This window comes from Phlebotomus papatasi, chromosome 2 (assembly GCF_024763615.1).
Source record: "Phlebotomus papatasi isolate M1 chromosome 2, Ppap_2.1, whole genome shotgun sequence".
NCBI lineage: Eukaryota > Metazoa > Arthropoda > Insecta > Diptera > Psychodidae > Phlebotomus > Phlebotomus papatasi.
The window spans coordinates 23,404,045-23,523,247 of NC_077223.1; the positions used below are offsets into that span (position 1 = coordinate 23,404,045).

At 34.1% G+C, this 119,203-nt stretch overlaps 12 protein-coding genes and 1 long non-coding RNA gene across 23 annotated transcripts; 6 read left to right on the forward strand and 7 right to left on the reverse strand.

The window, feature by feature from the left end:
- Positions 1–2,574: 2,574 nt before the first annotated feature.
- On the reverse strand, positions 2,575–55,154 carry LOC129803129 (monocarboxylate transporter 14). Of its 4 annotated transcripts, none has more exons than XM_055849480.1 (10): positions 54,516–55,154; positions 25,495–25,619; positions 25,250–25,416; positions 20,925–21,068; positions 15,670–16,323; positions 15,395–15,600; positions 11,661–11,895; positions 11,198–11,599; positions 7,716–7,947; positions 2,575–7,639 (listed from the first exon to the last, which is right to left on the reverse strand). In XM_055849480.1, the coding sequence occupies exons 1-10, from the start codon at positions 54,597–54,599 to the stop codon at positions 7,417–7,419; spliced, it is 2,472 nt and encodes an 823-aa protein (XP_055705455.1). In that variant the 5' UTR covers positions 54,600–55,154; the 3' UTR covers positions 2,575–7,416. The 4 variants fall into 4 exon arrangements, with proteins under 4 accessions (XP_055705455.1, XP_055705457.1, XP_055705456.1 ...); XM_055849482.1 differs by having other exon boundaries at positions 15,470–15,600; positions 54,516–55,142; XM_055849481.1 differs by lacking the exon at positions 54,516–55,154 and adding an exon at positions 30,460–30,921.
- Positions 55,155–55,518: 364 nt separating this feature from the next.
- LOC129803142 (uncharacterized) lies at positions 55,519–56,061 on the reverse strand. The gene is made up of 2 exons (XR_008751844.1): positions 55,886–56,061; positions 55,519–55,822 (listed from the first exon to the last, which is right to left on the reverse strand). It is a non-coding gene; the product is annotated as an uncharacterized LOC129803142 (long non-coding RNA).
- LOC129803134 (cytosol aminopeptidase-like) lies at positions 56,031–79,681 on the forward strand. Its single transcript, XM_055849486.1, has 4 exons — positions 56,031–56,213; positions 56,358–56,476; positions 74,606–75,660; positions 79,096–79,681. The coding sequence occupies exons 1-4, from the start codon at positions 56,133–56,135 to the stop codon at positions 79,377–79,379; spliced, it is 1,539 nt and encodes a 512-aa protein (XP_055705461.1). The 5' UTR covers positions 56,031–56,132; the 3' UTR covers positions 79,380–79,681.
- On the forward strand, positions 62,153–64,582 carry LOC129803131 (E3 ubiquitin-protein ligase COP1-like). Its single transcript, XM_055849484.1, has one exon. It carries the CDS (start codon positions 62,298–62,300, stop codon positions 64,239–64,241), a length of 1,944 nt encoding a protein of 647 aa, XP_055705459.1. The 5' UTR covers positions 62,153–62,297; the 3' UTR covers positions 64,242–64,582.
- LOC129803135 (senecionine N-oxygenase-like) lies at positions 67,170–70,348 on the reverse strand. The gene is made up of 2 exons (XM_055849487.1): positions 69,834–70,348; positions 67,170–68,467 (listed from the first exon to the last, which is right to left on the reverse strand). Exons 1-2 carry the CDS (start codon positions 70,145–70,147, stop codon positions 67,525–67,527), a joined length of 1,257 nt encoding a protein of 418 aa, XP_055705462.1. The 5' UTR covers positions 70,148–70,348; the 3' UTR covers positions 67,170–67,524.
- Positions 79,613–90,057, reverse strand: LOC129803138 (mediator of RNA polymerase II transcription subunit 28). Of its 5 annotated transcripts, none has more exons than XM_055849492.1 (6): positions 89,887–90,057; positions 89,530–89,814; positions 89,230–89,421; positions 85,199–85,246; positions 84,258–84,381; positions 79,613–81,413 (listed from the first exon to the last, which is right to left on the reverse strand). In XM_055849492.1, the coding sequence occupies exons 1-6, from the start codon at positions 89,944–89,946 to the stop codon at positions 81,382–81,384; spliced, it is 741 nt and encodes a 246-aa protein (XP_055705467.1). In that variant the 5' UTR covers positions 89,947–90,057; the 3' UTR covers positions 79,613–81,381. The 5 variants fall into 5 exon arrangements, with proteins under 5 accessions (XP_055705467.1, XP_055705466.1, XP_055705468.1 ...); XM_055849491.1 differs by having other exon boundaries at positions 85,199–85,258; XM_055849493.1 differs by lacking the exon at positions 85,199–85,246 and having other exon boundaries at positions 89,887–90,056.
- Positions 90,058–92,419: 2,362 nt separating this feature from the next.
- On the forward strand, positions 92,420–93,676 carry LOC129803136 (enoyl-[acyl-carrier-protein] reductase, mitochondrial). Its single transcript, XM_055849489.1, has 2 exons — positions 92,420–92,704; positions 92,768–93,676. The coding sequence occupies exons 1-2, from the start codon at positions 92,485–92,487 to the stop codon at positions 93,628–93,630; spliced, it is 1,083 nt and encodes a 360-aa protein (XP_055705464.1). The 5' UTR covers positions 92,420–92,484; the 3' UTR covers positions 93,631–93,676.
- A 15-nt stretch (positions 93,677–93,691) lies between these two features.
- Positions 93,692–94,896, forward strand: LOC129803139 (protein OSCP1). Its single transcript, XM_055849496.1, has 2 exons — positions 93,692–93,876; positions 93,930–94,896. Exons 1-2 carry the CDS (start codon positions 93,768–93,770, stop codon positions 94,847–94,849), a joined length of 1,029 nt encoding a protein of 342 aa, XP_055705471.1. The 5' UTR covers positions 93,692–93,767; the 3' UTR covers positions 94,850–94,896.
- LOC129800284 (enoyl-[acyl-carrier-protein] reductase, mitochondrial-like) lies at positions 94,856–95,860 on the reverse strand. The gene has a single exon (XM_055844562.1). It carries the CDS (start codon positions 95,858–95,860, stop codon positions 94,856–94,858), a length of 1,005 nt encoding a protein of 334 aa, XP_055700537.1.
- Positions 95,861–95,941: 81 nt separating this feature from the next.
- Positions 95,942–96,685, reverse strand: LOC129803141 (eukaryotic translation elongation factor 1 epsilon-1). The gene is made up of 2 exons (XM_055849497.1): positions 96,466–96,685; positions 95,942–96,409 (listed from the first exon to the last, which is right to left on the reverse strand). Exons 1-2 carry the CDS (start codon positions 96,544–96,546, stop codon positions 95,993–95,995), a joined length of 498 nt encoding a protein of 165 aa, XP_055705472.1. The 5' UTR covers positions 96,547–96,685; the 3' UTR covers positions 95,942–95,992.
- A 1,172-nt stretch (positions 96,686–97,857) lies between these two features.
- On the forward strand, positions 97,858–99,919 carry LOC129803133 (SET and MYND domain-containing protein 4). Its single transcript, XM_055849485.1, has one exon. The coding sequence runs from the start codon at positions 98,143–98,145 to the stop codon at positions 99,895–99,897; it is 1,755 nt and encodes a 584-aa protein (XP_055705460.1). The 5' UTR covers positions 97,858–98,142; the 3' UTR covers positions 99,898–99,919.
- LOC129803137 (guanine nucleotide-binding protein G(o) subunit alpha-like) lies at positions 99,908–106,188 on the reverse strand. 2 transcript variants are annotated; one of them, XR_008751843.1, is made up of 3 exons: positions 106,019–106,188; positions 104,754–105,942; positions 99,908–100,053 (listed from the first exon to the last, which is right to left on the reverse strand). XR_008751843.1 is itself a non-coding variant. In XM_055849490.1 (2 exons), the coding sequence occupies exon 2, from the start codon at positions 105,895–105,897 to the stop codon at positions 104,818–104,820; it is 1,080 nt and encodes a 359-aa protein (XP_055705465.1). In that variant the 5' UTR covers positions 105,898–105,942; positions 106,019–106,182; the 3' UTR covers positions 102,504–104,817. The 2 variants fall into 2 exon arrangements, 1 of the variants encoding a protein (XP_055705465.1); XM_055849490.1 differs by lacking the exon at positions 99,908–100,053 and having other exon boundaries at positions 102,504–105,942; positions 106,019–106,182.
- Positions 106,189–106,377: 189 nt separating this feature from the next.
- LOC129803143 (uncharacterized) lies at positions 106,378–109,421 on the forward strand. Of its 3 annotated transcripts, XM_055849499.1 has the most exons (4): positions 106,404–106,513; positions 108,900–108,977; positions 109,038–109,115; positions 109,177–109,421. In XM_055849499.1, exons 1-4 carry the CDS (start codon positions 106,424–106,426, stop codon positions 109,276–109,278), a joined length of 348 nt encoding a protein of 115 aa, XP_055705474.1. In that variant the 5' UTR covers positions 106,404–106,423; the 3' UTR covers positions 109,279–109,421. The 3 variants fall into 3 exon arrangements, 2 of the variants coding, with proteins under 2 accessions (XP_055705474.1, XP_055705473.1); XR_008751845.1 differs by lacking the exon at positions 106,404–106,513 and adding an exon at positions 106,378–106,395 and having other exon boundaries at positions 108,900–109,115; XM_055849498.1 differs by having other exon boundaries at positions 108,900–109,115.
- Positions 109,422–119,203: the final 9,782 nt, after the last annotated feature.

Genomic DNA, 119,203 nt, shown 5'->3' on the forward strand with positions numbered 1-119,203 from the left:
GTATTGCATCCTTGATTAGTGAATTTAAATAATGTGCATTTAATTAACATTTTTTTATTACAAGTTAATTATGAATAAAACAAAAATAAGCTTTTTTCTAAATAATTGATAAAGCCTACAAATTTTCTTTGAATATTTATGTGACCACGAAGAAAAGCTCCTTGGCCCTTAGAATAACTTCTTTAACCTTGGAGGAACTTCCCGAACTAAAAGTTTTCAAAATACTTGCACTCGAGATCTTATTCTTTGATCATTATCATTACCTGAGGTGAGGCTGCATAGGCTGCTGATCCGCATATTTCTTTATATTTCTTCAGCATATTTCTTTAGGAAGCTAGGCCTTAGAATTATTTTATTTAGTTCCATAAAATTGTTTTATATTGTCTAATTCTACCCAGATAATTCTGCTCTGATTCTCCTTAGAAAAAATAAAATGGCATGACTCAGCCATATAACTAATATACTTAATTAGGGCTTTTGTAGAAGTATTAGGTAAGATTCTTAACAATCTCACCTACTATAATCCTAACAAAATTTCATGTCCTCCGATCGCGCTCAAACTTGGCCAAAATGTGTTTCGCCACTTCCTGATCACGAATATATTATGTGGCTAAGTTACGTTCCCGGCCGGCCGCTCTTTGGAGCTTAATAGCTCCTAAACTAAAAAAGATATCGACTTGCGGTTTTCGGCAAAGGTTATATATCGTATGAAAATTGCAACATGGTGCATTGACCCCCCACCCCTCCTTGAAAGGGGTCAAATTGACCCTTTTCAATAAAAATGGATCATATTTGACTCTTTGAAAGGTTCACTTGAATTATTTGAAATTTTGTATGCACATTTATTATGTTAGATTAAATTTTATCGTAAATTTATTACTCTTATCGTATTTCTCTCATCTGAGCGAACACCAAAGATGACTTTTTCACTGTTTTTATTTGTTTATTCTAGAGTTAAATAGGTGTCAAAACAGTGACCTTTTCAAAGGATCATCGGTGACCCTTTTATTTTTACTAGTGTAGTCTTAAAATTTTTTTGATTAAGCCCTATGATCCCGTATAACGTGTTTTCCTGTAATCACAAAAAAAAACGATTTTCGTGGTGAAGGGGAGGGGCAGGGAGGAAATGAGGGTCATAATATAATCCCCAGGTTGGCTTATTAAGGGTCATCTGAACTGATGACTCCAAGTAGATACATATCTCTGACCATTTACGCCCGTTTTTCAAAATAAGAAGAAAATGAGATAAAAAGAGCCATAGTTATGTCATAAAGAAAAGAACAACTATCAATATCTTATTTCATACAATAAATATTTAAAATAAATTCTAATTAATAACGTCAATTGCATCAGAATTTTCAACAATTAAATATCTACCGGAGCTCTTTAAAAAAAAAGTGAAAAAAGAAAGACACCATTTCCTAAAATCGTGAATGGACCTCAATATTATCACATGGATAGTATTTTTACTTAAAAACATTCTGTAAAATCATTCCTTAATCTCCAACTTTTGCCCAAACATACGACGTTTTTGGACCAGGGGGTGTATAATTTATTTGTTAATTAAACAAAATATTCAACTATTGTGTTAAATTTATCAATTATCTTATACAAACATAAAATAATACTCATTTATATAATATCAAAATTTCACATTTTAATTGATTTTTTTTTTTGAACTCCGATAGAGTCATCGAATCCAATGGAGACAACAGGCATGGAAATAATTAGTTGACTCTATCGAGGTCCCACTGTACTAATTTAGGACTTATTTTATACACTTGGTCATAGTTATTATTTAAGATTATGGACAATAACTTTAATTATCGCATTGAACTAGTAATATCTTACCTTGTGGTTTTCGGGTAGATTCATTAAAGACTATACGAAAAAACTGAATGGTATGATACTTCCGTTATCCTAAGCTTCAAACCTTTCCTGTACCATATCGTCGGTTGCATAGACCGTTGTCATATATCTGCATTTGTTTTGTATCTGCATTTGGTGTAAGTTACGATACAGACGTCGCCTCGGCCTCTTGAGTTGCTGATACAAAAGAAATGCAGATACGAAAATGATCGATGTAACCGACGAATTTATCAAAAATAAAAATCGAGAGAAGTTGTAAGGTAAGGTAAAATGGGATAATTCGGTAGCATTTTTAATTCGAAATTTTAAGATTTCTTCGAAATGAGCAAAGGAAAAACATACAAAGAAGTAGAGGAGACTGGGGCAAAATTTGTCAAAACGAAAATTTCAATATTCACTATTTTCTAAAATAAAAGAGACTGACGCTTGAAATTTTTATTATAGATATGAATGATGATAGAATATGCTCATTATAAAGCATTTAAGTTTTCTCAGAGCTCGTGAAAGAATTAAATATGCCTTTTGTCAAGTTTTGCCCCAGTCTCCCCTACTACTTGATTTTCTTTTTCTCTTTTCCCATCTGAAACACTGAGGAAATCTCAAACTTCCGAATTAGAACAATTACTTGCTTTCTCTAAAAGAGTTTGTACAAGAGTACAGAAAGATGATCATGTTCCATGATTTTAAGTTGAATTAAAACACTCATTAATTGACACATAATTTTTATATTTTCATCAGCGTTGCACATCCGATGAATATTGAGGCAGCCAATACATTTTAAGTACGGAAACTTTGGACTGAAGCTGTGATCGTGATCTATAAGATCCGATCATGGGATTTATTAACCATTTACAAAAGCGACTAAAATATTGGTCTGAAGTGGCTATTATGTTCTTTAAAACATTTTTAAATCTCTTTGCTATAATTTTTATTAAACAGGTGGAAAATATTGTTAAAGCTCATAAGATCAGACACAATATTATTTATTCTGAAAAAAAGAATCTCACAAATTTGTATGGAAATATTTATCTATTCTTCTATCGGAGTAATTCTTCTAAAAAGTTAAGCTATATTGAGGATATTTTGTAGTCTGAGGGAGTTGTGGGGACGAATAGTAGAAGAGTGCTTAGAAAAGCTCTTATCTTCAAGCTGCTCTCATCTGTATTCACCGCATTTTTCTTTAGTGCAACTAGTGAATATTTTCTGTATAATTACAATTATTATTACATTCAAAGACAGCTTCTTGTTTTTTTTTTATTTTTGTTTAATAGTACATCTATATATGTATTAGACTGTCTGTGATGCTGAGAACACAGACAGAAAAAAAATGGCAATCACTGAAGTATTTCAATGAACATTGAACAATACACCAATGTTTTTTTTCAACTCTCAATGATTGTGTGAAATATTTCTTCATCTTCATTGTCAACATTTAATATTTACGGCTATTATGGCTATTTCTTATGCTGGCTATTTCCATTTTTTTTAAATATATATATTTCTTTTCTAAATTGTTCTTCTTTACATTTTGCTAAACAGCAAAATAGAATATTTTGCTTTCCGGTTTCTAAAGTTTTATACCATTTTATCTTGAGGTAATATTTTTTTTAAGCACATAAACAGTGGCAAAAGTTGTCTTGTGAGATTTTCTGAAAATTTTAAGCCTTCATTCTCTCATCAATTTAATGGGAAAAAGTGTCATCTAATAGGAATCTCCTCAAGTTCTCTTTGTGGCATTACAGGAAAATATTATATCTGTACAAGTGCTCAAATTATTTTCTTTTTGTTATTTACATAGAAAAATAACATTTCCAAAATATCTCTTTCGCACATTTATACATCATCAATTTTTCTTTCTCTCTCTCTCTGTCTCTTAAAGACTCAACTCGTTTTTTTTTAATAATTCTCATACGATAATTTTCTATGGAATGATTGGCTGGTTTTTCATTCAATTCAATTGCATTCGTTTTGGGTAAAATATTCAAATCATTGAATAATATTTAGATTTAGACATGAAACTATGTCCATTATCCATTTTCTTATATATTTGATTTTTATATTTCTATTAATTTTATGTTTGTTTTTTTTTATTACACAAGTTTGACATTTTTTCACACACTGATGATCTTTATGAGTTTTCTTTAGTCGTTAATCAATAATAATCTTCTTATGAAAAGATTTTGCAAGAATTTGGAAGGAAAATATTCAAAAATAACTCCATCTGGCGAGTATTTTCCAAAGTTATCATATTCAGAAGACTCGTGGAGCTCTTAAATACTCTTTATTAGAAAAAAAAATTAATCTCAGCAGAACAAAAAAAAGGTTTTTTCAAACAGACAAGGATTTAAAAAAAAAAAACATTGTAGGAAATCTTGGGAAAAATAATTTTAGTTAGGGGAAGAGTGCCAAATTTCGGCCAGCTTCTAATTTCGGCCACTTTGAGTGTAATTTCGGCTATGTAAATAAATTAGTTAAAATTATGTATGTAATCTTCGAATAGTCAATGAATTAATTTTGCTTTTAAATATTTATTAATTTTAGGATGTATTAACACAAATACCGTTAAATTTTAGGTATAATTTGAATTTAAATTGCGTTCTCGGTGTGGAAAGAGTCTTACAAAAAATGTGACTGATCGATTGTGTTTCTAGCAGTCTTCTGATTTGTGGTGAAGTGCAAAAGGTTTTTCTTCGGTCTTTTTCACGAAAATTGATTAGTTTTCATTAAAGATTGTTTCTGTTTATGTTAATAGTGAACCAATCTTTAAATTTCGGGTAAAATTTCCCAGCTGGATCCTGTATTTCGTGTAAAAAAATATATACTTTGTGAACGTCTCTCCGGTGAGGTAGTGTTGCCTATTCCGGCATCATCTTTTGCTTTCCTAAATTGCTTATTCATTTTGTGTGTGTTTTTTTTTCAATTTCTGAGTTCTACAATGTCCAGAGATAAAAACCATCGCTTCTATGAAAAGTATGATGTAGAAAAGGCCTTGGAAGAGCTCAGGAAGGGCAAATTGCTATGGGAATCTGCGTGTAAATTTGAGATGCTACTCTTCAGGTTTTCAGGACAAATGACACGGAAGATTTCAGGGGTTGTGGGTCATATAAACGTATTAAACTAAATATTAAACTCGTTCCGTTTGACGTTTTGAAATTTTCTATCCGTTGCGTCACAAAAGGTGGTCAGAAAAAAGGTGGCCGGTATTTCATTCAAAGTGGCCGGAATACTACCCAAAGCAATGTCCATATTATTATTAATTTTTCAATATTTTAGGAAGTGATTTTAAGAAAACTATTAGAAGAAGTCCGAACAAGGTGTTGAAAGAGTGTGTAAAGGAGATGAGGAGAAATGATCAACCGGAATCAACATGGAAGAAAAGTAGAAGGAAGTTCCTAGAAAGAGTTGGTTACTCTGAAATGATAGTCAATACAAGATTAAACGAGCGAATATCCATCTGGTGCGAGTTACAAAAAAGAGATCGCGAATGGGTAGATCAGGAAAGATATAACGCACTGACAGAAGAATACGAGCTCTTATGGACCCCTTGGATACCGAAGTACTTGAAAAAAGGGATTGCGATAAAAATACTTGCAAAATATAGATGTGAAAACGGTGAAAAGGCATTAGAGAGATGGAGGAAGGAGGGAGACAAAAAATGTACTTTTTGTAATATAGGGTTAGACGATTTAAGACATGTATTAGTTATTAGGGTTATTAGGGTGCTGCAGGGATATAAAAGGGAAGGAAGATAGAGGAGAAATTCTGAACGAAGATGGAAGAGGGGCAGATTATTTGAGAAGATTGGAAGCTGCAAAAAATATGTATTAATTTAAATTAAGTTAGACAATGTATGTTACAAGGTCCAAAATGGACGCTAATAAAGAATTATATTATATATTTAAAGAAAAAAAAGATGTTAAACTTAGTTTTCAAGGTTCCACACAACCTTCCAGAAAAAGAACTAACAAAAAAAATATAAATATGAATTAAAAATATTGCATTTCAAACTTAGGACTGCGGTGCTTATATGCAACTATGCCGAAATTTGGCACACTTACCCTAACTTGAATAAAAGCGGATTTATATATACTTTTCCCATTTTAAGTTCGAGCAGTAAAAAAGTAATCTTTTTTCTATTCGAACCGAATCTCTTTAGGCCATCATAGATATAATCATTAATTATATTTAAAAATATAATAATTTTTCGCGAGGTTTTCTTACAAAATAAAATACAACTTTGAATTTGAACACTAAGGGCAGAATCACATTAACAGTAAAATGCTCACCGCATTTCGTTACTTTACCTATTTTCATTGCAATTCTTACGCAAATTCTCGATTACCGTATTACCTTATCTCATACTCGGTGGCACTAGGTGAAAATAATAAAAGAAAATTGAAGAAATAAAACGAAAATTCGATAAACGGTGAGCAAGAAAAAAACCGTACGATTAATTTCTCTTACAGTTTTTTTTCTTGCTCATCGTTTATCGAATTTTCGTTTTATTTCTTCAATTTTCTTTTATTATTTTCACCTAGTGCCACCGAGTATGAGATAAGGTAATACGGTAATTGAGAATTTCCGTAAGAATTGCAATGAAAATGCGTAAATTAACGAAATACGGTGACGCTACGGCGAGCATTTTATTGTCAATGTGATTCTGCCCTAAATCCTTCCTGAAATCTCACAAATTTATTCCATAAGAAAAAAAATAATTTCAAATTGATATATTACCTTTTTGCTTTTTCAGTGTCAAAAGTGTCACATTACATCGGATTTTCTTATTATCTCATTGATGTTGAGCACAAGCAAAAATATTATATTGTTTTTAACTCACTGAGTTATATCACAGTGTTTGCAATTAAAAGTTAATATTTTCACATTCTCACAATATAATTCTTCTTCTAATCTCTCCCGCAAAATCGCTCTATATATTTGCCGTATACTACAAGAAATTCACGCTGATTCTTCATTTTTTTGTTCTCTCATTTATAATCTTTCATGCAACATCTGTTTGCTATCGCATTTTTTGTTCTTGTTTTTGTTTTTTTTTTTTCATTTTCTCTTTTTTTTTTAATTTTTCCCCATGAAATGATATGGTTTAATGAAATAATTCTTTTTTTCTCTTAAATTTTTTAAATAATAAAATTTCTATTATCATATTCATCACCTAACTAGAAATTAATTTGAACGAATGCTTGGCGTAATTCATGAGATAATTACGCATTAGCACAATATTAAAATTAAAAATTTATTTTTTCTACCATGAAATTTTTTAAAATGTTAATAAATTGTAAAAATTCTCCTAAAAATCATTCATCATTGAAACATAATTAATTAATTACCATCTAATAAAATTCTACATATAGTAATTCTCTTCGAATAATCGCAATATTTACACCGAAAAAAAAATAAAAGGTCAACGTGAGGAAAGAGTTGATAAAAAAACAAAAAAATATATATTATTAAATTAAGCTATGTCAATGTCTAATAGTATTTCTTCTTTCCCAAAAGGAAGCGTCTATAGCGCGAGTAATTAATTGGATTTCAGAGAACAGACTCACGCTGATTGACCTCCTTATCGACATTCTTCTTGCCTTCTTCGGAAATGCTCTGGGGCTGCTCGGTGGATGGAGATGGCGCTGTATGAACAATCTTCGGCACCATTGTGATAGGTTCATCGTCATCGGCGAGATCTTCGGCGGGCTCTTCGTCAATGGGCGTAAGTGCTTCTTCAGGATAGGCAGGTGCATCTGTAGCTTTAACGCATCTGAAAAGAACACCACGAGAAAAACTCTCTGACTAAAATTATGTTCAAAATGGGAGAAATCAATCAAAAGTGGAACCTCTTCATCAGTGGAGCCATGAAGCTGGTGATAGTGGAGATCAGGAAGAAGAAACCAGCCATGTAAAATGGAATATCGTAACTCTGAGTAGCATCATAAACAGCACCAGCCAGGGGAGATCCAATAATTGCAGCAGCACCCCTAAATAGGATCAACAAGCCAAAGGCATTTGTCAGCTTGTCCAGACCCAGGAGATCGACAAGAAGAATGGAAGTGAGAGAGATATATCCGGCTGAAAAAGTGGTCAAAAGAGGTCAATTAATTAATTCTCATCAAATCTTCGCGTTTCAGACGATTTCTGACTGAGAAATGATATCATGCTGTTTGTCCGTCTGTGTGTCCGGCTATTACCACGCCTAGAGCCCAAACGATTAGAGATAGAAACTTGGTACCTTCGTGGAACCCCCTTACATCAACCCTGGGACCATTAACATGCCACTTATTCCCCTCACTCCTCTCCTTCCCAAGAAAAACCATGTTTGTTTTTGGATCAAGGCGGACATTTCGTCCTTATACGAAAATACCCTTGAATCATTCCTAATAATGAATAATTTTTCCTAATAATTTTTCAAGACCAAAGGTTAGGCTCTAGAGCAGGCCTGAGCTAAAATAAAAGCCAAAGTGAATTTGGTGGTGCCAGTTGGTATTCTTCGAAATGCCGCGAAAATTCACGTAGAGAAAATGAGAGGTTTGTAATGTGAAAATTGCTTAATTCCTTAAAGTTAAGACATTTTCACAAAAAATCATTATTATTAATTTAGTTGATTAAAGTTATTTGGGGTAATTGTGAATAACTGTCGATATTACAACAAAAACATTCGGATGAAATTTTGAGATGAAGGCTCATATTCTTGTGAGGTGTCCCAAAATTCAGGATAGGTTTGAGAAAAACCCTTTTGTACAACACTATTTTGATTAATAAGGAATGCAAAAGTACATATTACAAAAAGGGACACGACCTGCTAATAAGGATAAAATAGAGAAGAAAATATTTTGTCGCACTTCAGAGATTTTCTGCAACCGCAGCGCCGCCAGACGTTTGTCAAGTGAGTTATTTGTGTCTCTATCTCTCTCTCTCTCTCTCTCTCTCTCTCGAGTTGAATTGCGCGCGATTTAGGAAGCTTGTCATTTGAAATGATTTTTTCTTTAAATTTCTTCATATTTCCGCAAGATTCAAGTAAAACGGTGTTTAGTGAACAGCTATCCGTCTTCCGACAAGGATATCAAAAAGACAATTTATTTTTATGAGAGTTTTTCTTTCTATTATATCTTTTTGGCGCAAAAATATTCATCATGGCACCGTGAATAAGCGAGATTAGTGTTACCAGCACGTCTATCTGCCATTTCCATTAGAACTATCAATACAAAATTTCCGATACTACACGACTTTTAATAAGCACAGGTCTGCTCTAGAGAGCGTATTTCTCGACCGAATGGGGTCATGTTTAGGTCGTGGAGGTCTTGGAATTTCGATAAAACTCAACCGGTTCCAATCGGTTCTGAATCGGTTATAAATCAGTTCATTACCAACAAAAGGCAAGACTGGTCTTGAGCGGATTAGATCTCTAATTCGACTCTCACAATTGTGAGTTCATAAAAAGGATGCCAAAGTACGGGAGACCGGGGCAAAACTTGTCAAAACGCAAATTTAATTCTTTCACGAGCTCTGAGAAAACTTAAATCTTTTATAATGAGCATATTCTTATAGGAAATTTACTGCTCTACAACATTGCAGAAGACTATTTTGTTCTATCTCGAAAGAAATGTGATTTACGAATCATTTTCTAAAAGTCGATTTTGTGGAGATTCTCAAAATTGCTGGGGCAAATTTTGTCAGTCTTCGGATAATTTGTGACGTTTTACTCTCGCAAACGTTAAAAATATCAAATAAACATATTTTTATAGGAAATTTATTCCTCTACAACTTTGTCGAAGATAATTTTTCTCTATCTTAACGAGAAATGTGCTTAAATTGAGCTAATCAGTATTGATATTTTAGGTCTTCGTGTCTGCTCATTCCGAGATCGGTGGGTCGCATCCTGCATTGCTCATTATTCGTTGAGGGGCGTCATTTTTTGGAATGAACTCCCACGAACGCGCAAGCGGGAGCTTTTGAGTCGTTTTGCGTCACTGATTGGGAGTATCTAAGATCTGCCTTTTCTTTTTCGTTTTATTTTATGTTGTTCATTTGTTTTTTTTATTATTTTTCTTCTTTTCTTCTTTTATTATGTACACTATTCCTGTATAAGAGGGCATGCCCTACTGCTTTATCAATAAATGTAAAAATATAAATGTAAATATTTTCTGTAAGCCAAATATTCCAAAAATAGGGCTCAAAAATGTCATTAATTTTTATTTTACATAATCCATCCTCGAATCCCTTGAAACTTTGTAGGTTTAAGAAGGTTCATGAAGGCTATCTATAATGTCTATAATAAAAATTTCAAGCGTCAGTCTCTTTTATTTTAGAAAATAGTGAATATTGAAATTTTCGTTTTGACAAATTTTGCCCCAATCTCCCGTACTTTTGAAATATATCTAAGTCAGGAATTCGAGCACGTCGCATAGTCTGGGACGCTTTACCACACTTTTTATCACATAAAATTCAGAACAGCCGTTTTAGACAACCAAAACTTAAAAAGAATCCTTGTAATGGACCTTATACAAAAGGATCAAAATGCTCGGTTTTCATTTGAGCCTCAATATCGGGATTAAAAAACAATCTCGCAAAAAAATGTATGTAAATGTAATGTAGCTAATCGTAAATGTTCATAAAATGTTCGACAGGAAAACAAACATTTACGAACAAATGACAACATTTTACAAACATTTTTTGTGTGTTTACGACCATTTACGAACAAATGTTTGCAAAAGTACAAAAAATGTTCGTCAAATGATCATGTTACGAACAATGTTTTTGAAAAAAGTACAAACTTTTACGAACTTGTTTGTGGGTTATACAATTCACGAGCATTTTGTAAGTCCCCCAGAGGAATTCACAAACATTTACAAAAATTTTTACAAAATATTTTTTTCTGTGTAAATGGGTATTCACATATAAAAATCAACCTTGAGGCAGTCCTAGGATAAAGTGGCTTATTCATATTCAGAATCTTGCCTTGAAGTGCCTTGAGATCGAACCCGAACAACTTTCTGAAGTTCCTTGGCTGCTAAACTAGACGTTATGAGCCCGCGATCCCAATAGGGATAATTGGTTGAAAATGATGATGGTGATAGGGTAAAATGATGTAATTTGGAACCGTTTACAATTTGGGGCACTTGAGATTTTCTCATTGTTTCAGATGAGCAAAGAGAAAACAAAGATCGCAAAATAGAAGAAAAAGACGTTTCAGAAGAAAACGAACAGATTTCTTCCTTTTAAATCTCTAAAACACTGAGAAAATCTCAAATGTCCCAAATTGTAAATGGTTCCAAATTACCCCATTTTACCCTATATAAAAACAATAGCAATAAATACTCACAGACAGCAACGCCAAAGAAGATAGCCATGACAACGTAGGCGCCATAGGAATTGCAGAAGGGCGTCAGGGCTACAGCAATGGTCGATACGACGAGACACATGTTATTGAGGAGAAGAGAATCCACCTTGGGAAAATCAGCTACATAGCCACAGATCACACGACCAAAAGTATTGGTGATACCGATAATTGAGAGGAGGAAGGAGGCAGAGTTCTGATTGATTCCGGACAGAACAGCAGCATCCACAAGGTAGACAAATGGCACATAAAGACCAGCCATGCCGAACACATTTGAGATTCCGATCATCATGAAGACTGGATCCTTGAGCAGACTGACATCCAGCATAGTGGCCAAAGCGGATTTGAAAGAGTCAGGCAATACGAGGCATGGACACAAGTCATACTCTGCAAAAATCAGATTAAGTTCCAGGATAACTATCCAATGCAACTTCTCAGAAAAACTTACTCTCGCCACGCTCGATGTCTTCACCACCATCCCGAACATCCATCCGGCTAGTTTTCTCATATTTTGGCAGCGAAATTACCGAATTGCGATAGTGCGACAGAGACTTTTGAGATTGGAATTCACGCAAATTGGTCACAGATCCAGAGTAGAAGATATCCTTGCGAGACATTGGTCTAACAATTGCAGGACGTTCCTTGGACAGAGAGCTCTTGGACATGTACACAAATTCTCCATCCTATTTGGAATATCCAAGAAAAAATGTTAAAAGTGTAATTAAAAAACTACTGACTTTTGTTATACGGGCTTCAGACTTAAGGCTTAGCCATAAGGCTTAACTTCTCTAATTTCTTGTCAAGATTTCTTTAGAAAATTTTGGCTTGTAATTGGATATTAAGAGTGAACGATCTTCCAAGATCCTCAAAGAAAACAATATCTTGTTATTTAGGATTTTGAAATCTGTGAGACATAGATGGCTAAACCTTTAGTCTGAAGACCGTTTTAGCCAGAGATTTTTATTCTGTTAGTGTGTCTTAATATTAAGTGTATTGAAATTTTCCTACACCTTTGCTAGCGGTTTAACTATAAAATTTCGCATCTCCCAAATTACTAATTTTATAAGCACGTTATAAGTGTTGAGCTAGATTTTGCGATTAGACCGGAAAAATTATTTGGTAAAGCTTGGGAGGATTTTGTAATATTCCCAGTTTTTTTCTCCGAGAATCGATTTTTTAAACTGGCAAATTCTAAATTGAATTTGGATTAGGCTTAAACATGTATCAAAATGAGTCAATTATTCGTGTGCCAATTCACATAACCCCTTAAGGGGTAACGTGGATAAAAAAAGTCAGCATATTTTCTCTTTTCTTCAACATGATACAAAAAAAAACTAAATACGAGTTCTCAGGTATATAAAAGTACGAAATTCAACCTATATTTTCTGAAATTTTTCTTTTAAACATTTTAAAAATTCAAATACTAAGACCTGATACACACTACATACACACAAACAACTGATACAGTGGCGGCCATAAAAATATAATCACTCCTGACAACTTGAGTTTTTTATCTTTTGTTAAGTTTTTTCTAGTATGTTTAAAAAAAATTAATTTAGAAATGTTAACGTAATTGCCCTACGTCGAAAAAGTGCAGTACTGGCCACAAAAGGTCTGTATTTTAAAAAAAAATAGAATCACTTTTATTTATAGTCATAAACTGAATTTCATTTCGAATATTTCAATAATAACAAAATTTTATTCTAATGTCAGTAATTATTTAGTATCTTAACAATTAATTTTCCAAGTTTGGATAAAGGAAACTATGGAAAATGAGAGAAAATGGATATTTTTTGTTAGAGGCTCTATTAGATTTTTGAGGCTACGAAAGCATGAAATGATCGTAAAAGTCATAGCTAACCATAATAAATTGCGAAAATCAATAATCCATAACACAATATAGTGTTTACGTGAACGTAAGACTTGGAATTTTGGTTGCTATCGGTTCCACGTTCCAATGGTATTAAGAAAGCAACAACAATTCAGGATTTTCGAACTGATCAATGAGGTTAAAGTAACCTAGCATTTTTTCGCAAGGTTTTTTATAAGAAAAATAAAGTTTAGAAGGTCCTCAAATAAGTCCTGGATAAGTTAGAACTAGATTTTTATCAACAGGGTTACTTGGAAGGACTAGTATGATGACGCGGTTAATTACCGTAATAAGAGAAGTTTGAATTTTCCAATAAGTACCAAGTCCTGGAATAAAGCTAATCACAAAAGAGTCCTTTTTTATGATGAAACTGAATTTATTCAACATTTTTCCGAAGTAAAATGCTGTATATGGCTCCACTCGGACAAAATTTTTGAATCTATGGCATACAAGAACAACTATCATTTTTCTACGTTTCAAGGGTTTCAAGGATATTTACACTGTGTTTTCATGTTCGTCCTTCAAAGTGATACAAATGATCAAAATCTATTTCTAACTTAGTCAGGACTTATCTCAGGACCCTTTCAACTTTATTTGTCCCATAGAAAACCTTGCGATAAAATGTTAGGTTGATCTTAACACATTGAACAATTCGAAAATCCTGAATTGTTGTTGCTTTCTTAATACCATTGGAACGTGGAACCGATAGCAACCAAAATTTCAAGTCTTACGTTCACGTAAACACTATATTGTGTTATGGATATTGATTTTCACAATTTACTGTGGTCAGCTATGACTTTTACGATCATTTCATGCTTTCGTAGCCTCAAAAATCTAATAGAGCCCCTAACAAAAAATTATCCATTTTCTCCAATTTTCCATGGTTTCCTTTATCCAAACTTGGAATATTAATTGTCAAGATACTAAATAATTACTGACATTACAATAAAATTTTGTTATTATTGAAATATTCGAAATGAATTGCAGTTTATGACTATAAATGAAAGTGATTCTATTTTTTTTTGTCCCAGCAGAACATCACTATTGACGCATTCTGAGTAAAAATACAGACCTTTTGTGGCCAGTACGGTACTTTTTCGACGTAAGGGAATTACTTTAACATTTCTAAATAACAATTTTTTTAAACATACTAGAAAAAACTTAACAAAAGATAAAAAACTCAAGTTTTCAGGAGTGATTCTATTTTTATGGCCGTCACTGTAGATAAATTAATTTCGGATAAAAATGAGTTATTGGTCATGAAACGATTAATTTATGGTTCATTGCCAATCCATAACCGATTGGAAACAGTTCAAGCTTGTCAGAAATTCCAGGACCTTACCAAGGAGCCAAAAACTGATACCATTCGATTGAGAAATACGCCTCTTTGGAGCCATATAACCTTTGACCTTTAACCTTTAGAGAAAAATTAGAGGCATATTAATGGTCCTAGGGACGATTAAAAGGGAGTGGAGTGTCCCATGAAGGTCCCAAGTCTCTATATCTGACACTGTGCCATCTAGGCGTGGTGTAACGGCCAGACGGACAAACAGCATGACATCATTTTTCAGAAATCATCTGAAACGTACAGATATGTCTAGAAACGTGATCTTCGGTAGGTAGAAGGTGGAAATTATGGGGTTTAAAAAAAAATCGAGGGATTATCCTGATACAAAAATATCTCAATTTGAATTTATTAAACTCAAAAGTCCGGCAGGGAAATTTTTAGCCACGCCTATTATCGTTATAAAGGACTTGTGAGGAAATCTTTAACAAACAGTTTGAACCAGATCGGAATACATGATTAAAAAAAAATAGATGAGATAAGAATCTCAAATTACTCAAATCCATAACCAAAAAAGCAGTCTTGTAAAAAGTTTACCTCAACTAAAATTCCTATTTTTTGTTAAATTAAAGATTATTAAAACATTATACCAAGTAAATTAGATCATAAATATTTTTCTACAAGAATATTTCAAATACTATAACTAATTTCCAGTATACTGCATAAGTATACAAGAAAATTCTAACAACTACAGAAGTTTTAAACCTTGATAATAAAAAAAATGTTGCATTTGCCGGTTGAATAGTCACCTGTCACTCTATTGTCTGTTTAAATGAGAGATGCGAAAGAGGTCAATGTTAATAGTTAGTAAAGAAACTAAGAAAAAAAAACGGGGGAACTACTAAAAAGCAATCATTCGACCCTTCCACTGCAATTTAGAAATTTAGTTCAAAAAGCAAAAAAAAAACTTTAAAAAAGATACGAAAAATAAGATTAAATAGCCAATTGAATGTTTGTATTTACTAACACTGTCGTCTGTATTGTTTGGTCTGCTTCCGGTAACTGAGCTTGCCGACAGTTTTAATTGAGTGTTCTTACGTACTTCGCCATTGTTGCTACCCATGTCGGCACGAGAGCTGGCCTTTATTGCGGCCAAGGATGGTTTGAAGCGTTCTCCCTGCGATGTCTTCCGGATGCGATCGAATGTTGGAACTGAACCATTTTTGGGGATACCTAAATAAATCTTTCATTAGCAAAGTAAGGCCAGATAGTATTATGAAATAATCTCTTTTCAGCCCTCACCTTGAGCTTGAGTGGAAAAAGCCGGCTGAGAAGCATTTCTGGGCATATTTTTAGCCGGTGGCTCTACCAATCCATCGGATTCTGAGACTCTGTGAGGACGCCTTTTGGGCTTATTATCAGGCTGAGCAGCTGCAGGTTCAGTCGTCTCCGCATGATCAGCCACCTTGGATTCGCTAATTGTTGGCAGAGTGGCCACAGGATGGAGACCACCCTGAGCTGCTGCAGCCAATTGATCCAGTGCTAAACTTGAATGAACTCCTGGTTCAGTATTCAGTGGCAATTTCATGCGTTTCTCCATTGTTCCATCAGGCAATTGAACCATAAAATAAGAACCTCCAATAGATCCCCTTTCCAACTGAAGACGCTTCTCTTCGTACATCCGCTGCATCAATGGCTTCATCCTCTTCTTCTTTGGATACTCAAGAGGTCTCATTAGAGCACCAAAGATCGCACAATTTAGAATCAATCCAGCAAGGATGTAATTAGCATTCTTCCAATCCATATGTTCCAGCAGAAATGTTGCCATAGGTGCAAAAGCAAAAGTACCAAATCCTGATCCACAGACAGCAATTCCCGTAGCCAGAGATCTCTTTGTCTCAAAGTAGTACCCCACAGCAACAACGGCCGGTAGGTAAATGAGACCAAAGCCAAAACCTGATTACATGAGATGACAAAAATTCCAGAGAACTTAGTCAGACCACTTAGGATTGCAAAAAAAATGAGTGAAATATTTCAAGTGCAACAACATCATAAAATCTACTCTACTGACATACATTTTTTTCTTCATATTCTTATAATTTTAATTAATATTGTGGCGAAGGCAAGAAAAACACAGAAATTGCAAAGTGGAAGTTTAAAATGTCTTCTCGTTCAATTCCACTAAAAGGAATATTATAATCTTGTTTGCTATTGTGGAATTTTTATCCCATGATCAAAAATTAAGAGGAAAATTTTGACGGATTGAGTTGCATTTTGCATCTAAATTTTTGCTGCAACAAATTATAATGCATGGCGTTTGAAAATAGAAAGAGAATTTTATGATGGACACATGACGTTAATATTGTTGCCGAAACATCAAAAGCAAATATTCCTATACCGCAAGAAAAATATTGGCGTATACTGAAGAGGTAAACTAATATGAACACGAGGGAAATATTTCTAATGATTTAGTTTACACACATGAAAAAATTGCAAGGTTTCGTTTTATCAGAAAAAAAAACTTTTAAAAATTACACAACTTAGGGTAAATTAAGCTAATTCAAAACCTGCTCCAAATGGAAATTTTTCGCTACGCCAAATGGAAACGTCATTGTTTTCATGATAAATACAGTACTAAATTATTATATTTATATATTTTCTATACCTCAGTTTAATTATTGAGTTAATTTTGCTCCAAATAAAGCGAAAATCCAATCATATTCACAAATTTTAATTTGCTAATTTCTCAGAAAAATTAAAAGTGTACCTTTTCACCATCGAATTTTTCATCGATCGACCCGATCGACCATGTTTTACAATGAAAAACATAATAAAGTGACTGTTGTTTATTCGTTTTGTTTAACATTTATGCCATATTTCTGGCTAATTTTAGTCAAATTCAGTGTTAATCTTCATTGTTAACAGTACGTGAATTTTTCAAATGAAATAATTACCTATTTCGTGAACAAAAGGGTTTTTCTGAAGTGTCTGCAAATGCTTCAATAGGAAACCCCGGAAATATGATTTTTTTTTGAGATTCTCCTATTGTTTTAGATGGGAAAGGAGAAACGACCAGGAATAAGAACAAATCCCGCACTTAAGAGCAACTCAACAAGGTTTAGTAAGCCTTTCGTTGCGGTTTCATAAACATTGTTTGTCTCCAATTAGAAACTTTCCCTTGTCTCCATTTGGATTAATATGTTTCCAGTAGAAGCATTTTGCGCTCGCGTTTTTTTCTTGCATTTAAGAAGTTTTCAAATTATATCTAAAGAATTTTCACTAAATAGTAACATTCTAGAAGAGTCAAGGAGCAAACTTATACAATTCTCTTCAGAAAAAAATATATAATTAGTGTTGAATCTTCTGGATCTTCTGTTAAAGTTAAAGCCTCTGGAAATGGTTTTGAATTAGGTCATTTACCCTACTCACACTGCTATATTATCAAATTTAGTTATGAAGCTTGCTATTATAAAAAAGGTAATTGAACTTTTTTTGTATTTCCTAATAATTTATGATGAATTATAATATCAAAAATGCGTTATAACTTGTAAGGAATTTTAAAGTTCACATTTCCTGTAGGCTATCAAGAATAAAGAATTTAAAAGATAATAATACAATTTAATTTAACTACAAAGTTTTCAAAGTCCTTAGGGGGAAGTGGGGCACCTTTGAAATTCTGATTTTTTACTTATTTTTAAATAAAATTGAGCCTTATCGTGATATAATTTAGCTTCACAATCTGTTTGTGTTTGTGTCCCCCTATGTTTTTTATACGTAAGAAATTAATAGATTTTTTCATTTAATGTATGCCTAACTTTAATATGAACAAGAGAAATTTTTTTTAAAAGCACAAAATTTGAAATAGGAAAATGGGAAATTGGGGATCTATCCGCGAATAGTTGCAATTTCGATAAAGTACAAGCATGGGCTAAGGCAAAACTTTTTCTATTAAATACGTAAGAGTTTGAGGCTCCAAGAACAGAGAATGATCGTAAAGGTCATCATTACTTTCCTAAATTGTCAAATTCAATAATGCCACTTAACAGAGCATTTGCGCAAACTTTAAACTCCCGAGTACAGTGCCCGCTTCGTTATCCGGATGATTGGGAGACAATATGACAGATGTCCGCTTCGTAATCCGGATGGATTTTTTGAATTTGTTCAACGTTTCGAAAATATAATACAAGTTTTTTTTTGTAGAATTAAAAGTTTTACAGAAGCTTAAAAAGACATAATTAGAAAATTCTATGCTATTCTTCATTTACTGAACAAAGACATCACAGGATAATTTATTTTCATTGCTGAACACACATGCATACATGACCTCAAAATGATTTTAAATGTAACCGTCGATAACTCGTCCGGATTACGGCGATCCGGATTAGAGAGCGGGCACTGTATGTCCTTTGGGGCAAAGATAAACTATCTAAGAATATACTACAAAAATCAACAATAGGATAATCCGGAAGTTGTCGGGAAGAAACAATCACTCACATAAACACATCAACTATCTCCAGAGCTTTCGGCTCGGTCTCCAAGCCTTTATTAGTGGCTAGAGCAAAAAGAAATATCCGTTTTTATTAAGATTTTTAAATAAATTTCAAATTTATAACAACTCAAGCAAGTATTACAATTCTTCTCTGAGGCTCGTTCAGGGTTTTGATCAGGATTATAACTGATTATAACTGATTGATTACAACAGGATTATAACTTTGTCGAATTGGTGGAAAAGCTAGCAAATAAAGTTATTGAACGAATTTTATTTTTTTATTTTTATTTTTATTTAAATATCTCGAATTAAAGCTTAAAGTTAAGCACCTTTGATTTAGGACAGCTTTAAAATAGGACTTTTTACTGCTAGAACTTAATGAGATGACAGTTAAATAGTCGACTTTTTTCAACTTGTGACACCGTTAAATGCTAAATGGTACGAGATATCGACTTCCAGTCTTCCATCCCCATCCTCCTACCCTTCCAAAACGAGTATTCAAAAACGACTCCTAAGTTTTTTTTCATTTTCGAATATCTTTTGAGTAGTTAAGATAAACTTCGTCCTTAACGACGTATGTTCGAAAAATATTTTGATATCGAATTTTCGAAGAAAGAAAGATCAAAGGTCAACAAAGAAAGGTCAAAGTCTAACCATGTTGGTGGTTTTGCTCAAATTTGGTTTATTTTTATTTTTTGTTTTGTTGAAAGATCTTGAGGTTTCCTACCCGACTGCATCAGACTTAATCGGTAATGTACCTATAAATAATATACCTTTCGTGAATTCACTTTTTTATTTTTCCGTGTGCTTTACTCATGCTAAAATATTATAAAATGTATTTTTCTTAATCAATTTTTGTTTTTCAGAATGCCTCTTTTATTTATGATTCAATTTAGTTGGTAGTAAATTGATGTACTCAAAAACCATACGAAAAGATAATAGGGAAAAGTGCCTTTGCCCTTGCTTCGTACGATCCCAAGCTTTGGAATGCCTAAATTTTTCCTATGTTTCTAAATAAATTTGACTTTTCAATGCGCTCTGCATTACGAAGCTTGGGATCGTACGAAACATGGGCAATTTCCCTTACACACTGCGTTGAACATTTTGCCATTTCTTTCTCCTATATTTAAATGAAACTGAACCATACTACTAAGATACAATATTATAAGGCTCAATTTCATTTAATATTAGAACAATACCCAGTATTTAAGGTGCCCCAATTCAAAGGTACCCCGATTCCCCGTATTCTCTTCAGAATTATTTTTTTCTGGGTGATGTAAAAGAATTGTTAGAAACCTATTTTTCTATTTTTCCAGCATAAAGTTAAAATTTTGCCCCAAAAATCCACTTTTTAGAATTTGTTCTATGTTTTAGAATGTGTTTCTTCAAATAAAGGTTCTTGCGACGAAGTGCTTCAGTGAATTACTCATAACAGTTAATTTTTCTAAAAAAAAATTGCACTTTACGTACAAACGTATACCAAAAATGTTACGAAGCTTGGTCATTTCTTTGTACGAATAAAGGATTCCTCTTAAAGAAAACAACAACTCAGTGTACACTAATTGTGAAATGTGCTAAAAATTTCCCATATCTTGATAGTTTTAAAATCGGACCTTATCTGACAATCCGTAAAAATTCATCCTTGAAACTTATTGCAGAAAATGAAGTTATAGAATGGTAAAATAGTCGTCACATGTGAAGTCATTTTAACTCAATAAAAACCACATTATCTGTAAATTTTTCAGCCTTCGTTTGAATTCTGTTTTTTTTTTGCCACATTTCAACGAGTTCGTCACAACAGAAGGGTGTATCGCGTAATTGACAAACTGCATTTCATTTAACTCAACACCCATTTTATTATCCACTCTCATGTTGCACAATTTCAATAGCAATATGCAGAAAATTGAACATATGACTCAATGATGCATTGTCACGGAAAAGGATACAATTTCATCGTTTCCACACATTTTTATTTCACCGCAATGGAACTCAATTATGTTCTCGTTGAATATCTATTTTTTTTTTTTTCAATTTTACCAAGTGTAAAAAGATAAGAAAAAAAACTTACCTCCCATCACACCGTAAGTGAGCATCAACATGGTAACTGAAGAACTGAAGGTACTCAAAACAAAAGCCACACAAGCTGTGATACTTCCGGCGATGCAAACAGTCCGACATCCATATTTATTGGCCAGGGCAGACACAATGGGGCCTTGAAAAAGAAAGTTATCAATACATAAAATCAATTAATCTAATGGATTTTCACAAAGAAAATGAGCCTTTGACCTAAAATGGGCTTCTAAGAAAAAACTGTTGTTGTAGAAGCAGTGAATTGGAATTAAGTCGCGGAGTTTTGTGATAATTAGCAAATTAAAAAATTAGGTCAAAATTTCGCTTTATGTAGTTTTATATAGGGTAAAATATAGAATTCCGGACAATATACATAATTACAGATGTGCAAATTCAGATTTCGGACAACGCTCTTAAAATTTCATAAAATAATCTGGAAAATGCTCTGGAAGTACCTAGTACCTAAATTATTACTAGAATATAAAAGCACTAATTACTAGAATTTCCAAAATGGTTTGTTCGGGATTTCGCGTTGTCCGGTATTCCAAACAAAAAGTTTTGCTTTCATCTCCTCAAAAAAAAAAAAAAGAAACGTTTTCCCGGAAAGACGTTGAAAAAACACTAATTTCAATACAATATTTACGAATTAAAGCTTTTTAAAAAATTAATAAATTTACTAGTACCTTTAGGGTCAAGTCCACTTTTAAATACTCTTTCTTATCGAGGAAATTCTCTTCTTTGATACGTTTTTAAACCGATGTTGATCGTTTTAATGAATTCAAACAAAGGTACAAAATGTTCTCACTGAACTCATGGTACTTAGCTTTTCCTGGAGAAAATTGAATTTTCCGCTTAAGAATAATACATCAAAAGTAATATTCTTAATTTTAAAGAAGTTTAGGCTTTACTTGGAGAATCAGCATAAATTCTAATCAGATTTGGACGATTTTAAATGTTTCGGAGAGCTGTTAAACTTTTCATTATTTTCGTAGTTTTCAAGGACTAATATTAGTTTTTTTTTTATATAAGAAAAAGGGGTCAAAAGTAACCTAAAATTTTACTTTGAAACTTCTTTTCGAAATTTTCTACAAGTTTTCCGTTCAAATTTTCCATAATTTGATTACTTCATAATTTTTTATAATTTCAAATCATTTATATAATAGAAAATGATATCATTTGCATCTAAAATTCTCTAAAACATTTCCAAGTAGGTTTTTCTCGGTGGAAATTCTGATAAAGGAAAATGTTTTTTGTGTATTTTCAACCCAATTTTGATGACCTTTGCAGATTTTTTAATTGTTAAAGATTGTTAAAGTCAAAAGCAATTCTTTAAAAATAGATTAACAATTGAATAAAAAATTCTCCTTAGGGTCTTAAAAGCTTTAATGCAAAGTTTCTTTCAAAAATTCATCGAAAATTCAATAATAAACCGATTTTGATTAGGATGGAATCATCAGTGGAAACTTATGGACGTTATACACTTATTGACAGCACGTAAAAATCTTAAACAAATTTCGAAAAGTCATATAATTTTTAGTTTATGATGTGATTACCAATTTTGTAATTTTTGAAAATCTGTTTTAGGTAAGAACATAAGATTTTTGCACGCTTTCCATAACTGTATAACGTCCATGAGTGACGATTCCACCGTACATTGGGTAGATATATCAAGCTTCGCAGATATTCCCTTAAAAAAGGTTGATCAAAAGGTTCCCCAAAAACCATTTTGAAATTATTAATATTAAATTTTGATTTAAAAAAAAAACCCAAAAACATTTTTAATTCGAATTGACCAATTTTGACCTTTTAGGGGCAGGTCATAAAATTTAACAAGACATATTAGGTTCATACAATCTGAGAAAGATTTTTCCACCGTTTTTACTCTGGCTATTTTTACTCTCTTAAGACGGCAGTGGCTGCTGTTACTCAAACATAAAATTCTTTAAGCTCGGCATCTCTGAAATTTACTTTCAAGAGCACTAGCTCAAAAGCAGATTATATATAAATAAATTCAAATAAATAAAATAAAAATTTGAAGACCAGTGAAGGCGCTTATCTTTGATGAAAATACCCTTAATGTTAACTAAATGTCAAGAACTAATGTTTTTGAAGTATTTTTTGTTCTTTAAAAAGTTTATTGAGTAGGGGAGATTGGGGCAAAGTCACAAATCGAAAATTTCAAAATTCAATATCTTCAAAGATAAATAACACAGCGGCCTAAAATTTTTTCCATAAGTAGCCTCCATAGGGTTTCTTCAAGTAAGTTTGCTAGAATTTGAACAATGAATTTAGAAAATAAAAAAAATATCGGAATTTTAGCCCTATTTTTGAGATATTTTCCGCGCAGAAGCTATCAATTATTAGCTACTTATATTAAATTTGATGCACTGTTGAATATTTCCCAAATTATCTGCATATTCTTTGAATGCGAATCCGCTATCTATTTTAGAATTTAACAAAGATTCTTTTCTCCAGAAATCCTCTTATTAAAAACGACCACTTGGGGTAAAAAGTAACAAAAGGTATAGAGCAAAAAGTAACAAAAACCTAAGCTATTTCTGATGTCTCACGGGGAAAAGAAACGTCATTTCCATGTCTCGCCGCTTTTTCTTTGCATTGGTCAAAAGATTTGCAGTTTTTTTTTTGGGTGTTTTTTTCGTAAATTCCCGGGCCCTGGAATAACAAATTATTCGTTTTCAGGAGCCCAGAACTCGGAGCTTCATGCTCCTCCTTTAACGGTCAACCCAAGACTGTCTCTTTTTCCCTCTCGCATTCCCTTTCTCTCGTGCTCTCATGAAGGGAAATGGCATACAAATTTCAAATAACTAACCGTTAGAACTATTGTAGAAGAACCGACTCCTACAAAATAGCTTGAAATGCGCTTTTCTCGCTCAGATAGAGAAAACTGTGTTTTGAAAAGATGTAGAGGAAAAAATTTTCTATAAAAATAGGTCACCTAGATATTTTTGAAAATTTACGTAAGGCCGTAATAAAGCGGAGCAAAATATGATAGTATCTCATGCCTGATACTATTTGCCCCAGCATTTTTGAGAATGATCACAAAATTACCTTTTAGAAAACGGATCGATAAATATATTTCCTTACAAAATAGAGGAAAATTACTTTCACAAAGTTGGGGAGCGGTAAATTTCCTATAAAACTGCGCTAATTAAAAATGGCGAAAAACAAACGAGCAGTACATAATTCAAAATGGGCAGTAAAAAATTAAAAATGAGCGGTAAAATATCTAATTACGGTCAGTAAAAAACTTAAATCTTTACAAAAATGGGTATAATTTATATATTTAACATTTAAAATTGTTGCAGATAGAATGAAAAGTCTTTTATTTTCCCTTTGCCAAAATTTCGACGATAATATCACTGTTTTAAATTTTTTTATTACTGCTCAATTTTAACTTTTTACTGCTCATTTATAGAATGCCATTAAAAATTTCGGAGGTGCTCGGGTAGCTTGTAAAAAAAAAATATCCGTTTTGTGACTTTTTGCCCCAGTCTCCCCTATCGTATAAGGGGGGCAATGACCTTTCTGTAGCGCTCCTTCGCTGCGCTATTGGATCCAACCCTCAAATTAGTGATTTTCATTGAAAATTTTAGTCAATGAAGAAAGGCAAATAGTTGTTTATAATTTAGTTAAAATATGCTAAATATTCTGCTTCAATTTGCTTAGTGCTCAATTGTATTTGGTTCCTGGTTATTGTCCGCCGCCAAAGTTGATCTGTTATATTTTAATTTCAGTTTAACATGACTGCTAAAAAAATAGCAAAAATAAGCTAAAAAGAAATCACTTCATTCTTTTCGCATTGTAATTTAGATAAATTGGATATAATCATCATTTTTCTAATTTTGAAAAAGTGAAGGAGGCTGGAGAACTGAAATGCAGAAAACAAAAGTTCCAGTGCATATTCTGCAAAAAACCTGCATTAATACTCTATCTAACGAATAATTAATAACTCCAATTTGTTAACTGCCATCTCATAATTACTATATATTTAATTGCTCATGTGCTTCAATTAGAGCAATTATTTAATGTAAATTGAATTCATTTAGTCTTGTTGATGTTGTTCACATTGTGTTAGTAATGCGATATGCTTGGTAGTAAAATAAAATAGTACGCGACAAAAATATAACAATTTATAGTATTTTAATAGATCTTGATTGATAATTTCAAATAGTTTTTTTTCTTTCTCATATTCCTTTTTATCTCTCCGCTCTATCTCTGAATGAGTTAAATCATGACAGTTGAGTTGGATATTTGCTAAATCAATAAAAAAAAGTCTTAATTGGAAGATGGGAAATAACATACCAGCACTGAGATAGACTCCACTGAGTAAACTTCCAACCCATGCCACTTTTCCCTTTCCCTCGTTGAAGTACGTCACAAATTCACCGAGAAAGACGCCAAAGGTGTAAGCAATACCATCTACAATCATGTTGCACATGAAGGAAGCGAAAACGATGACCCAGCCATACCTTTCAGTGCCATCCAAAAGAAAATTATTAAAACGTGAGATGATGAAGAAAATTGAATTGAATCGAAGAAAAACTCACCCTCCGTCAGGCGGTGGAGGAAGGTCATGATATTCGCAGGATTCCTCATCTTCAGGTGATGCTGCTTCCTCTTGCAATTCCGCTGTCAGCCGAGCTGCTTCCTCACACGCCACCTCACTGTCCGTCTATACAGAGAGATAAATGAAATTGGCAAGTCTCAAACAAAATCCACTTTGAGTATCTTTGCTTATGTCTAATTTTTGCGCAAAAACCCCAAAGTCACTAACAAGATCAAATTAATCCCACAAATAGCTAAAAACTTCGAAATTCTGTGTGATGTAAAAAAAAAACAGTCCGGTCAACTGGAAGAATCATTTCCATGTTTTCCCATACTGTTATTTTTATTGATCATCAATCATTAGCGTAGCAACAAAAGCCTCACGAGAACACCTAAGAAAGACACACGCGGAATCATACTTTTTTTTTGTTATTCAAAAGCCTAAAGGAGACACCCACTTGGCCTTTAAGCTTTATAAGATACAATTGAAACAAGATTGGTTCGTTGAAAGAATACTATACTTGCAACAACAAACCCTGATAAAATATCTTATCAGTTGAAAAAGCAATTCAAGAACACTAACTTTTCCTCATTTTTCGCATAAAAATGTTTCACCCAAAGAAGAACTTCCATGGAAAATTAGTGCGTGATAAATTATGGAAATAGCTGCAACAATTATCTTTATGCTTCTGCTCACACTGGTATAGTAACCGTGTAACTTGATATTGCAATCAGTGGCACGCTCTAAAATTTCAATATGATGCAAATTGCCCTCTCAAATCTGTATATATATGTTTATCCCAAATACAATATTCTAACTTTCAAGTAGACCAAAGTTTATTGCCATTTGGCTAATTGGTACTTCATATAAGACTAACGAGAGAACTTTGATACAATAGTAAATTTCACAAGAATCTCTAGGTTATTATCACTTCAAAATATTAGTCCCTAGGAATAATTTCTTCGAAGGATTAATATAAGTATTAAATTCGAATGCAATAAAATAATTCCATTTCACAACCTTGCTCTCATAAAAGGCATTTAAAAATTTTACTTATGAAGACTTGAAATTCTTAAACTTCAAATAATTCAAGGAAGAAAAGCTGGTATTGTTCAGAAAGAATAAATTAATTTTGTTGACAAGAAATTAATTGTGGCTGGCACAAATTTATTTATATTCATTTATTTTAATAAACACTGTACAAATTAGCAGTAAAAAGTCAAATTTGATCAGTAGGAGAGATTGGGGCAAAAAGTCACAAATTGAAAATTTGAAAATTCAATATCTTCCAAGATAAAAGAGATAGCGGCTTAAAATTTTTTCCATAGATGACCTCCATAAACCTTCTTCGAAGTCCTAAGTTTCTTAGAATTCGAACAAGGATTTCAGAAAATAAAAAAAATTTTGAAATTTTTAGCCCTATTTTTAAAATATTTTCCTTACAGCAGATATCAATTTTGACCTACTTATTTTCCAAAATTGATGCACTGGTAAATATTTCCTAAATTATTTGGATTGGACTCTTTGAATACGAAATCACTATCTATTTTAGAATTTTACAAAGATTCTTTTCTCCAGAAATCCTTTTATTAAAAATGACCACTTGGGGTAAAAAGTAACAAAAGGTAGGGAGCAAAAAGTAACAAAGACCGAAGCAATTTCTGATGTCTCGCGGCGAGGAGAAACATCATTTCCATGTCTCGCCGCTTACGAAAGCACGTAATAAAGCGAATCAAAATATGATAATATCCCATGCCTCGTACTATTTGCCCCAGCATTTTTGAGAATGATCACAAAATTACCTTTTACAAAACAGCTCGATAAATGTATTTCCTTACATAATAGAGGAAAATGACTTTCACAAAGTTGTAGAGCAGTAAATTTCCTATAAGACTGCACTAATTAGAAATTTCTGGGGCGCTAGGGCAGCTTGTAGGAAAATAAAATATCCGTTTTGTGACTTTTTGCCCCAGTCTCCCCTACTCAATTTTGAACTTAATGGTTCCGGCACACCTTTAGATCAGAATAATTTCATGAAGTCGCAAATGGAATATCTGTTTTCCCTACACGCTTTGCATATATCTATCTTATTCTTTTGCACTCCAAATTCGATCGAGCTAAATTGAATTTGTTGTGATATTTGAAAGAAGAAGAAAAAGAGTGCAAAAGAGTGAGATAGACATATACAGAACGTTTCAGAAGGAATGTCAATTATAATTTCATGAAATTTTCCTGATCTAAAAGGTGTTCCGGAGCCATAATAAAATTTTCAAGTAAATTTTTACAGAGAAAAATAAATAGATCTTCATTTTATGAGTAATGATCAGCGCACAATAACTTTTGTTTATAAATATGTTTTCAGAATTTCCCATGAGAATGAGCGAGATGACTAGATCTAGATCTCACTCATTCTCATTCAAATGTCAAAAACATGTTTACTAAACAAAAGTTATTGTGCCTTGGGCATAACCATCTTAAATGTAAATTGGAAATATTTTTGTAATGGCTCTGACACACCTTTTAGATCAGGAAAATTTCGTGTAATAAAAATTCACATCCCTTTTTTACTCACACGGCTTCCATTATGTTCATCTCATTCTTTCGCACTCAAAAATTTAATTGGGCTAAATTGAAATTGTTGCAAAGCGTTTGAGAAAGAAAGGTATTCGAATTTCAACTTCACGAAATTTTCCTGATAAAAAAGCTGTGCAGAAACCATAAAGATTTAGGTCTTTTTACTGACCAAAATTGAATGTTATACTGTATTTTTTATGGATTAGACACACCTTCTATTAGATCAAGAAAATCTCATGAAATCAAAATTCATTCTTTCGTACTCTTCTTCTTCAATTCAATTTAATTTTGGACACGAAACAGTGGGTTAGACATATACAAATTTAGGAACAAAAGGGATGTCAATGTTGATTTCATGAAATTTTCCTGATCTAAAAGGTGTGTTGAGACATCTTGACAAATTTAATTTACTGACCAAATTAAATTATTTGCTGATCAAATTCAATTATTTCACTGCTCAATTGCTTTTTTAGAGCTTCAACAGGCTTTTGATAAAAATATGTGTATTTTTTCTATTTTATAATTGACGTATTCAAGTTACCAAAAACGCAATATCCACGTAATTTTCTGAAAAACTGTTAATTTGCAACTTTACCATAGCGTGTAAAACTAAGCATTTTTGACATATTTTTATGCAAAATACAGAAGTAACATGTCATGTCATTTATAAACACGCTAAGTCGTTTCTCTGCTAAACCTTAAGTCTTTGCAGACTATTTGAGCTCAAAGAGACTCAAACTGATCTTCGAGAATATTTAGCCTGTAAAATTAGGCAGTAAAGGGCACTTATGCAAAGGACCTATGTAATCGATGATACTAAATAAGCCCTCAATGTATGACAATTCGGGGTAAATCTTAAGTACCAAATTTTATTGTGTAAATATTCTCGAAGATTAACCTGAGTCTATTTGGGCCCTTACACAACAGTTCATAATCTCATAGAATTCTGATATTTTTTCTGATTTTGGTAAGATGCAGATATTCTAGCTGCATCTTACCAAAAAATCAACTACAAAATTATCAGAGTTGCGAGGTGATGTCCCTTTATACAGTCTCCCCCCGGCCTTGCACTATAAAATTACTATTTATTTCGAAGCTTACGAAACTTTTCAAATAGTAATATTTTCAATAAAAACGAAGACCTAAGCACTTTCTGTAGGTTTTATTTTTGTTGATAGAGACCAAGTGTTTTATAAAGTTCTATGAAGTTACCAAGAAAATGGCATATTAAAAATTCTTCCCAACTCAATATTTTCGTATTTACAATATATAGGAGAAAAGTGTCAAATATCGGACAGATTGCAAATATAATAAGCATCAATGTTCCGGAGTTTAAATATTCTGTTTGAGTTTTAAATTAATTATTTTTAATACTTCCTTTGCAGGAGTGTTGTATGCAACCCTTTCAATAATTAGCTTGTCCCATTTGCTTTGTATATAATAATTCTTAACACATTTAAAAAAAATAAAAGCATAAGCATTGCTTTGTATGCATTATCGGACACAAAGCTTATCAAAATTTCTTGCCCTTCCGGAACTTTTTCAAGGTTTTTTTTACGCTAGAACATAAAAACACTAAAAGATACTTGAACTATTGAGAAACACAACAAGTGTCCGATATTGCAAGCAGTACGAAATTTAACATAGTTCACATATTCATCTTTCTAAACATGAGAGAGTAAAATATTTCAGATATATCTCCTATTGGAATAATGTAATTTTAAACAAAAGATATTGATAACTTACAACTGAATGTTTTTAAATATTCCATATAACAAAGAAAACCAACTCTGTTGAGATCTTCTCGTGTAATACATTTATACTTTTCAATAAAATCGAAATTGAAGTGTCTCAAATATCTCATCATCCTTTTAGATATACTGAGTATCTCTTTCCTTTAAATTCAATTAATTGAAAACGTTTCATTCTCAAGAAATTAATGCCTTGTCATGTGTGATAATCCAATAAGCTCATCATTGCTGAGAAATTCTCATTATATCGATTTAATTAACCTCCAGAGAATGAAGTGAAAAGCGCTATAGAATCATTCACCAATTTTTCTCAATTGACTAAAGAATCGAATAAAATGCAGAAGAACTAAAAGCAATTGCACAAGAGTCCACTTAAATAAGTCGCACGAGCTACTATAGAGACACTTCTGACGCGATTGAATTAACAACAATTGATAAATGAGAGTGAGGAGACTCGGAGTGATCATCATATTTAAGAAACATCTTTTCAACAGCTAAATCATTCACAACACTATAGAGCTAGTTTATATTCAAAATGGAATTTTTCGTTAGAGAATGTCTTAGGAAATCCCGCATGTATCATCAAAACTATTTGCGAATACATATTTTTTTTTTACAAATATAAAATTTTAAAATATTACCCCGTTTTTACAATTATCAGCCATATTATCTTGAACTTTTTTTTACTTCACTTTTCCGTTCAACTTCACTTGCAGAAGAATAACTATTTTACTTTTTCTATTTCTTGTACTTCTGTTACTCGTAACTTGAACAACTTGTTGCACTTGACACAGAAAATTCCAATCCACTATCAGTTGACTCTTATCCGATGAAGATGAAAAATTTTTTCACATTTACATTTTCCCTTTCAATACTTTGGGAAAAAAAGAGCAAAAATTGCATGTAAATTGAATCACGTTTTAGAAGGAAAATTTTCCTTCCTGAAATGCTAAGAAATATTTTTGTATTTTTCAAATTTGTCAATAGGATGCAAATTGTAAGGAAGTTGCTGTTGAGAAGAACCCGCCTTCGCAATCACTCACAACACAAGAGATGCCCGGAGACGACTGATATTGTTGGTCTCGTCACAGAATATTGATACCGAATGAAGTTGAAAATTCTAATACAATTGTAATGTTACGAGTATCTTGACGCTTATATTCTCTCCTCTCTTCAATTTCCCATTTGTGTACATATGGATTTATTATTGACGAGAGATACACAGACCAATGAAAACTAATATTCTCATACTGAAATACCCAAAAGAGTGAATATTTGCCAAAAGTATTTGTCAATTTGTGAATGAAATAAAATTAGAGAAAAATATTTATATTGAATAAAGCAAAAAAAAATAACCACAACAATATGTTCCCCATGAGTTTAAAACCAAACTATCAATTCGTTTAATAAGCTTATCATAAAATTAAACTGTTTGCCAAATGCACTTGAAGATACTCTCTTGGTCTTTCTGTGAGAGAGAAACCACATAATTCCTTTGATAAGAAGTCTACAAATTTGCCTCAAAAGGCGTCTACACATTGGGAAAATTTTTCGTCAAAAATTGCGTTTTTGACAGAAATTTGACGTTTCCCCCTACAACGCTGCAGGGAATTTCCTTCAAAAATGCGATTTTTGACAAAAATTGCTCCCAATGTGTAGAGGCCAAAAAGGGAATGAGAAAATTTCTAATCTATCACCAATTGATGCCTTAACTGATGACACATATTTTTCTGAAAATCCCACTCATCTCTAGAGTCCATAACATAGAGTTTGATAATAGTCTTGAGAGTTTATGAAATGTATGATTCAAGTTATAACCATATTAAAATTCTACAAGAATATTTGTGGTCTCTCAAAAAAGCAAGGCTTTTTCTTGGTTAACAAATGTAACATTTTATTTTAAAAAAATCCGGTTATTGTCGTAAGCGAGTTTCACAGGAAAAATTTTCCATTAAATTGTTCATGAATGTTTTTGTGAATCCCTATTGGGGACTTAGGAAATGCTCGTAAATCGTATAACATACCAAAAAATTTGTAAATGTTTATAATTTTCACAAACATTGTTTGTAACATAATCACTTAACGAGCACTTTTTGTTCTTTTACAAACATATGTTCGTAAACACACAAAAATATTCGTGAAATTTTGTCATTTGTTCGTAAACTTTTGTCAGGCAAACAAAAACGTACGAACATAGGTTTGTAAAAGAATAAAAAAATGCTCGTTCAGAGCTCATAATACGAATAATGTCTGAAACAAAATACGAACTACGAACTTTTACGAACTTTGTTTTTGTGTTATTCAATTGACGAGCATTGTGTAAGTCCCTAGTAGAAATTCAATAGTATTTATAAACAATTTTACAAAATATTTTTTTCTGTGTTTTCTAGGATAGTGCCATAGTTATGGCCAAGATTGTAATAGGCATCTCGCATATAGGGTAAATGTGCCAAATTCCGGCCAGCTTGCAATTTCGGCCACCTTTTTTGTTCCTCGAATTTTCATGAATTTTTAGTTTTTACATACTCTAGAGATTATACAATGCAAAAGAATAACAAAAAATGTAGCTTCGACAAACGAGATGACGTGAAAAAGGCATTGAAAAAATTCCTGAAGGGCAAGGAACTATGAGAATGAAGGTGGCCGAAATAGGGCACTAAAGCTATGTCTACATTTTTATTCATTTTAAAATGTATTAAGAATGATTTTAGAGTAAATAAAGACGATAAACTGTCTACAAGGTTCTAAGCAACACTCCTTAAGGAGAAGGAATTAAAAAAAATCAATTTCTTTTAAAGATATTACATTTCAAATTTGAGAATTTGGCGCTTGCATGCAACTATGCCGAAATTTGGCACACTTACCCTACCTTAGATTTATCTCATAAAATGATTTTTGGGAATCATAAATGTAGCGTTCAAGTACGATATTAACTCATTTGCTAACAGGAAATATTTGGCTTTTGGATTTCACATGAACCAACTCCGAGAATTTTTGTCTAGGGTAAATTAAGCTTATTCAAAACCTGCTCCAAATGGAAATTTTTCGCTACTCCAAATGGAAACATCATTGTTTTCACAATAAATACAATACTAAATTATTAGGGGAGACCGGGGTACTTTTAGCCAGCAAATGAAACTTTTTTTCCGCGTATGATTTGTGCAAAAATGATAATGTAATCTTTATTGTTAATGGTACGTGAAGTTTTCAAATGAAATAATTACCTATTTCGTGAACAAAAAGGGCACTGAAAAAAATATGGGCACCCATTCTGGCAATGTTGTTATACCAGTTGAAAATCCCCATACATTAGTGGAACATATACCCCTATCAGACATGCAAAAGACTAAAAGTTGCTAATGTTTAACTGAAGGAGACAAAATCTTGAAAATTTGCTCCAGTATAAAAATTGTACCAACGCCGTAAAAGTTTTTTTCTCTGCTTTGGTAAAATAAGATACCAAAAAACACTCAAATGTTTTCACTGGTAATATATTTCCAGCACCAGTAATATAGTTTACTGAATGCAGTATGAATCTACAGTTGTCACTTTCTTTTGTTGTCTAATTGTCTCTTTCATACGCCCTGCACAAGATGTAACAGACTGCGTTGCTCAGAAGCGTCAGTTCTCATTTTTACTAAGTGCAGTGAAGAGTGAAAAATGTGATTTTGTGACATGTTCATTGGAAAATTTGTCTTTCCTAAGTTTTCCTTGAGTGGAAGGGTAAGTAGTTGTTTCTTTGCTATACCAGGAAGTGGGCTCAGTGACAAAATAATCAAAATAAACCTTCTTTTCTAGAAATTTCTTTTATAACCTAACATTTTGCTCTCCTTTGTGACAGAAAAACAAAATTTCTATTTCTTCATATTTCTTCTCTTTGCAGATAAACGATTCAACGGTAATATCTCTGAAAAAGCCTTTTGATGCCGGCAACTGCAGTGATATTCATGAGCGTGAGTGTAAAAGATACTGAATTGCATCCGGATCCGGAGGAGCTTGCTGTCAAGAAACTTTGACTGACGGCTCGTAAAGAGAATGGAAAATTTTACGACTATCGGAGGATTCAACGACTTTTTAAGTTTTTACTTAAATAAATAGTTTTATTTTAAATTATATATTGCGTTTTATTATATAAATATGATTGGTTAGGATTATCGGGATTGGCAAAATATTACATAATTACAGTAAAATATTTTACTAAGGAAGACAAAAGAGGACTAATAATATTTTCCCGTTCAGGTACAACTTTATGCTTTGTCAGTATAATTTTTACCAAAACACTAGTACGTTGTACAAGGACTAAAAGCGTTATTCATATTACCAGTGCCGGCAAAATTTATGTCAGCACTGGTAATATTTTTTTTCAGTGGGTTTTTCTGAAGTGTCTGCAAATGCTTCAATAGGAAACCCTGGAAATATGATTTTTTTGCAGAAATTTTCTTATTGTTTTAGATGGGAAAGGAGACAAGAGCAACTCAACAATGTTTTGGAAGCTTTTCGTTGCGGTCTCACTTACGCTGTTTGTCTCCAATTAGAAAATTTCCATTGTCTCCATTTAGATTAATTTGTTTCTAATAGAAGTATTTTACGCTCGCGTATTTTTCTTGTATTTAAGAAGTTTTCAAATTATATCTAAAGAATTTTCACTAAACAATAACATTCTATAAGAGTCAAGGAGTAAATTTATGTAATTCTGTTCAGAAAAAAATATGAACTTAATGTGTTGAATCTTCTGTCAAAGTTAAAGCGTCTGGAAATGGTTTTGAATTAGGCCATTTATCCTACCAAAAAGTGAGTTTTTTCAAACAGATCTCCAAAAATCAAGTCCCAGAAAGTGAATTTAAAAAAAATATTGAAAATTTCAGAAAGTATAGTTTAAATGTGTACTTTTATATGTCTAAGAGTTTGAAGCAAATAATTTTTTTTATAATGTTGAAAAAAAATAGAGAGCAGCTGTTTTTAGTGCTTTTAACCCACGTTACCCCCTAACTCTTTCTCATGTTTCATACTTTAATTACCTAAAGAAAAATATGGACGCTCTAGCAAAAACAATTATATTGAACTGTTTAGGATCGATAAAAATTCGATACTTGTGGATGATCACAAACTAAAGGATGTTGAAATCTACGATTCTTTTTACAGAAGTCTGATCGTGAAATTTGCCCCGTTAATATATACAATATAAAAAATCCTTAAACCAGTTTTTTTTAAAGCGCTTTCATTAGGTGATTTCCTAAACACAAGCAATTTCAAGTGAAAATTTCTCCTTTTAAAGGCCTTCAAATGACAAGACCTATAGGAATTTATAGGCGCTATAGGGATGCTTGTCTACTGAAGAAATGGTTGAGATAGTCCAAGTAGTTAAGAAATAAAAATTAGTGTTTGGTGCTACCCCGTGTTTGGTGGTGCCCCAGTTTTCCCTATAGCATATCTTAAAAAAAATAATTGGCGCCGAAATATTTGCATTTAGATTGATATATCTTTCACATAAGTAATTTTTCGAAATAATTAATTACGAATTAGTACGGTTTTTTCAGTCACGGCAATATCATTAATCCCTGAGCCCCTTGAATTTTTTTTGGAAAATTATTACAGAAATTCAGCACAGGAAACTCAACACAGCTATATAGGGTAAAATAATCTGATTCAGAACTTCCTCCAAATGGGAATTTTTTGTATTAAAACATAATTAATATGAATGGATTTTTGATTTATTTGGAACGCTATGAATCAAATAATAGATTGTGATATTAGATTATAATAATAAATAAACATTTAGTACCGTGTTATATTAAGGAAAAATTTGTGCAAAGTCCCATTTGGATTGGAGTCATTTCTAAATTAAACTATGATACCTTATATGGAAATTTTTATAGACGTTTTTAGGGTCAATGTTTTTACTTTTTGACACGTTGTGATTTCCGCAATACAAAATGCTATACAGAAAATGAGAGAGAATTATTTGGAAAGTTAATAGATGCGTATAGAATGCAATTTCTTTACAAATATTATCTTCAAAATTTATAATCCTACATTTACTTTTTAAAAAAATCTTGAGAATAAAGACCGTAAGATCAAATTCATCCTAAATCTGTTAAATTATTCGCTGCACATTTGCAAAAATCAAAGATTTATTCAGAACTTAAAAATTATTCAAAAAAGTGCTTTTTCTCAAAATACTTGGATGAAAATAGTTCTTCTTTAAAGTATCGCTTTTAGTGATCTAATAATATGGGACACACGTACTGATACTTTGAAAATATTCTCAGTTCGATGCTTTCTAAGAAATTGACACTCAAACCAATCATATTTATTATAGTTCAAGAGAGATAAATCGGATTGTATAGTAGAGTCCCTAAGAAAAGAAGGACCAGTTGCATTCCAGAATTCAAACAAATTCGACTAGAAAGATCATGAAAGCAATTCCCTGGGAGCACCACCCCCCCAGCCTAAAATCATTGTACCTGTGTATGGCAAAAGGAAACACCTCAAAGTGAGATATTTCCTCTAAAGCTATTCTGAAATCGGATTTGCATCCCAGAAGTGTCCTTTATGGGACAAAAGGAATACTTATTAAGAAGAAACATTCAAATAATACTCAAGTATCAATAAATTATAACAATAGAAAGTCCACTCTTTGCTCCATATCTTTAACTCTGAAAAGTATTACAACTAATCCATTGAAAGTTTTATTTTGAAAAACTAACAAAAAAAAACTTTTGTTAAATTTGTATTGTTGCATAACAATGTTTTCTCTATTAAATCAGAAAGTTCAAGAACAAAGTATAATTAAATTACTTAAAACACCTGTGTAATCTTTTATTTAAAGAGCACAAGTTTAACCTCATAATTTCTGTCACACTGATAACGAATTATTTGACGTGCAAATCTTGCCCAAAATATCAGTTACCAGGCGCCCCCCCCTCCCCCATCCCAAAAAGCCACTCGAAAAGAGAATTATTTATGAAACACTCAAAAAATAATCTCTCACCCACAATAAAATGTAATTTTCAACACACATTCACGTGAATAGCCTTCAATCAGCTATGTAATGCCACCAATTGATGAGACAAACAATTTAAATTTAAGCATATTGAAAATACTCACCCGGCTTATTTTTCGTACACGCTTGTTAATAGATTTTCCACTGGAAACTCTTTGTAAATTTAACGAAGACATCTCATGTGGATCTTTTCCAAATGATATTCAACCAATTTGAATAATTTTCACAGAATATTTTCCTCTAATTTCCTTATTGTTCCTTTGTTTTAACTCCACAGAATATTTGGCTTGCACTTCATTAAAAATTCTATTCATTCATGATTTAATTGCTCAGAAACTCATGGAAATTAATTTGATTTTTGTTCTAAATTCTACAAGAGAGTACTTTATTCATAGAAATAAATCTAGAAAAGTAATGACCTAAAAGTTTATAAGACAAAAAATCACTGATTATTTCAAAATATTCGTGCTCTCTGATGTACTACTTTCACTTGTTGCTTCATAATAAATTTAATTGATTCGGAATTTTATTTCTCTTTCCCAAATCTGTTTTTTTTTATCCCCCACCCCTATTCCCTAGGTCGTTGGCAAAATTTTGCCATGTATGACCGCCAAATCTGGTATTATGCAAATCAATGTAAGTAAAGCCTGTGCTTTTTTATAACTTTAATTTTAGCATATATTTAATTTTATGTCTGTCTCTCATTTTTCTTAGAAATAATACAATTATGGTAGAGTGAATCCAATACTGATAAATCCTCTTTTCTTGAAGGAATTATTCATTTGCATCCATAGGACATCAGTTTGAATTCATTTTGTATATAATCCTTTATCAAAATAAACCCATTCTAATGCCCGATATTCTTCATTTTCATCGAATGTCCTCTTTTCATCCCATTCAATGATGCCCTATTGAAATTGAAAATGTCAACAACTTAACTTTTTTAACATGTTTACACAACAATCTTTCTATGATAAATCTGCTACATTAACTTTTCATATTGCCTTGAGCATTTTCTTATAAAACGCTATAGATTTTCAGTCAGAATTAATTGTCTGGGGATGTGAGTCTTTTGGATTTGTATTATTTTTGATTAGCACTTAGTGATTCTGCGAAAAAGCTTCTCTATAATCCTGTTCTATACAATCTTTTTTTCAAAGAAAAACTTTGTTTTCGTCTTTATCAAAATCCTAGGGGATAGCGCATTTAATAAATAATGCGAAACATTAAAGTTTGGTTTTACTCACTAGGGGAAAGTGCTCTCCCTTCGAATAATGTGAATTTTCTTTTAGTTTTCCTAAGAAACTTACACAAATCTATTAAATATTAATTGGCTTATCATCAATTGTTGATAATTCCGTGATAATTTAGTGTAAATCTCTTACGAAAAACAAAAAAAAATCACATTATTCGAAGGCATGAACGTTCGAAGGGAGAGTACTTTCCCCTATTACTGTTCAATTGAATTTGGAAAATCTGCAGAAAATCCGTATCACGAAATAAATATCCCAAAATATTATATCTACCTATAGATTCCACCATATCTTATACGGATTTCAGACCTATAAAGACCTATAGACGTAGGGGAAAGTGCCCATGTTTTGCAAGGTCCCAATCTTCATAATGACTAAATTTTTCCCATTTTTCCTATGTTTTTCATTAAATGTGACTAATCGCACCCATATTTTCAAATCTAGGGGAAAGTGTCCTTTTTTAAAATATATTGCAGAGTCAGATTAATTCAGAGACATAGGAAAAATTTAGTCATTATGAAGCTTGGGACGTTGCAAAAAATAGGCACTTTCCCCTATATGGCCTTACTTCTCTAATGTCTTATTAGTCAAGATTTCTTGAAAAACTTTGATTTCGGTTTCAATATGAAAGATATATGATTCTGAATTTTGAAAACAAAGTAAAAGTGCCCACTATGTACGATTTTAAGAACTTCGGGGGACTGGGCTAAGCCGTCATTCTGAAGATCGCTTTACGGCCCTTACGGCTTCCTTGAGATAAACTTTAACAAATTCTTTTTAAAAATAAAATTTATGTGCGAATTTTATTTTATGCGTATAAAGTTTATGTGATAGCCATTTTATAGGATCGAGACGAGACGAACAAGGGACGTAAGAGTCATATTGGTAAATAAGACATAATGTTTAATAATTATAATAAATACGAAAACCTAAAGTTTTTGGTAAAATTACGATCCGATCTTTGTCTGTTCTTCAATTTTTCATATATTTTTATTGGTTTTGGGTCATCGGTACCCCGCCACTATCTCATGTGAGTAAACACTACCAGGAGAGGCTCTTTGTCTTTTACTCAGAATTATCTCCTTTCCTTAAATATGTACTTTTTGCGTATCTGAAAAATAGCTTCTATTTTAGAAAAAAAAGATTGTTCAGAAATTTATTTTGTGCATTTTAATGACAAATTACATAGGGTAAGTGTGCCAAATTTCGGCATAGTTGCATGCAAGCGCCAAAGTCTCAAGTTTGAAATGCAATATTTTTAATACAAATTGAATTTTTTTGTTACTTCTTTCTAAGAACTGTTTCCTGGTATCTTGTAGTTTATAGTCTTCATTTCTCTAAAATCATTCTTAATACATTTAAAATTAATGAAAATGTAAACACAGCATTTGTGGCCTATTCCGGCCAACTTCATTCTCATAGTTCCTTGCCCTTCCGGAATTCTTCCACTGTCTTTATCAGATCATCTTGCTCGTCGAAGCGATATTTTTTGTTATTTTTTTTATTGTAGAGTATGCAGAAACTAAAAATTCATGGAAATTTGAGCAACAAAAAATGTGGCCGGAATTGCAAGCTGGCCGGAATTTGGTACACTTACCCTATTCCTTCTTATGATTTTTCAATACAAATGTCAAAATAATATTCGTTTGGAGACGAAAGGGTCTTTCAATTGACAAGCCTGATTTAGCAAAAAGTGTTAATAAATAATTATAATTAATAATCCCAGAGGAGCGTTATGAATTTTGCGCTTTATTTAAAATCTATTTAAAAATATCACAGAATTAATAATATTTAACATGATTATTAATTTAAATAAATTATTAATTTAATAAATTTGTTCGAAATTTTGGGCTAATTTTTAGTCAAAGAAATGTAAATACAAAAGAAATACAAAGATAATTTTGCCTAGTTCTCGGATTCTTGTGAAACTATTCTAGTTCTCAATAATTTTTTATAAAGACAAGAAACTTCAAGCGTTCTGGAAGTGTAAGAAAACAATTTTGTCTAATGTTATTATCCCTGAAAATGTACAAAATCTCAGCAAATAGCTTTAGTTTTCAAAGAAAGAATCACTCCAATCCCCCAGACTGAATTAGCAACGCTAATATCATTGGACAACAAGAAGATTATTTCGAAACAGGTACAGCATAATATGAACATTGAATGACCCGATCAAGGCCAAAATATCAAACAATCCTCAAAAAATCATCTCAAAAACTTCTCGTTCCTCTCGTATCCAAAAGAATCCTACGTCAATCAGACAGCAAATATTTGGCAGGAGAGTAAAAGTAAAGTAAAAAAAAAAATAATCGCTAATAAATCCCCAAAATTAAATACGATCTCTCTGTATATTGTGTTTGTTGGGAAATTCACAGACACACGCCAAATTTGCGTGGTGTTTAATTTTGCCTTTCGGCAGTAGCACACGTGAGAATTATGTAAGATAGACGGAGACTATATTAAGAAATGGATGATTTTTATGAATGTTAAAAATCACTTTTTATAAGAAAATTGACAAGCAAAGTAAACGAATCAAAAAAAAATTAGGGCACTTTTACTGCACAATATCGATTTTTTATTTATTAAAATTGATTTTTATGCATTAATTTATTTGGATCAGGAAAATTTTAATAAATCAAAATTTCCATCCCTTTCTTCTCCTTGTAAGCGTCTCAATAAATTCAATTTAGATTTGACTGAGAAAGAATGGTATAGACACACGCAATACGTTTAAGAAAAGAATGTTCCTAAAAGTTTGTCAGTCTATGGAATTTTCAAAGTTACTGGCCTTATTCGACTCATTTATTGTACAGAAAATATATATTTTGTAAAGTATTTTGTAAATAGTGAATTGCCTCTGAGAACTCCCACTAACAAATTTTGTAAATGTTTGTAACTTTTTCACAAACAATGTTCATAACAATGATTACTTAACGATCATTTTGATTCTTTTACAAACATCTTTTCGTAAATGTTCGAATATAAATATAAATATTTATATAATATATTTTCCCTGGTCATACATTTTTGTTTATGTGACTAAACTTTACGAACAAATGGCAAAATAATTACACTTTCTACTCTGAAAAAAAGTTTTGACATATTAACAACAAAAGTTTGTCAGATGGATGTTTTCTAAACTGAATATGGAATATTTTCTTAAATAGGACATCAACAGATTCTTGTTAAAAGTTTGTCAAAAGGATGTTTTTCATATAATAATGTGTTCAAAGTTTTGTCAAATTGGTAAACAACATCTTTTTGACAAAATTTTAACAAAATCCATTTGTCTGCACAACAAAACCTTTTTTTATTATACAAATGTTTACGAACAAATTGTTTGCAAAAGAAAAAAACTGAGATCGTAAAGAATTATTCTTAGCTAATATTCAGTAAAAAATTGAATTACAAAACAAAATATTTATAAAAAAAATACAAACTTTTACACATTTATTGATACACTGAGAGAAATCCGAAGAAGTTAAAATAACATTACGGAAATGTTAATTTTACCCAAGAGTATTGATCCAAAATCGGTGTAAATATTACCCTTTTTAGGTGTATTGGGGGTTAAAATTACCCTTTTTCATGTTAATTTTACCCTTAAAAAAGTGTAAAATTAACATTAAAAAATGTTGATAATTTTTTACATCTAAAAAATGTTAAAGTTATAAGGAAAAAGGTTAATCGCACCCTCTTTTTTTCTCGGTGTAGGATATATGATTCACGAGCATTTTGTAAGTCTGCTGTGGCAATTCACAAACATTATACAGTAGAATCTTCTAAATTCAAACGCTCGGAGGGTATTTTTGACATTTCTCACCTCCCAAATTCGAACGATTTTTTCAAAACTAACGAAATTTATGTGAGATTAAATTGTACTTTGAATCGAATTCCCGTACTTTTTCGCAAGTTTTAGTGGCAACAAACATCCTTTTCATTTTATAGGATCATAATGTATTTAAACGTTCAGGAAGAAGCACATAAATATAAATTTCATTCATCCAGAATACGAATTTTTTAACATAACCCCACAATTGACGTTTTAAATCCAAACGTCGTCGTTCGAATTTGAGAGATTCAGATTTGAGAGATTCTACTGTAGTCACATATTATTTTTTATTTAACAATTCTTTTTATACAGCGTGATATGGAGTAATTTGAAATTATTTCTAATTTGGATCGTAAAATAAAAAATTGTTGGATTTCAAACAATTTCACGCCTGAGTACAAATTAATTTGGATGACACATCGGTGGTCATATCTGAATATGAGAGCGAGAGCGGGGGGTCTAGTAAGTGTTTTATTATTTACAAATCGGCTTTATAATGTGAAATTCTGTTGATAAATTCTATTATATTCTATCAAAAAACTGTGTATTAAATGTCTTTAAGAATCGAAATAAATAAATTTTAGAAAATACCGTCCAATTTTTTCAAGTGTAGATTTGTCTTTCGAGGTTATATTTCACATAACCCTACTTCTCAAATCGGCGTGGTATTTGAGGCATTTCCTTCCCTGACTACACTGTAAAATGAGAAATTTCAAAGTGTATTATTTATCATGTGCGTCGTGTGTAAGAACGAATAATTCATGCGGCTATTGATAAAGTGTTCACAGAGAAATTTATCAAAATGAAAGCATTTCCTCCCTCTTTTGTGATTCATTTTCCTCTTCGTTTAGACGCGTATTTGACTAGAAGCATCTCTATATATACATTGTTGGCTGAAAAAATGTCAAATACAGCCACATAATATTCATTTACATTTAGCACACATTGTAAGTTTGTAGATGGTAATGTGGCTAAATTTAAACGAATTTCTCTGTGATTTCTTCACCAAGCCTTTTGGTATTTCTTTATTCTTTTTCATATATACTTATTTTATAGTTGTGAAAAGACATGAGGATATTACGTTTATATGCTCTTATCCCAATTATAGTTTTCTCTGTAAAATTAGCAAAAAAAACTCCATTGATTTCCATGAGTATCTGAGAGGGTAAAAAAAAATTGATAAGAGGTACGAAAAAATCCACAGTTTATATAAAAATCACCTTTGATAAGAGAGTTTTATTACAAACACACACCTTTAGTTTTTTTTCACACGTTTCTTAGATTTTGCATTAAAAAAAATAATTCCGCAACAAATTGAATGAAAAATATGGAAAATTTGCGGAGAAGTTGAAAGTCAATTGTTTATCTTTCTTGAATAATCAATATTATATATAAATGGTTGAGGAAAAAAAGCTGGTGGGATTTGTTTGAAACTCGTGATATTTAATATGTGCCTTTCTCACTCGTTTTCTCAACTATTATTTTGGTCGAGGTCAATTGGTGCGATTCATACCAATACAACTCGGCACTAAAAATCGCAAATATACTTAGAGACAAATTGCTCGCACCTCTTTCTCAATGGCCAATAACGATACACTGAATTTTCTTAACACAAATACACAGTCTAAACAGCTGTTTTGGAGCACCTTTTTCCACTGTCGCGTTTGTAAATGAAAGACTTTTTTTCCCTGGTCTATGGAATATTTCAATGGTGGGATAGATTTTTGTTTTTTTTTCACTTTTGCTATCAAAGTAAACACGTAAAACTTTTTATATCAGCCACTTCGTCTCGATTTTTAACAGTGTGTGATATTTCTTCACCAGATTTTACTTTTGCTGCCAACAAGATTTAAGAAAAAAGTGATTTTTTCAACTTTGCAAAAAAAAATTTCAGCACTGCCTAATGTTATTTTTCTTTCATTCACAATTCTATGTAAATTCAATATACCTCGATTTTTTTCACAGTGTCTCTGTCACACAAAGGAATTTTCTCGATCTTACAACTCTTGCAACACCTTCAAGAGATTTTCTCAGATATCTTCAACCACATTTTTCAACACAGTTTTTCCCGCAGGAATTTTTCACATTAACAAATTGAAGAAAAAAATTGCAGTTTGTTGAACTCTCCGTTCTATGAGATAATTTTCAACTTAAGAGCACTTTGTTCTACAGTCAAGCAAATTCTTTTTTGTAATATTAATTAGTCCGACCACGATTGAGTTGTACTCCGAAGCGAAAGAACTTTTCCACTGACAGTCTCTGTGTCAGTAATCATTTATTTATACATCGAATGTTTGCATTTAATACACACACAACCCATGGTTTCTCCTTCTCTCAACATTTCGACGAAGAAAAAAGAGTTAAAACAACGCGGGCGGTTATTTTCTCACACGCATACATATTAAAAAGTACACCTTCACTATATCCTATGTGCAAATTCTACCCCCCCAAAAATGCGCAACGTGCGCAACCATTTGTAGCAGTGTAAGCTACTTCTTGTACACCCGCAATTTTCCAACCCTCACTGAATGGGGATTAGCATAATTATTTAAGAGCAACCTGTTGATAAATTTTCACACATAGCATTCTACTAAAGACTGTGGGAAAAGTTCTGCGTGATTTTTCTCTTGTAAAAAAGTGCTTTGAAAACGCGACAAGAGCGTGGCGATGAGTCCGATGAGTCATTGAAATCAGTTCATTATTCAAAAACAGAATATAAACACATTCAAATGTGTATCAAATTCATAATAGGGAATCTTATATATCACGATATTGTAGAGAACAAAGAAAAAGATGGTAAAGTGGTCTTCAGATTAGAGATTTAACGGGTTTAACCCAGTTGCGCAAATTTTAGATTTTCTAAACAACATGCCAAGGGGAAGGCTTTCAGGCTTCGCACATACTCTGCCTTCGATCATTTCATATATGACTTAAATTTTCGAGAAATGTGTGACATAAAACGAGCTATTAAAATATATTGCCATAGCTCAGGTTCATTTATCCTTTAAGGATGATTGGAACACCGGTGTCCCATAAAAACAAAATAATTTTTCCTGACTACCTAAAGTTATTTTTTTCTTATGTTTGCACATAATTGCAAAGTAGAAGGTTGAAGGAATCTAGGATATTTTTTGTAAGTCTCCAGCAATTTGCTATAAGAGAAAGGCTCATAATTTTGTCCAGTTTCTTTTTTTGGACACTTTGGGGATAAAATTGGACACTAAAAATAAATTGATTAAAATTATGGATTTTTATTCCAATATTTGATGAATAATGAATTCTATCTAAATATTTGTTCTTTTTGGAAGATTTTAGCACGAAATACGTTAAATTTTGAATATGATTTAAGTTGAAATTGCTTTGTTGAAAATTCAGTGTGAGCAATTGCTTACGAGAAATATGACAGAACTTCGTGTTTACTTCAGTCTTATTTAGCTGTGGTGAAGTACTAACAATGTTTCTTTGCTTTTTTTGAGTGATATTATTGAATATTCATTGAATACTGTGTTGATTCACGTTAGTAGTGATTTGTACATTTGACCTGAGGTGAGATTTGCCTTGTGAATTAGATTTTTCGTGTGAAAAATGGGAAATTTTTTAAGACATTCACCAGTGAGGTGATACTCCTTATTTTAGACAGGTGTTGTTCTCACGAAATTTCGTGAAGTTTTAGCTTTTGTGATGACTAGGTTGGACAAATGCCTGGAGAAACAAAGGAGCATCATCTCTACGAAAGAGATGTAGCGAGAAATGCCTTGAAAGGCTCCCGGAAAGGCCAGGGAATGAGCGAATCCGCACGTACTTGGAGTACCGAAGTCAACTCACTTTAATGAGTGATATGGAAAGTTTCCGGGCTTCTTGTGACATTCTACGGTTCCTTTATATGAACAGGAAGAGGACTTGGTAAGATTGGTTCATGAAATGAAGAACAATGGGCATCCTGTTGAGGCGGATTAGCTGTCCATATTTACAGCCAAGTTGTCCGAATTAATAACCAAGTTGTCCAAAATAAGAGCCAAATTCACCTTTACATATCAATTCATTTTTAAACGTATTATAACTAGTTTTAGTAAAAATAAGACGATAAATAGCTTGCCAAGTTTCTAAATAACCCTTCTGGAAAGAGAGTAACAAATAAAGTAAATTGGTATTGAAAATACAGTAGACTCTCTCAAATTCGGGCATATCGGACCGAAATGTCAGCCGAATTAGACAAAAATTCGGGTGACAAACTTTTTGAAATACAACGATTTTTTATTCATGTGCATATAGATATTAAGTTTACACACTCATATATAACGTAAATTGCATGAAAAACCCTCAATAATGCAAAATCACATCAAAACTAAGACAAACCATGCCAAATTTGAGCAAATTTGATTCATTTGATAATCATAATCCAACTTGAAAAATGACAACAAACTTTTTTCAAATGTAACCGCTGCCCGAATTAAAAAGTAGCCCGATCTTAAAAGAGCCGAATTAGCGAGAGTCTACTGTATCGCACTTCAAACTTGGAACACCGATGCTTATAAGCAGACTGGTCAAAATTATGATGAGCCCTTACCCTATAGTAAATATTTAAGCTTAAAAATGACAAATTTTTAAATTCTCTCATATTGAAAAATGATTTTAATTATTTTTTTATAATTCCAATTCTTTTTAAGCAAAATCGTTTTGGAAAAAGAAACTACAATACTCATAATATTTCTCATTAGACTGAAAATTATTGTTCATTGGTATTGTCAGAAATTTGATTTAAATTTTTGGGCTATTTTTGTCCCTATAGTTCGTAGAAGTAAAAAATGCACCGAATCAGACTGTTGGATTTTCCAAAGTCAGATATAAGAGGTTTCATTGATTTTGTTTGTCGGTTAAATTTTTATTTTTGATTTTCGGTCCGTAAAGTGTCTCGTCGTTAAAGGGTTAAAGAAACATGAGAAAGAATATGAAGTGTTCGAAGCCAGAGTATGTGCGAATCCATAAAGCCTTCCCCTAGTCGGTTTTCAAGACATATTGGGGTCGATGGAACACTTGTTCGGCAGGTTTTTTTTATTCGGATAAATAGAGTGCCAAAATAGGCCATTATGGCTCCGGCACACCTTTTAGATCAGGAAAATTTCATGAAGTCGAAATTCGAAACCCTCTCTTTCTCACATTTTTACATATGACTATCTCATTCTTTCGCATACTAAATTCGATTGAGCTAAATTGAATTTGGAGTGATGTTTAAGAGAAGAAGAAGAGTGAGAGAGAATGAGATAGACATTATGCAAAACATGTGAGAAAGAAAGGGATCCGAAATTCGACTTCATGAAATTTTCCTGATCTAAAAGGTGTGCCGGAGCCATTAATACCCGATTTCTGGAATAGGGTCGATCCTAAGTATTCATCAGAAAAATCTTTGTTGAAAAAACAACGCAAAAAAATGTTTTTTTTTTTTCAAAATCCATAGGGACGTAGTTTACTGGTCTCCTTATATAATATTTGCATACATAGGACGTTATTTCTCTGGTGCATAGAAACGTAACTTCTGGTCTTTTATGATCCATTTGGTACGTCCGAAATGGAATATAAATTACATTCATATCTCTCGGGACGTTTAATATCACGATTCATTTTTCTTATCTGTAATCCATTAGAACAAGAACTAGTAAAGAGACGGACGTTCTTTAATTCAAATTTCTGAGCCCTATATTTGAACCATTTTAAATATATTAAAACCGACTTTATTTATTCTCTTAAAATTTTAGATAGATCTTGGACCTATTACCATGATCCTAAATTAATAAAATAACTATTTCAGTGGCCTGAATGGCCACTATTCAATGGCCTTATTCTCTACACTCGATTTTTCGCTAAAAAAAAATTCTGGAACTCTTAATCATTATTTTTCTTGAAAATTCTTATCTGAATTATCAAAAATAGTCCATATTCAATAATATACTTACAAAATTGAAATTTGATGAGACTTTAAACGAGAAAATTGCTCAAATTTTCTTTGAACTTCTAAATTATATTAAATAAATAAATATTAAAGGCAATTATTTATTCATTTTTATTCACAATAAAAATACGTGCTATTGAGAGTAATGCCCAATGCACAATAACTTTTGTTTTGTAAACATGTTTTTGACATTTCAGTGAGAGTGAATGAAATCGAGTTCTAGTCATCTCGCTCTCTCTCATATGAAATTTTGAAAACATCTTTATAAACAAAATTTATTGTGCGTTGGACATAATGCTCAACGCACAATAACTTTTGTTTGTAAACATGTTTTCAAAATTTCCTATGAGAATGAGCGAGATGATTAGATCTAGATCTCATTCACTCTCATTGAATTGTCAAAAACATGTTTATTAAACAAAAGTTATTGTGCGTTGGGCATTACGCCCAATAACTTTGGTTTAGTAAACATGTTTTTGACATTTCAATGAGAGTGAGTGAAATCTAGATCTAGTCATCTCGCTCATTCTCATGGGAAATTTTGAAAACATGTTTACAAACAAAAGTAGTTGTGCGTTGGGCATAAATTTCTCGAAAGCACAGAAAGGGTTTAAGCAATTGAAGAAACAGTTAGCATCCACCGCCGTCTTAGCCCTGGTGACCAACCCCCAAAGCCAAACGGTGGAAATGCGCCTTCGCAGATTGTATAAGCTGTCTTAGCCAACAAAAAGCACAGAGTACAAGTTATACGGAAAAAAAGTACTCAAGACTAAAGAAAGCATCGAATGAGCCGCTGCCTCTTGTCTTTGGGCAGTTCATTCCAGAGAGTTACCCCCTCGATAAAGAGTGAGCTATGAAGAAAGCGACTCCCTGACCAGTAGACGACGATACAGGAAGACCTGGCTGACAAACCAGGTTGAAGCAATTCAGCAAAATAGAGATGCTGACGACATTGAAGCACGCGACATTAAAAATTGACTGCCCACGACTGCAGGAAAAGTAGAAGGATTTGTCCCAGTACCACATTATAATATTGGGAAACATGGTCATAAGGATGAAGTGTGAAAATAAAACGAATGCAGAATGTCAAGCGACGCAGTGGAGCTCTGTCACATGGAAAAAAAGCTCAGCGCAATAGAAAAAAATTGGAAGGAGCAAGGCAGGAACTAAGAATAGTCAAATATCCTTAAGGATAAATATTTAATGTCTTCGAATTGTATTAAGGGAGAAATTCACTCTCCTGCTGATGTAGGAAATGAGATCATACCAGGCCAAAGAATCATTGAAAATGATTCAAATATTCTTTGACTTTTGGACGATTATTTAAAAATACGAATTATTTATTTTAATTCCATTAACCTGTCAATTATGATCATAATTTCACTCTAAATTGCATTTGGCCAATATGTCAGTGTTCAGCATAATCTTGTACTAATAAATTAATCGATGGATTACATTACTGTGCATCGCCAAGTTTGTTCTCTTTCAAAGTCATCAGATTTTTATCCCCAATTATTGACCCTTAATCAATAACACTCAAATAAACAAGTGCAGCTGTTTCGTGAATTTAGCTCAATTTTGCGAATTATTTATTCTCTTCTCGAAAAGTGACTTTACGAAAAATAAAGTTATTTTTCTGTTGCGTCTCTGCAGACAATACTTCTCCCATTTCATATGGAAAAGATCTTATTTACCAAGGGAATTTGTAACTAGACACTAATTTTCATCTGAGACAAAATGTATTGGCTTTTGTGTGCGTGATAAAAATATTTTCTCAGTAAATTTGCATCTCAAAGACTCCTTCAAGACATTCATCAGTGGCTAATAAAATTTTCCCAAGAAATCTATGATAGAGAGATAAGGTGAATTTGAGAAGGAAGAACATGATTGAAGGACATGAGATGTTTCATGTTTCCTCTTCATTTAGTCGTTCAATGTTGGAAAATGATTGATCAATATGTACCTCTGAAGGCTTTCATTTGCAAAATTGACGCCCAGAGGCAATTACTGAACGCTCTTGCACTCCTATTTAATTGAAAATGGTCCATTAACCGTATTAATTCTCTCTAGAATGAATGGACAAATACCATGTGATACCCACCAAATTTTGCGGAAAACTCAATGAAATTGGGAATTTTATAAATTCATCCTTTGTCAATGGATTTTTGTGGCTTTAGTCCACAAGCATTCATGGCACTACTTTCTCTCATAATAACAAAATATAGGCTTTTCGAACGTATATAAGCAGCTTATTGGAACGTGTAAGATTATCCCTTTAACCCTCTATCAGGTAAGAACGTCTCAAGACGGTCTTCACAAAAATCACATTTAGATAGATAGATTGTATAGGGAGCATGGTACGATCTCTGGGCTGCAGACACCTATAGGCTCTATTTGAGCCCCTTATGTCTACCCAACAAACCTTACTCCAATTCTTTTAAAACCTGGCTGAACTGCAGAACATCCTGAGCTGTCGCTCTTTTGATATCCTCCAGTATCAGCACTTCTTTCTTAAAGATTTTAATTCTCTGGCTTGAGAATTTGGAACAATAACATAAAAAAAGCTCAAATAAAAAAAGCTCAAAAGCATTTTTTTTATTTGAAAATAAATAAAATAAAATTATGATTAAAATGTGTTCTACTGTTTCCAGACTCTCTCTACAACCCCTGCAAGTTGAGGTAACGTCTACACCTAACTTTGCAAGATGTGAATTTAGCCAGTGTCCTGTGTAAATACCTATAAATACCCTCAAGTTCCTCCTGTTAAGATTTAATAGGAGTTGAGATCTATTTAGATCTAATCCATCTATTACGGATTTCAAGAAACTACAGCCTTTTACATTATTCCAAAGCGCTCTATGCTCTATTCCTGTAATATATTGGAAGTAATCTTTCCGTAAAATCACATTTACTGCGATTATAAATTTTTTATTTATTTAAAAGTGCTATAGTGTCCTCGGTAATAGTCTTACTAACATCTTTTGAAAGTTTGAACTCATTTTGACTCTTCGTTTAGTTGCTATTCCCAGTTTTGTGTGGCAGGTCAGAGAAAAAGCAACAAAAAATATTTGTGCAAAAAAAACACATTTCCAATTTCCATAAAAATACCGATTTAAAGTTATCTGACTAAAATAAATTTATTTTTTACTGAAAGACATGTCTTTCTACTTTGTATATTTTATTTTGAAAAATTGCAAAAAGTAAAAATGTAAATTTTAGAAGCAAAAAGAGATTCAAAAATTTATTATATTTTCTCACCTAGCGCCTAAACTAAAGCTGTCTACACATATGAGCATTTTTTAAAAAAATTCTTTAAAAAATTTTTTAAAAAATAGGAATGGGTCGGTTTTTTTAACAAAATTGCTTACATACTAGGCAAATTTCTGTAAAAAATCCATTTTTTTACAAAAATTTTCACTAGTGTAGAGCCGATTCTTTTTAAAAACCTTTTTAGGGTTATTTTTTAAAGAATTTTTTTAAAAAATGCTCATAGTGTGTAGACAGCCTAAAAGATATAATGAAGAACGGATGATTTTTTCGGCTTTACTGGATCATAATTATCCTAGAAAACATTGTTTTAGAACTTTTTTTTCGCATATTAAAGAAAACACTGTTAGAGGGTTTAACAGTAATGGGCCACTGGTTACCCAGAAAAAAACAAATTTTCTAAGAGAACAAGATATATTTTAATACTCAAAAAGAGTTTTTGAGTTTGGGAATCTGGTTGATGTATCGCTGGTCTGGTTATACAGGCTTCAGATTTAAGGTTTAACCGTACGGCTTAATTGTTCTAAATTCTTATTGTGCGATTTTTTTTAGAAAATGTTTACTCAGGATATTATGTTAAAGGTAATTTTTTGACTTATTAGATTTTGTAAAATCTCTGCATTTGTTTTTTTTAGAAATGTGAAACCTATGAAAACGGGGCAGAACTTCTAGTCTGAATACCTCTTCAGGCATTTGATTTGACTGAGGATAATCTTCTTCTGAAATTTTGAATATTATAAGTGGGCTATTTAATCCTTAAGGCTCTTAAGAGATATTCTGCTTTCTGTGTGCTTTAAAATCAAGTCTAAACCCAAAATGTGGAGTCTGTATAAATAAAATTATTTTAATTTGAAGAAATTGATAAATAATAATTATTTTCAATGATAAATCGCTTATAGGAAAACCTTCTAATCTAATGGATCATTTGCAAATAATATACAATCCTAAAAGAGAAAAGTTTTCCAAAAATCATGCCTGATAAGAAATTAAAGAAGTAAAACCATATGGGTAAACCTTCTTCATTCTCATCCTTTTAAGGTTATATATATATAATTAGCATCCATCTCTTCGAGAGCATTTCTGTGAGAAGTTTTCCACCACTAATTTTCTAGATAATGTCTTGAGAAGGGGCATTTTTTGCTTATGCACAATTTCAAAATCCCGAATTGTTGCCATTTTCTTGTAACCATAGGTCCAAAAAGGGTCCAGATCAAAATTCCAAAAGCCAAAAACCCGAGAACCGAAATCCTGGAATCCTAATTCATAAAAGTATTATAGCAAAAGTATCATGCACCCGCGCTTGTTGGAGGCAAAGAGAAATTTGCTGTGTTTTGGGAAATTATTCTACACATTATCCTCCATATAATTTCATCCCTTTCAGGATTCTGGCTTTTCAGGATTTTGGATCATTCCAAATTTTGACTTTTAAGATTTTGGTTTTTCGGGATTTTGGCTTGCGGAATTTTGCCTTTTGAGATTTAGTCTTTTCGAATTTTTAACTTTTCGAGATTTTGATTGACGCATTCGGAATTTTCAGGATTTTAACTCATTCAGGATTTTGACTTACTACATTTTGGATTTTCGGAATTTTGGCTTTTCAGGATTTTGGCTTCTGAGATTTAGAATTTTCGGGATTTTAGCCTTTCGGGATTTTAGCTTTTCGGGATTTTGATTTTTCGGGATTTTGGCTCATTCGGAATTTTCAGGATTTTAACTCATTCAGGATTTTGACTTACTAGATTTTGGATTTTCGGGATTTTGGATTTTCAGGATTTTGGCTTCTGAGATTTAGAATTTTCGAGATTTTGGCCTTTCGGGATTTTGGCTGCCTCCGCTTTTCCACATATTGCACATTGTTCTTATTGGACCATTCTAGGGTGGCTTTCACATAATGGCATATTGCCAGATCAAGCCGAAAAAGTGGGGATTCTGGTTTTCAGGATTTTGAATCATTCAAAATTTTGACTTTTGAGATTTTGGTTTTTCGGGAGTTTGGCTTTTATGATTTTGGCTTTTGAGATTTAGTCTTTTCGAATTTTTAACTTTTCAGGATTTTGATTTTTCGGAATTTGGCTCATTCGGAATTTTCAGGAATTTAACTCACTCGGGATTTTGACTTACTAGATTTTGGAATTTCAGGATTTTGGCTTTTCAGGATTTTGGCGTTAGGGATTTTAGCTTCTGAGATTTAGAATTTTCGAGGTTTTGGCCTTTCGGGATTTTAGCTTTTCAGGATTTTGATTTTTCGGAATTTGGCTCATTCGGAATTTTCAGGAATTTAATTCACTCGGGATTTTGACCTACTAGATTTTGGATTTTCGGGATTTTGGCTTTTCAGGATTTTGGGGTTAGGGATTTTGGCTTCTGAGATTTAGAATTTTTGGGATTTTGACCTTTCGGGATTTTAGCTTTTTGGGATTGTGGTGTTTGGGATCTTGGCTTCCTTGATCTTGGCTTTCGGGATTTTCCCAGCACCGGTCCAAAAGCATTCAGGAGCAAGATCAGCTATGATCTTGCTCCTTGTAAAATTACTCCAAAATCCCGGAATCTCAAAAAAAATTGAGCTTCTAACTTTCTAATATAACAATTTCTCATGTTTGCATTTACAAAATGTATATCTATTCGCGGATTGACCCTCAATTCGTCACGTTCTTCATTGACAAACATTGAATGTTAACTTATGTATTTTCGTCGTCTGGGAAATTCAAAGACGCTGTCCCTACTTAAATTGTTATCACTGCAAGTTTTTCTTTCTATTTTTTCCTCTGTATAAAATAATGTCAATTGAAAAACCAAAAAGTGTTTATCAAATTCCTGGGGAGCTATGGAAGCTCTGGAATTAGTCGAAGAATGGTAGTAAATTTGTGAAATATAATTAAATTAATAATAAATCAAATATTAAAATAATATCATGATAAGGCTTATTAAATGTGAGAGCATATTTATTAAATTAACCAGTAAATTGTTTGCTTTATTATTCAGTAAGTCAAGTTTCGAATTCCCTTTAGGCCTTTATGTTACCAAAGATTTTCCATTATTAATTGATTGTGTGCAATTTTGTATTATAGAGCCTTTACTAATCTTAATTACAGCAATTGGGATATCAATCCCCTGTATGGAAATCGGTGTAATTGCTAAAAATTTCTCTTGTGATGCCAAGTTCATCTTTAGAAGGCTTATTAAAATCTTAAATAAATTTTAAGGTAGTGGTAACGCTACATTCCGCTCTATAGTTAACCGGTTGGTCTTCATTCATCATCTTTTTCCTACGTAATCAGGGCTCTAATTTTTATTAGGATGTGGTTCAAGAGAAAATCCAATAAAAAATAATTAAAACTAAAATCTAAATCGCCTTTATCTTTTTGTTTAAATTGAAAAAAAGAGGTTTTACTCACCGAAAGCCTCCCACTGGCCATTGGAATAATCTCATCATCGTCCGGATCAGCCCCGTCATCCTCCAGACTCGGTGCTGCTCCCATTTCACGGCTTTGCTAATCTCAATTTTTCACAGAAAAGTGAGATTTTAAATTCCTCCAGAACGCTCTGTTCATTTCCTGGACGACATTTTCCTTCACTTTATTTTAGCATAAGCCTCAAATAAATGAAATGCCTCCATAAATCAATATCGATGCACAAAGAGACCTTCAGGTACCGTTGCTGATACAGGAAGGGCTGCGGCCCACTTTTTGGAAGGGTATTTGCAGCAAAAGTTGGAGATTCCGGAAGTTTTTGATACTTTTTTTTTACACAAAAACCCCGAAAAGTAGGCAACTTGCACCACGGCGCCTTTGATTTACCCACATTTGTCTTGTAGTGGTGCTGCGAGACGCCTTTTTGTCACCGTTTTTCCCACTAATCCACCCAATGGGGGCAAATTTATATCACCTAGCAATTCACTGAGCACTCACAGTCAATACACATGAGAAAATGCTGGAAAATTGCTGCCCACGGTAGAGAAAAGTGAGAAAACGCGACGGATATTCTCGGAGACTCTGCGGCAAAAAGCGGCGAAATATGACAGCTGATTGGGTGGTGAGTTTTTTCAGTTTTATTCCCCACTTTTGTTGTTGATTAGGAAAAAATAATTTTTGAAATTTTCTCTCGATATTTTGAGTAATTGTACAGGAATTACAGGTGTAAAATGTCCACATTCAATACCTGGAGGTTTCCCGTTCTATTTGGTAGTTTCCTAGCTTTTGCGGCTGTTGGATTTAGCTACAGGTATAATATGCGTTTCAAAGACTTTCCCGGAAAATTCTATTTTCCTTTTTTTTCCAGAGAAAAACTCTTCCCAAACATTGAAGCTGATCGTGAGAAGTTGTATGATGAAGATCTTGAGGGAAAGAAACTCATAAAAGAAACTATTGATGAAGCCAAAAGGAAGAAAAGAACATGAAAAATTTTTTGTACAGATCACTGCATTTATAATAATCATCTAGAAGAGTAAACAATTGCTGATTCTATGTGATCAATCTTTGTGTACTCTAGCTGCCCGGGGATCATCAGAGCGCATAATAACGTAGTCCAATTTGTATCTACGATTATCGCCATCTCTCTTATTGTATCGGTGCAGGGCAACTGTTCCTATAGCAATCCCAAGAAGGCCAAGAGCGCAGCTACCCATTACTTCAGGTATTTCATGGCAGCCCTGCCGGAAGAGCCCCACAATTCCACGACCGTAGACAGATGGAGCAGACATAACCTAAAAATATTACATAACACTAAATAAATGTCTTATTAACCAGTTTTCTTTAATAAATTCTACCGTGAACAGATTCACTGGACTAGTTTTGAGGAAAATTTGGTATTTTCACAAAGGTTTTTCCGAGGAAATCAGCCTTTTAGTGTTTTCCTCAGAGAGACTGTGAGAAAAACAAAAACACACAAATTCACCACTGCAATCTGGCAACACTTTTCGCCTTGAGTTTTTGACATTCGCAGGTGGCGCCGCCAGTCGTTTTTTTTGTGTTTGTCGTGCGTGAAAAAAACTTCTATCATGCATTCTTATCAAAATGGCAATATTTAGAGTGCTTTTCACCAGATACCTTAGTGTCGCGTCTCGTGGAAGGTTTTACAGCTCAATGTCTGAACTAGTAAGTACCGAAATTTCTCATTTTTCCTCCATCTTCCAAAGGATGACGCGTTTTTGAAGGCGTCATTGGGGGCAGGAATCAAACGAGAGTCTTTCCTGAATTATGCAATTAATTCCTCGTGTTTAACATTCTTTCCTTGCACAGCGTGGTCTTGTGTTGGGTGCTTATGCCTCTGAGAATGAGAAAATCAACAAATTGACGCCCTTTGCTCAGAAGTACAATGAACAATTGACGTCCGGGAAGCTCTTGGAACAGATTAACGTGTAAGTTAAAATTTTTCAAGTTTCATGGCTTTTTGGTCACATTCCACGTGTTATTCTTTTACTTAATGCCTTTAAATATGTTCTTCAATCTTGAATGCAATCTTTCTGATAAGAAAAATATAAAGAACTCTGTATTTTTAAGGTTTAAAAATGTTTCCGGACACCACTAAAGAAACTATTCCAACTCTTATAATAAGAGATTTTTTGATTTTATTTTTATTGAAAAAAATGATATTGGAATTTTTTCTTGTAAATAATTGACTTTAAGCAATAGCTCGGAAATGTTACTGAACTAAGAAAACCAACTTATCAAAACAAAATATAAAAATCATTTTTTATAAATTTCTGCATATTCTGAAATTATCGGAACCTTATCAATTTTTTTAATAAAAATTTAAGGTCTTTCTAAAATCATTTTATCCATCTTACCAGTTTTTTTTTTTTGATAGGTATTTTGGGTTTTTAGACGTTCTTTGCAAAGAGGCAATTTATGTTTTATGGTGTCTACACACTAGAAGCAATTTTCGTCAAAAATTGCTTTTTTAAAATTCTGACGTTTCTGCCTAAAGGATAGAGAAAATTTTCTTTAAAAAGTAATTTTTTTTAAAGAAATTGTTCCTAGTGTGTAGAGGCCACAATGCACCAAAAATTAGGTAGATTATAATTTAGGGTAACTGTACAAAATTTCGGTCAGCTTGTAATTTCGACCACTTCTTTTTTTCCTCAAATTTCCATGAATTTTTATTTTTTGCATACTCTACTACAGATTTTATAAAATGCAAAAAAACAAAAATGTTGTTTCGATGAACGCAGTGATGTGAAAAAACTTTGTAAAAATTCCGGAAGATCAAGGATCTATGAGAATCAAGGTGGCCCAAATAATTTGCACAAACCTACAGTGGCGGCCATAAAAATAGAATCACTCCTGAAAACTTGAGTTTTTTAACTTTTGTTAACTTTTTTCTAGTATGATTAAAAATTTTTACTTTAGAAATGTTAAAGTAATTGCTTTACGTCGAAAAAGTACAGCACTTGTCGCAAAAGGTCTGCATTTTTACTCAGAAAATCACTTAGCCAGGACTTACTTGAGGACTCTTTCAACTTAATTTTAAGTTACAACAAGTAACATAAGTAACAAGAAAGTCCTACATTTCCTCCAATTTCTCATAGTTTTCTTTATCCAAACTAGAAAAATTAATTGTCAAGACATTAAATAATTACTGACATTACACTTGAATTTTATTATTTTGAAATGTTGGAAATGAATTTCAGTTTATGACTAAATGAAAGTGATTCTATTTTTTTGTCCCAGCAGAACATCATTATTGACGCATTCTGAGTAAAAATACAAACCTCTTTTGCGACCAGTACTGTAGTTTTTCGACGTATGGCAATTACTTTAACATTTCTAAATTACAATTTTTTAAACATAATAGAAAAAAGTTAACAAAAGTTAAAAAAAATCAAGTTTTCAGGTGTGATTCTATTTTTATGGCCGTCACTGTATGTCTGTGTTTTTATTAATTTTAAAATGTATTAAAAATTATTTTAGAAAAAAACAAAGACGCTAAACTGCTAACAGAGTTTCAAGCAATACTCCTTAAAAAGAAGTAACAAAAAAAAATCAATTTGTAAAAAATATTACATTTCAAACTTAAGATTTTAACTCTTTCCGGACCGCAGCATATGCTGGAAGCCAATTTCATCATTTTTTAATCAAAAATATCTAAGCTCAGGAATTAATTGAGGTCCTACAAAAAATATCTCACATTTGGACATCCTTATAGTTTGTAATCATCCACAAGAATTGAATTTTTATCAGTTCTAAATAATTAAAAAACACTGTTGTTCACTGAATATTCATATGCTGCTTTAGGTACTCAGAGTCCCAAAAGAGACGAAAGAGTTAACGCTTACACACAACTATGCCGAATTTTAGTACAGTTACCCTAAAGCTCTATTTATAAGTAATTTCAAGTTAAAACATATTTACAAGGAAAATAAAACTTATAATTTTGTCTCAAAATTAATTTATGAACTAGGGGGAAGTGGGGTATTCTTAAGCCAGGGCACTTTTGAAATTGGATTTTTTTCACCTAACTTTAAATAGAACTCAGCTTTATCTTAATGCAATTTAGCTTAACAGTTGGTTTGTGAAGCTATATTATATCGTCGTAAGGTTCAGTTTAATTAACAAAAAAGAGAAAAAGTCCTGTTTCAAAACTGTCCCAATTCAAAGGTGCTCCACTTCCCCCTAAACGTATTCTTATAAGAAAGTACAAAATTTGATTTTTCTCTGCATAAAGAATTGGCAAATTAGAAGAAAGTCTAATAAGCTTTTCCCCTTTATTAAAGACTCAAAAAAAATATGTGACAGATTTTGAAAAGTAACAACAAATGCTTAAAAACTGCAAATATTGAATATTTTTAGCAAGGAAAGGTTTTCTCAATAAGCGAAATACTTATTCTTCAAACCATTACCTGAAGCTAAACTAAACTATAAATGTAAGTTTTTAAAAAGCAAAAACTAAAGATTTTTTTCTATTAAAAGCACTTAAATAATAGTTCTTAAATTCTAAAGTAAACAAATTTCAATCTACGGAATTTATTACGTTTATAAATAAACCAAAAAGTTTGTTCTTTTAACCCATTAAGAACGAGAGGATCAAAAATTTCGAGTAAATAAAAACATTTTTTCCGACTGTTTACAAAATACATAACTTTAGATGGGCGTATGAACATATTTTCTAGGTCACAGATGATCAGTCGTCCTGGTCGTCCTTAAAAGGTTAAGTCTTTTATAAGTCTTTAACCCTTTCAAATTTCGCAGCATCTAAAATCCCAGGCACAATTATAGCTTTCTAATCAAATTTTAGTTCTTCTGAAAATTTGGAAATTGACATAATGAACCCCATTGTTTTATTTAGCAAATAGCTAATAAATTAGGAAAACTATAGGTTATGTTAAACTTAACCTTAAAAATTTTGAACTTATGCTAAAATCCCCTAGTCTGTCTTTTGAAGGTTCATTATTATTTTGAAAATCTACCCTCACAAATACAAAATTGTACATTAGGCTGAATTAGAACATTTTGATCACCTTAGATGAAATAACTAATTCAAAACTTTCATGAATAAGTGTAACTTCAATACGCATTCTATGCTCTATTCTAATATTCATTTTTACAAAATGAAATTTACAAAAAAAAAGATTTACAAAAATTCTCGAGAAGTCTCCTAGATGTATAATAAGATATTGCAAAGACCTGTGCAACAATTCATTTTAATCTGACAATAATTTTAACATTAACGAGGCCATTAAAGCTTAAAAAGGTCAGCAGGACTTACAACACCACCCTAGCAATGTTAGTAAAATATATCAAGATATATGTATATGACCTATAGATTCTCAAAAAGCAATAAAATTGCTCGCAATTCAGGATTTTGAGACCTTTAGGAATTGGGCTAAACCTCTAGTCTGAAGACCGCCTAAGGCTTCGAACAATTCATATTTTTCTCATTATTTTTTTAATGAATCTAATCGATTTATGGAATATTTTAATAACTAGTCTTAGGTCACACGTATTCTCAAAAATTAGGACAGATTCATTAAAAGAATATGGAAAAAATATGAAGTGTTCGAAGCCAGAGTGTGTGCGAAGTCTGCGAGCCTTATACGGGCTTCAGACCTAAGGCTTAGCCATTTGGCTCAACTTTTCTAATAACTTATCAGTCAGGATTTTTTTTTGAAAATTTTGACTTAGGATTGGATTATTAAGGGCAAGTGACCTATTACATTTTGAAAAATCAATAAAATCGGTTGCCGTTTAAGGTTTTGGAAGCCTCGGGAAAGTGCCCATGCTTTGCACGGTCCCAAGCTTTACAATGACCAAATTTTTCCTATGTTTCTGAATGAATACGACTTCGCAATATATTTTAAAAACAAGATTACTTTCCCCTAGTTTTTAAAATTTAGAAGAGATGAGTCACATTTATTGAAAAACATATAAAAAATTTAGTCATTGTAAAGCTTGGGGCCGTGTAAAGCATGGGCACTTTCCTCTATATCTTTTTTTATCTTAACTTCGCATTGTAGATGGAGTTTCTAATTATGTTTTTAATAATTGTTAAATTTGTTCTTATCGGAGAACATCCGGAAAAACAATAATTTGGGATACTTTTACGTATTTTACTGTGTGACCGTATTCTTAAGGATCAAGAAAGCGGGATAGAATTTTCTATAGCTTTTGGTATACCCGATGGTATTAACTTTATTAAGAACTCATTAAAGCTAGGGTTATGAATAACTTTTCTTTTTGAAGGAAAAGTATTTTATATTTTGTCCTAAATTACCGTTATATGGGGCACTGTGGGACGCAAATGGGATGTTTTGGACGTGTTTTTTTTTCTTGCGTAGTTCAGGTATTGGTAGAGTATTACTTCATAAATAATCTAATCTCTAGATTGGTAACTCTTCTGTTACATATTTTTGATGAAATACTCAATAAGCGCGTAAGATAGCAAAAATCTAAGAATTTAAAACCATAATAAAACTATGCATAGGGGAAAGTGCTCTCTCTTCGAACGTTCATGCCTTCGAATAATGTGAATTTCTTTCGGTTTTTTTCGTAAGAGATTTACACAAAATTATCATGGAATTATCAACAATTGATGATAAACCAACTAATATTTGATAGAACTGTGTAAGTATTTTAAGAAAACTAAAAGAAAATTCACATTATTCGAAGGCATGAACGTTCGAAGGGAGAGTACTTTCCCCTATCCATCTTTTTAATTGAGATACAGTAGACTCTCTCAAATTCGGGCATATGGGACCGAAATGTCAGCCGAATTGGACAGAAATTTGCTACTTGATAATACTTGATAAATTTGATAATCACATCACAATCAAACTTGAAAAATGACAACAAACTTTTTTCAAATGTAACCGCTGCCCGAATTAAAAAGTAGCCCGATCTTAAAAGAGCCGAATTTGCGAGAGGCTACTGTACATCGCAATGATGCTTATGAATACTTAGAGGTTTTGGTAATCAAGGGACATATCCCTACTCTCCCCTAATACCAGATACTTCTTATCGAAAAAAAAAATAAACTCAAGCATGCTCTTGTAATTTAAATTGGTGTTTTGCAACAAATTGAAGATACAGATAAACTCAGAGATATTGTACTTAGCTATTTTCCTGTCTAACTTTGCATGGTGGAAGCGATATATCAATCACACCCGAGTGGTGGGTCTCTTGAACCACAGTCTCTTGTGGTGACGATGAAAAATTTTCTGACGAGAATGTGAAAATGTCTGGAAACAAAAAAAATTGAGCCTCCGTTGGTTGTTTTATTAATCTCTGTGGTTGAGATAACAGTGACTCTCTTTAGAAATGTGATAATCTCAAGTATATATAATTTTTTTTCTTCTTTGGGTGTATATAATATTACCACAATTTTTGTCAGTTGACCTGAAACAATTTTTTTGCCCGAGAGATTTCTTTTTTTTTCCTTTATTTGTTGAAGTAGAGAATATTTCTTTTTGCTATCTCTTTTTACAGTATTTGACTGTTTCTTATAAGACTATTTTTGTTGTTGTTGTTGGTTAAAAATTTAAGTAAAAAAAAATAAAATAAAGAGAAAAATGTCTCAGAATGGCACTTTTTGTTTCAGATCGGCTACAAATTAAAAGGGAAAGAGAAAGAGAGAGAGAGAGGGCAAGAGAGAAAATATAAAAAGTCAATAGAGAAAGTATATTTTACAAAAAAGATAAACGAAAAAAAAATCGGGAGAAAGATTTGAGTGAAAAACAAAAAAATATGTCACGTCGTGGGAATATTGTGGATGCAATGGCGGATTCTGGTAGTGGATCACGCCGACTAACGGCCCTAAGTGGTATAAGTTCCACCATCGAGGATAAAAACAGTGATCTTCTGTGTCCTATATGCTTTGAGATGATCACAGAGGCACATATTACAAAATGTGGACATACTTTTTGCTATCAGTGCATTGTAAAGTCCATTGAGAGTACCAAGAGATGCCCTAAATGCTGCTTTTCCCTACCATCGCAGGAGTTAATCTTTCCCAATTTTCTCCTCAATGAATTGGTGACCAAGCAGCGTCTGAGGATGGCAACGAGTGAACAATTGACGGGTGATACAGCTGTTAAGGATGGGAATAAGTTGAAGGATCTTATTGCTAGGGATTCACAAAATCTCTCTCTATCGGATGTCGATGTAATGCTGGAGATTTTGAGTCATAGGCGTCAGATACTGGAGACAGAAACTTGTGTAGCACAGAATCGATTGCTATTTGAATTCCTGAAGCATTTGCTGAAGCAGAAGGAGGAGCAAAAGGCTCAAATTGCCAAGGAGATTGACCTGATTTCGAGGGATTTGCATGAAGTTGAGTGTATACTCAAAGAGAGGAGGAGTATCTTGGTGAGTGGTAGCGGAGAAGAGGAAGCTACTGGAAGTGCTCAAGAAGAAGTTCTGGCCAGTGACAATGAGAAGCAACAGGTTCCGGAATTGCCAAATGTGGATGAGGAAAAGGCTGAATCTGTTGGAGATGGCTTCAATTCATTCAATCCTGATGTCACTTCGTCCACTTTTACCATTCGAAAGCGTCGGATGCACACGTACTTTGATGACTTTGTCAATTGCTACTTCCAGGCTCGTGGTCAGGATTTGTATTTCAGTGGGAATACGCCTGAAAATGACAATATGAGATTGTCAGTGAGCTCAAGGAGGGGCTTAGATGCTTTTCGGGAGAGTTTGGTGAAATTTTCCAGATACAGTTCATGCAAGACTCTAGCTACTCTTGGGTACTCGTCGGATCTATCCAATGGATCAATAGTGTCGGGAATTGAATTTGACAAGGATAATGAGTATTTTGCAATTGCTGGGGTGACCAAGAGGATCAAAGTATACGACTATCTTGCTGTGATTAGGGATGTAGTGGATATTCACTATCCAGTGGTTGAGATGGTGTCCAACAGTAAAATTTCCTGTGTCGTCTGGAATTCCTATCACAAGAATATTTTGGCATCGAGTGACTATGATGGAACAGTGACAATTTGGGATGCTGTTACGGGGCAGAGAACAAAATTTTTCCAAGAACATGATAAACGATGCTGGAGTGTGGATTTCAATAATGTCGATTCGCGCCTTGTGGCATCGGGATCGGATGATGGAAGGATGAAATTGTGGTCACTACTGGCAAATAATTCAGTAGCAACTTTGGATACAAAAGCCAATATTTGCTGTGTGAAATTCAATCCAAAAAGTTCATGTCACATTGCATTTGGATCTGCTGATCACTGTGTCCATTACTACGATCTGAGGCATACCACAAAGCCACTCTGTGTCTTCACGGGACACCAAAAGGCTGTCTCCTATGTTAAATTCCTCAATGAGCAGGAAATTGTGTCAGCTAGCACAGATAGTCGCCTAAGGCTGTGGAATGTAAATTCACCGCCATATTCCATCAGATCCTACGTTGGACACATGAATGAGAAGAATTTCGTGGGTCTGGCAACAGATGGCGAGTACATTGCATGTGGAAGTGAAGATATCTCCCTCTATGTCTACTACAAAGGCCTCCCAAAGCCACTGTTTAGCATGAAAATTGACCGGCCAAGTAGCATTGATCAGCCAGGATCGGATCTCAATGAATTCGTATCGGCTGTTTGCTGGCGTAAGCAATGCAATGTAATGGTAGTGGCCAATAGTAGGGGTATCGTTAAGATTCTAGAACTTGTTTAGCGTAGACACATTATTCCAGAAACAAACCTCTCATGAGAATGGATAATCAAAGGTAAAAACCTTTTTTCCGAATCCAACCAATAGAATTTAAGTATTAAATTGACCATCTTGGAAATGATTGTTTTCTATTGGCTGGAATACAAAATTGCAAAATTGAATTTAACAAAGAAAAAAACTGCAATTAATCCAGAAAAAAGCAAAACACTAGACTAGACACTTTTAGAGATTTTCTTGTGATACAATCAACAAGCAGCTTCCTTGAAATAATGTCCATAATTTTCTGTGTCTATGATAGGTGGAAAAATATATATAGTTTTTCTCTAATGACAGTTGCACTGAGAGACATTTTTGGATATTATATTTTGTTTCATCTAGAAAATAGCCTAAATTCTGAGATCAAGATCAAGGTTAAAATCAAGAAAATTTAAAGATTTTTGTGCTCTGAAATACAAAAAAAAATCAAGATCGAAGATGTCCAAATTTGCTAAGGGGGAAGTGGGGTACCTTTGGACTGAGGCAGCTTTGAAATTAGGTGTTTTTGTCCTATTTCTAATTGAAAATTGAATTAAATTGAAAATTGATATGCAAGACACAAACCATGTGGATTCAAAAATCCGCAATCCTAGAACCAATCCACAGAGTTCTCCGCTTCGGTTGACAGCTGTCAAACATACGAGGTCAAAAACTCGTATGATCTTTTTTATCTGTCATATTCGGTCCCAATCGGCCGAGTATCGGAGAACTCTCTGTATTTTAAACTTACGTCAAATATCTCGTTTTCTTGAAATAATTCAAGGATCTCTCGGTGAAGGTTAATGTCCTGTAAGCTTGATATCCAGGACACAAACCATGTGGATTCAAAGATCCGCAATCCTAGAACCAATCTACAAAGTTCACGGTTTCGAGTGACAGCTGTCAAACATACTAGGTCAAAAAATCCCTCTCTCGCATAGTTTTTTTTCATCTGTCATATTCGGTCCCAATCGGCCGAGTATCTGAGAACTCTCTGTATTTTAAACTTACGTCAAATATCTTGTTTTCTTGAAATAATTCCAAGAACCTTTCGCGGAATGGTAATGTTCTGAAAGCTTGATATCCAAGAAACCAACCATGTGGATACCAAGATTCGCAATTCTAGAACAAATCCACAGAGTTCTCCGCTTCGGTTGACAGCTGTCAAACATACGAGAAGTCAAAAAATCCCCCTTGAATGGTTTTTTATCTGTCATATTCGATCCCATAATCGGCCGAGTGTCGCAGAGCTCTTTCAAACTCACGTCAAATATCGCGTTTTATTGAAATAATTATTGGGTGGTCTGATACTTCAGCGTTGAAACGGGATCCAGAAGGCCCGAAATAATTCTGATTCATTCAGGAATATAGTCCATTGCTGGTTGAACCATTGCAGCTTAATGGCACAGCATTTGTGAACTATGCCACGTCCTAGAAGCCAAGATTAAATAATTATAAGGACCTCTCGCCGAAGGTTAATGTTCTGCTAATGTCCTGGAAGCTTGATATCCAAGACATCCAAGACACAAACCACCAAGATTCGCAATTCTAGAACCAATACAGAGATCTCTATTTCGGCTGACAGCTGTCAAACATTCGAGAAGTCAAAAATCGTACGATTTTTATCTGTAAATGTTCCGTCCCAATCGGTCGAGTATCGTAGAGCTCTCTGTATTTTAAACTAACGTCAAATATCTCGTTTTCTTAAAATAATTCCGAGGACGTCTCGCCGAAGGTGCTTAGAATATTCAATATTCAAACTTAATTATTTGAATAAAAGAGGATTAAAATGCAAAGTATTATTAAAAGTGCTATAACCTTGTGGTTTAATCGAAATGGTATATATTCCAAGTTATGTGTATCGAGACATTTCAAGGTTTACCAGTTTATTATTTGTTTGATGATTATACCACCTCAAATATATTTGGTACGATCTATTACTAATTTTTCTAATTTTTGTGTGGAAATTTCTATAATTTCTACTGTGGAAATAAAGATGTTTGTCGTGACGTTTCGTTAAGTGTGGAACATCTTGAAAGCTTGGTTCTGTTCTTAGCTAAAATATTTTAATTTCCATTACGTTAAAATTAAATAACTTGATCTTGAAAGTTTGAAATTCTGATCCTGATCTTGGTTTTTGAATTTAGACCAATATCCACTTATTTCAAGACTTATGCTTAAAAAAGATATCTAGCGACACAATAAATAAATACGAATGTTTGCTCCCATGAAATATTTTAGTTCCTTCGAATCCTCTGATTGGCTGAAGCTTTTGAGATTAAGCCAATCTCAGAACCCGATGGGAGTAAAATTATTCTTAAGGAGTTAAAATATTTAATTACATGTGGATGATGCTTAGGCAGTAACCTACTGGCTTAGCGCACAATTGATTTCTTCACATATAAAATTTACTTTTGCTTCAAACTGAGATTCAGAAAAACAAACAATTTTTGTTACAGAAATTTTGATCAAACCATAAGAATATATTTTTATTTAAAAAAAAATAGTTGAAATACAAATATATTTATTGAATAATTCTTTACACTAGAGACACATTGTAAAAAAAATCTAACACTGCATGAACTATTTTATTCAGTAACACAAAACAACATATTTTTTTATGGATGGCATTTATGTAGTTGTAAATGTAAAGTAACTTAATGAAAAAAAATGAATTCAATCAAAAACCAAACATTTAAGAAAGAAGAATCTTACAGAAATAAAAATGCAACTGTTTTGAGCAATAAAAGTGAAAACTAAAGCTTGAAAATTTTATGAAAGAAAAGCAAATTTATTTAATGTGTTTCGTAGAAAAGAAGTTTTCCATGTGCCAAACATTTTCTCCGCAATAGACTTCTCTTTAGATTTTGTCCAATTGATGTAGAGGAAAAAAAATCGAATAATAAAAATACCTTGTTTGGTGCTAAAAAGATTTAATGTTAAATTCTACGAAAAAAATACAGTAGAAATAATTTGCTAAGGTAGTTTATTGGAATCACAAAAGATGACAATTAGTTGAAAAAAGTAGTAGTAGTAGTATTTAAAAAAAAAATGATGGGTGTTTTTGAACAACACAAAATACGAGTTAACAAAATGAACCTTCGTTATTGCAAATTAAATGAAAAAAAATTAGTGGAAAGAATAAAAAATATATTTTTCTGTAAATTTAGTTGTAAAAAAAAAACAGAAAGTTACTACTTTAAAAAAAAAACAAGAGTCCTCTGTAAAGAATGTTCTAAAAAAATGTGCATAAATGTTTGTAGATCAAAAATCATGTGAGTTTCTTGAAAGTATGATCATCAACAAGTTCGTAGTTGTGCCTGCGGAAATTCATGATGTCGCTACGAATTAGGGAGCATATTTCGGTGTGAAGAATAGCAAAGACGGGTGGAAGGGGTGTGATATCAGCGATTTTTGCCATATCCTCAAAGTACTTCCCTTGATCCTCTCCCATAAAATGTGCCTTCCGTAGAGTCAGTCCTTTCTTAAGGCGCCTTGTGATTTCATACTTTTCACTCGCAAGCATATCAGCGCGAGAAGGGAGTTCCTTCTGGCCTGTGAAGAACTTAAGAGCAAATCTCACCTGAAGATCCATCATTTGTGAAGCAATAACAAAATTGCAAATTCCTATGAAGGCCATTGTGGGACGATTAATGTTTAGGCAGTGTTGATAGAGAGGAGACAGGTAGTTTTGTTCCACCGAAACTCCACAATCAACACTCAGGAAGGGGAATGTAAATTTGTAGCCAGTGCAGTAAGCAATAATCGTGAAGGATTCACTCGAACCATCACTAAAGACTGCCCCATTTTCCGTCAAACGTACCACATCTGCACTTTTTTGCAGTACATTCTTGGGAAATGGAACACTGGGCGGTTCTTTCCAGTGGTGACTTTGCACCACGAATTCAGCCACTTCTGCAGCGTCTTTCGTCAAATCCATGCCACTAGGTCCGGCTCCAATTACCAGAACACGTTCTCCTTTAAATACGTCTTTACACCGGTAATCGTGACTATGAATCTCGCGACCCTTGAAAAGCTTTCGTCCTGGATAGTTAGGAGTTGAGGGAGCACTGTAGTGACCGTTACAGATGAAAATGGCATCGAAGATACTTGTGGTGTACTTATCCTGGAGAAGATCCCTCACTAGTACTTCCCATTGAGACTCCCCATGGGGCTTCACGCGAACCACGTTGTGGTGGAATTTAATCCACTTTCTAAAAATATTAGTACTTTTACTAAAAATCATTCAATTCCCTTTTTAGAATAAGTACTGTAGAACCCCGCTATAAGCCATCGCTCTATAGTTCACAATTTATCGACCGTTGATTTCAAAACACTGATTTTAAGTTAGGTTATGTTTTTTAGTACACGACATGCAATGTTGTCATAATTATTTTAATATTTTTGGCAAACTTTATTGAGTAGTTGTGATAATTGTGATCCATAATGAAGAGAGCGAGGACAAGTACCACAATCGCAAAGAAAGTGGAAGCCGTCGAGCAATTTCAATACTAAAAGTCGTTGAAAATTAAAAAAAAAAATGACATGGACTATAGTGCGACCCAAGTGTCAAATCTGAAACCAAATATGGCCTATAGCGAGGTTCTTCTGTAAGATTTTTTTAGAATAAATTTTAAGTTGCAAACAATTGCTTGAAACGATATTTAAATTGAATAATAAATTAGTACTTGTACTAAAACAATTTTAATCGGTTTTCAGTGTTGAAGGCAATGCAACAGGGATATAGTTTCAAAATTTTCAGTTGAAAACAATTGCGTGAAAGATTTTTAAACGATTACAAAATTAGTACTAGTACTATAAATATTTTGATCAGTTTTTAGATTAAAGAGCAATCCACTAGGACAAGATAGCTCTAAATTTTTAGTTGCAAGAATTACATGGAGCGATTTCTAATTATCTTGAATTTTCTCATATTTTTAGTGTACTAAAAATTAGTACACTCTGAGAGATATAGGTACAAGGAACTTGAGCAGTATTTATAATAATTTTAAATAGTTTCATTCGTATTAGGATGATCTCTAACTGCTGAAGTTTACGAAAATTTAGTACATGAAATTTATAATTTAATGAAATGAGAAATTCTTTTAGACCCATTGCGTTCTCAGATTTGTTAAAGCTTCTAAGTATACTGAAAATATAAAAGGAAGTAAAACAGAACAAAAAAGAATGCATTAAAATATTTTACGGGATTATATATTTATTTACGCGTGCGTGGATGACGCTTTAGTACAGAAATTTCACACAAATCAAATATTTTAAAACTTTTTATTCAAACTCTTTTGTAAAAAAACATTATATAGTTTAAAAAAAATAGGTGATATTGCTAATATGTTTCAAATTTACTTTAGACTTTATTTACGAAGTATATGAAATTAAATATTCTAGTTGATTAAATTTTTTATACCATCAATAATTTTTATACAAAATTTTCGCACAAAAATTTGAAAATTTGAAATTACCACTATGTTAATATTATTAGTTGACAAATATAACAAGACGATTTATTTAGAGTTAATAAAAATCTTGGGAAAGTGTGATAACGACAAAGAGATTACTGACCTCAAATTGAAATGGTCAGCGTATTCGTGATGAAATTGGAGGACTCTTTCGGCAGAAATAAAAGATTGCTCCCCGCCAGTAATGCGAAAATCTGGGAATCCCATGATTTCCTTGGGTAGATTCGTTTTGAGTCCACGGTACATGGACGAATGAATGTCGAGGCCAAATTCATCTTTGCCCACTTCTTCACGAAACACCCAAGTACCACCTATTTGATCCGTCTGTTCAAACACTGTCACCTGCAAACCAGCCTCAAGGCTGTTCTTGGCGGCACAGAGTCCTCCACTTCCAGCCCCAATCACTGCTACCTTCATTTCGTTGCGAAAACACCCGGAAGACTGCTGGAGATCACAAGCCTAGACACGAAACTTTTCAGCTCATCCAGTAATGTCAAAGTCTCAACAGGAAGGTAATGGGGACTTTCTATGGTTTTTATCTTGCTTTTTATAAATGAACATTTACGAGTGCGTAGAATCACCAGTTCGTTCCTGGCCTAAAATATACAGTGAAAGATGACGAACACAGAAAAAAAAACAGTGAGATAGGCAGTGTTAGTGGTAATATACTTGATAAGGTGATACAATACGAGACAGATTTTATCGACGAAAACATACCATTAATCACTTGAAGAATGAGCTTTAAAAATTAGCAAATTTATGATTTTCCATGATTAGGCAAAATCCACGAATCCAAAAACTACTCAATTTAATATTTTGAGCTTAGACGGATACTCCAATTAATCCGCATATTAATGCTTAATTTTTTCGTCTCTTGGTACTCAGAGTACCAAGAGACGAAAAAATTAAGCATTAATATGCGGATTAATTGGAGTATACGTCTAAGCTCAAAATATTAAATTGAGTAGTTTTTGGATTCGTGGATTTTGCCTAATCATGGAAAATCATAAATTTGCTAATTTTTAAAGCTCATTCTTCAAGTGATTAATGGAACATTTACGAGTGCGTAGAATCACCAGTTCGTTCCTGGCCTAAAATATACAGTGAAAGATGACGAACACAGAAAAAAAAACAGTGAGATAGGCAGTGTTAGTGGTAATATACTTGATAAGGTGATACAATACGAGACAGATTTTATCGACGAAAACATACCATTAATCACTTGAAGAATGAGCTTTAAAAATTAGCAAATTTATGATTTTCCATGATTAGGCAAAATCCACGAATCCAAAAACTACTCAATTTAATATTTTGAGCTTAGACGGATACTCCAATTAATCCGCATATTAATGCTTAATTTTTTCGTCTCTTGGTACTCTGAGTACCCAACGAAAAATATGAATATTCTGAGAAAAACGATTTTTTTATTATTTAGAATCCTTAAAATCTATAAAAATCCGCTTTTTATGGATAATTCCTTGTCCAAATGTGCGATATCTTCACTCGATTTAGCCAATTAATTAATTAAAACATTTATGATTTTTTTAATTACCATTTTTATAATATGCTCTTCTTGAACCATTTTCAATTTCGTAATGATTTTATGATGATTTATAGGCAAATTTAAATCGATATTAATCTCATGTGCATCCAAAAACCTTGCGAAAAGAATATAAGACACAGCTCTTGGGATTTTTTTTGTAAGAACTTGATTAATTGAAAACTGAGCTAAGATATATTTTTGATCAAAAGATCGTGAAATTGATGTGCAGTATATGCAGAGGAATTCCGAAAAGTTAAGGTGAATTTCTTTCGAGCTCTGTTTCAATTGCTTTTTTTAATTATTTTATGCACCTTCGTGGACCTTAGGATCTTTGGACCTCTACAAAACATCCTAAAATTTAGAATTGTTAATATTTTTTTGGCTGGGAAATATGAACTTTGACCGAAGAAGGAAATGTTATGGGAAAATGTGTACATCACTTCCTTCTAAAATTTAAATTTTTTTTTTTTAATTTAATTAACTGGTCAATATGTTCAGTGTGAATCAACTCATTTTATATATTTTATTAAATTTTATAATTTTAAAATACATTAAAAACTACATTTTAGATTCTAAATTAATTCAGAATTGAAATTATGTAACAGTATGACAATGTCATATGAGAAATTTAGAATTTTTTATGTAATAAATTCGGCGAATGTGTTCGGAAATGTGGCTCATATCAATGATAGAGAAGTTCATAGAGCTACTTGTAATAGCTCTTCGATACTCACCGGTCTTTAATGTAGTCCTGCTCCCGAATTTAACCACAAAAATTTGTCATATACCATTGTCATTTTGTTACAGAATTCGTCTACAGCTGGACAGTATAAAAATTTGATGAAATTTATTAAAGATTTAAAGAGAAGGGAATCCTAATATCACCGGATCCCAAAATTTGGTCGTAGTTTCACAATTCAGACAAATTAGGCTGTTTGTGTATTCGACCAATTGACCTTTATCAGACATACAGACTGAACGATTAGAGATAGCAACTTCATGCTTTTAAGGACCCCCATAAAGTCGGCCTTTGACTGTCATATTAATAGTGCGACCTCCTCCTTCCATACCAAAACCCTGTTTTTTTAGGTATCTAGAGAGCACATTGTGCATTAATCCTACAAGGACCATTGGAACACCAGTATCTTTAAAAAAAAAACCTTCACAGAAAAAAAATGTAAATTTTTTTGTTAATGTTTGTGAATTCCTACTGGGGGAGTTACAAAATGCTCGTAAATCGTATAACTCACAAAAAAGTTCGTATACAATTTTTTTCACAAACATTGTTTCTAACAAGATCATTTGATGAGCATTTTTTGTTCACATAAAAAACTGTTTAAAATTTTGTCATTTGTTCGTAAAAATTTGCTATGCAAACAAAAATGTACTAACAAATGTTTGTAAAAGATCCAAAACAAAAAGTGCTTCTCAAGTGACTATGTTACGAACAAAGTTTATGAAAAGTACACACATTTACGAACCTTTTAGTGGGTTATACGGGTTATACGATTTACCGGCATTTCGTAACTACCCAGTGGGAAATCACAAACATATACGAACAATTATACGATTTTTTTTCTGTAGGGGAAAGTGCTCTCCCTTCGAACGTTCATGCCTTCGAATAATGTGAATTTTTTTTGTTTTTCGTAAGAGATTTACACTAAATTATCATGGAATTATCAACAAATGATGACAAACCAACTGATATTTAATAGAAATGTGTAAGTCTCTTAAGAAAACTGAAAGAAAATTCACATTATTCGAAGACATAAACGTTCGAAGGGAGAGCACTTTCCCCTATATGGCCTTCTAAAATTATGTTTTTCTCTGAAAAGTGATTTTTTTACCCTATCGTTTTTAAAGAGGTCGTTGCAAAAAGTTTGTTATCCCGAACACTGAGAGAAATCCGAAAAAGTTAAAATAACATTCCGGAAATTTTAATTTTACCCTGCATTATTGATCCGAAATCGGTGTAAATACTATGCTTTTTAGGTGTATTAGGGGTTAAAGTTACCCTTTTTCATGTTATTTTTACCCTTAGGAAGGTGTAAAATTGACATTAAAAAATGTTGATATATTTTTACACCTGTGTCAAAGTTATGTAGAAAAAAAGTTAATCGCACCCCCGTTTTTTTTCTCAGTGAATAAACTGAACAGATTCCGCCTGGTTATAAACCGATATTTTTATTAGAAATACGTAATAACATATTTTGATCGATATCTTATATGATTTATAATTCATCTCAAATTGATTATAAACTTATAATGAGATGGCATAGCGTCCCAGGTTTGCAGTATGCCCAGTATGCCCGAACTCACAGGATAGAATCCTCCGTAAATTATGTTTTTGCATTTTTTGGGTTCATACCTGTTTACTACGAAAAATTGAGTTATGAATTTTCAGAAAATCATCCCAAAAAATATACATATGAGTAAACAGCTAGCTGTGAACTAATTTTAGTGGACTTTCAAATTTGACGTTGAAAAACCGATAGAAAGGGTCATTTTAAGGTTATTGGAAAATATAGATGAACTGTTCGCCTAGGCACTTTTTGAATCGAGTCTTTTTGAATCTTAAGTGGGAAGGGGATAATCGAAGACGGGATTTCGATATCACTTACCGTTTGGCCTTTATATCTTTTACAAGTTTTTCGAAAAATAAAAGTTTTAAAAATTATTCAAGAAATATTACTTCAATTACGGCTACTGTACCGATTTGTTAGCAATACCGGTTTTAAAATTTTAAGATTTTTCCAAAAATACATCTTCCAGAATGGTTTATCTTTGACCTTCGAAAATTCAATGTCAAAAAGTTTTTCAGTCATAAGGGTTTTTGAACGAAATAGTTATTCACCTTCACTTACCTTCAAAACGTATAAGAAAAATTTAAAATAAAAACTGTGAGCCGTTTTCGAATTAGACCAAAAGTATGGAGAAAAAAACGGGGGTGCGATTAACTTTTTTTCCTCATAACTTTAACACTTTTTAGGTGTAAAAATATATCAACATTTTTTAATGTCAATTTTACATCTTTTTAAGGGTAAAATTAACATGTAAAAGGATAACTTTAACCCCTAATACATCTAAAAAGCATAATATTTACACCGATTTCGGATCAATAATGCAGGGTAAAATTAACATTTCTGGAATGTTATTTTAACTTTTTCAGATTTCCCTCAGTGTAGGTATTTTTTTCTAAAAACTGTTGAATTTATTCTAATTAAAATATGAAAAAATTATAGATCGCAAGTTTCCTAATTGCCTTAAACGCCTTAAAGGCTTAAAACAAAGCTAAACAATTCAAAACGAAAGGACTGTACCTTTTTTTGCAGTGGTGGGCCTCTGAAGGTCGGTCAAACCCGCATCCTTTGGAATTCTAGTGCCCAATATCCCGTTGTAGCTGTAGCTGGATTGGGTGATGCTACATCCTGGGATGTTCTCGATGGCCTAGATGGAGTGAAGGAAAATGTGAGGATTGCAGCGGGAGCCGGTGTTAAAGCTCTGGCTGCTGAAAAGGTGGCTCAGATTGAATTGGAGGACTTCAATAAGCAAGCCGAGGCTGCTGCTGAAGGGGCTACTTTGGCTTCCTATCGTTTCCAGGAGTACAAGAAACCAGAAGCAAGAAAAACCGTTCCTCGGGTGAGTCTGGCTCAAGATTGTCCAGGAACTGAAGATTTCCGTCGTGGTGAGACATTAGCAAGGGCTCAGAATTGGAGTCGTTTGCTGATGGAGACTCCAGCAAATTTAATGACTCCTACGATTTTTGCCGAAGAAGCAAAGAAAAAATTGACTCCATTGGGCGTGGAAGTGGTGGCACATGATCAAGAGTGGGCTCGTAGCTTGGGCATGGAATCTTTCCTGTCTGTAGCTAAGGGAAGCGATGAACCTCCGGTGTTTCTGGAGATGACTTACAAGGGGGCTGCACAGGACCAAAAACCACTGTGCCTGGTTGGAAAGGGCATAACTTTTGATGCTGGTGGCATCAGTATCAAAGGCTCCAGCAAGATGGATGAGATGCGAGCAGATATGGGAGGTGGAAGTGTAGTTGTGGGAACTCTGGCCGCATTGGCTGAACTCAAAGCCAAAGTCAATGTCAAGGCTTTTGTGCCACTCTGCGAGAATCTTCCCAGTGGAAGGGCAAATAAGCCAGGAGATGTTGTTCGTGCCATGAATGGAAAGTCCATTTGCATTGATAATACCGATGCTGAAGGACGTCTCATTCTAGCAGACGCTCTTTGCTATGCTGAACGCTTTGGACCACGCTACATTGTGGACTTGGCCACTCTCACGGGTGCCATTCGCGTGGCCCTAGGATTATGTGTCACTGGCGCTTTTAGCACCAGCGATGAACTCTTTAATCACCTTTCCAGCGCAGGATCTAAGACAGGTGAGTCCATAACTTATATTTTATTCATCTCTATTCTCTTGTATATTTACTATTTGCAGAAATTTTTTTAAAAAAATAGGGAAATAGTTGCAAGCATGTAACTTGATTACTAGATTGGCTACCTTCTTTTTAATTATAAATTTCGAGAGAAAAATAATTCTATATAGGGTAAGTGTGCCAAATTTCGGCATAGTTGCATGCAAGCATCAAAGTCTCAAGTTTGAAATGTAATATTTTAAATACAAATTGACTTTTTTTATTCTTTCTTTTGTGAGAGTGTTGCTTGGAACCTTGTAAAGAGTTTATCGTTTTTATATACTCTAAAATTATTCTTAATACATTTTAAAATGAATAAAAATATAGACATAACTTTGGTGCCCTATTTCGGCCACCTTCATTCTCATAGTCCCTTGCCCTTCGGGAATTCTTCCAATATTTTCACGTCATCTCGTTTGTTGAAGCTATATTTTTTGTTATTCTTTTGCATTGTATAATCTCTAGAGTATGTAAAAACTAAAAATTCATAGAAATTCGAGGAACAAAAAAGGTGGCCGAAATTGCAAGCTGGCCGGAATTTGGCACACTTACCCTAATTGTTATCAATGCAATATATCTTTATAATAGATAAATTAGTAAAAAGCCGCTACAATAATTTTCAAAAATTTTATTTTTGGAAAAGGGAGTGGACATTCCCAAGAATCCAAATCTTATAGTAAGGTGGGGTAACTGGATCGTTTTGCAAAGAGTGCTACTTAAACGCTTGTTTTTGGACTGATGAAATTATTTTTTTACTTCTTCTAAATCCATAGAATTATTTACTGTTTCATTGAGAAATATAATATAAAAAAATTATCAAAAATATTAAAGAAAATTTATAAAATAATGATAATACTGAAATAAGTCAGCATGCACTAACTGGGTCGCCTTTTCGATAATTCACTTTTAATTAAACCTTTGGATTTAAAATACTTTTTTCACAAGGAAAAAACAATAAATGCTTTCAATCACAGCTGTCATAAGCGAAAAAAAAAATTTTAGTGAAGAACCCATCTGGCACAAGATTGAAATGAGTCGATTACACTCACTTATTTAATGAATAAAAATATTATTTTTGCTTTTTCTCAAACTTGAATAGTTATATTATGTTACTATAGTGACTATATTACGGAAATAAAAAATAAAAATATTATTTTAAGTGGATTAGTCATAAACGATCCAGATAGCGAAGCGTCCGGATTAGCACACATGACTGTATGCTATCTAGTTTTTGTCCGATTAATCGTTCTTCTAATTTTTTCTAGTATTTTTTTAATTTTTACTTAAAGAATAAATTACAAATTATATGGAAAGTTGAAATCCCTTCATGAAATATCACTGTTTGATGCTGTTATGATCATTGAGGCACCTTACACTTTCGGATCATGCGCTTTTACCAGAAAAAAAAATGCCTTATTAAGGACCTAAAAAGTACAAGGATTTTATTTGATGCATCAGGATAGCTCTTAAGTATTTAAGAGCATGGGCATTGTCTTTAGTCATAGCATTGTGCTATAACAGATAAAAAGAATTTGATAAAATTGTTCGTAAATATTTGTGAATTCCTACTGAAAGCCTACGAAATGCTCTTTAATTGTATAATTCAGTAAAATATTCGTAAAAGTCTGTAGGGTTGAAGGAACACCTCTACGACCCCTAAGTGTTATAAGTGTTCGAATTTCATAGTCCAAATGGTGCAGGGTGCAGAGAAGGGTGTTAACAAGCCCTGACACGAGTTCTTAAAGATGAACGTAACTTTGCACTCCTGCTTTTCGTAAGCTTTTCTTTAATTCTAGCACTGAAGAATGGTCCAGAGATCATTTATAAGGGCACTTAAAGATAGTCTAGATCATCCTTTAATGCTAAATAGAACTGAAGAAAAGCTTAGGAAAAGCAGGGGTGCAAAATCACTCGCATCTACGGTAATCTTTTTTTCATCTTAATTTGTGCAATTTAATTAAGTTGTGAATTGAATTGAATTAATAAAAAATTTGATCTCTTATAACTCACAATTTCTTTCAAGCAAGGTACATAATACTCTCTAGACTCACTTAAGAATTAAGCCGAGAAAGGGCTTTACTTAATTATAATCAAAACCGGAAGCGGCAACCAAAATCTCGAAAGCTAAAATCTTGAAAGTCAAAATCCCGAATGCCAAAATCCCGAACGCCAAAATCCTGAAAGGTCCAAAATCCCGAAAACCAAAATCCCAAAAAGGGCAAAAATCCCGAAAGGGATGACTTTATATGGAGGATATTGTGTGGAATAAATTTGTCAAGACATAGAAAATTTCCCTTTGCCTCCAGAAAGCCGGGTGCAATCGTGGGAGTAGCTATAACACTTTTAAGAATTCTTGATTTTGTCTTTCGGGATTTTGCCGTTCGGGATTTTGGCTTTCAGGATTTTGACCTGGACCCAATCAAAACAATGATCAGATTACACAAGGGGTAACTCATTTCCATTTTTTCTAACAAGGATTTCTGGTTTCTCGGGTTTCGCGATGCAGAAATTGGGTTTTTCGGGTTTCGCGATGCAATTATTGGGTTTCTCGGATTTCGCGATGCAATTCTTGGGTTTCTCGGGTTTCGCAATGAAATTCTTGGGTTTCTCGGGTTTCGCGATGAAATTCTTGGGTTTCTCGGGTTTCGCGATGAAATTCTTGGGTTTCTCGGGTTTCGCGATGCAATTCTTGGATTTCTCGGGTTTCGTGATGAAATTCTTGGATTTCTCGGGTTTCGCGATGCAATTCTTGGATTTCGCGATGCAGAAATTGGGTTTCTCGGGTTTCGCGATGAAATTCTTGGGTTTCTCGGGTTTCGCGGTGCAATTATTGGGTTTCGCGATGCAGAAATTGGGTTTCTCGGGTTTCGCGATGCAAAAAGTGGGTTTCTCGGGTTTCGCGGTGCAATTATTGGGTTTCGCGATGCAGAAATTGGGTTTCTCGGGTTTCGCGATGAAATTCTTGGGTTTCTCGGGTTTCGCGAGTTTCTCGGGTTTCGCGATGCAATTCTTGGGTTTCGCGATGCAGAAATTGGGTTTCGCGATGAATTTCTTGGGATTTCTTGGGTTTCGCGATGCAATTCTTGAGTTTCTCGGGTTTTCGTGATGCAAAAAGTGGGTTTCTCGGGTTTCGCGAAGCGTTTCTCGGACAACTGACGAGGGTTTCTCAATATGAGTTACCCCTTGAGATTACATTTCCATCAGTTTTTGACTAATCCGTCTCTTGGCTTAAGCCTAGAAACGGCTTAGTAGAAAACCGATGGAATTTAGTCAAATCATTATTTTGATTATAATTACATTAAGAAGCCATCTCTCGGCCCAAATTGTGTGTCTAGGGCGTTAAATGAGTTCAAAGCAGAAAGTTTTGTACTTACTGTGTATTAATTAACTTGTGTTCAGGTGACCGCGTCTGGAGAATGCCCATTTTCAAGCATTACAACACCAATATGACGGACTTTTCGGGCTATGACCTCAACAACCTGGGAAAAGGGTCTGGCGCCGGATCATGTACAGCAGCAGCCTTTCTTCGGGAATTTGTACCGAAGAATGTGCCCTGGATGCATTTGGACATCGCTGGTGTTATGAATGGCTGCGATGACCAGCCGTATCTGGTGGAAAAGGGTATGACGGGACGTCCACTGAGAACCTTGGTGGAGTTCATCTATCGCGAAGCTGGCCTGTAAAAACACAGCCACTTCTCGAGCATAGGAAGATGGAAGAAACTACCTCAATACCAACAATTGGATTTTCACGTGCCATTCTCCAAAGATTCCTTCCAGTGAGTGCCCCATCTTCCTAGTAACACAGGTAAATTTCCTCATTTTCTATTTTTTTTTCTTTCCTTTGGAGCAGACAGATTTTTTTTGGTTTTTTTTCCTATTGTTGATTATTTCTGCATTTATAACTTCAATTCTTATACAGTGGAAAATGGTTTATTTGTTTGATTTTTTTTTGAGATGAAAATAAAAGTTTTTTTTTCTTGAAATGCCTCTTTGAACACCCAAAAGAGATCGCTGTATTTAATTTCTCAAAGCGCAAAGAAATAGAATTGGATTCCAAAAGTTTCAGTAAAGCTTCAATGTAAGTTTTGTTTCTTTTAAAGTTTTGTCTTTTTTGTATTCTTTTAAATGATTACACTGAGAAAAAAGAGGGTACGATTAACTTTTTTCCTAATAACTTTAACACTTTTTAGATGTAAAAATATATCAACATTTTTTAATGTTAATTTTACACCTTTTTAAGGGTAAAATTAATATAAAAAAGGTTAACTTTAACCCCCAATACACCTAAAAAGGGTAATATTTACACCGATTTCGGATCAATACTGCAGGGTAAAATTAACATTTCCGGAATGTTATTTTAACTTTTTCGGATTTCTCTCAGTGTAGGATTAAAAGGGGTTTTAAAGATTTTTTTTTGAGAAACTTTCAACAATCTCCTTTGAAGTCCTTATTTTTTGAGGCTCAGAGAAACAACGAATGAGAGGATTCTTTCGAAGGATGTCGGAGATTTTCTCTGCTAATTTAGTGGCTCTTCATATGTGGATGTCAGTCACAGATGATGGTGATGTCAAAAATGAGCGGGGTTGGTCGCTTCACAGCGGATTATCATTGAATCCTTTCGTATCTTTTTTTTTTTTGAATTTCAGGATATTTTAGTTGTCCTTTTTCTTACACAAATGCAACATTTAAGTTAATCTGTATATATACTTAATTTCGGTCCAATTTGCCAAAGGTAGAGATTCTTTTTTTTTTCTCTTTTGAATAAATAATAAATATGCAACAATGATTTTGAGTCTGAGATCTTATGACATTTTTCTTTTAATTGGGTCCAGTCATTACTAAAATTGTTTATAATTTTGATTTCTATTGCCCTTTGCGCCTGTAATTTATGCAAAACGGATTTAACCGTTCTTTGGTAATTAGTTCAATATAGATCTGATACGATTGAACCGATTTAATTCTCTGTAAAGAAACATTTAGGTTCTCTCAATAGGGAATAGTGAAGTTTGTAAAATTTTAATACCAAATGATTTTTTAATCAAGTTTAGGCAAATATATTTCCAAAAACAAATGTGATTTTTTTTGTCTTACTTTTTGCTTCTAAAAAAACTTATGATCTAAGGCTTCTTTTGGTTTTCTCAACTTCAAAAGTTTTGCTGAATTCCCTTCCTGTTAAAGACCTTTTACATTCAATTATGAAGAATTAAATTATTTCTCTAAAACCGGAATTATTATCACTTAACTAACAAAAAGACCGAAAATACGATTTTGCCTAATTACGGGCGAAAGGTATTTAGAAATCAAAATTCATAAATATTTTTATTGGACTAATCCAACAGAAAAATACCATCGTGAGACATCAAATCCAAAAATGTTCATAATTGTTGCATATTCTAATTTAAAAAAAAAATCGTAACACTAAACTCAAAATTAAATTTTGGAGTATTTTCTTTGTTGTTGTTGAATGAGTAAATAGTTTTGAGATCATTCTTTTGAAGTGATGGGAGCGATAGCAAAGAGAGAAATTGTTTTTGGGGAGTGAATGAGAAAAGAACTTAAGGTGGGAAAAGAAGGAGGTTTTTGCTCTCTCCTAGGACAATGGACTGCCGTGAAACTCGGGGGCGCCTCTCCCTCTGCCTCTCCCTCTTCCTCTGCCTCTTCCGCGCCCCCTCCCCCGCCCCCGTCACCTCCGTGCATCCCCCATTCCCACCATGTCTGCAACATGAAACAGAGAAAACAATGATATAACAATTGATAACAATTGATCCAATGAGATAACAATGAAATCCAGTGATTGTCAGTAAGTACTTAATCATTAAAAACAACTCACTTTTTTTTAAACACTCAAGAAAAATTACAAAGTGCATTTACAAAGCTTTTACAATGCAATCGCAGTAGGATTTTACTAGACATTTATCACAACAAATAGGGGTATTCTGTAACAGTATGACAATGTCATATGACAAATTAAAAATTTTTTATGTGGTAAATCCGGAAGAACTAAACATATCTATTACTAAAAGATTCTTAGAGCATCTTCCATAGATCATTTGACATTCACTGGGATTTTTTGTGGTCCTACTCCCGAATTTTGCCAGAATAAATTGTCATATGACATTGTCATCTGCTCCAGAATTTCCCTTCGGGACACATTTTGCGAGAAATATGCGATATTAACCCATTCCTTACCATGGTATTATACATCATACGCAAATTGAGTGTAGATTTTAGATGATTTATGGATTTTTAATAACTTTAGTCTTCAGTTACTTGGGAAAAATAGTCCGACAGAGATGAAAATACATTTTGTTATTGTTCTCTTGCTTCGTGGAAGGTCGTGCAAAATTTTTGCTCAAAAGATTCGACATCCCGTCGAATTTGTTAAAATTAGCCTTCATCCTCTTTTCTGATTTGAATTCTCATTATCAATTTATGTTCTTGGATAGTTACTCTATCTAAATCAATAGAGTTTGTAATGAATTACTGTAAAGAATTTAAATTCAGTGACCGTTAAGGCGTGTGTTTGACAGCGTTTCCCCACGCCCCCATAATAGATTAAAAAAAATTTCCTTTTCAGAAAATTCATCTATTAATCTGTAAGAAAGTTATCCTAAAATATGAACATTCTATCTCAAGTATTTCTGGTACATTGACTGAATGGATTAATCGAAATTCATCTTATAAACCAGTTATGGCCTCTGAAGCGACTATCACAAGGTTTTGTTAAAAAAAAAAGTTTTCATGACCTGGGCGATCTTAGTGAATTATGCCCAACGCACAATAAGTTTTGTAAACATGAAACCTATGAGAGTGAGCGAGATGACTAGATCTAGATCCCACTCTCTGAAGCTTCGAAAACATGTTTACAAACAAAAGTTATTGTGCGTTGGGCATTATGACCAGCGCACAATAACTTTTGTTTGTAAACATGTTTTACTATGAGAATGAGCGAGGACTAGATCTAGATCTCATTCACTCTCATTGAAATTTCAAAACATGTTTAATAAACAAAACTTATTGTGCGTTGGGCATTACTCTCGATACAGGCGCTTCATTTCCAAAACAAACACTATGCAACACAGCTTTGCTAACGGAGATCTCACATGGTACGTTTGATAGAGTCAAGTCCTTTGATTAAGAATCTGACCTTGGTTTTGCTCCTACACGTGACAATGACTTTTTATTAAAACTTTTATATTGTTTTCTGTTTTGCCTGACATTATCCGTTATATCTCAGATTCTAGTTAACAGAACTTAATAAGTGTGGGTCCAATAGAAAGCTCATTAGCTGTGCTTCAATTTTGATAATTACAAAAAACTTTGTAAAACCACTCCTTCAGGGTGTAAAATTGTAGTTTCTCTGAAAAAGTTACCAAAAAAAGAGTCTTAAAGTGAGGTTTTAAAAAGTTTTTGTATGAAATAAACTAAACAAAATATTAAAAATTCATTGACACCAGGCGATAGGCAACACTTAGGACTACAATTTTGTTCATCTAAGACATCGCGCTCCGATCACTCTAAATGCCTCATTTGTTGGTTTTTGTCATTTTTCAAAAGTATGAAGTACCAATTTTAGAGCAAATTATCTAAAGATTTCTGAGAAAATATCTTGAGGAACGAAAAAGGTGGCCGGAATTGCAAGCTGGCCGGATTTTGACACACTTACCCTAAATGTTGAAATTCTTCTTTAAATCGATCGGGGGACCATCAACATAATTTTTAAGAGAGGGATTTCAAGCTGTGTTTCTACATTAGGGTCTTTCAACAAGGAAAAAAAAAATTTTTTGGCACTATTTTTCTTCGACGACCATATGATCAGACGCCGTTTAGAGGTGGCTGGACGACCCTCTGTAGTGTAAAATCAGAAAAATGTTCTACAGAGAGGGTCGTTCTACCACCTCGAAACGGCGTCTGATCATATGGTCGTCGAAGAAAAACTTTCTTGTCTTATCAAATACAGCACCCTGAGAATAGTGTCAAAAAAAAATTTTTCCTTGTTGAAACACCCTAATGTAAAATTTCAGCTTGAAATCCCTCTCTTGTAAAATTTGACTCACTCAACCCGTATATGGCATGGATAGGTGTCTAATTTAAGTACATTAGATAGGCCATACAGAATAATCATTGGGCCGATTAATCGATAAATTGAGTTCTGAAAATTCTAAAAATATTTCGAAGACTAGACGATACGTTTCGTTTATTCATTTAGACCGCCGAAATCAGTTTGACCGCAAACTGATTGCAAGAATTACAAAATAAAATTACAATATTGTAGAGGCCGTTACTGGCTTACGTGTAAATGCCGGAGTTTAATATATCATCGCTTGGAACAGCAACTATGCGAACTGTATTAGACTTGTGTTTGCATTAGTTGTAAACGACGCACCGCTGCGTGGCATTGTCATTATTTCCCTCTATTCCCCTACAATTATTGGGTTTCTAGGGTCACCGAAAGTGATTCAAAAAATTTAAAATGATGAGAAAAATTACACATCACAATCCTACTAACAATCACTGGAGGATCTAAAAGTTCATCCTTATATTTACCCTTTGACTTACCTATGTTGCTGGTGGTTTTCTCCAAATACGCCAGTGGACCATGGAGCATATTTGAGGCTTGGTTGAAGCCACCTCGGGACGGCACCGGTCCACCTTGTTGCATGTACATTTGAGGACCACCAACCTAGAACGATGTCACAAACAGAGAGAGATTCCATTGAGATCTTGCCACCGGCGTACGCGGTAAGTGCATTAGAAGGGAATTAGAAATGTGCCACAAAAACTAATTTTCATTCATTAACAATTCAAATAAATTTATATAAAAAACATTCTTCACGAAAAGAAATCTTTCTTTTATGAATATAATATGATTAGAAAAAAGTATAACTAATTTAACATAAATTATTCCATCTAAATTTAAATTACAAGTAATAATTAAATAAAAAAAAGTAAAATTAATACAAAAGGCTTTAAATTGCGGCACATTCCAAATACTTTACAAATTAAATGAAAACCATCTTTTCAAGATAAAAATAAAATACTTTAATGAAAACTTTTTCGTACTTGACAATTCCTTTCTTAACATTTTTAATTATCGTGTATATTTATGTGTATGAAAAATAAACAGAAATCTAATAAATTAAGCAACTAACATCAACTATTTCTCAATTTATAAAATCCTCTACATTCAACATTATTTTTCAAAAAAAAAAAGATCCATTTAGCATTTATTCTTTTTTTGTCCGCCATCTCCAAAAAATTTGTTGAAAGACTGGAAAAGAAATGACAACGAAAAAAATAAGCAAAAACAAATGGGAATATTCTTGAGAAAACCACTTGACAGAATGAGGAAAATAATATGTACAATTATTGGTGCATAAACAAAAAAGAAAAAGACATTCTCGTGCATGTACAAAAAATAAGAAAAAGAAAGTGCTTTGTAAGTGATAGAGAATCTATTGGAAAATTTTCCTCAATGTTAAGAGATCTCTTTGAATCACCTGCATTTGCATTTGCTGCATCTGCTGCTGTTGCATATACTGCTGCGCCTGAAGTGATGCCTTTTTTTATGATTTATGGTTTTATTTTTAAACACAATTTATGAAAAAAATGTTACTTGATGGAGAAATGTTAGAAAAAACCATGTAGTAGGTATGTTTGGGGATAATGATGAATATGAAATAATTTTCACACAAAAAAAGACACAAGATAAATTGGAATTTTCCAGTAAAGACAAAAATTTTAAGAGCAATTGAATACCCTTACGCCCTAGATACATTTACGACTTAAGCCGAGAGACAACTTAATGTAAGGGCCTTGACAGACATGAGGATTAGCCGAGAGACGGCTTAGCGTAATTATATTAGAAGTAATGGTTAAAATTCATTTCCATCATTTTCCACTAAGCCGTCTCTCGGCTTAAGTCGTAAGTGTGTCTAGGGCATAATTTAGGGGAGACCGGGAAGGTTTAGAACACTCTTTCATGTTTTGACTTTGAGACAGTATTCCAAAAAAAACACGATAATTTGTTACAATTTTATGCGGTCTATAGGATACTTATGGGTATTGACTTTATAAAAAGTATTCGATAGAACTCGGAAAACAATTTTATTGGAGAATTTAGAAAACATAAACATTTAATTTGACGCTTTCGCACAAACCGCCCCGATTTGGGGCAGTGTGGGACGCAAAAGGGGCTGTTTTGGACGTATTTTTTCTCACATAATTTGCAATATTGGAGCATGATAATTAATTTTATATGCTAGATTAAAAATATTTCAAATTGAAATAAAAATGTTTAATCTTATATTTCATACTTAGAAATTAATATCAATCTTATTCTTTATGCACTAAAAGTTTAAAAGAAATTCTAGTTAATAACGTTAATCTTTAAAACACCATTTCCTTAACTTAACATCGTGGGTGGACTACAATATTACCACATGGAGAGTAATTTATAGTTTATATATTTATTAATAATAAAAACATTCCGTAAAATCCTTTTGCCCAAACATACGACTTTTTTGGGCCAGAGGGTGTAGAATTTATGGGTTAATTAAATAAAATATTCTATTATCGTGTTGAATTTATCAATGATCTAAGCATAAAATAATACCCCTTACTATCAAAATTTCACATTTTATTTGATTTTTTTCAGATTCCAATAGAGTCAGCAGGCCTGGAAATAATTAGTTGAGTCTATCGAGGTCCCACTGTATATCAATACGTGCAATACTAGCGCCTTTTAACCCATTCACGATCCTTTATCAAATTCAGTGTAAAATCGTCTTCAGACTAGAGGTTTAACCCATTTAATGAAGATTTTAAAATCCTAAATAGCAACCAATTAAATTGGTTCTTCAGAATTCAGTACAATATTTAGCCTTATGCCGAAAATAGACACAGGCTAATCCTAGAGAATACTCAACTCGTAAAATTTGGCGATAAAGGATCAGCCCAAACTATCATACAATGAGGATTTAGGATCAAGAATTAGCGTTTTAAGCGTAAATTTCTATTAAATCTCCACACTTTGATTGCTGAAAGGCTTCTTAAGTGCAGCATCAATGGATTTTTCGTACAGTAAGGAGTACTCTGATCTTCTCTTTACTCCAATCTTAATACATTTTAAGATTTTGCGATATTGCGTACCATACTCTCCATGTTTTTCACCCAATTGACATTTCGAAAAGTACCCAAAAACACCCAAAGCGAAGCTTTTTATTGTCAGCACTGGCGCTGATGTCGCCTAATCCTCGTAATTTCACTAGACCTCATGAATTTAGAAGATCAGCCTGATCCTCCAAATTATGGACTGATCCTTAAGTGTATCGACACCAATCCTCTTTTTTCGGGCTGATCCCTATGCCGATCCCTGTGTCTATTTTGGGCTTTAATAATTCTACTCTAAGTCAGACTTTTACAGTAGACTCTTGCTATTTTGGTTCTTTTAAGATCGGGCTACTTTTTAATTCGGGCATTAGTTAAATTTGAAAAAAGTTTATTGACATTTTTTAAGTTTTCGAATGAATGTAATATTCTGATTTATAATGGTAATATTCTGGTTTTGTCTTAGTTATGATGTGATTTTGCATTTTAAAGTGGGTTTCATGAAATTTACCATAAATACGAGTGTGAAAAGTTAGTATGAGTATGCGGAAGAACAAAAAATCGTTGCATTTCAAACAATTTAATGCCCAAAAGTCTATCTAATTCGGATGACGTTTCGGTCCCAAATGCCCGAATTTGAGAGTCTACTATATGAAAAAAATCTTGTCTGGTCAGATATTAGAGAAGTTAAGCTATAGTGGTAAACCTTCTTATAGGCTGGACAGACCTGCGCCTTAAGCCGCAAATAATTACACTGTGCGACAAGTTGTGGGTCTTTTTGACGACAGAGCCAAAACTTGTTAGAGGGTTATTTAAGGGTCTCAAATCTAAAATCCGTTTGTCTGTGTCAGGTCTAGATTTTTTAAATATCCATTTTTAGTTTTTTACTGTTTTCTAAAATTCAAAAATTTATATCTTCGGTCCTAATTATTCGGCGGTAAAAGCTAAAATGACGCAAAATGTCATCCTCTACAAATCTTGTAAACATATCACGAACCTACGATGAAAATAAAGTATATTTTTTAAGGTTTTTTTTTAAAGTGCACCCAAAATTGTGCATATTACTGTGTTTTTTTCGATCTTCTAATAATTCTCCCACTTAAATAGAACATTTTATACGGGAATTACTATGCCTAACGGCGTTATCACACTTGCACATTAAAATTTTAATGTGATTCACATTAATTGTCGCTTGTGAGCGTCCAAATATGTTATTTGTGTCTTTGAGTCACTTAATATTTGGGGTTTTTCTATTTATTGATAAAGAAGTGGACTTGGCCTGCAAAAATAAGTTTAAATTTACCTAAAGCATAAATTGTTTTCACATTAAAAAATTAAAGAGAAAATCGCATTAATGCTATAAATCAATTTATATCAAATTTTGCGTGATCATATTAATGTGAATCATATTAAAAGTTTTATGTGCAAGTGTGATAACACAGTTAAAGTAAGTGAATTTAATATTCTTTCATTTCCTTTTAGTTTGAATTTTCTATCTTAATTCGTTTATTCACAATAATTTATTGAAAATCAACTGCATTAAAATTTGCGGAAAAATTTTGTTATCTCTGTCTAACTTACTGGGAAGCTTTCTCTTTTTCACTCTCGCTTACACATTTCATATAAGAACAGGAGAAATGAAAGAAAAGGAGGCGTATAGAGAAGAAAAGAGAGGAGTAGCTATTCAACACTCATCATATTATGAATGTCGATGTGTACGAATGGAAAACATGTTTGAATCCGAATGATAAATATCTCAATGAATAGGGAGGGAGTTAATTCCTCTGAATTAATAGTAATTAGCTCAATATTCTTCGAAAAAAAAAACCTATAATATCTCACTCTCTAATACTATCAGTGTCTAATCTGCCCGGGTCTCCCCTATTTCTTTCAACCTTTCCTAAAATTTCAATGAAGCATATGCATCATTGAATCAGAAATGTCTAAAGTGAAAGTGTTTTCTTGATTCTTTCAAGATATTTCTTTAATTAGCTATTTCCTAATATGAACTTTTTTTTATTCTTTTAAAATAATTTAACTTTATCGGGTTCTCTTTTGATAACACTGAAACTGTAATTTTTTGGAGCTCCAGCTAAGTTGAGAACGAGATGCTACAGAAATGTTTTTAGGGAATTAAATATTTTATTTAATTCCAAGTGGATAATATCTTTAACTAAAATCACTACAATAATTCTATAAGTAATTAACTTTTAAACTCATTAGTTTCAAATAAAATAAAAATTATCATTTCCGTCTCTTAATTTAAGAGATGCACCATTTTTTCATTTAAAAGATATTAAATTAAAATCTTTACTGGAGTTTCCATAAATATCTTCCAAAAAACTAAATCCAGCGGATAGCCGGAAAGGTAAAAAAGGCATACAATCCAGAAGAAAAATTTACAGAAATTAAAAATATCTACCTGCATTGGTCCAGACATTCCTGGTAGTCCCATAGCACCGGGAGGTCCTTGAGACATAACTCCAGCACCTCCTGGACCTCCGGTGACGCCCCCAGCCGTTCCGCCGCCCATCATCGGCCCGGCTGTCCCTGTTCCCTGCAATCCCCTCATGTCATTGCTCCCCTGCATCCCGGCACTTCCCTGTTGCGTTATCTACAAGCAAAAGGCAAAGCGATTAATAATAAAATCTTCCAAATTGTGCAGAAAACATCGAGATAGGGAATGTCCATTGAGCATCCCACCATTTCTTTGCACACTCACTGGCTGCTGATCCATTAGCAGTGATTTCCACTGATCAATCTTCTCATAGTGCTTCCGGATCAACTCATCTTTGCGCTGAATTTCATATCGCAAGTCCAGATTCTCCTCCTTGAGCACCAATTCCGGCTTCAGGGCTGACAGGAGGAAGCGTTTCTGGAGAAAAAACGCTTCCATCTGTCTAGCCAGATGGATGAATTTCATTGTTGTTTGGTCCACTTCCAATTTCAGAGCTTCCTTGTCAATTTCCGTCGATGGTTCCTCCTTGGCCAGAGCGTGAAGGCACGCCTTGAAAAACATGGCACCTTTTCCTTAACTTCTTTGTCCTTTTTGCCAAGAATATTGGGCATTTTCACTCACCTGGAATGACTCCTCGAACTCATCGAGCAGATTACCGTTTCCATTAGACGATGAGGCCATTGTTTATCACATATTTCTGGTGAAAAATGAGAAAAATTGCGACGCCGAAGTCTTTTGCAAACGCACCATACAAAACTTTTTACACTGAAAGATTTTACCAAAACTAGCCGGTGGAAAATATCCAAAACTGTTATACAAACAAAATATCGGTTGTATCGGTTTTTGTTTTTTTTTAATTAAAGAAGTAAAAAAATAAAAATGTTAAGTAAAAAATTAAAATAATTTAAATTAAAATTAATGTAAGTCTTTTGAGAAAGAAAGAGAATTAAATTTTTACTTTATTAAATTTCCTTGATCTGTGTACTGGAACCATTACTTACACAAAAATGGATTTTTTTACACCAAAAAGATTTTTTTAACTTGCCAAAATTATATTTGTTTACTTATCTAATTTGGTAATTTTTGCCGCTATCACACTTTTTAGAAATTCAACTTTTAGCTTTTATTCATTTTAGAAATTCAACTTTTCACTTCACGAAATTAGGACGCTGAATGCTGAATTTGCGCTGATTGTCTAAATTATACTTCAATAACGTTCAATAATCTCAGTCAAGTTACGAAATAAATGAATTTGACAAAACTTAGAAAAAGAAATACTGTCTCTTGTGTCTGATAATTTTGTTGATGGAGAATATCATGACAAGTAGATCACTCCCGGCGAGTATCACATCATTCTACAAACACAGCATTTTTTTTTTTTTTTTGAGAATTAATCGACATCAGGAAGTTCGCCTTCCGGCTCCACAACAGAAAGAATTTCATTTTTAAATGACAATAAAATAAACTAATTGGTTTTTTTTATTTATCGTTTGCCACATTCAAAAATATTTTATGCATATTGACGGCTCTATTCCATACTATTCTAAGTCGACTTAGAATTATATTACTCCGAGAGATATGTTTTTCTGTTCTTGGGACCGAGGTCTACAACTGGTGAAAATTGGGTGGTCATCTGACGTTCGGATAACGAGGTATTCAACTTTCTGGGCAGTGAATGTGTATTTGTATTCGACTGAACTCTACATGTCGAAACTTATTTCCTATACCAATCTCTCTTTTTTAGGCGTCATTGTCAATGCATTGGCATTGGTTTTCCATTCATTCACTGGACGAATTCGAGACTAATGCAACAGCTAAAAAAAAATCTGCAACTGTCTAGTCTCGAACCCGAGACCTCACTGTCATAGAGCCACTACTTACTAAGTAAGTGAGTAAGTAATTAAAAAGTGTAGCCGCGGCATTACTTAAATATTTTACTTACCACAATTTACCAATTTTCTTACCAAATTTACTAATTTACTTACTAATAATTACTTAACAAAAAATGCGTAAAACCCAGGTTATTTAAAACACTTGGAAGGACCCTAGTGGCAGCCGCTGCCAACTTAGTTTTCAATTTAATTTTTTATAGTGAAGAATATATCATTTCGCCTGGAGGCCTGATTGAATGCGTCCAGAATTTATCTGGCTATTTTTTAGTTATAAAATTTTTAATAAAAATTAAATATTAATGGAAATATATTGCAAAAACAAAAAACTGCACTCGGAAGGACCAAGTGGCAGTTGCTGCCATATGCATTTTATATGGGAGTTTGACGTTCTGCAGATGTAATTTTCTTGATTGTTAGTGTATAAAAGCCTTAAAAGAACAAATTGAAAGTGTTTTTGCAATTCATTAAGAAGAATTATGGGGGAAAGTGACATGCCTTTGAATGCTTCAATTTTTCTCTTACTTCCCAAAGCTAAAAATCCATTTTGTTAAGCGAAGTTAATAGAAAATAGTTAATAGTATTAACTATTGTTCATGAGGTAGAATATTTGCTTTGAAAAATAAGAGAAAAATTAAAACATTCAAAGACTGTCGCATTCAAAGGCAGACCACTTTCCCTTTTTCCATGATTCTGATAAAGATGAAAACATCGAATAGATAAAAATCTTTAGATACAGTACACAAGGAGATGAAATTTCTGATTCAGACACCAGAAAAGAACTGACTAAAGCTCCGAATGTTTAAATATAAGTAAAAATATCAAAATATTATGTAAAATTCGATAAATGGCAGCGGTTGCCACTTGGTCCCTCCGTGACACTTTTAGTTTTAGGGTTCTACGAAGTGTTAACTATTGATGCCCTACCTTAAATTGAACTCTTGCTACAGCCCTGAAGTGGTGATTTCACAAGACATCTCCTTTGGCAAAAATTCATAACCTGTTAACATTTAATAGGTTTCACCGCTTGAAAATTGGATCGGAAAATCGCAAAAAATACGTGAAAATGTGTAAAAATCTTTATTGGAAAATTAATGAGACCCTGAACTGCTGTAGAAGTCTTACGGAGTGAAAAACTATTATAAAATTGCTTTTCTGATAAAAATATTTGCACTGATGGCATTTTATGCCATATTATTACGTTTTGATTTGTTATACGTGTAAAAAAATCATAAACTACGTATAACAAAATTTTTACAAAAAAAGGTTTGGCGGTAAAACTTCACTGTGGTCAACCAAACCAAAACATTGCACAGCTGATTGACGGAAAATGATAAACTTCCGTGTTTCTCGAAAAGTCCTGGGCAGTTTCTACACTGTCTCGAGGCATATGAGTGTCCTAGCCACAAGATTAGTCTATTCCGAATTTGGTGAACCAGCAGATGTGGTAAAAAGTGTGCAAGAAAAATTGGATTCCCCCAAAGGTCATGAAGTGACTGTGAAGATTCTAGCAGCTCCAATAAATCCAGCTGATATCAACACAATTCAAGGTTTTTCTGATTATTCCTATAATTTAATGCTTTCTGATTAATATGAAATATCTAATTTGTCAGGAAAATATCCTGTAAAGCCACCACTTCCGGCTGTCGGAGGGAATGAATGTGTTGGTGAGATTATCGAATTGGGATCAAATGTCAAGGACTTTTCTGTTGGAGATCGGGTCATTCCATTTAAAACTGGCATTGGAACGTGGTGTTCTCATGCCAACTACTCCACCGATGCACTTTTACGAGTTCCCAATGATCTGGGAATTGCAGAAGCCTGTACATTGACTGTAAATCCTACGACAGCTTATCGGATGTTGAAGGACTTTGTGCTGCTAAAACCGGGAGACACGGTGCTTCAAAATGGAGCTAATAGTGCTGTGGGGCAAGCTGTATTTCAGATGTGCAAGAAATGGGGCTTCAAGAGCGTGGGAATTGTGAGGAATCGTCCAGAAATCGACGATCTCAGAGCCTTCCTCAAGGATCTTGGAGCTGATTGGGTGATCACTGAAGAAGAAGTTAGAACGACGGATCTCTTCAAGTCTGGCCAGGCCAAAAAACCCAAGCTAGCTCTGAACTGTGTTGGTGGGAAGAGTGCTCTGGAAATGCTAAGGCACGTAGCCGATGGAGGAGTTGTTGTAACGTACGGAGGGATGTCCAGAGAACCTGTAACTGTTCCCACGGGCCATTTAATCTTCAAGGACATCTCCTTCAGAGGTTTCTGGATGACTAGATGGACCAGGGAGAATATTGAGAGCCCTCAGCGTGCAGAAATGTTCAATGATCTTGTGAAATTCATCCAGGAAGGTGCCTTGCAAGGACCTCGGGCAAAAATTGTCCCCGTGAGAGACTTCCGAGACGCCCTAGCGAATGCTATGGCTTTCCAGGGATTTATTGGACAGAAATTCATCCTAGACTTTACCCAATTGTAGCAAGAAAAGTGATAAAAAATTTAATAAAGATGAGATTTTACTTCAATGTTTCTTTCGTGTTTCTTCTGTGTTTCAAGATTTTTCTGGGTCGTTTCCAGGGCAATATTCCCAATCAACAAATCCTCCAGGGGGAAAAAATGTCTCGAGGAAATGTATTTCTGGTGATTAATCTGGGCTGTGAGATGCTCTATGTGATTGATCAGCGTCTGAAGGCACAGTGTGTGAACCTCGAGAAGTCAGCTCAAGGTAAGAAATGTTTACCTGGACGCTTCCCGGAAGTCCTAATTAATTCTTTGCAGTATTGCGCGATTTAACTGGAGTCCTGCTTGATCCCAAATTTCTCGCGCAACTCATCAATTCAACCGATGGTCCTGGGAACATCCTCACCAGTCAGCAATGTCGCCTTCTGATGTGGGATATTGCATGTTGTTCCCTGATGCGCCTGGACACGAATTCCTACGACAAATTGTGGGATCTCATGGTGGTACTATTTAAGTGGCAATTGTATATTGCATCAAATCAGCCAGAAAAACTAATGGAAATAACTCTGCGTCATTTGGATGGGATTGGGAAACTCATGACTGAGATGAGGAAATCCATTCTCATTGATTGTGCCAAGAAAACTCTTATTGATTATTGGGATATCTTGGGGACTACTGAAAGAATGGCAATAATGAAGTCATTGGGGAAGTGGCTACGTCCCTTCCGGGTGAAAATTAGCATTCTCCTGAGACTGGGATTGCAGCAAAATGATGGGAAATTCGTTGAAGTGGGAGATGATGATCCTAGACAATTTTACACAATGACCATTGGGGAGAATATCTATGCCAAGAGTGCAAATGTGGGCAGAAGCCGTTCATCAGGGCAGCAAACATCCTTGACAAATCTTCAAGGTCTTCAAGCCTCAACCAGTGATCTCACTGCCCTGGCCGATCAATTGATGGTTGTTAGTGATGAAGGGATGCATCAATCAACCTATTGCCTCCTAGATAACATTATCCTAAACGACGAGGCAACTGAAGAAGTCCAGAAAGGACCAGAAACTACCCAAAAATCCCATGAATTTGTTCGAATTACTTCAGAGGACACTATTGCTCGTCGTCTAGAGGATTTGGGTTTTTCCTCAACGCAGTCCCCTGTGGAAATAGCTGAGGCACCGGAACCCACCGCCCATGAGCAACTCCTACAACTCCTGGACACAGAAACAACTGAAGATTGAGAAGAATCATATATATTCATAGGTTAAAATACATTTTTTTCCTTGAATTCCCTTGAAAGCCTTCTTGAAATTTCCAATTGGAATAAATTCCACTTCAGCAGGTCGAAGATCATTCGTCTGATACATAGCCACAATCTCTTCCAGCATCTTCACACGTTCTGGATTTCCATGATTTTCCCTTGTCCAATTTGTGCGCCAAAATCCACAGCATTTAATATCGCGGTAGATGAATACTGAAGCTGGAATTGTTGTAGGGTTCTTCGAGATGCATCCGTACGTGACAAATGTGCCACCATGAGCCACTTCTTTCAATAGATTCTCCGCACTTGCACCTCCTACACAATTCAGAGCCAATTTGGGAGCAGGAAGATTTCCAGATGTAAAAATGTCAGTTGTAGCAAATTCCTCTTCTGTAAAGATCTCCCTTGCCCCAAGATCTTTCAATGCAGCTTTGAGGGAATCAATGTCTGGACGATTCCTTACAACTCCTACACAATTGTAGCGCCATTTCTTACACAATTGAGACACAATTTGTCCTACTGCACTATTAGCTCCGTTCTGGACCACAGTGTCTCCTGGTTTGAGATCCCCAAAGTCCTTGAGCATCCGATAAGCCGTTGTGGGATTCACGGTAAGCGTAGAAGCTTCCACAATGCCCAAATTGTTGACTTTAAACCAATCTACAGCATTGAAAATTCCAGCAGAGCGCCATGTCCCCAAACCACTCCGGAAAGGTACAACAAGATCACCAACAGCCAGATTTTTCACCCCACTCCCAAGCTCCATCACCCTAGCCACACATTCATTCCCCGGGACACTGGGTAGAAGGGGCTTAATGGCATAATTGCCCGTGATGGTAATAAGATCAGCAGGATTCACAGGAGATGCCAAAATCTTCAGGAATACCTCCATCTCCTCAAGTTGACGAGATATTGACCCCTTCTCCAGCTTCACCACTTCATCTGGAGACCCAAATTCAGAGTAATTGAGATAGAAAACTTCCTGGGCCATTGCTAAAGCCAGAAATAGACACTCTACTCCCAGGTACAAAAATTACAGAAGGCCACGTAAAATGACAATCACATGCAAAGGTTAGAGGTCAAAATTCCCATTATCTTTCTTTATTGTATCAAAGAGATAGCTTTATCTGACAATACGAAGAGATGAGAAATTCACAAGTGTCAAGCCCTGTCGGACACTGTCCATATGCTGCAGATGATCATACCATCTGGACAGGTGGATAAATTTTTCCTTATCGGCATTTTGGAGGCTCTCCATTGAGTTTCCGATGGAATGGAAGATGGCAACATCAGCTAGCGTCAAACAATTACCCACAAAATATGATCGTGTAGCTAGGTAGTCATTTAACTCCTCAAGGAGAATCCTCAGGTGAGATCTATTGCTGTTCAAAACTGCAGGATTGACGTAAAGGCTGCAGTACTCCAACCATTGCCGTATTAGACACTCTTCCTCGAGATTCCTGAATTTTCCCGCAAGACTAGACACGACTGTTGAAAATCCCGAAACCTTAGTGGCACCATCAAGTGTCCTAGTAACCACCTGCAGTAAAAATCGTCTTAAGAATTGCAGGGGAAATCCCCAAATTGTAAACAAACCTTGTCGCGATTTTGGGATAAGTTTCCCGCATCCACCTGCAAGTAATTGGAAATTTTTTTCACAATTTCCACCTGAGACATCTTCTTTTACGCACTGGCACGCAAACAATCACTATTGGAACTCAAAATTCACAGGATTTGGAGATTTTTTCCAGAGCTTTCCTGTGGCGAAAATTCCTCAAAAAGGATGGTACATAACCTCAAAATCGCACGGCGACAACATAACCTCAAAAAGCGGCAGAGAGAAGTGCTCCAGGAAAAATACAATTTCCCTGCAAATTCCTAAACTCTCAAGAAAGGATTGATCGGAAAAAGTGAGAAGCATCCCAGGCAAGGTTCTGGAAGCTAATATTTTGGTGATAACCGTGGTTTTAAGTTTTTCATTGAGTATTTTCGGTATTTTCCCTAAATGACCATATACCGTGTAAACAGACGGAATTCCCACGGGAATTCCCATGAGATTTTCCATTCCGGATGGGAATTCCGGATGGAAATTCCCATATTGAACTGTCAAATTTTTACCATCCGCTCTATGCGCCTCTGGTGGACTTCAAGCGCAACACAAAAATGCTCCGAAGATTTGAATTTCAAATTTTGTTTTTTCCGAATATAAATAACGGAATGTGTATTTAGAAGATATTTTACGTACTTTATTTTATTAAAGTGGCTTTATTATACCACAAGGATATTAGTAATATTATCTATTAATACATTTCATGGAAAATCTTTTAAAATTTCTCGAGAAATGATTAGAAACGTTGTTATAGCGTAAATATCTTGTCAAAAACCCCCAATTAAAGTGGATAAATCAACGACAGGCTTTGGATATGTTTGCTGATAGGACCTATTGATTAATTTTCGTTTAATTGTAGTGCTGATAATTCAAAATTTTATAAAGTGTTGGAAGAAAATGTATAAAATATCCCTGGGTGACCAAGCAGTCAATTCATTCGGAACAGAGATGTTTACAAAAATTAGTTAATTGTATAATAATTGAATACAAATTGTTTTAAAAAACAAGAAGACTGTAAAATATTTTAAAATTTTATTTCCAAGAAAAAGTAAATAATAAAAAATATTGAAGTAATATTTTATATCCGAAAAGGCAGTTTATATGGTTTCTGGCTATAATTTTCATCAGTGAACTTCGATAGTTCTTAGTATTCTTTGTATTTCCTTATCTACATTATTATATTCTTTACATTTTTTAATAATGGGACTTATTGAAAAAGATAAATTTTGAATCTGCCTTTCCAATCATTTAAACCTCTCCTGAAATGTTATTGATGAATATTTAATTTAATCCAGAAATACTAATCCTTTCAAAATTATTATAGTATTATTATTCGATTTCAAATTTGCTTTTAAAATCAATGTTTTGATCACTACAGGAGATTTTACTTGTTTTTTCATATATTATTTGCTTAAAAACACTCCAAATTAAATTTTCGGAATTCTCCGGAAGCAAAAAGCTATCTCGAGCGAGATAGCTTTTTTCCATTTTAGAAAATTGAATATTTCACCCTCCAACGGAAAATTTCCATTTGAAATTCAAAATATTTCAAGACATTCGGGCAGTTTCGTGCACTTTTGCAGAGGGCGCTTGTATAGCAAATTTACCATTTGCTCGTGGGAATTCCCGTGGAAATTCCGTCTGTTTACACGGATAAGGTAAATATGGATCTCTATCATGAAATTTACTTGGAAATTGGCCAGAAATTAAGGGAGTCTGGTCAATTGGACGCAGTGTCTCTGGATCTGCAGCAAATGAGACAGAAGAAGCAGCCAAATAGTGATAAAATTGACTATGTAACCGACTTATTAAAGGAGTATAATCTCTTTCCGGACTTTGAGAATCTCGAGGAGCCAAAAAACGATGCTAAATCTGAAGAATTCCGCCAGCAGGGTAATTCATACTTCTCCCTCAAGACCCAGAGGTACATTGATGCCATTAAGGCATACAACAAGAGCATCTGTTTTGCTCTCTCAAAGGAAAATCTCAGCATTGGCTTAGCTAATCGTTCAGCAGTTTTCTTCGAACTGGGAATGTTCAGAGAATGCCTGGAGAGTATTCGACTAGCCCGAGAAATGGGCTATCCTGATCGTCTCAGAGAGAAACTAGACCGAAGGGAAGAAAAGTGCCATGAGAGTCTGCAGACTAAACCTCAGACTGAAGATAAAAAACTTGTGCCAAAGATCGAATTACCAGTTAATCCTAAGATCCCTTTTCTGGCCAAATGCCTGGCTCTGCGTGAAGACAAAACTTTTGGACGACATGTAGTGACAGAGGCGGATCTTCGAGCAGGTTCTGTAATTGCCATTGAAGAGCCTTTCTGCAAGGTTCTTGTGGATTCAGAAAAATACATGAGATGTTCTAATTGCCTAAGTGAAGTTCCTCATCTTCTGCTACCCTGCAAGACCTGCTCTCAAGCCATGTTCTGCTCAAAAAAATGCGAAGAAGAAGCCACCAGGGATTTTCATACATTTGAATGTCCAATAAATGGATCTCTGTACAAGATTCTCGATCATAGCCTCCTCCTGGTATTCCGGACATCTATATATGCTTTCTGTGCCTTTCCTGACACTGAAAATCTGGACAAGGAACTCCAAAAGATAGATAACGAACAGAAAAATGTATTTAGCCTGGACTGGAGCAAGGAACTATCCTTGGCAGAAAGATACACACCTATCCACACTTTGGCCACAAACGAACACGCCCGGAATGGAGATTATCTCTTCAAGAAGTACGTGATTGCATCATTGATGTTCAAACTCCTCAAGGAAGGCTCCCCTGCATTTTCTAACAGGTTCCTCACAACAGACGCAACTGGAAATGTCCTGAAAGATGTCTTATTCAGACATTTGCTAACTGGTCCCACAAATATGCACAGCATTCATGCAATTGAAGATGTTAATGATCCAAATGCACAAACGGAATTCGGATCTGCAGCTTATGCCTTTCACAGCATGGTCAATCACTCATGCAGTCCAAATGTCACAAGAATTGACGTAGGAACAGCTTCTGCTATGATAACCATCAAAAACCTAGCAGCTGGAGACCAAATCCTAGACAATTATGGCTATCATCATAGTCTAATGGACAAAACATCGCGCCAACGTGAAACCCTCCGACGCTACCAGTTCATCTGCCAATGTCGCGCCTGCCTGGAAGATTTCCCTCTATACGCTGCTCTTCCAGCTCCATCAAACATCCCTGATGCCCTCCCATTGCACAACAACTCTTCCCAATTTCAATATTCTCAAGAATTTGCCGAAAAGGGACTCCGAAGAGTCATCAAATTTATCCGGAAATTCGGGCATCTCTACCCAATCTTTCAGCTCTGCTGTGCTGAAGAAGGAATGAAATTCTGCCTAAATGTCCTCTGTGGCAATATCCCCCTTCATCTCCGACACAAACAGCACATCAAGTAAATATCTACTATTTTTTTTATCAAAAAATACCATCTATTTTACGATCGAATTGCAAGATCACAATGTTTTTTTTAATGTGTAAATTTGCGAAATATATGATTTAAAAAAAAAATAGTAAGAGATCTCTCAATCTACAAAAACTACCAACTACAAATACTACGATTATATAAAAAAATATATAAAAAGTTTTATAATAAAAAAAAATGCTCATCTCAAAAGTTAAGGCAACGAGAGATTCAAGATTTTGTCTCGAATTGCATTTCCCGGAATTTGGCACTGGGGATTATTTACTCCAAAAAAAATTGTTTTGATCCTCCCAAAACCCCAAGATCACGAAAGATCGTACAAGAATACCAAAATGATTTAACTTAAACGCTAAAATAAATTAATTGAGATTCATGGATTTTTTTTTGCTCTTCTTGAATGAGATCATTGGAGAGTTCCTAGGATTCTTGTTCTCATCATTAAAAAAATTAAAAAATAGAGGGTAGAAAAAGTTAGGGTAAGTGTGCCTAATTCCGGCCAGCTTGCAATTTCGGCCACCTTTTTTGTTCCTCGAATTTGCATGAACTTTTAGATTTTACGTACTCTAGAGATTATACAATGCAAAAGAATAACAAAAAATGTAGCTTCGACAAACGAGATGACGTGAAAAAGGCATTGGAAGAATTCCTGAAGGGCAAGGAACTATGAGAATGAAGGTGGCCGAAATAGGGCACCAAAGCTATGTCTATATTTTTATTCATTTTAAAATGTATTAAGAATTATTTTAGAGTAAATAAAGACGGTAAACTCTGTACAAGGTTCCAAGCAACACTCTTTCAGAAGAAAGAATAAAAAAATCAATTTGTATTTAAAATAATTACATTTCAAACTTGAGACTTTGACGCTTGCATGCAACGCATGCAACTATGCCGAAATTTGGCACACTTACCCTATTAACTGTTAGTATTAGTGATAGGATAAGATCTCTTATTAGATTTATTAAAAAAAAAACTTTTTTAAAAAAAACTTATTAAAATGTCGATATACAAAAATGACCTTGAATCATTCCCAGTAAAGGGTTCAATGTCATAAGCAAAATACATCTCTAGAAAATTTCTTTCTCAATCGATTATGACAAGTTTGAACTTTGAACTCTGAACTCCCTTTAAAAGATCTTGGAATTGGAATCCCAGATTAAGCATAGATTTCAATCCAACCGATAGAGAATCGGTAATTTACCGAAAAGTAGCATATAATATTTGTTATTCAACTGTTTCGCTTCTACGACATTTTGGGAAAATTCCTTTTCTCTTTGCTCACCTATAACAGTGAGAAAATATCAAAGTTCCAATTTTGGTTTAATTCCATAATCCCATTTTACCCTTGACCCCTGAGGTGCTGCTTTCCTATTGTTTCAAAAATTTTTTTTTTTGTTTTACTGCTGAAACTCAAAGAAGAGCATTTATATAATCGCCTTTTTTTCAACTCTTCACTGTTCTGAAGCTTAAACGGTAAGGGATATCGACTTCCAGTCTTCGATGACCCCTAATAAAAAAACAATATTTCTCGACGTTTTCCCCCTCCCCCCCCCCCCCCAAATTGGCCCAAGCTTTTTCAATGATTTTTAGATATATTTTAGAGCTAGTCCAGGCGAACATTTCGCCCAAACATACCTATTACCGGAAAGTTCGACATTTTGAATTATTGAAGGTCAAAGGTAAACCACTTTGGAAGGGTAATTTTTCACCCCATTTGCTTAAATTTGGATTTTTTGGAGAGGTATTAAAATTTCAAACCCGGCTGCATCGGTCTTCATTGGTAATGAGTCGGTTAAGTACTGATTTTTTGATTTTCAAATGCTTTTGTGATTTTTATTAATCAATTTGATCTCTAGTGTCTAGTAGATCACTAATATCAAAAGGTCATGCAAAAAAACTAATTCACGGTGAGCTCTATCTCGTGAGTTCGAGCATTCCGCAAAGCTGGGACGCTTTGCCATCTCATTTTATTTTATAAACCGCTTTTTCCTAATGTTGTCGCAAGCTTAAGACATCAAGATTAATTTATCACGTCTTCCGATCCTTCCCCCCCTCAGGAAGATGTTTGGAATCGATTTTAAACAGATCTCAGGCAGATCAGAATCGCTTAGATCTGCCAAGAGGTCGACATCCCTTCATAATGATTTGCAAAGTTTTTCTGTTCACTTTCCATTCCAAACCATGTCTTTTTTTAATTAAATACTCACATGATATGTTTTTTTTTTAATTTTTGCATGTGTTCTTCCTTTTTACGTTTCGACTATCCGTGTAGATTCGTTTTTTTCGCTAATTTTTTTGCATATATTTTGTACGAGATTGCCTATGCGGATATTTCGTTCCTATTCACAAAAATAACCATTGAAGCAATCTTATTAAACTTATCAATTTTTTTTCAAAAATAATCTACAGAGCGTATTTCATAACCGAATGGAATCATGTTTGGGTTCGTGGAAAGGTCTTGGAAATTTTAAGAATCGTAAGAAGCATTTTCCATTCAATTTTTGATTAAAATTTACCACCATTTTCTTCAAGGAAAAGCCTTCTTGGTGGCTTTATCAAAGATTTAAGCTTACGAAATTCATCGAAAGATTGAATTTACATTAGGTTTTTAATTATAAATACATATAATATTATTTTTTTTTCTTTTTATAATCTCCAATCTAAAAAAGCTATTTAGGAAATATTTTAGTACAGGTTTTAGATTTTTTTTATGCAAATGTTTTTGTCCTTGGAAATAATTTGAGATCATAAAAAAAGATCGATGTGGAAATGGATTTATGATTTCAAGGAAGTTGGAAAGTAGTTTTTAGGAAGTTTTAAAGGAAAACTGAATCTGCTTTTATTCCCATTATCCCATTTCATTAAAACAAAATATATAAAATAAAATGAAAACTTTTTATGAGTTATCTGAATCACTTAAAATCATCAAAATCAGATTAAAATAGGATTCGTGCAGATTTGTCAAGTGTAAAGTCTAAAAAAAGGTCTGAAAGCCATTTTTGGAGCAATGATATGTAGCTCAGTGGCAAAATGGAATTTATCCTATGGCTAAAGCATAGGATATGTTCCATTTTGCCTCTAAGCTTCACATATGTAATTTTGGGACATAAAATGCAATTTTTTCAATAAAAAGCCACTCAGATCCATGAGAACGTTTTTGTACCCTTTCTATAAATCGGACAAAAACGGTGCCGAAATCGAATAAACAAAAAAAATTCTTCGAAAAGCAGTAGGGGAAAGTGCCCATGCTTCGTACGATCCCAAGCTTCATGATGACTAAATTTTTCTTATGTTTCTCAATAAATGTGACTCGTCGCACGGATATTTTAAAAACTACACGGTAAAAACTTTTGTACACTGACCAAAATATTGGAACAAGTTTTCCTTGGAACAAATTTTTTTGGAATCAATTTGTACATATAGAAAATATTTGTTTGTTCCAAAAAGTTTTCATTACAGTTTTGTTACGAAATATAGTTACAATTTTGTTAGAGTTTTCTTCGAAACCGTTTTGATACGGTGGAATGTTTACAAATTTGAGTTGATTTGGTTTTATACATTTTTTTTCCTTTAAGTTGGAATAGAATTTGTTGCACTCGCCTGTTTTTTCCTACTGCCAGGAATTAAATTGGTACATTTTTTTATAACAATATTATTCCTACATCTGTAACATATTTGTTCCAAAAATTTTCGGTGTCCGTGGACAAGGTAATTTTTGGAACGAAATTGTTATTCATATGGGAAATCTTTTTGTTCCCATTGTCGGGAACACATCCGTGTAAGTGATTTCGTCTTACAGTTAAGGCATATACTTCAGTCGAGATGGATTTCGGTGGCGAAAGTTCATGAGGAACATCGAATAAAAAGCAACTTGAGAGTGTTTTATACAGACGCGTGCATGACGAATTCATATGCGAGTGCTGGCAGCAGGAGGGGAAGGGAATCTCGAATTAAAAAAGTGAAACCATGTAGCACGAAAATTGCTACAGATTTGTTGGCGTCCTTGCTTCGTTGGTGACGGGTGACTGAGTGTGAGAGGGATACGATTTTATACTAGACGAGCTAATTTATTGGAACAAATTCGTTACTAATATTGGGTATCTTTTTGTTCCTCTTAGAAGGTACAAATTTGTTCCAAAAATTTTCGGTGTCCGTGGACGAGCTGCATTTTGAAACAAATATGTGCCGAAATTTTTTACCTTGAGAGGAAAGTTTCCACTTTTTAAAATTGCGAAAATTATTACAAAGCTTGGGGTCGTACGAAGCATGGGCACATTTCCCTACCTTTTTCCTAATGGTCACAATAAGGATCTTATTATTTTTTTTTAAATAAAAAACTTGTTTTTTTCGTTCGAAAAACTGTTGTCCCAGGAGGGTGACATTAGCTCTGAAAAATGCGACCGATTTTAGTGTAAATTTTTCCCTGTTTTCGTACACATTTCACGAGATATCTCCAAAACTACGTAGGTTATCAATTTGAGATTTTCGGTTGCCTATTCTATATTAAATTGGCTTTTATTTTGTATTACTATTATTCACTAATTTATTTTTCACTGACAGAAAACAGCTAATAAACCCAAAAGTTTTTTCTGCGCGCTAGAAACATATGGGAAACTTAGCAAATGTCGTGTCTCTGAGTTGGCCCTTCAATTTGGTCCCCCTCTTACTAAAATCCTGACTACGCCCCTGGATCAAATTGTATGAATTTATAATTTTTGGGGAAATCTCTGAATTTTCAAGAAACAAGATCAAAGGAACTCTTATTAATTCAAGCAAATCGATCTTTCGTGATCATCCCTCCCAGAGGAATCCCCATTTTTAGAGAGAACTTACCTGAAGAGCGATAGAAAGAGAAAGAGAGCGCCAACTCGTGCAATTTACCGGGCATATTGGAGTCCTACAGGAGTGTCACATTTCCGAGATTCTCCTTGATGACCGTCTCCATGACGACCTGGAAGACAGTTTGTACGTTGGCAGTGTCTGTGGCGGTGGTGAAATGCGGACAAATGACCTTCCGGTCATTGTGATTGCGCTGCAGGAACTTGTTCTGAATGAAGAGAGCTGCCTCGTCGATATTCTTATCTGGTCCCTTGTAGTCGGGAAAGAAGAGCCTCAGATGCCTCCCAGAAGACATTATCTTTTCCCTGAAGAGATCCAATTTGTTGAGGAAAAGAACAAAAGATGCTTCCTTGAACCATCTATTGTTGACAATCTGCTCAAAAAGATTGAGACTCTCCTCTAGGCGATTTACTGTAGAATCCTCCAGGAGGGTCATATCGAAGCCACTGAGAGCTACGACAAACAGAACAGCTCGAACATCTTCAAAACAGTAAACCCACTTTCTCCGCTGCGATCTCTGTCCTCCGACGTCGTACATACTGATAATGTTATCATTGATCCGGAAATTCGTCTCGATAATCCCATTTGTCCGGACACGGGCTCTGAGGACGTCTGTTGGCGATGGGATATAGTTGTCAGCACAGATTCTGTCCATATTCTCAAACAGATACAGCGCTGAGTCATTGAGTTCATAGTCATAGCCTCTGGCCACTGCTAGTCTTACTCCTCGATCTTTCCACAGAATCCTCAGAGCCATTCTCACTTTTTCCACAATCTGAAATTCCATGTTGAAGCAACTGGGACTTGCTAGCACAATTTCCGCATAAATCTTATTGGAAGCATGCTCGAGATTGATTCTCAGCAATCCCATTCCACTCAGAACATACTTCATGCTGGACAGCAAATTGTCCAGCACTGTCGGCCGGAAAGCACTCAATTCAGACGGTGTGAAACCATCAGAGTGAATAATCTTCATTTGCTTCACCAGTGTACTCTTGCCACTCTCTCCAGCTCCAAGAAGTAAGATCTTGAGTATTCTGGGATGTTCCTTTGCCAGAGCATCCAATTCTTTGTCAATTTCCTCACTGCGCCGCTGCGCTGTGATTTTTTCACGATCCACCGTCATGCAGGCTCCCATGGGGATTCACTGAGTCAAATAGCGTCTTCCAACTTCCAGAATTACCTAAGAAAGAATCACCAAAAATTCCAAGAAATTCGCCATGACGCATTTGTACATCATGTGCTCAGTTTTAACTCACTTTCTCCACCAATTTCATATTCTCCCACGACTGTTGCGAATGCAGATCAGTCCAAGAAGTGACCACAATAGGATTAAACCCAAAAATTTTAGTAAAAATGCGCAAAAATAGGCAAAAGCGTGGAATTTGTAAACAACTTGTTGATGGAAGCTTTTTTACTAACTTTCCCCTCCTTTGTTTTTTGTACTCATCGATTTCGCCTTCGGCTCACTTCGTTTGACTCCGTTTGACACATCACGGCGAAATTGTTCATTGCTAACTTCATGTTGTGCCTCCGGGTGTTGGCGAGAAAGTAGCGAGCTGAAGCTAGCACACAAGTGACAGGACACAAATTTGACAGCTATACTGGAAAACACAGTGAAGTGCAAAGTGGAAATGTAAACAATCTTGTTTTGTGAGATTTTGATGGTTCAGGGAGTGGAATCTGGTGCTAGAAGACAATTATTGCAGTGGATTACACTTTCCCAGTGCCCAGTGGTGTTCTCAGTGTCCTTTGTGAGTGTTTCATTAGGGTTTCTAGTTGTGTCCTCAAGAGCGCAAATGTGTCCTCCAGTACACAATTTGCGCTCTCCGGTACACAAATTCATCTTCTCTCCAGACAGTGGAATCTTGATACTGGTGAACAGGGTCACCAGATTCCACTTCTCTGATCCCTTAGTGTTCGTGTGAGTGATTTCCGGCCAGAAGATTCGTGCAGTGTCAGTGTTTTCTTAGGGATTTAAGTTGTGTCCTACAGAGCAGAATTTTGCGCTCTCCAGTGCACAACTGTTTCTGCTCCCCAGGGAGTGGATTCCTCATTCTGGTGAACAGGGTCACCAGATTTCTGTTCTCTGGTCTCTAAGTGTCCATGTGGGTGACTTCCGGCCGGAAGATTTGTGCAGTGTTAGTGTTTTTTTAGGGCTTAAAGTTGTGTCCTACAGAGCAGAATTTTGCGCTCTCCAGTACACAATTTGCGCTCTCCAGTGCACAATTGTTTCTGCTCCCCAGGGAGTGGATTCCTCATTCTGGTGAACAGGGTCACCAGATTTCTGTTCTCTGATCTCTAAGTGTCCATGTCGGTGACTTCCGGCCGGAAGATTTGTGCAGTGTTAGTGTTTTTTTAGGGCTTAAAGTTGTGTCCTACAGAGCAGAATTTTGCGCTCTCCAGTACACAATTTGCGCTCTCCAGTGCACAATTGTTTCTGCTCCCCAGGGAGTGGATTCCTCATTCTGGTGAACAGGGTCACCAGATTTCTGTTCTCTGGTCTCTAAGTGTCCATGTGGGTGACTTCCGGCCGGAAGATTTGTGCAGTGTTAGTGTTTTTTTAGGGCTTAAAGTTGTGTCCTACAGAGCAGAATTTTGCGCTCTCCAGTGCACAACTGTTTCTGCTCCCCAGGGAGTGGATTCCTCATTCTGGTGAACAGGGTCACCAGATTTCTGTTCTCTGGTCTCTAAGTGTCCATGTGGGTGACTTCCGGCCGGAAGATTTGTGCAGTGTTAGTGTTTTTTTAGGGCTTAAAGTTGTGTCCTACAGAGCAGAATTTTGCGCTCTCCAGTACACAATTTGCGCTCTCCAGTGCACAATTGTTTCTGCTCCCCAGGGAGTGGATTCCTCATTCTGGTGAACAGGGTCACCAGATTTCTGTTCTCTGATCTCTAAGTGTCCATGTCGGTGACTTCCGGCCGGAAGATTTGTGCAGTGTTAGTGTTTTTTTAGGGCTTAAAGTTGTGTCCTACAGAGCAGAATTTTGCGCTCTCCAGTACACAATTTGCGCTCTCCAGTGCACAATTGTTTCTGCTCCCCAGGGAGTGGATTCCTCATTCTGGTGAACAGGGTCACCAGATTTCTGTTCTCTGGTCTCTAAGTGTCCATGTGGGTGACTTCCGGCCGGAAGATTTGTGCAGTGTTAGTGTTTTTTTAGGGCTTAAAGTTGTGTCCTACAGAGCAGAATTTTGCGCTCTCCAGTACACAATTTGCGCTCTCCAGTGCACAATTGTTTCTGCTCCCCAGGGAGTGGATTCCTCATTCTGGTGAACAGGGTCACCAGATTTCTGTTCTCTGGTCTCTAAGTGTCCATGTGGGTGACTTCCGGCCGGAAGATTTGTGCAGTGTTAGTGTTTTTTTAGGGCTTAAAGTTGTGTCCTACAGAGCAGAATTTTGCGCTCTCCAGTGCACAACTGTTTCTGCTCCCCAGGGAGTGGATTCCTCATTCTGGTGAACAGGGTCACCAGATTTCTGTTCTCTGGTCTCTAAGTGTCCATGTGGGTGACTTCCGGCCGGAAGATTTGTGCAGTGTTAGTGTTTTTTTAGGGCTTAAAGTTGTGTCCTACAGAGCAGAATTTTGCGCTCTCCAGTGCACAACTGTTTCTGCTCCCCAGGGAGTGGATTCCTCATTCTGGTGAACAGGGTCACCAGATTTCTGTTCTCTGGTCTCTAAGTGTCCATGTGGGTGACTTCCGGCCGGAAGATTTGTGCAGTGTTAGTGTTTTTTTAGGGCTTAAAGTTGTGTCCTACAGAGCAGAATTTTGCGCTCTCCAGTACACAATTTGCGCTCTCCAGTGCACAATTGTTTCTGCTCCCCAGGGAGTGGATTCCTCATTCTGGTGAACAGAGTCACCAGATTTCTGTTCTCTGGTCTTTAAGTGTTCATGTGGGTGACTTCCGGCCGGAATATTTGTGCGTGTTTAGTGCTTTTCCTCGTTCCGAAAATTGTGCTCAGAGAACAACTTCCATCTTGCCCAGGGACTGGGAATTTGCATCTGATGGACTGTATTTCGCCAGATTCCCAGTCCCTGATGCCTCAGTGTTGATCTGAGTATCTTCCGGCTGGAAGATTTTAAAGCTTTGCCTTTGTAATTGAGTAATTAGGTTGACTTTATTTTTTTTCCTTTTTATTTCAGGTGACTGGACATGGACATTGGCGCGCCGGAAGCTGGATGGGATGGCCTGGACTGAAGAGCAGCAACACTGGATCCAAGGTAAGATTTTTATTGTATCGTTTATTATCGTGTTTTAATTTTTTTTTCTTTTCATTTCAGGTGACTGGACATGGACATTGGCGCGCCGGAAGTTGGATGGGATGGTCTGGACTGAAGAGCAGCAACACTGGATCCAAGGTAAGGTTTTTATTGTATCGTTTATTATCGTGTTTTAATTTTTTTTTCCTTTTCATTTCAGGTGGATGGACATGGACATTGGCCCGCCGGAAGCTGGATGGGATGGCCTGGACCATGGATTACTGTATCCTGGATAGTAGATAGAGATTTTCGTGTTTCATAGTAGTGCAAACAAATTAAATAAAAGTGCACCATCGCATAGTGCGATTTGATGCCCAGAAATATTATATTTATATTATATTATATTATATTGGATAAATCGAAATGTTATATTTCTGAATCAACCAATAAAGCACTAAATTTGTATGTGATATGTCTTTGGTTTGTCTTTGCTCCTGATGAAGATAATTCTGTGAGTGATCTTATCATTGGAAAGGTGAGTTCATTTGCTATTAGTATCTTATGTATTTGTTCCATTAAGATCAATTTGTGGTCATCAGAGGGTCATTATATGTTGAAGAGGTTGAAGATGACACTTTTTGCAATACCACTGCTCAGTTATTTATCGGACCAGGAGTGATCCACGAAGTTAGCACATGAATATTCTGTTAGACTATCTCTAGGATCAAAGATTTTGTTAGAATATTCCTGAAGAATAAATTGCAAAACTATTATTATTTTCAGATGTTTCTAAATAAACTGATAAAAGATATAGGTACTTCAAATGGAACTATATCATGTCCACGCCCACGCCAGAGCCCTCCTACTCCAAGAACATATTTTTTCGATATATATATCGAAAACTGAACCATCTTTTTTTTATATTTCAATAAAATGTATAGTTATTGAAATAAATAAATGAAAATTTTTGCACTTAGAAATTTTTTAGAGATACCTAAGGCAGACATTGTATTCCCAGATATAATTACAGAAATAATGTTAAAGGTTAAAATAAACTGTGAATAATTAAATTTTGTCTTATATTTTTAGGCATTTATGGTTTATGTATGTAGAGCTTTTGAAGTTTTTATGCTTTTACGTTTTTCAAGAAAAAATTAATTAAAAAATATTTCATCAAGTCATTAGAAACATTTATCATTTTATTTAGAATTAATATAATAGTGTCACCAGCCATCACCATTAAATTTATTCATATAGAAATTGAAACTCAATAATTTTTGCAGAAGTATAATTTATTATAATTTATTATTAACATTATGCCCAACGCATAGTAACTTTTGTTTAGAAAACATATTTTTGACATTTCAATGAGAATGAATGAAACCGAGATATATAGTTTTCGTTCTCTCTCTTATAGGAAATTTTGAAAACATGTTTTCAAACAAACATTATTGTGCGTCGGACATTATATTTCTATATTTTTTATTTTCCCTTAATTTTATGTTTTTACAGAAATATATTTTTGCATGTAAAAAAAACTTGTATTTTACTAAAAGTAGTGCGTAAATAAAATAATAATAATAATAAAAAATAATGGTGATAACATTCCATAGAGGAACTTTGGCCTTTCCGCAAGGGAGTTTGGAACACTCTTATTATTTTTTCTTATACGGAATGAGATTTTCAGTCCCATTCCACGTGAAATCAAGTGCAGTGAAGCACACTGAATGCAATTCGAACACCTTTAATGCCAAAAAAATTCCTGATGACCTAAAGGAGATTCGAACCCGGGACACTGGCAACCTAGAGTGAGTGCTCTACCATTTGATCCATTGAATCCATTCTTCATTATCTCTTTTAGTTTAGGCGCTAGGTGAGAAAATATAAAAATTTTTTGAAACTCTGCTTCTAAAATTCACATTTTTAGTTTTTTCAATATTTTTTTTAAAATAAAATATACAAAGTAGAATGACATATCTTTCAGTAAAAAATAAATTTATTTTAGTCAGATAACTTTAAATCGGTATTTTTCTGGAAATTAGAAATGAGCTTTTTTGCACAAATATTTTTTGTTGCTTTTGCTCTGACCTGTCACACAAAACTGGGGATAGCAACTAAACGAAGTGTCAAAATGAGTTCAAACTTTCAAGAGATGTTTGCAAGACTATTACCGAGAACACTGTAGCACTTTTAAATAGATAAAAGCTTTATTGTCGCTGTAAATATGTTTTTTGTGAAGACTGTCTGGAGGTGGTCTTACCTGTTAGAGGGTTAATTGCTCAAACTCAAGCAGTTTCCACGATCCATTTTTTTTTCAATTTCTCACCATCGTGGCTTGCAAACGGTAAGCGATATTGACTTTCGGTCTTCAGTGACCCCCCCCCCCACCACCTTACCTCGCGGCCATTGCCGTCTTAGCGTTGGTGACCAACTTCCAGAGTAAAACGATGGAAAACCCCTTCATAGGTTGTATGGTCAGGTTTACACTTTTACAATCTTTTTATTGGTGAGTCTGTCCATGAGTACCTTAATGGTAAGAAAAGGGCCTAGCCATATAATGGCTGTTTGAAGAAAAAACATTAAAGAAAAAGAAAAAGAAATTTAAAAAAAGAAAAGAAATAAAATACACGAATTATACAAATAGAGTAGACTCTTACTAATTCGGCTCTTTTAAGACCGGGCTACTTTTTAATTCGGGCAGCAGTTAAATTTGAAAAAAGTTTGCTGACAATTTTCAAGTTTGATTATGATTATCAAATGAAGCAAATATACTCAAATTTGCCATGTTTTGTCTTGGTTCTGATGTGTTTTTGCATTATGTTAACGGAAATTTTAATTTAAATTTAGCTTTCACCGAGCGCCATGAGCGCGCCTAGCGGAAAAATGAGATAGTGTTAGAATAGAAAAAAGAAAGAAGAGAACACACGCAAAATTAATTTGTCAAAAAAAGTGAATTAAAACTTGTTAAAAGATAATACGTTTTGTTTTATTTGGCAACACATTATTAAGGGGATTTCATGAAATTTACCATAAATATGTGTATGCAGATGAATAAAAAATCGCTGCATTTCAAAAAAATTGTTGCCCGAATTTCTCTCTAATTCGGGTGACATTTTGGTCCCAAATGACCGAATTTGAGAGAGTCTACTGTACTCTAATAAGTTAAATCAAACAGTGAGCCACAAAAAAGAAATTATATAAAATGTAAAGAAAGAACAACACACAGAGCATTAGACAGTGGTTCCGGATCACAAGTCAAAGTTCAACCAACCTGCGAGGGACTAATTTTCTGCTGATTTGATATTTGGATTTTTTTCGAAAGGTTTTGAAATTCTGAACATAACTGCATCGGTCACATACTAGGTGATGGTAAAGTAAAGCGGTATTCAGACTAGAGATTTAGCCCAGTTCCCGACGACCTCAAAATCCTAAATAGCAACCAATTTTATTGCTCCTTCACAATGTAATAGGTCATTTATCCTTATAAATGTAATACTAAGTCAAAGTTTTCCAAAAAAAATTTGATTGTTGAAAAATTAGACCATCAGTTAACTCTTTCGTCTCTTTTGGGACTCTGAGTACCCAAAGCAGCATATGAATATTCAGTGAAAAACGATGTTTTTTAATTATTCAGGACTGATAAAATTCCGATTCTTGTGGACGATTACAAACTATAAGGATGTCCAAATATAAGATATTTTTTTGTAGGACCTCAATTAATTCCTGAACTTAGATATTTTTGATTAAAAAATGGCGCATTTGTCTTGCAGCATATGCTGCGGTCCGGAAAGAGTTAAGTCTCAGATCTAAAGCACGTGTAACGGGAATAGCTCTGTTTTAAAAATACCGTTTTTCGAGTTTTTCTCTGTATTCTGACCCACCTAAGATCAAAACTGTAATATCGACTTCCAGTCTTCGATGACCCTCCTAAAATGACATCTGAACTAAGTCCCTTAATTCTCCCCCCTCCCTTTGCCCTTTATTTTTTTGTTAGTAGTCCGCTGAAATCCGTCAAAATTAAGTTTTTTTTAAAACTTTTCTCAAAATTTATCCAAATGTTTTCAATAATTTCGGATATATTTTTCCGTTAATCTAGCTGGGCATTTCGTCTTTAGACACCTTTCAGGTAGTTAAACCGCTATCCTGAATTTATTTAAGGGCAAATAACTTATCTTGTACTCGATTTGGTCAAATACTAAAGATTTTTTAAAATACCCTTTTCTTGAAGCATTTTGAATTTCGAAATAATTTTATTATGATTTAAAGATAAATTTAAATAAACATTAATCTTATATGCTGCATACAAAAACATTGCGAAAAAATATAAGGAAGAGCTCCTTCTCGGGAGCTCAAGCAGCTTACAAAGACTCAGACGCTTTGCCACTTTTTTTATTTAATTTTTTCTTGAAAAAATGTAAAAGCATAAAAACTTCAAAAGCTCTACTACATAAACCATAAATGCCTAAAAATATAAGACAAAAATTTAATTATTCACAGTTTATTTTAACCTTTAACATTATTTCTGTAATTATATCTGGGAATACAATGTCTGCCTTAGGTATCTCTAAAAAATTTCTAAGTGCAAAAATTTTCATTTATTTATTTCAATAACTATACATTTTATTGAAATATAAAAAAAAGATGGTTCAGTTTTCGATATATATATCGAAAAAATATGTTCTTGGAGTAGGAGGGCTCTGGCGTGGGCGTGGACATGATATAGTTCCATTTGAAGTACCTATATCTTTTATCAGTTTATTTAGAAACATCTGAAAATAATAATAGTTTTGCAATTTATTCTTCAGGAATATTCTAACAAAATCTTTGATCCTAGAGATAGTCTAACAGAATATTCATGTGCTAACTTCGTGGATCACTCCTGGTCCGATAAATAACTGAGCAGTGGTATTGCAAAAAGTGTCATCTTCAACCTCTTCAACATATAATGACCCTCTGATGACCACAAATTGATCTTAACCCTCTAACGGGTAAGACCGCCTCCAGGCGGTCATTCTATAAATCGCATTTACTGCGATAATATTACTTATTTGAAGTTAAAATATCTACAGTGTCCTCAGTTATAGTCTTACTAACTTATTTTCTGAAGCTGAACTCATTTTGACCTTTCGTTTGCTTACAATCTTCAGTTTTATGTGACAGGTCAGAGAAAAAACAACAAAATGTCGCTCGCGACATTTTGCGTTTTCAAGTGCAAAAAAAATTGTTTTAAAGTAATCTAACTGTAGTAAGAGTGTTACTTTCTGAAAGATATGCTATTCTAGTTTGTATATTTCAATTGATAAGTGTGAAAAAACTAGTAGTAAGAGTTTTAGAAGAAAAAAAAGAAGACCGCCTGTGGGCGGTCTTATCTGTTTAAGGGTAAAATTTCAAAATTACCAATTTTTTTATTTAATTGTTTTGGTTGTTTTAATAAAATATATTATTATTTTGCAATATATTAATCATGGAAAACAATTGAGATTACACGGAGACTGTCCAGAATGAGTAAAATGGTCGATTTCTGCGAATTAAGCGAAATTGATAAAGAAGCAGACTTCAACAGTGATGATGAGTTCCCTAATTCGTCCTTTAGTGCCCCAGATTGTGAAATAAAACCAGAAGATGAGCAATGTATTTTAAAGGACCTTCGAATTATACAAGAAGTTGACGTTTTCATAGCTGATCTGTGACCTTTCGGTAAAAATCAGTCTTATTGAAACACCTTGAGCTTCATTAACGTCTAACTATAAGAGTTATAAACGTTTTTTTCCTAAAAATTATCATTTCTTAGATAATCATACAACATTCATCCATAAAAAACGTTTAAAATTCATTTATTTTACTATTTGTTCACTATTTTTCAATAAAAATATTTCAGTTTTTTTATGCCTTAAACCGATATGACCGCCTGGAGGTGGTCTTTACCTTTTCTCACCTGGCGCCCAAACGGAAAGAGATAATGAAGAATGGATGGTATTTTTGAGTTCAGTGGACCATTAATTACCCTAGACAAAATTATTTAACTACTTTTTTTGGATATTAAAGAAAACACCGTTAGAGGGTTAATGGAACAAATACATAAGATACTAATAGCAAATGAACTCACCTTTCCAATGATAAGATCACTCACAGAATTATCTTCATCAGGAGCAAAGACAAACCAAAGACATATCACATACAAATTTAGTGCTTTATTGGTTGATTCAGAAATATAACATTTCGATTTATCCAATATAATATAATATAATATAATATAATAAATAATATAATATAATAAATAATATAATATAATAAATAATATAATATAATAAATAATATAATATAAATATAATATTTCTGGGCATCAAATCGCACTATGCGATGGTGCACTTTTATTTGATTTGTTTGCACTACTATGAAACACGAAAATCTCTATCTACTATCCAGGATACAGTAATCCATGGTCCAGGCCATCCCATCCAGCTTCCGGCGCGCCAATGTCCATGTCCAGCCACCTGAAATGAAAAGGAAAAAAAAATTAAAACACGATAATAAACGATACAATAAAAATCTTACCTTGGATCCAGTGTTGCTGCTCTTCAGTCCAGGCCATCCTATCCAGCTTCCGGCGCGCCAATGTCCATGTCCAGTCACCTGAAATGAAAAGAAAAAAAAATTAAAGCCAACCCAATTACTCAATTACAAAGGCAAAGCATTGAAATCTTCCAGCCGGAAGACACTCAGATCAACACTGAGGCATCAGGGACTGGGAATCTAGTGAAATACAATCCATCATATGCAAATTCCCACTCCCTGGGCAGGAAGGAAGTTGTTCTCTGTGTCACAGCATAATTATCACAGAGCACAATTTTCGGGACTTGGAAAAGCAGTAAACACGCACAAATATTCCGGCCGGAAGTCACCCACATGAACACTTAGAGACCAGAGAACAGAAATCTGGTGACCCTGTTCACCAGAATGAGGAATCCACTCCCTGGGGAGCAGAAACAATTGTGCACTGGAGAGCGCAAAATTCTGCTCTGTAGGACACAACTTTAAGCCCCAGAAAAACACTGACACTGCACAAATCTTCCGGCCGGAAGTCACCCACATGAACACTTAGAGACCAAAGAACAGAAATCTGGTGACCCTGTTCACCAGAATGAGGAATCCACTCCCTGGGGAGCAGAAACAATTGTGCACTGGAGAGCGCAAAATTCTGCTCTGTAGGACACAACTTTAAGCCCCAGAAAAACACTGACACTGCACAAATCTTCCGGCCGGAAGTCACCCACATGAACACTTAGAGACCAGAGAACAGAAATCTGGTGACCCTGTTCACCAGAATGAGGAATCCACTCCCTGGGGAGCAGAAACAATTGTGTACTGGAGAGCGCAAAATTCTGCTCTGTAGGACACAACTTTAAGCCCCAGAAAAACACTGACACTACACAAATCTTCCGGCCGGAAGTCACCCACATGAACACTTAGAGACCAGAGAACAGAAATCTGGTGACCCTGTTCACCAGAATGAGGAATCCACTCCCTGGGGAGCAGAAACAATTGTGCACTGGAGAGCGCAAATTGTGTACTGGAGAGCGCAAAATTCTGCTCTGTAGGACACATCTTTAAGCCCTCAAAAAGCACTAAACACGCACAAATCTTCCGGCCGGAAGTCACTTTTTAGTTCACTGAGGAGTCAAGGAAGGAGAATCTGGTGACTCTGTTCACCAGCATGAGGAATTCACTCCCTGGGAAGCAGACAACAATTGTGCCCTGCAGATGGCGCATTATGCGCTGGAGTACACAATTTGCGCTCTCGAGGACACAACTTAAATCCCTAAGAAAACACTGACACTGCACGAATCTTCTGGCCGGAAATCACTCACACGAACACTAAGGGATCAGAGAAGTGGAATCTGGTGACCCTGTTCACCAGTATCAAGATTCCACTGTCTGGAGAGAAGATGAATTTGTGCACTGGAGAGCGCAAATTGTGTACTGGAGGACACATTTGCGCTCTTGAGGACACAACTAGAAACCCTAATAAAAAACTCACAAAGGACACTGAGAACACCACTGGGCACTGGGAAAGTGTAATCCAGTGCAATAATTGTCTTCCAGCACCAGATTCCACTCCCTGAACCATCAAAATCTCACAAAACAAGATTGTTTACATTTCCACTTTGCACTTCACTCTGTTTTCCAGTATAGCTGTCAAATTTGTGTCCTGTCACTTGTGTGCTAGCTTCAGCTCGCTGATATAAAGAAGTGTGAGCGATTTTAGCGCCTCTAGCGGCCCTATTTTAATCGTCAAGAAATTTCATGTTCTTTGATCAGGCTTAAACTTTGACAAAGACTGTTTTCTGTTTTTTTTTTTATTCAAAATATTCAAAAAATTTACAATATTGAATCTCAAACATATAAAAATTTAACAATTGAACAATAATACTTCTGAATTTTCCATTAAAAAAATCAGCCGTTGGGACCTGCTTTATTAGAGCTTTTTGAAAAAAAAAACTTTGTGTTAAATGAGCTTAGTGAAGTAAAAAAAGACAAAATATTTCTGGATAGAAGATGGGAAAAACTTGTACTTCAAAAGATTTAGAGAAAAATGAGAAAAGGTTTTTTTTTGGGAGATTTTATATAAACAAAGTGTACCAAATTTGCAGAACGCTGGAACTCATCAAACTCACAAGAGTTCTCCATGAATTATCTTTTCGTTTGATTTTCAAGTACAAACCAGTTTAATATTAATTAAATTGATTTATAAGTTATGAATGCATTCCGTAATCGAAAATTGGTTAAGAAATACGCATTCCAAAATGTTTCAACATGAGTAGCAAGATTACGGACAAATAAAAAAGTAAATTCGAGAACGGTTAAACATTTACACGGGCACTTTACCGATTGAAACCGATACCGTCGGAATGGAAATCTCAATTACTTTTCCAAAATATCCAAGTTTAAGCAATTCCATAGTGAGCTCTCTAGTGGTTGACCTATGAAAAGAAATAAACTGATAAATTATAAATTAAAATTTTCTTGTAATGTCTATGGACGAAATACCCAGACTGCTATACAACATATCCGAAAATGAATGTGATCACAGGTCTGATTTTGAGATAGACTAAACAAATGTGATGTTCGATGGGATAGAATAGGGAGGAGGGAGAGAGGAAAATAAAAAAAAATCTAGTTCGAAGTAATGTTCACTTATGGGGAGGTCATTGAAGATCGGAAGTCGATATCTATCACCGATTGACTTGTAGATCCAAAAAATCGTAGTTACAGAAAGAATAGTATATAAATAAAATGAATCAGTTCCAAATTGAGACAGATATAGTCGGATTTGGATATTTCAAAAAAACATTTAATTTGAGCCCTTTAGCGTTGTTGCCCTTTGAACTTCGAAAATTCAAAATGACGAATTTTCTGGTCATAAGTGTCTATGGACAAAATGTTCACTTGAACTTGTTATAGCATATCCGAAAATACAGTAGACTCTCTCTCAAATCGGCATTTGGGGCGAAATGTCATCCGGTTTATCAATAGATTTGGGCGTCAAAGCCTTTGTAAATTCCACAAAAAGCGCTCAATTATAAAGAATCACGATAAAATAGGAAGAACTATAGCGAATTTAAGCAAATTAACTTCATAATTAGACGTGAGAATTGTCAACAAAATTTTTCGCCCGATTGAAAAAGAGCCAATTGAGCGAGAGTCTACTGTAAATGAAACCGCAAAGGTCAATTTGAGATACCAAATAATTTTGAAGGGATTGGACACAGATAAAACAAATTGGAATTGCCACAGATTTGGCGTCCTCTTCACTTCGGTGACAGGTGACTGAGTGTGAGAGGAGGGATACGCTTTTATACTAGACGAGCTATTTTTTGGAACAAATTCGTTACTAATATTGGGTATCTTTTTGTTCCTCCTAGAAGGTACAAATTTGTTCCAAAAATTTTCAGTGTCCGTGGACGAGCTACAATTTGGAACAAAATCGTTACTTATATTGAGTATCTTTTTGAGTCTCATAATATGAACAAGATTATGCCAAAAATTATGGTGTCCGTGGACGAGCTAATTTTTGGAACAAATACGTGCCGAAATTTTTTACCGTGTACACTGAGAAAAATCCAAAAAAGTTAAAATAACATTCCGGAAATGTTAATTTTACCCTAAAGTATTGATCCAAAATCGGTGTAAATATTACCCTTTTTATGTGTATTAGGGGTTAAAGGTACCCTTTTTCATGTTAATTT

Excerpts from the sequence above, each read along its gene's own strand:
- LOC129803129 (XM_055849480.1), bottom strand. The coding sequence starts at position 54,599 with ATGGGAGCAGCACCGAGTCTGGAGGATGACGGGGCTGATCCGGACGAT. Across the intron at positions 25,417-25,494 it reads CCTCCACCGCCTGACGGAGG|GTATGGCTGGGTCATCGTTT; the intron begins GTGAGTTTTTCT and ends TGGCACTGAAAG. Across the intron at positions 11,896-15,394 it reads CAAACAATACAGACGACAGT|GATGGAGAATTTGTGTACAT; the intron begins GTTAGTAAATAC and ends TATTCCAAATAG.
- LOC129803134 (XM_055849486.1), top strand. The coding sequence starts at position 56,133 with ATGGCAATATTTAGAGTGCTTTTCACCAGATACCTTAGTGTCGCGTCT. Across the intron at positions 56,214-56,357 it reads ACAGCTCAATGTCTGAACTA|CGTGGTCTTGTGTTGGGTGC; the intron begins GTAAGTACCGAA and ends TTCCTTGCACAG. Across the intron at positions 75,661-79,095 it reads CAGCGCAGGATCTAAGACAG|GTGACCGCGTCTGGAGAATG; the intron begins GTGAGTCCATAA and ends ACTTGTGTTCAG.
- LOC129803131 (XM_055849484.1), top strand. The coding sequence starts at position 62,298 with ATGTCACGTCGTGGGAATATTGTGGATGCAATGGCGGATTCTGGTAGT.
- LOC129803135 (XM_055849487.1), bottom strand. The coding sequence starts at position 70,147 with ATGAAGGTAGCAGTGATTGGGGCTGGAAGTGGAGGACTCTGTGCCGCC. Across the intron at positions 68,468-69,833 it reads GCTGACCATTTCAATTTGAG|AAAGTGGATTAAATTCCACC; the intron begins GTCAGTAATCTC and ends TAATATTTTTAG.
- LOC129803138 (XM_055849491.1), bottom strand. The coding sequence starts at position 89,946 with ATGGCCTCATCGTCTAATGGAAACGGTAATCTGCTCGATGAGTTCGAG. Across the intron at positions 89,422-89,529 it reads TGCTAATGGATCAGCAGCCA|ATAACGCAACAGGGAAGTGC; the intron begins GTGAGTGTGCAA and ends TTTTGCTTGTAG. Across the intron at positions 85,259-89,229 it reads GAATGTCTGGACCAATGCAG|GCATCACTTCAGGCGCAGCA; the intron begins GTAGATATTTTT and ends TCATAAAAAAAG.
- LOC129803136 (XM_055849489.1), top strand. The coding sequence starts at position 92,485 with ATGATAAACTTCCGTGTTTCTCGAAAAGTCCTGGGCAGTTTCTACACT. Across the intron at positions 92,705-92,767 it reads TGATATCAACACAATTCAAG|GAAAATATCCTGTAAAGCCA; the intron begins GTTTTTCTGATT and ends CTAATTTGTCAG.
- LOC129803139 (XM_055849496.1), top strand. The coding sequence starts at position 93,768 with ATGTCTCGAGGAAATGTATTTCTGGTGATTAATCTGGGCTGTGAGATG. Across the intron at positions 93,877-93,929 it reads CCTCGAGAAGTCAGCTCAAG|TATTGCGCGATTTAACTGGA; the intron begins GTAAGAAATGTT and ends AATTCTTTGCAG.
- LOC129800284 (XM_055844562.1), bottom strand. The coding sequence starts at position 95,860 with ATGGCCCAGGAAGTTTTCTATCTCAATTACTCTGAATTTGGGTCTCCA.
- LOC129803141 (XM_055849497.1), bottom strand. The coding sequence starts at position 96,546 with ATGTCTCAGGTGGAAATTGTGAAAAAAATTTCCAATTACTTGCAGGTG. Across the intron at positions 96,410-96,465 it reads TATCCCAAAATCGCGACAAG|GTGGTTACTAGGACACTTGA; the intron begins GTTTGTTTACAA and ends TTTTTACTGCAG.
- LOC129803133 (XM_055849485.1), top strand. The coding sequence starts at position 98,143 with ATGGATCTCTATCATGAAATTTACTTGGAAATTGGCCAGAAATTAAGG.
- LOC129803137 (XM_055849490.1), bottom strand. The coding sequence starts at position 105,897 with ATGGGAGCCTGCATGACGGTGGATCGTGAAAAAATCACAGCGCAGCGG.
- LOC129803143 (XM_055849498.1), top strand. The coding sequence starts at position 106,424 with ATGGTTCAGGGAGTGGAATCTGGTGCTAGAAGACAATTATTGCAGTGG. Across the intron at positions 106,514-108,899 it reads TGGTGTTCTCAGTGTCCTTT|GTGACTGGACATGGACATTG; the intron begins GTGAGTGTTTCA and ends TTTTTATTTCAG. Across the intron at positions 109,116-109,176 it reads GCAGCAACACTGGATCCAAG|GTGGATGGACATGGACATTG; the intron begins GTAAGGTTTTTA and ends TTTTCATTTCAG.